The sequence below is a fragment of the Corvus hawaiiensis genome, chromosome 14, assembly GCF_020740725.1.
Source record: "Corvus hawaiiensis isolate bCorHaw1 chromosome 14, bCorHaw1.pri.cur, whole genome shotgun sequence".
NCBI lineage: Eukaryota > Metazoa > Chordata > Aves > Passeriformes > Corvidae > Corvus > Corvus hawaiiensis.
Genome location: NC_063226.1, coordinates 12843233 through 12948586, shown reverse-complemented (window position 1 = coordinate 12948586; position 105354 = coordinate 12843233). Strand labels below are relative to the sequence as shown.

Below are 105354 nucleotides of genomic sequence, written 5' to 3'. Positions count from 1 at the left end.
AATGTCTGAATCAAAAGCATTTTGAGTAAAATCAGATAATAGTTATTAGGAAAAAGAAACCAACAGAAAGGCTATTAATACACCTTTAAAAAACGTTAACACAAAAATAATTAACCACTGCTTTCTTGGCATGTAAAAGTTCTATACAAATTTTAAAAATTTTATTTGCAGGTACTAACTTCTTCAAAAGCTCACTCTGTATTTACACTAATTCTTTTAACAATTTTATCTCAAATTAAAGCATATTTAAAACAATCATGATTGCATTAACTTTTCTGCTTTAAATTATTACCCAATTAGTGCTTTATTCACATTTTAAAAACTTGTACAATTTATTACAAATATAAAACAGTGCAGTTTTTCATACATTATCCCAACTCTGAGACAAACACTTAAAAGACATGGAAAAAGATTTTGATTTCTATAAACATAACATTTGCATTACTCATACCCCTTTCTTCACTGTCCTCCCATAACCCCAATTTAAAAAGATCAAACATACAACATACTGTAGGTTTATTTTTATTCAAAAAGTTACTGTCTCAAGACATAAATACAAATCAGAAAACAGTACAATTAGGACAATAGAATGTGGAGGACAACAGGTTAAGGTAAATATATAAAACATTTTTAGCTGGTTGAAAACAAAGCTGTAAGAACTGCTTTCACAAAGAAACACTCCTTCAAGAGTAAGAAAAATCAACTTAAGTTTAAAATCATATATACAGTCCTCTCAGCAGTTCTATTAAATGCAGTGGTGTGGAAAACAATATAGGCAGTACTTTTAGACATGAGAGTATTTATTTATGTAAAATGAGTTAGGCAGATCTAGTTTTGAGTTTGTTGTTACCCCATGACTTAGTAAAATAATTATATTTTATCATGACCCTTTAGATAATCTATGGTTTTTGGCTACCACAGCCGAATGTTTAATTTCTGAGTCTAAAAACAGGAAGCCTTTTTGTATTCACCCATTTGGGGAGATTCTTGTATTGCAAGCGTATTAAGGCATGGAATGATTAAAATAATATACCTCAAGAACTGAGAGACAACTGACAAAAAATATACATATGTAATATAAGTTAATATTTCCTTTAAAATGATGTCTAGCTGCCTAAGCCTTGCAAAATGAGTCAATGTCAAAATGGCATAGATCCACTTTCTGTTTTAGACCAAATTTAATTTATTTGTGAATGGACACAAAATGAAGTTTAAAGCTTAGCTTTCAAAGAATATTATGGGTTGTTTATGAATTTCTATTATCCAATCTAATTTACATATAGAGGAAATGTACTGTAACCTGTTAGAAGTATCTTTAACCTGAAGACTGCTTGCAAAGACAGATAGATAAAACAATATAAAATACAAATTTAAAAATCATTTTTAAAGCATGAATTCTCATGCTCTTCTATTTTTAAACATTGTTAAACTTTCAATATATTTCTGAAACCTCATAATTTTAAGTTGGAATTTAAAAGTAAGAAAAAACTAAACAAACTGCGCAATTATAAAATCAGCACCAATTTATATATATATATAATTTTATTTAAAATTTAGATCCCTATTCCCACACTCTAATAAGCTGTATAATTTTTGTTTAGAATTTTTCTGCAAACATACTACAATAAGCTTCTTTTATTTGGAGACAAAATACAGTGGCACTACTGGAAGGAATTTCACAACATTACATTTTTCTTAAAGGACAAGCAAACTTTCAGGGTTGGTAATGGGCAAGCAAGAGTGAAATCTGTTACGTTCTGGTAGCTTATAGCTTATGGACCTTTCTGAGAAGGCTAACATGAAGCTTTTGGAATAAAAAGTGTGTTTTAGATTAAAAAGCTGTTAAAATTCTGCTTTATGTATTTTTTTCCATGATTAATTAATACAAACCTTCTGTTGCTGAAGTTTGCATTTGATTGAAAATACTGACAACTCTTCTGGTTCGTTCTATCACTGTAAGAAAACCAATCCATCTACTATTTCAGTTCGTGGATGTGAACAGCAATCCAGCAGAGCTCATGATTATTTAGTATAGCCAGCAAATGTATAGAGAGGGGCTCAAATCTGTACCAAACACCTCTCAGACTGTTAAGAACAAAACTCAGAGGGAATACTTCTTATGATCCAGAAATAAACTGATAGCACATAAATAAAATATTGATTTTTTTTTCCCCAACAAAAAGTGTAGCTTATCCTCAAATTGTTTACTTGTCCTTTACATTTCTTTTTTCTTTCAGGCAAACAAAACTGCCCCTTCAATGCACTTGATCTTGAAAGCATGTCATTCTCCTTAGAGAAAAATCTGTTCAGAATTTCACTGTATCTACCACAATTTTGTATTGAAAAACTTCCTCTTCCACTTAGAAAATGACTTCACCACTGATTTATTTGCTGCTCTGGTATTAAAACATTGACACCCCAAGAACCTAAAAAAAAAGTTAGAAATGGTGTCAATTTGTAGTCTACTACACATTTAACAAATAACAAAGCAATTAGTATATGATTTAAGATTAAGACACTTCAAGATATGTTAAGGCATTATTAAGTTTATTTTTCTTCCAAACCAGATTAACCATACTTCTGATTTAGATAATAATATGAAAAGGGCTCCTCATTCATTAGAAATATTTTTCTCACACTTGAAATTAATTAGATCCAGTAGGGATGTGATAAAGTCTGTGTTTTAATTATTTTAGGCAATAATTGCAAAAGAATTTTTAGTTAGGTGCCTAACTCAGAGTTCTTTGACAATGACATTCTATTGGCCTCAATCTGAAATCAAGTGTGTTATTTCCAGCAACTAAACCTGGGACAAAACACTTCAGACACCGGCTGCTGCTGCATCTGTGATCACAGAAACCACAGGCCATCCCACATCAGCCAACCAGGACACAAACTTAACATTTCCTAGGAAATGTATCCACTCTGTCAGGAAGACAGTGAAAAATCAAACAGTCATCAGATAAAATCAAGCAACTGTACTTCAGGAGATTGGGTGACTAGGGAAAGAAAAAGTTTTCCTGAAACAAAGAATCATTTTCCACTTCCCATGTGAGAACAGGATATACAGCTTTCTATGCCAATGGAAGTAGGTATGACCACTGATGTGCCAAAAAAACCCAGAAGATCCAGATTTTGTGAGTGCCCTAGCTCTTACAGGACTTTATAAAGTCAGCAAGAGCCAAAACAGACTAAATTTTCCTGAACCTTAACACTGCTGTTCATATTTATCTGTTCACAAACCAATTTTTACTGTTCTTTTAATTAAATTCACTTTGGGTGCCTCCTACAATGCAGCACACAGACAGAACTGCCTCTGGTGCCAGTAATAACTGGGCACACCAAAAAATTAAAAGACAGACTAGAAGTCTGATCATAAACCATGTGCATCTGAATAAATTAAACAGCTTTATTATGTCTACACCTATTAAAAACAAGTGCAACAACTCCAAGAATAAGGGATCCCTGAAATAAATTACATGAATAAAGCAAATAAACTTTATTCTGAGATTTTTTTTTTTTTCATTTATGAATTTTTTTTTTTTTTTTTTTTACACTGAACACTGGCTGTTAGATTCAGCTCCGATTTCACGTGTGCCCGTGTTATCTGGCGGCCTGTCTCCCGTCGGGGGGGTTATGTAAAGGAGCGGCTGTTGCGCAGCCCCGCTCCCGCCCGGCCCCACCCCGGCGCTCCCCGCGCTGCGCTCCGCTGCCGGCGGCTGCCCCCGCGCGGCCGCTCCCGCGCACTGCGCCCGCGGCACAGCAGGGCCGGGGAGGGAACCTCAACCTGTTAGAGCGGTCCTCAACTAGTGTTAGAGCTGGAAAGCTAAAAGGGGAGCAAATCAATTAAATGCAACCTGGAGAAGGCCAAGGTTTCAGCATTGTCAGACTAAAAAGTGACTGGTATTTCACAGATCAGTCCAGGAAAAATCGAGAAGAGGAGGGGAAGAACTATTGTAAAACAGAATGTCAGAGAACAGGTAAGATATTTTCTTGGTGTTACTTCCGGAACAGAACACACGACAGCCAGACGCACAACCTAACTGATTCATTATTACTAAAGCAAAGCCCTACTGGTACAAAATATATGGATTTGCATTTAAAACAGTATTTAGGACTTCTTTCTCCCATAAACAACAACAGGTTCACGCTGCAATAATACTGTAAAAAAACCCATAACCATCTTCCAAATTCCACCAAGCTGTCCAAGATTCCCAGGAAGCCTTGTTGTATTGTCCTCTGCTGGCTTGCTGCAGCTTGTTATTTCCAGTGTAATTTTGTACCAGCTACACAAGGTCAAAAATGGCTGCATACTTTACAAGTGGTTCAAGACAGAAGGAATCCCTCATGCAGATTTTTAAAAGAGAATAGAGACTGCAGATTTATCAAGTCGGATAAAAGGGCAACTGCAAGCAGAAACTACAGACTTCGGATGTTTTGGACCTAAAACTTCATATGGAAAGAAAAAATACCTCTCATCTCTATAAACAGATATCTGTATTATATCTTATTTTCTCCATTATCTTACTTATGCACAAAAGTAAATATGCCAATTAAAGAAAAAAAATAACCACAAAATGCAAACCGTCCAATGCTGACATTTGGTAATGACACCAGAGTCACTGAACTAAGCTCAGCACAACAGGAAACTTGCCTTTAATACTGTGTATGCACATTTCTTTATTTTTCTAACGCTCTTTGCTACCAGTCTCTGCGAGGGTCTTTTCCACACCAGATGTATTTTCTGCTCAGAATCATAGGCTTTTAATTTTTACATAAGTATATATAAATATTAAGAACAAAAATCCTATGAACTTGCAAGGAACACTGACTACCCTAGAATGTATGGAGCTGAATTACAGCATAAAATACTTCTCTGACTGTACCAGTCTGTCAAAATAAGCTAACAATGACAACCTGAAGATTGCATTCTTTCCATTTAAAATCTGAAGTAAGAGAGTATGGAAACCTTAAGATTGATGTACATTACTTTCCCCTTACATAAGTTAACCTACCGATTCATCCATGATTGAAGCGGGGTCAAAGAAATCTGGTTTTAGTTCCGTTCTTTCTCTCCTGTTCTTTGATGGTGGCTTTAAAAAGCAAACAAACAAACAGGTTAAGTGTAATTTCACCAGAAGAACAGAGGTTTTACACTGTAGTCAGTGAAGCTGAACTCTCAAGGGGTAAGAATTCACAAGAGATAAACGTTATTATCAGTTATTACAGGAAGCGTTCTTGCTTTTTGTATGGCAGTTGGAGCAGATGGCTCTTGTATATAGACAACAGCACAGCCCTTTAACAATGCAGAAAGCAACCAGAATGATTTTTGTTTTATAGGAAGGAAAATTTCAAATATCTTACTTCAAAAGCAGAAATACAAATCCTAAAACCACCAAAAGAGTAGTAAATTTCTTACTAGGTCTATGTCCATGGTGTCAAAATCCATGCCTTCATTAAGATCTTCAATCCGCCCTTCTGATGACATCATCACATCTTCAACAATTGGCTCTTCATCATCTTCCATTAGACTTGTGCCACGTCGACTGAAATGAAAAGCAATACTGTTTACTAAATCAAGTTAACTTTTATCTATTTAAAAAGCTAATGCTCAGTAAGGGACTCCCAACAAATGATTAGATGAAACAGAAATGAAGTAATTAAATAAATGCACAACTACTGCTAAAGAAAGCTGGTATTTAACGAGAAGATACTGAGAGAGTGTGGGAGAACGCCTAGAAAAGGTCAATTTAGATAACCGTGCTACACTGCTAAATGGGTATTCTGAGAGGATGTGAGAACTGATAAGCAGATCTACTCCATACCTAATTTATGCTCAAGTGAGAAAGAACTTAGGTTTTGCCACCTAAAGAAAAATTGTTTCTGCCTTATGATAAGGCAAGGAAGAATGTCTTTGCAATAAAGCAGATCTGTAAAACCACTACAAATATTCCCACACAGTCCTTCATCCTCTTTCGTCATAACTTCTACATGAAACATCAGATCTTATGAGAAAACTAAGGAGTCATTCTAATTATACTAATTGGTGTCACTGTATTAAAAAAAAAAGCCACCATTGAAACTATGTTACATGAAGTACTGGTAATAAAATAATCAAAAAGTAGGGGAAAGATGTAAAGCTCCTCAATACATATGCCCATGGTTTTTGTTTGCAATCTGTACTTTTTTCTGTAGAACCACACAGGCCTTAAGAATGCAGAGAACTTTTAAACTTAGAAGATGTATCCTTCTTAAAAGATACAGGTGTTAACACAGCATTTATAAACCCTCCCCTCCCCAACCCACTGAAGGAACATTTCACTCCACTCACATGGCGTGTTGCAAGTTGCTTCTCAGCTTGACGTAGTTCATCGCTGCCCTCTCCTGTTGTTGCCGCGCGGCTTCTTCCTGTTGCCTTTGAGCCAACATCCACGTTACTTGCGTGCTTAAAAAGACCATTATTCTATTTTAAACATGTACTGGTTTTGTGTATGAACACTAACACAAAGCAGACCTACTCATGTACGTACTTGTAGTCGAGCGGCGGTTGGTGGTGCTCGGGCTGCATAGGATAGACACCCATGTAATTCTCGTCAGGTCGCAATCTCTTGGGCTCCCTCATTATCGTGGAAGTGAGCTGAGGTGTCTGCATCATGACTGGTGTGTGCATTGACTGCTCCCTGTTCAGCCACATACTGTCACTACTGCTGCTTTCTTCAGCTGGAAGCAAACACAGGAAGAACATCCGTGAAGATTTTTTCAAACTAGTCTAAAAGTGAATATTGAAACACGAATTAAATGTGTACTTTCTGTTTACAGAGAATCAATTGCTTTAATTTTGCCACAAAGTCTTATATGTGCCTCAAAAGGCCTGGATTTATAATCACTGGCTGGAGCATTTCTGTATTTTTCTATTGTATGACTTAACACTGTGTTACACCCTTATTTCCTTTTGTGAATCAAATGAATACCTTTCTCACTAAGACATATACATGGTCAGAAGTTACCTGTTCTGAAAAAATACACTAAGGCATACCAATATACTCACACTAACAAATATGGAACACAGTTTATATGAATATCTACTCTGGTAAATTTTAAGATGAGAGAAGTTCTACCTTCGGGTACTTTCCGCTTGCCTGTTGCTGGCTTTGTCTTCTTATTTCTTACTGTAGATCCTCGACTACTGATTCCACTAATCACTGACATGGTATCATCATCCCCACCAGCTAATAAAGAGTTTCGGTAGGACATGAGAGGAAGCCACACATCTTCTCTTCGTAGAGACATCTGAAAGGTCATGAACTTCTCCAAGTAAACATACCTTTAAATGGAAACAGAAATACAGAGATGCAAAAAATCTGTAACAAAACGTTAACACGTCAAGGTAAGTAACCACTTAATTTGTGTTTTGGGGTGAAATTATCACCCGATGTTTCTCATCTAGTTAACAGAAAGGCCTGACAACAGCAAATCTGGAATACAATTTCTGTTCATTCACCATAAAATGAAAAATAACAATGATAAATACAATTTACCCTCTGTGAATATACTTGACTACGTTAGTGTAAAGTTACCTTGATGTGTCAAAGATTCCACTTTGGAAGAATACAATACACAAATATTTATTCTGATGCATGTCTTTTGTGGTTATCATTACAAATGTTAAGAATATTAAGAAAATACTTACACTGTTCTTTTGTCTTGTCTGAGAAGTTTCGAGGAGAACTCACTGAGAATATCAAGAAATGCCAAATTTAATGGTGGGTGGCTCTCACCTTGTGGATTAGGCTCCTTAAAAGCAAATTCTATGCCATCCCTAAGAAGAAATTAAAAATTGCATCAGAAAAAGAACAAACAAAAGTTCAAAGCACCGTGAGCTACTAAAAATGAACCCCTTTCCTTTGTGTCAAGAAAGCAATAATTTGATGTTTCCATATTCCAGCAAAAAACGTGAATACCAGTCATTATTTGAATCTAGACACACTCTTTCTGTCAGGGAATTTCTACCTTGCATTGCAAGTTTTCTGCATGAGGACAACATGACCACCACTGATAATGAAGTGGATCAGTTCTTACTGTTATGGACCAGACATTAAAAAGGCTTTTTCATTATAGCATTGACACTGGTATCATTTACATACTTATACAACGATGCTGGAGAACACCAACAATACGAAACATTTGGCTTTTACTCAGAGACAAAACCGTAGTTGTCTAATTAATATATGTGCTATATCATCTCTAGGGCTGATGCACTTAGTATTAAACTGGATGAAAAAGATTATCTTATGTTAGTCAAGAAGTGTTTACAAAAGTGGAAGTAATACAAAGCACACAATTACTTGTGTAACATAGCAATAGCTTCTCTTGTTTTCAACTGATCCAATCCAAATGTTAAAGCAAAACGTCGAGCAAGTTCCTTTATGCCACTGAATGTTGGTGACGATCTGTCAAAATTATAACCATTTTCTTGAATCATTTCATTGAAGAGCTGTATGGAATAAAAAGGGAAATTTTCATGTATTAAAAGATTATGCCAAACTTTGGACCAATACACACAGAGCTAAGTTTCTGTTTAAAAGTATGTTTTACAGCTTTTTTTTCACCCCATTCTTAATCTGACAACACCAAGAGACAAATATGGAAGTTTTGGACAGTGAAGTCAAAGCTACTCTTGGAGAGTCTGCACCCCAGAGATAAACTTTGAAATGCACTGTCCAAGCACTCATCAAACTGTATGACAGATTTCTGGATGACAGATTTCAGTGCTTCACTAAATCAGGTGATCTACAGTTGAGAATACAAAAAATTAGTAGGATTCTCTAATTACATACATTAACAGAGAAGATATAAATGGGGTAATTCTCACCTGGTCTTTACTGTAATACTTTGCCAAACTACTAATTCCCAATTCTTTTTTTTTTTTTTTTTAATTTTTCTTCCCAAAATACAAGTATAAAGAGGAAATTCTAAAATGGAAACATGTCTTCAGGGAAATTGCCAAAGACACCAGAAATTCTGTCACCAATTATGAGATTTTTAAGTACTCATCAATAGTTGTCAGAGCCAAATACTCTGAACTTTACAGTCTTTTCTTTTCTTTGATCAATCCTTTTCTCATCCTACCAATAATCAATTTTTCTAGTTTTGTCTAACACACACTTCACTCTTCAGTACCACAAAGAATAAACCAAAGAGTGTTTAGTTACATATTTCACACTGCAGTTCCACTAGCTACTTAAGAGTCATGCTGCTATCAAAAGGAAAGGCTTCATGCTCCCTTGTACTGGCAATATCTGTACTGATAAACCAGTCCTTACTTTAATAAGGACTATTTCTGTTTGGTCTCCACCAGGATCAATATCTAGATCTACATTCACTATGCAGAGCTTCATAACCTTTAGTCAAAAAAACAGGGAGAGAGAAGACAAATTTGGGTATATTTTCCTTTCATGGATAGCAGTAATCTATGCTGGATTACAGTGTTTTGCAGATATATGGCTCTACTGTTCTGAGCCTGTGAATAAAATCCATGCAGATGGTTTATGTGAGCAGATGAATCAAATGCTAGCCTTAATTGAATTCATCAGGTTTCCACACAAACAAACTTTACTGAAGAGAGCATTAAATTCTGTTTTAATTTCAAATATGTGTGATGTCCCTACTAAACATTAAGAAATGACTATTTCAAATTAATTCTCAGAATAGTTTTTTAAAAAAACCTAAACCAAAAAAACATACCAAAGCAAAACAAAACCCCCACAAAAAACCCCAAACCACAACCCCACGCCACACAGGCGGGAAGTATTTATCTGTTCACAAACTAGTAAACTGGTCATTTCACAACATATTTCTGAATACATGACTTAAACTATTGTTTTAGAGTTATGAAGGTTTCATAGAGTTACATTCATTTTGTATTTATTGGCCTCTCCTACATTTTTTGTGGTACAATATTTGGTAAGTATAGGAAGAGTTCTAGCAGTTTTGCAAATAGTTGCGTTTCAGTTTAGACCTATTTATCCCTACCATCCATAAAAATTTCTTCATCCATACCTCAAACTAGCTACTAAACAACAGAACATCATCTACAGTACGGAATTTCATGCATAAACCACTGTAAATTCTTACCTGCTGCAAACTAAGAATAAGTGTTTTAGCACACTGGATTTTGTCTATCTGTCTTGTTTTACTCATCGTTTCTTTAATAATATCACCATAGTCATTGTAATACTAGGAAAAACAAACAAACAAAAAAGGTTAACTGTCAATATTAGTTGAAAACATTGCAACTACTGAATTCTTCTGAAAACAAAATCTAGGATGTGCGCTTTAAAAAATAAAAATCAAACACTATCTAAAGGAAAAAAACCCAACATGTTTAGGATTACACCAAAATTATACCCTAAACCTCCAAAATAATACTTAAAAAAATTTAAATGTGAAAAGAATAAACCCACTTTTAGTTCTTGCAGTGAGTATTACTTTGGAGGTAGAATGACCTATTTATCTTCAAGGCCATGACATATTTGTTAATGACACGTGTTCACCCCTTCAGGGTACAAAATTAGAATCTAATCTTTTTAGTAACTCCTGTAACTCTGGTGGGGAGTTTTCTATATTCTTTGCTGAAAGGAGGCACTTACAGACAGCATCATAGCCATAATGTGTCCAACAAAGACAGCCGCCTGTTCAGTTTTTTAAGTATTTCAGGTTTAAGACAGACCCAACTAGTTATTTGGAGAATCAAAATATATGTAGGGCACTCAGACAGATAAAAGCAGGCTGCCCAAATTTTAAGTTTTAAGGTAATCACCAAGGAGCAAAGCTCCTCCTCATGGTCACAAAATGAGAACTTCTATTAGTGTGCAGCTGTGAATCCCATGAGCCAGGAGAGACTTTTATATTTAAGAAAGATTGAAACAGATAAAAAGAATGGGGGGAGGCATAGAGGGGACTCAAACCTTATTTCTCTTCTACAAAGTTTAAACTTAAATCATTTAATGAGGCTAGACATCATGGAGTTGATCTTTGGAAAAACATTCTCAAAAAGCCTACTAAACTAATAAGTGAATTAAAAATACACCATCAATCAGAATAAGAACATAAAACTAGTAAAAACGACATCAAAATAATTAGTCAGTTTCCCTCCTCGCTCCCTACCACCCACACACTGGAACTGTGAAACTCATCTCAGTAATTTTTCTCCCTACATACAGAAAAGGACCTACAGCTCTGGAGTTTTGAATTCGTCACATTTTGAATCAGTTATCTTGTAAGGTAAAAAACTAAGTAATAGTTAAAAACTCCACAACTACTGTATTCTAGTAGTTTTATGAAGTATCACTACTAAGCTTCAAATTTACCTTCATATATTGCTTGAAAATGTCTGCAGCTGTGTTCATTTCCACCACAGTATATACAATGAGCTTACAGAAAGCTGCAAGTAGGTTTCTTCTTTTGTGCAATGCTTCAATTTTGCTGGCTTCATCATCCTGCTGTCCATCTAGAAGGAGTTCAGAACAGGAAAACTGTCAGGTTTAAAGACTCCATATTTAATCGTTTATATAGGAAACTGTATGGGCTAGTAGTCAGGATTCAGAAAATCAGATCTCAACTCTGATGGCAATGCACTTCATTGTCCACTGACAAGTCTCTCACCCTGATACAAATATTTGAGCCTATTAAACCAAACCCTTACTGCAATTACCCTACATGTTCCCAATACAGAAAATCCTTTAATCAGATGACATTTAAAAGCCAAACCTACCTCTGTGTACATGCACACCTCTCAGTGACAAAACAAGACTAAAACAAAAAAACAACCAGGCAAATAAAAAACCCAACAAAAAATACCACCACCACAAAAACCCACAAATGCACAAGGAAACCAAGATACTAGTTAGAAAACAAGTAATATAAAAGAAACTTAATTTTTGTACAAACCTGCACTATTATTATCATCATCCTGATCAATGAAGACATGATCTAAAATAAAACTGAGTAGTTCAGATTGCAAGGAAGAATCAGGAGTGTAAACAAGTGGCTCCAACATGTCACGTCCTCCTGTCATAATCTGATGGCTGAAGATCATCAGCACATCACACAGAATTGTGAAAGCCTGTTAAAAAGAAACATTAGTAAATACTTGCTTGGAAAGTGGATTTTGTTTAGAATAATGTATTTGCACTTGACAAAATACTTAAGACCTCAACAGTGTACACAGGTCACTAAAGTCCTACACAACTGCAAAGGCCAACTGAAGTCAAAATGTGCACAGCTTCTCACAGCAGGTTCCTGTATCAAGACTGAGTCTCCAAACAAAAATATTGCACAGATGATACCAACTAAACATGCAAATACTGCAGGATTAAAACATGAGAAGCCTGAAACTCCCAAATTCTGCCTGACAGATCTACATTAGGCCACTAGAGAACTTCGTGGACTCCAAACATAGTACGAACTCCTTTTTGCTGTCTTTTTAAAAAATAGTTTCAATCATGTTTGTTTAACATGTAACACCTGAGATTATTCAATCCCTTTAAATCCTAATGTCCAAAAATCCAAAAGTGCAACCGATTTTTTTGTTTTGCTGGCTAACTTGTGCATCTGACATCAGATTTAAATGTCTGTACTCCACTGCCCCAGAAAGTTCAAATGTCTTAGTACCTGACATAGAGACTGACACTCTTCAAACTAACAGACCAAGGCAACAAGCTGCTTAGTGCTGCACCTTCTCTTTGGCTCTAGTCTCCCAAGTACTTCCATGAACAGGTGTGTTCTCTAACTCCTCAAAGCAAGTATTACTAATTCCTGGTCACAAAAAATACACATGCTCCTCTGAAGTCCTTTGTGTCCATTCATGAGATTAGACAAGGGAACTGGAACCAAGGCTATTGTACCCTATGCAACAGATACCCTGTGTAACTTGGCAGTTCTAGTTTCTAGAGCATTCACCAGAGTCTGAGAGTCATACAGCCTCTTAGAAAGACCTACTCAGAGCTTCAGTAGTTTTGTTACTTGCACTTTCACATCCTACACCTTGTGACTATTGCACTAGGTAGCTCTTTGACATAGAACAAGCCTATTAAGCTTCAGGAATATTCTTGTTCTAGCAAGAGTTTCAAAAGCTGCAATTGTGCGACTCAGTGGACCAGATTTTCCACTTTAACCAGCTTATTATTATCTTCGGCAGTGAAAAGGCTCCTGGCTTTCTATTTCTTTAATTAAACTGTCTACCTAGAAGATAATCTGGTCCTTCCCCTATAGAGACATTCTTCATTTTCTTTCATTTTAGCATTTTAAAGATTGTTAAAGGCATTTACTTAGAATTAATCCTGCTATCAGTAACCTGTGCTCTTCACTGGAACCTCAAAATCCTATGAGTGTCCTGGCCAAAGAACTATTTGCCCACAGATCGGAAGAGACTCAGGCCCTACAGTTTAATTATTTCCTTTGACTCTGTTATCCTCAGAACTCAGGACAAGAGTTTCTCAATATGATGTCTCAATTCTTTTTGAAACAGAAGCACAAATTAAAGACAACCCCCAAAACCTTCATGCCAGCATTTCAAAAAAGCCAGAACTCCTGCCTGAACTGTCACCCATTACTTACTCAAGCTTAATATCTACATTTTTTATGTCTAAAATATTTAAGAACTTATTTCCAGCTAAAACTCTCCCTGCAAAGACAACTGTATGAAGGACTGACTATAAAACTGCACACATCTTTTCCAAGCAGTGTATTGCTGTTGAAGCTTCCAATCATTTGCTAGAGCATCTCTAAACAACACTATTACCAAAAGATCAGTGCGTGAGTGTGAGGTGTGTGAGGTGACTACAAAAAACTCCCATTTCCCAACAATAAACTCTCCTAGGTTACAGTGCATACTGGTGCATATATAAACATATATGCACTCATCTTAAGTACTCTTTTTTTCCTCCTGATTTTGAGATCCCGAAATTCTTGGGACTCTGAAAAACTGAGGAATATAATGCCTTATGGAACAACACAGAGGAGGAGGAGAAGGGAAGCTGCACCTGCATGCATTCAAAGACACAACCAATAAAATAACTTCTCTTTTAAACTGCTGTCCTTAGCTCTTCCAGTTTTGAGCCTATGAATCCACAGCTCCACAGGAGATGTAGGTCATTAGCACAAGGCAAGCAAGAGGTTTGAAATGGAACTCTCTCAACTTACACCCAGAAGGCTTCTACATCTGCAGAGTCATTATTTAAAGAAACAAAAAGCTGCTTTGCATAAAACATTATGCTACCTAAAATTACTCAAAAGAATAAAGTTTAAATTGATTCTGAAATCCTATGTACATAAGGAGGGCAAGCATACAAGTACAGTATGTATTCACACTCAAAGGGCACTCAGCCTGAACATCCAGGACATCACGTTCCCACACAAGTGACAAAAATATTAGCAAGAAGAAATTTTCAACTGCTTTAAAAGTACAGCATTAGAAGACTACAAGTAACAACAGCACTAACCTGTTCCTTAACAGCAGTGTTTACATTGGTCAGGTAGTGTTGACAGATTTGACAGAACACTCTCATCTGTTTCTTTAGACGTAGAAGATCCTCCTTCAAAGAGAATGATTTCATATAACCGTTTTGCTTTTTCAATTTTATAGTCCCATTTAGTGTATGTACTTTCACAGAGCATTCCACCACAGGCCTTAGTGGTAACATTCAAGTCACATTATTTAAAAAAATCACTATTACAAATAAAATTAGTAACCAGCAATTTCCTTAATTCTGTCACTCTGTGTAGCACAGAAGACATGGCAGTTGGGATGAAAATCGTGTTATTTTATAAAAAAAGTAGTAACTAAAAAAACTCAGAAAGAAACCTAAAACACCCTAACACCTCCCCTCATCCCCCAAAAATTCCAGAGTATAAAACATTTTCTCTTTAAAATACCTGTATTTTCAGCCTAAAGGATTTTAGACAGCTGTTCATAACTAGAAAAGACAAGCCTACTTGGTACTATTTTATTTTTTTAATTCACTGATTTGGGATAAAGTGGACTATCAGATCAGTTGGTTTTCTTTCCCCGGTTCATTGAAAAAAAAAAAAAAGGTAGCTTCAGGAATTGCAATAACTTCCCAAAGAGTAGATTACTGAGCAAACAAAGTATCAAATTGGTCTAAGTACCACCCACATGTGTAACACAGTTGGTGTCACTCAATCATGTGAAGATGTAGCCCTGTAGAACTGGGGAAGTTGTAATATGAGACCAACTGTGTAACCAGCATCAGTCCAAAGATGTAATACACCTGAGGGACGTCTAAAAACTATGCCTGCAATCTAAACTGAAACAAGTCTCTCCCTTCAAGAAAGTGGGTAACACGCTGGGTACAGCATGTTGTTTAATCCCAACAGGATTAACAAAAGCAACAGCTTCTCCTTGACAGGAATTTAAGTATAACATGATTTTATTAGTCCTTTTCTACACAAAATCTTTTCTCTCAACATTTACCATTCAGATTACTACACTGATGCTAAGACATTATATGTGGGAATATTTTCTTTCCTTTATACAGTATTATTTACATTTTTATTAAAATTGAACCATTTATATAGTCTTCAATTTAGTGCATGTATTATGAAGCTAATTCCCACACTTAGTTCACAAACCTGTTCACAAAGAGCAAAGTCAGTAGATGTTGACAATGTTGTCAGAAGCCAAAAAAAGCCAAAATCAACCAACTAAAAAAATCAACCAACCAACCAACCAACCAAATCTTTAGGCACAGTACATTCCTGTCACTTCTGTTTCTGTGCTTATTTTTTGCTGTTGTACATTCCACTTTCATTGAACAGAAGTCAACTGAACTTCTGTAGGTACTTAGTATATTTGGCAGCAGTCAAGCAGTTATACAATAAAATAGTTGTAAATCAGAAGTTAAACCAATGTAAGCTTTAATTTACCAAATTTTATTATGCAGGAGCAGAAGATAGTCTCTTTAAGGGACCACTTTTCAATTAGGTTCTTTTCATTCCTGCTGAAAGTATTACAAATTACATTTTGCTGCAAAACAGCTAGGTTAATCTTCATTTCTAAACTAACCTGTCAGTATTTATCTCATCTTCTGCCATTAGGCTTGTGATAAATCTTTGATCACTGTTACTGCTGTTTATCCTTTAAAGTAACAAAGCCTCCAGATCCTTCACACCCCTAGGTGCCTCTGAACAATCTGTGTAGCCACTTCTTATCAGGTATTTGGGGTGGGAAATGTGAAAAGCCACTAGAACACAGATGGGTAAACCAGCCAGCCAGTGGTCAAGTTCCTATTCTCTCTTAACACCTTCAGACTATAATTAGTCACTGGACTAAAGAAGTCTGAACACATAGGGAAAAACCACCATAATCTGATACAGCTGTTCTCTGTTATAGGATCTAAATTAGTACAAGTTACATAGCATGATTTTCCACTCCTGCATCTACTAGAAGCTCAAACTACCACATCCTAAAAAAAAAAAAAAAAAAAAAAATTAAAGGAAAAATGTATGCACCCTCACATTAAAATGAGAATACTGTAATAATGGATTATTAATTACTCATACATTATTAATGCCATGAGTTCCCTTTGTTTTCTCCCTAGTAAATTGTGACAGTCATATACAACTTCTTTTTCTTATATTAATTACAAGCATGATAATCAGAACATTTAAAAAACCTGAAGAATTTACTTGTCTCCTCCCTGACGTAAAGAAACTCAAATAATGTAGTGCAACTCCAGCACAGATTTTCAGTAAAAAAGCACTCCTCTTACAGGACTGCAGAAAATGTATGTTTGATTACAGGGATTACGTTTCTAAAATTTTAGTTAGAGAAATCATCAAAATGTTTTGGCACTTAAAAAATCCATTCGTAACTACCTAGGCCTTTCAAAAAAAGCCTTTTTTCATTAAGCAGTTCAGAGTGAGCCACCTAATCAACCTCTTCAAGCAGCACTGGATACAGGAAACCTTAATCCTTCCTCTAAGATTTTTCAAGAAGTGAAATTAGAAAGATGACATTTGCCAGAGCTTTGCCCTTCAAGATTACTATACATAGAACCAGAACAGGGCCTCTCATCATTCCCTGAAAAAACCTGAAATTTAACTTAATCTTTTCATGTCTTTATTTAACAACAGATTTAAAAGACTGATGAAGAGTAAAGTAGAATAGCTACATATTGAGCAATAAGAATACTATGATAGTATACAAATTCTTAGATCTCACTGACTTGTCACTGATACTCTTCAAGGTTTCCAGACAAATTCAAATCCACTACTTGAGAGTAGAAAGACTGACTATACTGGGATAACTACCATTCTACCCCTTCTTAGCATTGTTACTGTGCCTGATAGGTATCACGTTTATTTACTATTACTGTAAAATTCCATCAAATTAAACATAATATTGACATTTAAATAATAAAAACAATTAAAGGAAGTACTAGGTTTGTAAGTCAAGAATGTGACTCCTAAAACTATGAATTCAGAAGAACTTATTTTAAAAAGCAGGATTAGGTAGGTATCAATAGAAAGAAAATTCCTAGTCTTAATTCCATCACAGTTCCCACTTGATGACACTGCAGCTATTTACAAATGTTTATTTACCAATACAACTGGAACAAGGCATACCTTTGTGGAACTGCTTTCAGTAACTTTTGCTAGCTGCCAAAGGATTACATAATGAGTACACTGCAGTGCATGAATAACAATCTGAAATCAAAAGGAAAAAAACCATTAGATGACAAAGGCCAATAAAAGAGAGCAACAAAAGCTATTTGTAGTTTTGCCTGAAGAACATGTTTTAACTACAGACCTGTTCTGGCATGTCTCCATTTTCAATGCCAGTTTTCAATAACTTGTAGTTGCAGCCAAACAAGTCCCATCTTGATAGGTCATGAGCACTGGAAGCATTAGAAATGAAGCAAAAAATATTATTTAACTAATACTCTTTCTGCAATTTGAAGTTAACAACTACTAAAAGCCTAACTGGTCAAAAAAAAAAAAAAAAAAAAAAAGAAAAAAAATTAGTGTTGAAAAAACCCAGCCATTGAATACCTCCACACCCCAACCAACACACACACACAATAAAAAAAGCAAAGCAAAAAAACCCCATGAAACTGCATTAAAAAGTAAGATATATCATATTAAAAACAAGCAACCCCCTCACCACAAACTCTGATACTGAATTAAAAACAAACAATCCCCCACACCACAAACCCTGACAGACATGTGCAGAAGCCAACTTACTTGTGAAAAGCAGTGATTCTCTTCAGTGTTGACAAGACTTGATATGCATCATCTTCATCAGGTTCCTCCCCCTATTTAATAATCATATAGTGAGACATCTCAAGCAGTGTAGTCTAAGTGAACTGGGGAACTTACTAAAACCAAACACACACACACACACCCCCAAACTGGGGGGAAGGAGAGGGTGGGGACCTGATTCTAAATTATTTATCATGTCACATATGCTTTTAGAAGAGTTAAGAGAGATAAGGCAGCAAGCAGTTCATATCTAGAAATGGAGTCAATGATCTTAAGTGTCTTTTCCAACCTAGACAATTCCATGATTCCATAAAATAGAGGCAGAAGAAGAGAGAGGAGAGGGGGGTGGGGAGGAAGGAGAAGGGAGGGGGGAAAAAAAAAACTGAAAAAGCCTAGGATAGTGGAATACAATGTATAATATAGGTGCTTCTATTTTCTCTGAAGAATCCAGCAGAGGCCACTGTCAGACAAAAGACATTGGACTAGATGGGCCACAGGTCAGTACTTCAATCTTACTTCAATCACAGAAAAAAAGGCTTTGAGAGAGGTAAGGGAACTGGTTTGTTCTAATCGTCCCATAAGTTCTGACAAAGTTGCATTTAGTAAAAAAAGAGGAGTAAAAATTAAAGGGTCAAAAAAGTATCTACTTGTACATAAGATAAACTATCTGAGGTCAAGAAACTCCTCCTAAGTCTAGCAGAGATAATGCAAACTTTACTATTCTGTAGTTGCACAACCCATCAAAGAACTACGGATTTCAACACTTCCACCAGAGTATTTGCCATTTTCCTTCAAGCCAACTTCTGACATCTCATTTCCTTGCTTTACTTCTCATTCTTTCTTTTTATCACAAAGGGAAATAAATGGGCACATTTCTTGTTTAGGATTTCTAGAACGGAGTTCTAGTTCAGAACAGAAAGCAAGAGAAAAAAGGAGATCTTGATAAACCACATGCATTTAAGAAACGTTAAGAATGAAGCTGTCAAAAAGACACTTCCTATGCTCCTCACCACAGATGAAGAGGAGAAACAAGTTTTGTCTGAATGTCAGAGATCCCACATAGTACAGTAAAATACACTATCAGAAGATTCTCACTTTTCAGATCAACACAGTGTGGGAACAAAGTTATTTCTGATCTACTAACTGCATCTGCTTGCATTCAGGAAGGGAGGGGGAGTGTTTTCTACAGATTTTGATATTTAACAACAGTAACATGCAACTACAGGCAAGACTAGCTACAATAGTACATCTGAGAATCCATGGGGAAATACAATACTACAACTCTCAAAAATGTAAGCCTCAAAAGCTAAGAGTAAAAAGTTTATGTATTTAATTGTTTATCTGAAACTTAACTCAAATTCCCAAAGGATTCTTGTCAAAAGGAGATCAAAATTAAAGACTCACTGTCTTAATCTAAAACACAGTCTGTGTTCACACTATGACAGCAATGACACTGTTGCATTATTGCACTCGACTTAACAGTTTTGAAATTCAGAGGGAAGATCCTATCCCTAGCTCTGGCTTGCAGAGAAAGACAGAAAAACATACTGAAAATATTTACAAGGGCAGGAAAAGGTGATCCTGCACATTAAAATACCTCTTGCAGGAAGTCCTCAAGAAGTCGATTAAACTTGTCTGCCAATTCATCTATTAACTGACTTCTTGCAATGTCAACTCTGTTAAAGATTGTGAATTCTTCATTACAGAGAGCGTGGTAGGTTTTTGAACAGGCTTCCAAAACATCTATATCTGTGTGCTTCTCCACAATATCCCGGATTTGTCGCAGTAAGGCATCCAAATGCTACAAGGCAGACGAGCCAAAGAAGAAAATATTTATTTTTATTTATACATATACACACAAATACACGCATTTTTAATAAACCTTAAGGAATTTTAAAAGGTAAATTCTGTTTACTACTTTTGTAACTATGATACAGAACACAAACACCTTCTAGAAAATCAGTGAAGCTTCTGAGAAACTAAAAGTCTATTTACCAAAAATCAAGTTGGAGCTTGTAACAGACCAAATCACCAAAGTGATTAAAAATTTGCTATTGTCAGTATGGTCTTACCTAACACTTGAATTTGCAATGACAACTGAACAACACAGAAGTATTTACCTCCCACTCACACAAACATTTATGCATGTTTGTGTGTGTCTTAAAAGCTGTTTAATTGAAGATTTAGTTTCATAACACTCTACTGTCCGCCAGCTAAAGCCAACTTCAGCTGTTCACATATTCCTCCCCTCAACGTGAGTTACTCAGTGCTGCTCTATCACTGCAGGCTATGCTGTCAACTACACCATTTTATCACTTTTTGACTCTAATGATTTCCAGCTACTTCCTTCACAATGCAATAGCACATTTGAGAAGGAGACAGTAGAGATGAGAACAGCTTCACCAACTTCATAAGCATAGGAGATAAAATGAGAGCAGTAACTTCATCATTTGTGATCTGGTATTCTTCCTCTCTTTCATGCAACGATGATGGTGGTTTTCTAGTTTCAGTGACAGAAAAAGAAAACTTACTGAGCTGTTTCTACAAGCTTGATCTGTCAGACAGCTATCTCAAATATGACCATAACCCAGCAATAAATATTCTCGATTTAAGTTCATCTAACTGGCAAGATTTTCTGTTAAAACCAGCCAGAAAGGCCTTAGAAAACTCAAACTTTCATTATCTCTAAAAAGAGCAGCCAGTCACAACTCTGAAATCCAAGTCGCATTATCAGTAAGGGTAACAATAAATAAAATCTCCTTTACACAAAAGAACACTCCTAGAATGGTGACTGAAATTCCCGTGACTAAGTCTAAATTCTCGGACTTTTCCTTTTATGTTAACATGTGGATGTTACTGTACCTTTTCTAATCGCCCTGTTGTATAAATTTCCAAATCAAAGTACTGTGGCAACTGCAGTAAGTTGGTGACTTTTTCTGCATCTACAGAATACTGCAAAATCGGCAAGGAAAAAGTTTAGATGAAAAAGTCTTGGACAACATAATTCATTACAGAACAAGTAAATACAAACAAAGATTAGTAAGAAAAAAAACAATAAAACTCGTGGCAAGCTGTATTATTAATTACAGAAATATATTTGTAAACAATCAACAACAATCCATCAGTGAGAAATGAAATTAAACCTACCTTTGCTAGCAACTGAGGAAGCGCCACCGCAAAAAGCTCAGTGATTTTTGTCCTGTCATCCAACTGGGTTTTCTTCTCCTTTGCTGTCAGCACCTAAAATATTGGTATTGTGAGGATTTTACAACTAAAAGTTCTGGTGCAAAGTTTCATTATCATTAATGAAATGATGATTAGGTACATGGACCTCTAAAATCACTGTAAAATATCAACGTAAAGCAGGAGGGAAGCGTGCAATTAAAATAAAAAGAAAAAAAACAACAATTCAGCATTCAAAAAATGCAATTCAAAGTTAGTCGTAACACTATTAAGATTATCTTGAAAACAGAAGTGATAACCTATAACAAAAGGTTTACCTTTCCTGCAACAAAATAACATGACTGGAATGACAACGTAAGAATGGGAACCCCTTCAGCTTAGAACTTTTAATGATATTTACTCAATTAATTTGTCAAACCTATCTTCCTACAAGCTTTCAACCTGTAATTAAATGGATTTCTTACCAAAAAGATGCACCAGTCTTGAGAGAAGACTGCTTAATGCCTCAGTAAAAGAGGCTGTCTAAACTCTGTATAATCACAGAAATGCCAGTCGGTGGACTGGCCTTCTTCCAAGAGACTATGGAATGTATTTTCCTTTCCCTCATTTTGCTCTTTCACACTGAAAATAGTCTTAGCTTTTCCCAAACATTGATTCTTGTCCTCCTTTCAAACCAATACTGTTTTCAAAATCAAATTTTATTACCTTCAATAGTACAAACAAATGCAGTAGTTCAAACAGTACTAAGCACATGCCAACATTCAGAAAAAGCAAACTAGCCAGGGTAGTCAGATAAATGGAGGCTGTGGAGACCAAAGCTGAATCTCCTATCTCAGTCCCTTCAGCAGCAACAGCCTCCAATCTTTTCCTTCTTCCCACACTGGCCCCACAGAGCCATTCCCACATCTCTGGATGAGTAGTTTTTTGCTTCCTACCCTTTTCCCTGTTCCTCTTCCCACAGGTGGATGACATTCAGCCGCTTGCCGAATTGTACACAGCATTATTTCAATCAGTGCACTTTCCTGTCTGTCCGTTAAAGCTGAAATTTAAGAAACAGACATTAAGACACAACTTATTTTTCACTTTCCACAAGGATCACAATATGTTGGGGTTTTTGCTTGGGCTTTGGGGTTTTTTTTTGGGTTTTTTTGTTAAAGGCAAAAAGACAGACATGTAGACCAACAGCTCATTTCCAGAGGTGGGGGTGGCAGAGGGGATAGAGAAAATAAGTACTGTATAAAACGACACCAGAAAATATTGAAAAATTGAGGGAATATCACTGGAGGAGTCACAGAAACAGATGGAATAAATATTAAGTTTTATAATCGTTTTACTTCCTTTCCACTTCTCAGAGGTCCATTTACTAGGACCTAAGAATTACAGAATTAAGTCGGGGGTTTTGTTTGGATCTACTGACATTAAAGAAATTATAGTATTTTTCCATATGGTATTTGTAACAATAAATTAACCAGTTTCACAAGCAACTTAAGTTTCTCTAATGCCAAAAGTGCAGCCTGAACTTGTGGAACAACAAGGCAACACTGCACGCTAATTCCTTCTCTTTTCTTCTAACCATTGTTCTTGTGTCACACTTCCATACCACGTGGTGATCTCTTTCTACTCTTCCTCACATTTCATAATTGGTCTTAGTGACTTCTTACAGTCATGGAAACATAGAAAATACATGTAAACATCTTTTTCCTTATTTCAAGCCTAACAAAAACTGCACAGCAATATAAACAAATATCTACAAAAATCTCTTACGTTCTTCTCCATTGAGAGGCTCCTCCAGCAGAAGACTGTTCATACATTCCCAGTCCTTCAAGAGGTCTGTAGCACAGTCCCACATGCTGTCCACAAGATAAGCAGCATGTTCGTGCAACTAAAATGAGAACAGATTAAGTATTTTATCAGCAATGAAGTTCATTACAGAACTATAATAAAGAGTATTTCTCGCACTTGGCTCCTGCCTGTGGCAAAAATACAGAGCAAGTTTTGCAAGCTCTCTGTTTAAACTGAAGATTTTCTTCCCCAATTAACTTAAAAAGATGAATCCAGACCAACAGCTACAAGGAGTAGTGCTACAAGATCTGTCAGAACTTGGGGGATAGGTGGGTAGAGGTTGCTGGGTTTTTCTGCTTTTTTCTCTCTCCCCTTTTAACTCTGTTAAATCACAATTTCTTTACATTTACACATCATCACGATTGTCAGAGTAGCACTCGCAGCCTGTCTCAACACAGTGTACTGACAGACCCTTCAAATAAACACAACCACACAAAACAGTCTTCTGACCCCCAGGTTGCTCAAACAACAGGAAAACCAGGACAGATCATTATTAACCGATGAGTGGGGAAAAGAAAAACAACAACAAAATGTAACTGAAAAAAATTAGAACAAAGCTCAACAAAAAAACCCACACACACACCACAAAAACAAGGATATCCCTGAAACCCAACTTACTTCACTTTCCAAAAAGAAAAACACTAATGTCTTCACAAGATTAGCATTTGGACTTTGTCTTCCCCTCCTTTTCAGTATTCCATCATCTTCAGCATCTCTGCGGCTGAAAAGCCTAAAAGAAGAATTATTTCTTGACAAGTTTCTTCTTCCTTGCCTTCACCATAGTCAATTCACATCAAGATATCTGGTTTTTATGCACTAAATACCTTGTTGCTTGGCTCTACATTTTATTTTGAAAGGAAGTAATTTGGGACAAGTATCATTTGAACCATTTCATATATGTGTTTTATATATGCTGAGTCGATATTCCACTGACTGTTTCCAGTGGAATGTATAATTGTAACAAAATGCTTTAAAAACATCAGTGATAATTGCAGGTGCTTGAGGTCCTATGCTCTGCCTTAGCAAATTGTATTTTCTGATCCTCCCTACAGGAGACTTTAAAGCAGCTAGGAAATACTGGAAGGAGGTCTGGTAAGTACTAGACGGAAACTCTATTTTGTTCTCCTACACACTTGACACATGTTGGATTTTTAGTGGATTTTTTAAAATGAAAAATATTTTATGAAATGGTCATATGGGACAATGGGGAAGAGGCAGGCACAGGGGAGGAACTACAAATGGGAAAACACTCATTATGACACAAGCCCAAGTTTTAGGCCCCAAACTATGTAAGCATTTTAAGACATTTTACAGGAAGGATGGGAAAGGAGAAGACATAGGAACATTTTTATTATATTCCCTGAAGGTACAAGCTTTCAAAGTGCAGCCTTCAAAACTGCTCTCTATTTCCCATTTAGAAAAACTACAGCAGTTCAGGAAATACAGTAATGTTACATTTTCTCTTCTTTCTTAAGGCCACTTTATGATTCATTTTTTCCTTAATTAAAACTAGTAAGAATCATCATATTAATGCACACAAAATGCACAAAAATCTATAGGAGCAAGAAGTTAACTGTAATTTCTCCATCTTACTTTTTATAAAGAAATTCCCCTGCAGCAACTGCTACTGGCCGATGAGCTGAATAAACCAGGTGGTAGACATTTTCACAGTCTTCTGCAGTCAGAACTTCTTCACTACTCCTAGGGGAAGGGATGGGAAGAAAGAAAGAAAGAAAGAAAGAAAAAACCAAAAAAGGCTGAGTCAACAAAGTATGACCTCTAATGAGGGAGATGGAAATGAATGAGAACCTAGACCTTTTCCTTCAGTTTATCATCCTAAAATTCAGAGTCTTAGTTCCAAAGTCTTCCTGAACAAAATATAATGATGAAATACGAGCTACTGCTAGAAGGTTATGCTCAAGAGTTCAACTACCGCGTAACGTTCAACATATTCCGTGTTCTTCATTTCAAACATTCCATGATAGTTTTTAACTATGAGGCTGAATTCAAAGTTCCCCTACACCTACCAAACTGTGGGAGATAAGTAGTAACACTGTTCTAGACAGATTACTTTTGAAATTCCATTTTGTTTGAGTGCAAGATGTACAGACATTTCTATAGCCTTCAGATTATCTGAAGCATCATGCTGCTGGCCTCACCCACAGGGATGAGAAACACTCAAGTTTCAGTATGTGTTGTACGTCAGATAAGGAAATATATATGTACTTACTGTAAAACAAGAGTGAGTAATTTTATTGCTTGGACTGCAACATCATATTCTTTGTCAAGAGTCATAGACACAATTCTGTCCTAAGAACACAAAAGAAAATATTTTTGAAGAGGAAAGAAATGTAATGCAACTTCAAAAAAAATTCATATATACCAGAAGTAAGAAGTTACACTAACCTTGAACCGACTGGTGAAGAGCTCCAACTTGGAATTAAGCTCCTTATTATAGTAAAGCCCTTGCAACGCAGTTAGGCATTTGAGTCTTACTTCTCCTTGCTAAAAGAAAATTAAGAACTGAATTAAAAGTTAAGTATAGGATACAAATGTGACCTTCCTGTCATACAAGACAAGTTTCTTTTACAGTCAGAATTAATTCAAAGACAAAGATTAAATGCTGTCACAATATACTACTAATAATCATGCTAATGACATAAGAATATAACCTTGTTTGTAACAAGGCAGTGAAGCAACAAAACCAAACAAAAACCTCCAAGGTCTTACTGCAGTTACCATCTCCATAAATCAAAATACACCTGTTTCGTTCTTTCTAAACACTCAAGATATTTCTATCTTTGATGACCATCCCTTGTGCAGTCAGAATTACTAAGTAGATAATGGAAGAAATATTCCTCCTGAAATACAAGATCTACTTCAGCAGAGAACATGTTTTAAGGTATAGATGATCTCAAGCAGTTTCTATCATCCACTGTCAGAGGTTATTGGGTTTTTACACCAAGCCCATGAACAGCACAGTAAGACTCAGCATCCCTCATTTCTTTCACTTAAAAGTCAATAGCTTAAAGTTTCCAATGCAAGAACTGAGGCAATGTGCTGACTCAACAATGAGTCAGGGAATATTTGTAAACTATCTATTGACCTCTCCAAGCAGAGAATAGTCTCTAGGTGGTAGTTGGTAAATACAGCTTGAGGCACTCACCAGCATAAAAGGGGGCTTTTCCCATGCTTTTTACAGCTAGATGAGAACGCTACAGAGTTTCTTAACTTGGCAAAACAGAGAACTGCCAGGCTACAGGGCTACATTTGTCCATATCACATGCATTAATTTGAAGTAGTTAAGTACTATGAATCACAAGTTTGCATCAGCAATAAATAAATAGAAAAGATCATTTGCCTACAAATAACAGTTCCTTAAAAAAATCTGTATGTACTCTCTAAAAATATTCAAAAGATTCAAGTCTGGCTTATACATATTTTGAAATGCCAGTACTTCTGAGTGATAAGGAAAGCAGTGACCAATTCAAACAGTTAAGAGATCCAAACCTAGTCTGGAAATATCAATAACAAAACCCAAGGAGTTCTGCTTCTTGGTTCTGCTCCTTTTGCTCAGTGCAGTTTACCTTGTCATGCATAGTCCATCCCACGTATTTTAAGTAGCTGTCATTGAGAAAGGCATCACTGTACATTTTCATCCATATTCCAATCTCCTCAATGCAGATGGCTCTTATTTCAGCAATTGCATCTCTGTGGAGGGAAGTGGGGCAGTAAGTTCAAACAGATGAATAATCAGAAATAACCTGTCAACAGCTTCCAGAATAGATTAATGGTGCTACACATTACTTACTAAGAGAAACTTACCGGTATCTATGCACAAAAACACCTTTAAATATTGCATTCATCATGTTTTCTATTTCATCCTGATTTTCTTGAAGCTGAAAGAATGTAGAGAGTACATAAACAGTGAGCAGCATTTTTACAGTCAGATCAGATGGTGCTGATGCTAGACAAAATAAACTAACATTTAACATTTTAAGTGTGACCATTAAATCCTTTCATAGATTTAGAAATATTCACAGATCTGTTTCACAGTACAATATGCTATTATTTAAGAAATTGTATCTACCACAGCATACAAATTCTAGTAATTCTGACCACTGGAAAACAGTTCTTCAAGTGCAACAAAGATATCTTGGGTTTCTGAAAGGTCCTTCTTAATTAATTTATAAGAAAACCTGATTTCATTTTCTAGTAATATCGGTGCTTTTTTTATGTATCTCTGTATTACTCACACTAGGACTGGCCCTGCACACACATCTAACAAAACTACATTGAATAGGTGGTTAAGAGATCAGTCTCGAACTGCAAGATCTTTGGGAGATGACCAGAAGACAAACTTGTTAGTTTGTCTAAACTGTCAGGAAAAAAAAACCCTTAACAGGTAACAGCACAAACGCTGAAGAGCAAAGGTGAGATGTTTCCTTTGATCATCAAAAAGTTATTTCTGATGTCTAAAAAACAAAAACCTAAAAGAAAGCAAACACCACCACTCAAAAAAAACCACCAAAAAAAACCCAGAAACCAAACCACTAGTTGCCCCAAAAGTAAAAACTGAAACCTGATTGAATTAGGGCTTTCAACAAGACAACACTGTCAGCAATGAATCAGCAAGTCTCTTTTACACAAAAGAAAGAAAATAGAAGTAGACTGAATTTTCAATTTTGATAGTGCTTTCTGTAGATGAAAAAAGCCTTATCTAAAGCCTTTAAACACACTTTCTGCTGAGATCATTATAAAAAGCAGTATTTTGCTCCAAGATCACAGAGGTCTTTTCTAGAAGCCAAAACCTGACAATGTATGGTAATTCTTGGTACATATTTGAGCTCAGTGTAGGAAGATCATCGAGAAATACAACAAAATTGTATCTATTACTGATTGCGGTCTCTCTCACCAACCTTAATACAACACTACTATTTTTAAGACTCGACATTTATTTCTTTTTACAGAAAACCCAACAGTAAGAAGCACCTTTCAAAGTTTTTTAAATATTAATAGAGAGACTAATAACTACCAAAACCAATTACAGAACAAAATTAATTATTCGCTGTCATTTATGAACACTTATCCTATGCATACCATCTAGAGTTGCACTAACCTCCTTTCTCTTCTGTAGTAAGAGTTCCAGCCTATCATTAGCTCGTTTCCCAATTATTTTATTTCGTTCTGCTTCATACTGCCGCTGTGTGTTGTCCATGTTAATACTTAGATTTAATGCCACATTCACTAAAGCAGTCATCAGTTTCATGGCTACAAAAATAAGTGAAAAGAATAAGGATTATTTAAAAGGTTACCTGATCAAAAAAAACTTAGAAGAAAAATCTTCACACCTCTTCCTGTCAACCCTTTCTGTATTTATGAAAATATAGTCACTGTAAATTTTTAGATACACAAACTTGAGCAATGTCTTACCAAGCACTGCATCATTATTTACCAAGACAATAGATGTAACACTGCTATTCTGTTCTTTTTTGTCGCTTCTTTAATGTTATGTGCATTCTTTTTATTATAAGCAAATTATTACTGTTGAATTGCGATAGAGGGTATGTTTCCTCCCCAAAATGAAGACAGAATATAAAATTTACAAACATAGCTCAAGAAATACTAAAAGAATTCCATTATCAGAGTCAGTTAGACTGATACCATTCAGTCTTAAATATACAAGAAGTTTCTTTCTTGACAAGGAAATGTCTTAGACAACCAATGCCACCATAACACACCAGTCTTTTCCCCTCAATTTAATTTTCACAAGGGGCAGGTTTTTCAAAGATTCATTTATTAGCAAAAGCAGAGAAAGCACATTAGCCAACTACAAGCCAGAAAACAGAAAAGCAAAATATAAAATACACTTGCACAGGATCTTTTGTGTGCTTTTCTTTTTAAATCAACCCTTTTTAAAAGGGTGCATACAAATAATACCCCATTTTCAGACACTAGAAGGTGATCAATTGTGTACTTGCTTATCTTGTGAGCTCCTGTAACAAGGCATAAAAGGGCTTGCACTGGCAGAGAACACACAGAAAATTCTTGTGCATGTACCACCAGCAAAAAGCTGATGAGCAAGGCTTAAAAGACATGCAGTTATATGGAAATATCATTTCACACTGTGATCTCCAAGGATATCAAGATTAAAGAACAAGTCTCAGCTAATCACAGAAGCCAAAATTACCAGAAGTACCAGTAAACATGGACACAAGGATTTTGTTGGCACTCTTTTCTGTATAAAATACAGTCTTCAACAACACAAACAGTAAAACTCAAGATGAACACACAAAACCAACATAATTGATACTGATGTGAACAAATGCAAACATATGGCTACAAAAAAATATTTTGTGTGACAGAAACTGACATGCAACAGGGCAATTTCTGCAACTTTTATTCAGGCACAGCTCAAATTAAAAAAAAAAAAAAATTATATAAAAACTTGCTATTTAAGACCTAGAATTTGTATTAGTCATATAGTACAACAGTCAGAATTGCTAATACAGCAGAATCTGGAAATTCTCCTGAAATAAAAAGGTTTTGTTCCTCTCTCCATAAGAAATGTCCTGGCTGGTGGAAGTCTCACACAGCAGCAGCAGCCCCATGTGCAGTGTGCTAATGTAAATTCAAGAAAACTATCACAGATATAGAAGGGCTGACAGGACAGTCAGGACTGAAGCCAGCTGTAAATCAGCCAGGTTCAGGGAAGCTAACAATAATTATTTCCAGTGTGGCAAAACCTCAATTCCACGTAGAGGCTGAATTTACCTTGTTCAAAGTAAAATTGGTACAATAACCTCATATAAGCTGACAGCCACACAGTATCATTCACAATCCTTCCTCAGTAATCAGTGCAAGTTTAGGACTTACCCTAGAAGCTCATCCTTTGTCCATACAAAGACATATTTCTTTGAAACACTCTGTACTTAACTCATAAGGGATTTCTTTACAATTAAACAGATTGGGAAAAAAATTATGTGAAAAGGTCAATTACATAAAACAAAGAAATTTAGAGACTGTATTACTGACGAAAAAATTCTTTTAAATTATTTCTAATGCAAAGACTGGAACTGCTACTTTACACTGCACCATGGCCTCAATATGTAGCACAAAATAAGTTTGTAGTAAAAATTGCATCCAACATAAACTACAACTTCTTTTTGACTTAATGCAGAGCACGAACAGGTTCAACTGCGTTTGAGATTAAAAAGATTTACACCCTTATTTATGACCAAAGACAAACTAGTAGAATCAACAGAAAAGTTTGCTTCTATTTACTTTTTCTACTAGACTTAAAGGCAATAAAAACTAAGTACCAATAAAAATTAAGCTAGCAAAGAATGCTTTAAAATAGTGCTGTATTTTTCAGTACCAAAAATCCAAGATAAAAAGCTGTCCCAAAGCAAGTTGCATTAGATAAAAACTGTATCACACAATAAAACACAAGCTGAATGTTGAGTATCAAGAAGTTTAACCAGAGTAATTCTGTCCCGTGCAACACAAAACATTAAACATAAGCAATACCCAAATAAATATATAATTCACTGACCTGCCAGTGTGCTAGTGTGCCGAAACGCTCTGACTTGTGAGTCTGACAGCCCCGTAAGCAGTGAAATGACAGTATCCATCATATATTCATCATATATGATGCTATATTGACATTGTCGGACGAGTACTCCAATGAACTCACAAAAACTGGATTTGAACTTCTTCCACTGGGGGCCAGCCATAGTTAGTGGATAATCTCCACTATCCTATTAAAACACAGAAAAAGAAACAGGAAGCTCTTTCAAACATCTTAAAAGTTATTTCATTAAATAAAGATTAAGAAGAGATGGGTACAACTTTAAAGCCAAAATCTCCAAGGCCTTAGAAATGATACATCAGAAGAATATGATTCCATAAATATGCATATACTTTGCAGCTGAGGCTTGTTGTAACACAAAGACAACATTCTAACCACTAGTTTATCTTTCTTGTTTGACTCAAAAACAAAAAAAATTATATGCATTATAAATCTGCTTCATTACACTAGAACCATCACCTGGACAGTTAGGTGACAAGTTTAGGAACAGTCAGAGCAGGATCATAATAATGTTTACAGGGAAATGCTTACATAGACTGAAACTTCCTGAAGTCATAAAATTACCTACTACAACACCTTGAATATAAAAAACGTGTGTTCCTCTCCTGATGTGGGAGCCTTTACAAATGATGGTAAAATGACTGGGAGAAAAAAATAATCATTTGTGTCAGTGCTTCTGTGAATAGTTTCTTTATGAGGTTGAACAACAATACAGATCGAAAAATAAAGAAAGTATCCATGAAAAGGGATTAGAAATCTGAGAGCTGTTCATTACAATTCTGTTACCAAAAAAAGTGACCATGACTGTGATTAAAAACCCCAAGTACCAACAGTCCCAGGTGTGGCTTTACAAATTTTATACAACTACTGCCTCAGAGCAATCAAATCTATTTATGCATTGAGGTAATTCTAAGGAATGCTAAAATCCTTTTAAAGAAAAAGATATTACATTTTCCCCTCAGTTTAAGCTATGGATGTTTTTAATTATTGGAGGGATGGCAGTGGAGAGAATTGTTTCTGTACTACACAAATTTGGGGAGGAGGTTTTAAAGCTACATTTACGTTCTCTGAAACACAAGATGAAAGGAACACCACTCAAACCCAGGAAAACCAAAACCAAACCAAAACCAAATCAAACCAACAAAAAAAACCCCACCCAAAACAAAAACTACAACAAACAAACAAAACAAAAACAACCCCACCCATCACCCACCAAAAAAACCCCCTACACAGCTCATTTACCCCAACGCTCTGTGGAACAGAAAGTGACAATTTAAAGGGAAAAAAGCCATAATCCCCATGCAAGGAAAAGCATTACTCTTCAACTGGAGAATAATCGAATTTAAATCCCCACAATTTGTAGATTAATGAATGCATAGACATAAATTTAGCAACCACTTTAAGAGAGAATTTAAAGCCTTACATAAACATCAAGATAGGGAGGGATCCCCCATAGTGCCACCATAGTAGGAGTTCCCACTATTTAAAAACTGAAAGTCAGTATTGATTTCTTAAACCACTAATCAAATACGTTGCATACACACAGAGCTTTACTTCCTAGTTTTATAAATTCCGTGAAATAAGAGAGTTTAATATTTTTATTCATAAAAGTCCTGTAATTTTTGCAACTCCTTATTCTTGAAATAAATGTTTAGCAATGTGAAGCAGCAAGATTAGGACAAGTAAAAAGAAAATAAAAATTAATATTATACATAATCAGCACTTCATTAACTTACCTCATCAAATTCTTCAGTCATTTTTCGGATTATTTCAGAATTCTGCATATGTCGGAACATCTCTGCTGTGACAACTCCTACAATTTAGATATTAGGTCATTAGCACTGTTAATATGAAAGCTGTAGATGGCAGATGACATACCTACTGCTACAATGTAAAAAGAATCCATTTTCACCTAACCTACTGATTACACATGTATATTTTTAATAAATTTCACATTTTTTCTTCTAGCATCCATGTATAATAAGCACTTAGTACCATTTATATATGTGGGGTTTATTATTATTCTTTTCAAGAAGTGTGTGCATGTACATACACATCTAGAATTTACTCACTCACTCATATTCGGAAGTCAAAGATACTTGTGCCAGACCTCTGTATCAGCGAGCAATTACACCATCTGAAGTGACCTTTTTGGACTCAATATTCTAAATGGTGCAAGACATTTCTGAACAGCTGTACTGCTACTTATTATCTTCTGCACTGCAATAAACAGAGTGCTTTCATGCAATTTCTATTTGTCTTAGCTTCAAATTGTTAGACCTCCCAAAGTTTACTGCAAAATTCATGACAAGGATCATCACAGAAAGCACTGAGAGATTCTGTGGCTTTATCTTGTAACAAAAATCAAAAGGTCACTACTCTTGAAAGTGCAGATAACCTCTGAGGAACACTGTTAGCTTTCTAGAGATTTACGCACATTAAAGGTTTTATCAGGACAGAGAAACACTTGAGCAGAACAAATTACATCCAGTCCTCCTCTATCAAGCATAGGGACACTGGAAGGCAAGTTACCTTCTCTTCAAAAGGAGGTGAGGTAAAAGAATGGAGGACGTGGAAATGAACAAAGAAAAATCAGAAAATAAAGAAAAAATATATGGAAACACAGTCTTACTGTAGACAGGCAACATGAAGTTGTCCATAATATCTTTTAAAACAAGCATGTCTATAAAAGCTATGAAGCTTTCTTAAAACAATCAACATAAAGAAATAGGTACATCCAAATTAGAATTTCAAGAGTGAACAAGCTGAACTATCAGTGTTAGGAGAGATGGTTTTCTGAAATAATAGCAGGAACAGAAGAAGATGAAGCACACGTTAAGTACCAGTACTGACTTCTAACCACTGTAAATACAAAAAGGCTTAATCAACACTTTAAGCTACAGTACAATATTTCTAAACCTCCTGCTCCCACCTTCGGAAATAGTCATTTAACTCCAAGAACTTGATAATGTAAATTAGCTGTGGGGATGAAACAGTTCTACAACATCAGTAGTATGAAAGCAAAGACTGAGAAACATACTATAATATTACTTAAATGGATGAGTAACCATTTCAGTATCTTACCTTTGCAGCCTGAACACTGAATAAAGAAGTTAATGAGATCAAGAAGTGCTATATCTCTGTCATGTTTGTATGACTCTATCCAGTCATCCACTACAGACTGAAAGAAAACAAATACAAGGCACTGCTCAGTTTTCTTAAATTGAAGACGTTGTTACTTAACTGCTTTCCAGTAAGTAGTGGTTCTTCATCCCTTAAGTAACTTGAACCCTCTTTTTTGATTAATACAGAACTAAATGTTTAAATAATCTTTTACTGTCTTAAGTTCTCAATAACTCATTTTATTCTATAAACATATACCAGTACAAAACTGACACCTAAACATAAAGCACAGTAACGTTTTTGGAGGAAGAATACAAAAATAATTGGGGTATTTTACAGAATCACGTTTTTTATTTACACCCTCCTCCTGCTCTGCCCAACTATTGACACTTCTCTGAAGATACTATTTGTGCATTCAATTCAAACAGCTACAGCTCCCTATACTCTTTAAAAAATGTGCCTCTTTGATGAATTTGCTTCAGCCACATTTGCTGTAACAGGATCAACAGCACTGCCCTACACTCCATGGATATTAATTACTCTGTAGTCACTAAGCCAAATAGGAACAAGCACGTTTTATTAAAAAAAACCTTAATGTGAAGCAATTAAACCTGTGATAATCATTTTGAGAAAACAGAATTTACCTGCAATTATGTTTTAACCATCCATTTGTAGAGTACAAACCATCTACTGCCAAGGTCATAAAAGCACAGAATCACACAATTTTATTAACACAGGTACAAGAGACTCACTCAGGTCTGACCTTTTTTAATACATTCATACCCTTCCCTAAATGATTGAATTCTGAATTTCAAAGACAGTTGGACTATGAAGCATCTCCAAAGCTTCCTGTCTGTATTCTCAGTGCTCACCCTCACAGGCAATATCGCTGCGAGGACAAATAGAACATATTGCCATTGAGAAAAACATCTGAACAGAGATACAGCTAAATCCCTCTTCCCTGAATCTCAGATTGTGTACAGTGTGATGCACAACTTCAACTTCTGTCAGCAAGACAAAAAGTATGAAAAACTCAAAGTGAAACTGTCATGGTCTTTCCAGTAGGAATAGAATCTGTGAACTAGAACTGAGGGGATTGACCTAAAGGGAGGGATGAAATATGAAGAAAACATCTTCAAATTTGGCTTCTAAAGAAGGTCACCATGCAAGAACTGAAGAATGATAGGAATGCAATAAATATTTCAATTAGGCAGTTTTGTTTTCAGAATCTATTCAATTTAAAGAAGCTCCAGCAAAACAGTCATCTCTTGAAGTGTTTTGTCTCTGTGAATGAACCACCTCTTTTTCTCAGAGAACAGACACTAATTCACAGAATCACAGAATGGATTAGGTTGGAAAAGACCTTTGAGGTCATCGAGTCCAACTTATGACTTAACACCACCTTGTCAACTAATTCAGAAGGTACAGAATAGAATTTAAAATAAAATAATTCACTTAAAATTATTACCGAAATTTTTCCAGATAAGCAAACGCTGAGGGCCATGGAAAAAACTTTGTACTCTGACTGTTGAAATGGACTTTATTTTAGAAATAATTTGAGAATTTTTTTTTTCCTAATTTTAAAAAATTGACAAAGATTCAGGTATCAATTTCCCAATTCAAGAGAGTAATCAGAGCTGGCAAAGGTCCATTTCGCCCTTGGAAAGCAAAATATTTTGACTGTATATCATTTTAAACAGTTAAAATGTCATGAAGATACAATTACTGATAACTGGCTGTAAAAGTTGCACACAGAGGAACAGTTAGAGAAGTATTGTTTTTCCATCCACTTTGAAATCGAGCAAAACAAATGATGGGAGTATCAGAATTTCTCCATGCAAATACATCAAAGTAATGTGTTCTTGTTCCCAGCTGTAATGCAGGAGCCTGCAAACCTTGAGAGGACTGCACAGCGACCCAGCTTCCTGTATGTGTGTTACAGGAGCTGTAAACTCCAGACTTCCAATCCCAAAGATAGTCTTTGTTCCACAATGCCAAGGAGTCACAGGAGTGAGTCAGCAGGAAAGCTTCATGGCTGACAGACTTACACTTTATTACACTCTAACCCTATCTTGACTGGGAGACCTACAGACAAGCAAACACTTTTTAAAAAACCCAGCAAAAACAGAGCAGCATTTCTTAATAGTCTGACTTCAGTCCTGTAAGTAAATGCAGCGCAGAGAGTGCCTAACGTAGATACTTGAACAGGTTAAATTTCCCCTAAGTTGACTTGGCCAGAGTATATGGCTACACTGTAATTGGCTGGAATTTGGATCAGGAAATTTAAAGAGGAGCTCTTAAGTTGTAGCTAGTGATTTTACTTTGGGTGCAAGAAGAGAAGCAGCTATATTTTCAGATAACCTAAGGTCTGGATGCATGTAAAAACTACAGATTCTCATTAAGTTCTATGACAACAATAAGTCTGAACCACATTTGTATTTAGTTACCACCACACAAAAAGAACTTTAAAGTCATGCAATCCAAAATAACCTTTTTTCATTCCGGATACTAAAAACTTACTTTGAATCATAGTATGAATTTATTCATTATATATGTAATTACTCATGAATAACATTTTAAAATGAAAAATCAGTTTATTCGAATTCAAACATCAACAAAGAAAAACCACTTTATTTTGATCTTTATATACAAGTAAAACTAGCAAATTGAAGGAAAAAATTACTTGAGATTTCATTTGATTAAACTGCATGTAGAGGAAAATATTGTTATATTTAAATTGTATCTACATCCAAGTCATAGAGATATCCCAGGTCTTACCTGCATAGCACTCTTGCCCATTTTAACTACTTCAAAGAGCATCATGTTTTCCACACCATTCTGTTGGTGATGTCCATTCATCCGATTTGGACCACCAGGTTTCCCTCCTCCGTTTCCACTTTTCCCCTTCTCTGCTGGTCCTTTTTTTCCTTTCTTACAGGTCTGCAATCACACACACAAGAGGTTTTACTTAATTACTATGAAGTATTAAAGAAATCACTATCCATACCATAACAAATATAGACAAGGCCTTTGATTTTCAGCAACTGTATTTTTTAAATATTTTACATATATGTGTGTGTATATATATACATAAACTCAAAAGTTGAGAACAGCAGACCCTGAGTGATACAAAGACCAGCAAGAACTCCGCAGGTTCCCCTTCCTCCTTCCCTCATTTAAAATCTTTTAGCAACTAAAAATGTGATTAGTGATAGTGTACAACACAGATCTTTCTCGTGTTTAAATTGTAAAACAGATTATACGTATTTCCTTTAAAACAGCTAAGGTGATTCCCTTAAAACATCACGAAGTCTCCTCTGCAATTCATTAACCTTTTGTTTTTTTATATGAACATACATTTGCAAGTGGGGGTGAGGAAGAGCAGACAGGTGTCTTCATATTTGATTTCTCAAATCAAGTATGACTTACAGAAAGAAAAACATTAAGTACAAATTACATGACCATTGTGCACAATCTATCACCACCTCTCAATAGCCAGGTGCTCTGCACTGGTACAGGCACATGGGGTGTCCAATGAGGGGTCACAGTCCAGGCCAGCACTCAGCAGGGAAGGAGCCACACATGGTGGGTGTGAAGCCAGTGAGAGGCACATGGGGAAGACAACTGTCCAAGGAAGGGAGAGAAGGGCTGGGAACTGGGTTTAGACCTCCCACTCCACTACTGTAACCTCCTGTCGCAACCTGTTAAAAAAACCCCTTTTAACAGCATAATTGGTTTCTGTTCACTTTTCAAATTAAAAGACACAGAAATCGTGATGAATTTAAGTATAGGATGGAAAATATGCCAAGAAACCAATCAAATCAAAGCTTATCCTTTCCTTCCCTACTTCCCTTATGCCTTCAGAGCACTAAGAAAATACCACTGAAACAGTCAAGATGAAGCCTTTCCATGCAAATACAAATATGAACTCTAGCCACAGAACACTTGCAGCATTTTCAGAAAATATTCCTTGCTCATTCAACTTCAAAGCAAGTGCTAAGCTCTTCAACTTATAACAGTAGAAATATTTCAGTATCCCTGAAGACTGAACATACTTTGCCTTTGCCTTGTTTTTGATTTTTTCCTTCAATATCCTCGAAGTCTGTATCGGAAGAGAAGTGCGTTTCAGACTCCCTGCAAGGATGAAAAGACAAACCATTTACACATTTCATCAGAAACGTTCTTAAATATACTACATAAAATCACAGTATGCTCTCAGTCCAGTAAGTCAACACCAACAGTGAAACTGTTTTTTTCCCAAGCCTGCTGTTGAGGAACAGAGCATATCCCCACACTCGCAGCCTATCCTGTCTCCTCTCAACAACGTATCTGTGAAGGAAGCCATACAGTAAGATTAAAAGATTTGAGGGTAGGTAGAAAATAGCAGCAGGCTGGGAACCATGCCTTTGGCATGTGACAAACATGACAACATCTCAAAAAGCAAAGAGCTTTAAATATCGGCCACAAATACTTAAACAAAATGAGAAGGAGAAAAAACCCAACAGCAAAAAAAAACCCCAAAAGCATCACTCTCCCTGACAACCAAAGTGTCTCAACAGATTTCTTCATGCTGTTAGAAACTTAGGAAATAATTAAGAGGTTTGCACTTATGTCGAAAGGTACAGAAAATAAGTTTATGTCAGGTTTCCTCACCAAAAAAGATAAGCTGTAGTTCTGTTTAGGCTTATAAGGTAAAAACATACTAAATACACAAACTCATTTATTTGGTTTCCTACACAGTAAAATATGCTGCATTGATACACATATCCTTTATTGCCAACACTGATAGGAAGATGGTATGTGAAATGACCTGAATTATTAACAGAGAATGCTTGGCTTGTGTATTCTCTATTTCTACATTTCCTGTAGAATTTAACTTAAATGACGCTACCTAGACCTCGTTTTAACACACAGATGCAGTAACAATGAATTTCAGCTACTATCTTACTGATACACACTTCCTGATTCAATTAACAAACCAATCAGAAAGATCACCAGAGGCACAGAGACTCATTCCTATGGATTTATTTTTAACATTCTAAAACACTCCAGAAACCTACAGTCTCTCACTATTGCAAGTGTCTGAAAGGAGCTTGCTGACTTTTGACATGGATTCTGCCATGTCTGGTTTTGCTGACTATGTAAGCTGATATGGACTGGAAAAGCCTCCATCAGAACGCTGGGGGAGGAACGAAAGAAGGGAAAAAAATGGGAAAAATTTCTTCTTCAAATATTCCTAGATGTTCTTATTTTCACGGAAAGAACTAAATACAAACTCCAAACGCTCCACTAAACAATGAACTACCAACAGAGTACAAAACCATTATAAACATTTGTAAAAACATTATTTCATATTAAACCATCTTCCAATTTATTTCTAATCTTTATTTCTCACTGAAAAGAAAAAACACCCACACAAACTCATTGATACAAAACTGCATCTTTGTGTCTTTTTAGACTTCATAACCAAGTTAATCCATTTCAACAGTCTAGAGAAATGTATTCATGCCAATCCCTTGACAATAAAGGGGGATGAACTGGATTCTTTTGGTCTGCTTAAAATAATCACTTTATTTCTCTATCCAAAAGTGTAATCTCTACCTAATTCTAAATCTTGGAAATTACCCCAAGACAGAAATTCAAATGTCTGTTTCTTTAAAATTGTGGGAAGACTAAATGCTTAAAATTACGTCAAAAACAGCAAAGAAATTATGCTGAGGGAAGCCATTACTTTGGCTTTAACTAAAGCACTTGGCATCACGTATTTTAAATATTAAGTGACCCGCCCAGTTAAGGGCTAATATTTCAACTACTTGATTTAAAATTCGATTTTAAAGAATATTTTTAAAGCTTATTTAAGTTACTGCTGAATTAATACTCAAGAAAAAAATTAAAACAATGCTTTATCAACATCTCAATAGAAAAAGAATATAGAATACTATCCTTTATTATGTTTCCTTGTTTCCAAGAGAAAGCAAACCATAACACAAAAAAGAGACAGTACATTTACAAATGGAACTACAAATTCTTAAAGCACTTACTGAAGGAGAGTAAAATCAGTTGGTATTTCTGGAGCTGCTATCATTTCTTTATCATCTTCTGGAACACCACTGTGTTAGAAAGATATTCAAAAAGCAGTCTGAAGTGCAAGCTTACTTTTCTTTCTTCCTTTGTAGCAGACAACTTCTAGAATAAAATAAATCAAAAAATACAGTGAAAATTGTTCCACATATGGAAGGGTAAAAGAGTTGGAAACACAGAAAATGCAGATCACAGCATCCTCTGTTTCCAACCAAGCTTTTTCCTGTTTAAAGATCCTCCCATGATCCTACTACAAAGTGACTCCACAAATGGTAAAAGCATTGCAGCAAAATAAAAATACAGAAGCACTTAAAAACACCCCAACCAACCAAAAAAAAAAAACAAACAAAAAAAAAAAAAAAAAAAACACCACAAACAAACAAAAACAACCACCAAAACAAACCACCACCACCCACTTTTTCTGAATAGGATGAGCAAACTGGAATGGTTTTCATTAACACCTTGCAAGTAGCAGAGCCCAGCATTGACACACTAGGGTAATTCTAGTTGACCAAACCACAAAGTTTGTTGAACTTGAAGCACAATATGTGTACATTTAAGGATATTATATATAGCAACTTTGTTATCTCCAATTTGCCAACTTCCGTGTAGTTTTCCATAAATATAAGCTCTTACAACAAGTTCTTATAACCAGCAGCTTCACAACTCCATGTCTACCAGAGTTGATAAACCAGACTTACAACAGGTTTAACGTTCGAAGTATTTGTCAAGATTCTTAAGAGTATCAAGGAAAATAATACTATCCACATAGTATAAAGGCAAACATTGAAAACATGATTCTGTTTTAGAAAGACAACTAAAGATTGTAGAATACTTGTTTTAAACTTCATTGCAATACCGTTCATTATAATAAATTTTGTTTTTTCCCTTATTTTTCCTATTCGGGGGGGGCGGGGGGAATCTCCCTGGATACTTCAAAAGCAAGTTTTAGCCATCCAGGCTGAAATATTCTATGTCACTCAGATCCCCAGGCTAACTTTTACACGGTGAATTAAGAAAGCATGATGTTCAGGTATTTTAAAGACAGAATACCAAGGAGGAAAACCTTCAGTGTCAGTCTGGTGACTCTATAGCTTTCTGGAGTGATTAGGTATTTAAGGAAAAGATTTAATTTTGGCATGCTAAGCACATGTTGACCAAAGTCTAGTAGCACTACTCCAGAAACTGCATTTCAATTGAGCGTGTGGCAGAGAGGTTGGACAGGTTTTCTCCTGCAAGTACTTATTCTGAATGCTAGGGGCCACTGTAGCTTCCAGGATTTAGAGAGATGAGAGAAACTATAAACCCTGAACTTACTAGGGTCTCTTTCTTCACATTTCACATAATTACATGAAAGCAGAGAACCAAAGTGGAAATAAATAATAGCAAAGGCAAAGAGGTTCAAGATGATCAATCTCAAGGCAGTCTGCAACTACTAAAGCATGTTCCATCCAAAACACAGCAGAAGATAAAACGCTTCAAGAAAACCGTGCTGCAGAATGGCAACACCCTCTGTCACTGCATTCCTCCCTTCTCCAAAGGCACCACGTGAGCACATGACCAATTCACACTCTCTGTAGCAACCCATGGTCCCAGGCACGGTAACGACCCCTGCCCAGCCATTCACCTTTGTAGGCTCTGCCAATTCAGTATCACCCAATTTCATTCCCCACTAAAATGGGCAAAATACAACTCAAGTATTTTTCCCCCAGATTCTCAAGTTAAACTGGTTCAACAGCAGATACCCACAGTCAAGGCACGTGAAATATAAGACTGCATAGCCACCAGCAGGGGAGAGAAGGGTAAAATTCCCTCCTTTGGTGGCAAGGTGCTATTATACCATCCAGGCTGCCTGTGAAATGACATGCTCAGAAGCTAATATATCGAAAAGCTCCACACTTTGGAATTTTTAAAATATATTTTGTATTTATCTATCTCTTAATATTTACTTTGATTCCAAACAGAGACTCAAACTTGGAAAAAAGACACTTTAGTGCCTCAGTCATCAGGCTGGCACCTGCTCAGCTGCACAAGGAGGAGGGAACAGAAAAAAAGAACGAAGAAGAAAGATATACATCCACACAAGTTCTTTTTGAGGCATACTTGTGATTCAGTCCCAGTGCAAAGCAGAGATGCAAACTTCAAAAACCACACTGCCCAGTTTCAAGTTCAACCTGTCTATCAATGTGTTGGTATTTGATTCGTTCTAGTTTACATTTTTCCATGTTGAGAGGCAAGACATCTACTAAAGTGGCAATCGGGATCCTTACATGCAAACTGGCTCCTTTTATGAAACCCAAACCTACCATCCTACCAAATTTTGCAAAAGTTTCAACAAATTCTTTTAACCACATAAATACTTTAAAGAAAAACAACCCAAAACTATGAAAAAGAATGGGCAAATTATTAGAGTACTTATTCTCTACAAACAAGCCAAATAAATTACTAATAAAACAAGCTGTCTGCCATTTATAACAACTTGAACTTTTTGTCAGAACTGCTTGTTCATCTTGATACAGACCACAAAACGTGAGAGAAAACATGGCATTTGTCAGAATCACCTCCTAGAACAGAACAGACATATCATGCTAGATGCTACAGTATTAAATTACTAAGATTCATATTTTTTGTTTTTCTTGAAGGTAGAATAAACTTAGCCCTCATGAGTGCAACCATATTCTGGTATTCTGGAAAACAGAAGATAGAGATGAATACTTGGCAATGGTGTACATAGGAAAAGCGTAAGCTTGACGCCTGAGATCCCTTAAGTTCCAGCAATGACCAAAAAACCTCTTGCACTTGTCCTAGTAAAGAATAATTTTACAAGATTTACATACACCCAGAGTGAGAGGGTCTTTTGATGCTCAGGCAGCAGGGTCAACCCAGTACAGCAAGCCCTCTCTAGCAGAGGCCAAGCAAAGCTGCCCAAGGAAGAACACTATTTTCTTTATAGCAAAGTTTCCCTGAATACCTTCCTGGCATCCAGAAGTAGTCCATGGATTTTGCTGGCCAGAGAGGTTGTCCCTATACTTCACAACACCTTATTTTTTCCATTAGTATTTCCAAATAGTTTTTTAACTCAATACTCAGTGGAGGGTCTTCCACCCAAGAACAGTCAAATTCCATACTATCAAAAGGCATATTCTTTGCCTTGAATTTATCACTTTCCAACTTCATGTCATGTTCTCTTGTTTTGGTATAGGAAAAGAGTGACACTGGTCATTCCCCAAGATCCTTCATCTCATTAAACACCTTCTGGAAATTCAAGACTACTGTCAGCCATGTCTTCTTCATGCACACACTGGATGACTCATTCAAAGCACGTGGTTCAGGAAGTCACTAAGAAAGGATGCTTCTATGGATGATTTTCCTACTAAAACTTTTCAAATATATCAAGTTCATGTATCACAGTGAAGTCTGAAAAGAAAGAAGTGAAATTCTTGCAGATGTCATTCCAAACAGTGAAGGTCTACTTTATCTATTAAATGTGTTCTAATAAGCAGATTACTTTAAGAAGTTAACTCTAAGACATTAGCTCTAAACTAAATTGTCATAAAAATCAGCTCTTGAGTTTCTTTTTTGGCATGTTCATAGAATTCCAACTTCAATTTTCCAAAGCAGATACTGAAATCCTTCAAGCCTGTGAAAACTTTTAAAGGCACTTAACTTTGTGAAATCATAATTAAATTATTAACTATAAAAAGAAAATGTATCCTGCTGAAGGATCACAAGGTGGAGCTCTAGCCTAAAGCTAACTGAAGAAACTCCAAAAGACAGGTCATCCAGAGGTTGACCTAGTTATTTCTCTGCAATAAACTTTATAACAGATTGCTAAAACTGCAATACTACTGTAGCACATTTCTTTTAGATTTGTATTTCGATTGTTAAGACACCAGAGGATTTCTTCATCTTTTCTGAAATAAAGGCACACACATGTTTGATTCCAATGACTCTTCCAATGACAGAAATGCATACAGCTGCTGTAGTATGACTAGTCTCAGTATTTAGCTTTCAAAACAAGCAGAAGAATTTCAAAATACGTTATAATAGCAGAAATAATGTATCCCTTTGTTGTACTTTGCTATTTTAAACTTTGCTAACAAAACATTAATGAACTAAAAAACCTACTAGAACAACAGGAGCAGTTCAGGAACAGTAATCACACATAATGCTTCCAACTATAAATGTAGGAGGGGTTTCTACTTAAAAGAATTTGACTGTTAAAAGCAAGAGGCAAGCACAAAACACTATCAAGACTCCAAATGCATCTTCATTGAAAAACAGATTTAAATCTTAAAGGCTATTTATTCTCTATTACCTGAAAATTAATTTAGGGGTAGTTGTGATTAAGTCAAATACACTGGCCAAATGCTGATTCTGCCAAAAGCTGACAGAAATTCACCAGCACAATTCACACAATAACACATACGCTGTGATCAGCAGTTGCTGAGGGCTACCTGTCCTCCCACAATTCCTATTACACGCACAGATAATTAATGCAACTCAGTGAGTAGCCTTTGCTCTAAGAATATGCCTAATTATATACATATATATATATATACACACACAAAATACAAAGAATCACAAAAACAGTCCCCGACATCTGTGTTTTGTACACTTGTGTAAGTGCAGTAAGTCCAGTGTTATTGACCAAGCTAACAGCAAGGTCTCAGGCAGATGGGTTATGGTTGGGGGGCCTTCCCTACACAGGCTGTTTATTTTGCTTACTGTTGGACGTTTGGCATCTATTATCTGGAAGGTTTATAATGCAAATCAGTAAAACAGTTATAATTTTTTTGGGCAGGCAGAGATGCAAAGTTAAAAAAACAGCTACATGACCAGGACAAAGATTTGGGTAATGCAGGATTGGCTGTTCAGAGATGTATTGATTTTTTCCTTGTAATTCAATTAATCACCTGTAAAATCAAGGACCTCACTTAATTCAGAAAATTAGAACTTCTCAAACTGTGATGCTGAAGAGTATGGCTAAACCTATCCAAGAATGAGAGATGCTGATGCTTCAGGACCAATTATACAGCAGCAACAGTTAAAATGCTAGTCAGATAAAATTTAAATAAAGGATCAGAAATATGTCCAGTATTTTCCCGTAACTATTTTAGAAGAGAAAGCCATTATCAGCTACATGATACCTCTCACCTGTTTTTCTGATAAACTAGAATATGCCTAACCTTTTGTTTTATAAAATAAGGTTTGGTTATTCAGGGGAAAAAACCCCAGACAAATCTGCTTCTTCGTACTCCTTTTGCTTTTATCTCTGTAAGTGGACTTTTAAGCAAGATTTTCAGCAAGTGCATGACATTCCCTACAGACCTCAAAGAATGTGTTATTTCTACTAAAAGTACACAACCTAATATTTCAGCTGCCAACAAGCTTTAAAGTAATTCTGCAATTTGAGTAAAATACAGAAAACATACTTCAAGTATAATTCTGTAATGTAACTGTTCTTTAATACCAGTTATAACCGTATCAGCAGTTTTGATCATATTAAGATAGTGTAATCAAGACTAAAGAAAACAATAATGCAATTAATACCTTTATCTTTGTGGTTATTTTTGTGCTGTTTGCTTAACAAATGAGACTTGTAATTCCTGTACAGAAAGACCTGAACTAGACACCTTCAATCTACATTCTTCCTTGCTTACCAAGAGAGACATGGTCAATATACACAGGACCAGTCCACGGTGCCAAAACCACTGAGTAGCTAACATGCCAACAAAGAACCTAAATGGACCGAATTCATACAGCTCTTTTCAGTCTCTTTCTTCACATTTTTCCCCCTAAACTTCCAGCTGCTACACCCCCTCCACACCACTTGGGACCACACATCTCTCCATCTTTCAAAAAATTAAAAAAAGCCATGTTATGACAATTTTTGATTTTATGCCATCACTACCATTTTTTTCCCCCGGCCTGCTCTTTATTCATTTTTTTATAACATTTGCTCTTCAGTTCATACAATAAGTCTGCTGAGTAAGTGGGAAAGAGCCATCTCAGAACACGCTTTTCCAACGCCGTGGGCTGTTACTGAAAACAGTAGGTTTTCCTTCCCTCTCTCCAAACACACAGGAAAGTTTCTGCTCCTTCTGGCACTTAGGCAAACCAGCAGCAAGCAACCATTTCCTTCCTCCATGACTGGCCCTCCATTGGAGCAGCTAACTGAATCAACTCCTCCTGCAGCCACACAAGTTACTGGATGCAGCATGGGCAGCTGAACTATAGCTTCACAACAAAGCCAGTGAGGAGCTTTGCCAAGGTCAGAGCATCACCACCAGCAAGCAGAGCTCTGCGGCAACACAGGACCTCATATATCAAAGTGGCGAACTGGAGGCCTTGCATGGTTCCTGCCAGGATTCCTACCCTTCTGTTGGGAGGAGCCACTGCCAAAATCCTGCAGTTCTGTGGGGCTAAGCAGGACTAAGACCCCAATCACCCACCTGCCGAGGGGGGAGCAGCCCTGCAGACAAGCACCTTGCCTGGGACACACACATCACCTGTGACAGCACCTTCTGTCTCTAAATTCATCAGGCACCTGCCCAGTCTCAGCTGTCGCCTCAAAGCATTCCCCCTACTCCTTTTCCTCATGCATTTCTTCAATTTTCATTACACAGCAGACAACACAAGTACCTACATAACCATTCACCTCTTACCACCCCTCAGCCAGGAATCCAGCTGAGAGCAGCTGAGGACCCCCAGAACCCGAGGGAGCCAGCCAGGAAACAGCCAAGCACATGGAAACACAGGCCCCCAGAGGTAACGCACACACTGGTCAACACAAAGTAAAATTTGTTTTCACGGTTTAATGCTGTGAAAGCAAAATATTAAACAGGCTTTATTAAGGGGGGAGAGGGAAGAATGAAAGAAAAAACAATTCAAATAGCATGTGAAAGATGTCAGGCTAAAACCTAAAGTGAAGGTTGAGACTTTACCCCAACTTTACAGACTTGAAAAGTGAATAATATACAAGGACCTTTGTACCACCCTAATGAGTCCGCCAATCCCAACTGCAACACCAAATAATCCCCTTCTCATTAAAAGTACTTTTGGATTTTTGCAAGTTTCATTAAGTATGTGGAACAACTACTACAGAAGGAAAAGAGCTTGCTACAGTGCCTCAATCATAGGATTGCTCATTAAAGTACCATTAATAACATCAATATCTTGAATGAAGTAAGTTAAATACTATTTTGAAACATAAGTACACTGTTACTGCTTGTGTCCTATGAGGTTATTGTAATGGCATCAAGTAATTCACACTGTCCAGTAAATGTGGCTTTAAAACACTCAACACATGCATTACAATATCTGAAAGATTATTGAACTGTACAATAAATGCAACTATTATGCTTATTAAAGGGGGAAATACCTGTGTTACTCTCCAGTGATCCTGTCCAACAGTATTTCCACGTTCTGCTAAAATGCACCTGAAATTCCCATATATCCTTAAAATGGTTTGGGTTTGGATGTCTTAAAAAAAAAAATGCAAAGGTAAGATAACAAAAGTAGAAGTTACACCTCATTGTGTCTGTCACATCTTTCCTTGCCAAAGAAGAGATTGCTTCCAGATGTTGTAGTCTGACTGCGTGGAAAATGAGGCTCTTAGGAAGAATAAAAGCCAAGTCAGATAACAACCAAGACTTTAAAAAAATAAATAAATGGGGAAAAAAGCCACATATGCCTACTTAAGTCAAAAAAGGAGTACTGGTTCATTTATGATACAAGGCAAGCACACCCTCCAGCTGCCTAAATGCCATAAATTTCCAAACTAAACTACAAAATAGAACAATATGCCCCTTCACATACTGCGTTTTCAAAATGTACTTTGCACATCGCCTCAAAATCTTTGCTCTTGTAAAAGCTAGGGATGAAGACATGCACAGTCCACAGCAAGCAGGTAACCTGCTCCACAGCAAATCCTCAAGCAGAATTAGCATTGTTCAAATGTCCAGCCAACAGCAATGAATTACTTCAGTACACAGGGTGGAGGCAGGGTTTTCCAACTGACAAGGTATCCCCCATCTAGCAAGTTCTATTTTTTGTTCTGCCACTGATCAATGTGAAACTGCAAGTTGCCTCACTTTAGTGGAGCCGCACTGCTTCCACTCCTACCACACAGATTTTCCCCTTAGAAAAGTCCAGGTCACTAGAGCTTTGTGCCCAAAACTTCAGGCATTTTTAAGAACAACTGCATTTGATTACAAATTCTGGAGGAGGGATTATACAAGTGCATACTGCAATAGCTTCAGCTGCTATTCTAAGATACAGTCAGTATTAGACAGCTGAAATAAGGAAAAACCCTATAAAATAAAACTACTGAAGAGTGGAAAGTAAGATCTCTCAAGCACATCTCCCAGTCAGCTTGTATCAGCCCAGGTCATAGAGCACTTGGAATAGTCCTTTGCAGAGCCCACTGTACTCCCCTGCATGGTGATCCCAAGCCTTCCAAGATCAGAAGGCAAAAAGAGACCTACTCTGTTCTATGTTTTGTCAGCTGAGATTCACCAGTTTATTAGCTGAAGCTTCACACTATATAAAAATGTTTGAACAGGCTCCAGACAGTAACTAAAAGAGACCAAATTCACCACAGAAATAAACAGAAAAGAATATAGGCACATGTCAAATGGTGTTAAGTCTTACCCAGACCTTTAAAATAATTTAAAAAACAACAACAACATCAACAAAACCAAAACAAACAAACAAGAAAAACACCCCACAAAAATGGGGGGAAGATACTTCATTCAGTATCATCCTGCTGTCTTCTGCCGAACCAGCCTAGCTCTTTTTCTGCCAGGCCTGGGTTACAGCAAGGGCATCACTGCCCGAGATTCGCTTGGGCCACCTGCAGGGCTGCGGCTGCTCTGCACCCAGCGCTGGGCGCTCTCCCACCACCGCTGCACCACAGTCTCACAGCAGCACTGGAAAATTCATTGAAAGTAAGGCTCCAAAGACTGCCATTACCTGCCATTCGTGTAAACAAGCAAGAGCAATCATCCAATCCTTCCCTGGCCCAAATGAAAATCTATGTCATCAAAAAGGAAAAGGACTATCTAAGAAAAAAAGAAATAAATATTGTGCCACATCCAAACCAAGCAGTATGACAGCTAAAACCTAAGCCTTTCCTAAGTGGATTATGGCTCTTTCAACCATTAATCTAAATAATCATCCTTACAAAATAAAATTCAAGCAAACTACTCAAGTATTCAAAAGTTGGCTTCACTTCTAAAACAGAAGAAATAAAGATAAAAACCTTGTTATCGTTCATTAAAAAGTTATTTCTGCAACTCTGCCAACCTCAGAACAGCTGTGCTCCATACATCCTCAGTCATAACTTAAACATTTTTAATACCCAACATTTTGTTCTTGTTCTCCCTCATAACATTTGGGCTAAAAGCCCAATTGGTTTGTTCAGAGATTTGCAGTACTGAATAGTAATTTTATATGAAACAGCAGTTGTGATGTGCATGGCTTTCCCCCATACAATTTAGAGGACTGAATATATCCACGATGAAGAATCTTCATAACCCAATAATTTATTAATTACTGGATTAAAAAAATACACATTATCATCACTAAGTCTAAACATGACTCTCTCCTTATTCTTTATTCATCCTAAAACAGAGTCCTCTTAAAATAATTCTGTGGGAGAGATGACTGGCACTAAAACCTCACATACGGAGACCTAGAGTTAACTACTGACATTCATTGAACATCCAGAGGAAAGCAGCCTGGCCACTTGCATATATCCTAAGAACACTGCAAACATATTGGCATTATTTAAATCAATCAATTTTTTCAACTCTGTAATTGCTTACTTTTGGCAGGTAAAAAATCAAGCCAACTGAGAGTGCTATAACAAATCAGGCCTGTTTTATGAAAGCTAACATGAAAAAGAGTATCAAACCCAGGTTTTTTAGAGACCAATCTCATTTTACCAAGTAAGCTGACAAATACTGAGCAAGTCTTGATGTGTATAAAATATTCTGAAGCAAAGGTTAGTGCAACTTGTCCTTTTGAAGTTATCTTCCTTTATAAGTGCCTCTATTAATGTGCAGGAGTATCCTTACCACTGGAGCATCCATTCTACACAGACCTAAAATACACAAGTACAGCTTGTTAAATCAACCAAAATTAAACCTTTGGTTTCTTCATTCAATCTAAAAAAAAAAAAAACCAAACCATAAAGCTGTATCCCTGTATGTTTGCTCTTGAGTAAATTAATCATGTAAATAAAGCTAGTAGCTCTCTCCTTTCAAAAGACAGTTATACCCTACAGCTAAATTTATATTATGTTGAAAATTTACTGATGACATTATGCAAGTATCATAATTTGCAGTAAATATTTTATTTGAGCAATGTTCAATGCACTGAAAATATTAAAACTACAACTATCAGACTTACAAGCTCAGCAACACAGTAGAAGCTGTTGAGATAAGGTACTTACTTTCAGCCTTTTTCCTGTATTTTCTTTAAAAAAAAAAAAAAAAAAAAAAAAAAGGAGCAGTAGTGCCAGATGTCTCTTAAACAAGCTACATGTGCTACAATTCCTGCCCCTTCCCCCACTCCAAGAGAGGCGTTCTGGAACAGGGTGTACCCTATAGCACCGGTGAGCTGAATTCACAACTGCCCCATGCTCTTCAAGGTGCATGAAACCCACAGCATTTTTCCAGCACCTGGAGGGACCAATCCCCTCACCTCCAGGACATGGAACAAGGCTTGCATGCTAAATATTGCTTTCTCTATTTTTCCTTCCAGCTGAGACAAAAATACCATCTTGGGCATAAGGAAAGAAATCCAGCTATTGTTTTTACCCCATGTCACACACACAAAAAGAACATCCTTTTTTAACCATCATAGTTTACTAGCTCCTTCACTATAAGGCATACCAAAAACCATTTCTGCCTGCTAGAAGTTAATTGCTAAGTATGTACGAAAGATAAAATAAGGTTACATTGCAATGTTGACTGAATTTACATCAGCTACAGCTTAACTCGTACACCAGTTTAATACTCCTGATTTTGTGTGGTAAATTCAGATACATTTACTGCTGACCAACCCTTTTCTAGGACTCTTAAGAGGATGCTATTGGGGGAGAGCTTGCAGCGGGAAACTTTACTAAATTGATAATTACCATTCTACTGGAGAAGGAAAAAAACACCAAACAACAATAAACCACCACCCAACCAAAAAAAACCACAAAAGAAATTATTTCATATGCTCTGGCATACAGTCAGATCTATTAATGGTAACTCATCTGCAGTGACAAAGCTAATATTCTGAACTTGCAAACAGAGAAGACTGAAGAGCTGACAAATCCCATTTTGCTGATTTTCGTGGCATGGGAGGTAACCTCTGACAGAGGGATGGAAAATTCAACTGCCACAGAGAAAGTCACCAGAGGACAACTAACAAATCTATAGTTGTCCAACAATTGCATGGAAAAATACTTTATTCACCATAGCTTCAGCTTTTAATTTATTATCTGAACTGTGTCATCATCTTGTGGTTTTCAGTTCACGATAATATTTGCCTTATCAGTTTGCAATTACCTCTAATTATTAATACAAGAATTGCCAGAATGCAAGTGGTGTACCTGTCACCATGTCTTCCCCAACAATTGCTGTGTTTTGCAATTATCTGCATTCCTACTCCTAGCATAGGTTTCTGTTTTGTACCAAATACCTGCCCGCCCACCTCCCCACACTCAAATCAGAAACAGGTAACTCCGCAATAGAGAACACAACATACTGTTACATATAGAGTTTTTCAATCCTCCTTTAGTTTCTCTGACATTTCTCAGTAAATAAAAATTTCAAGTATTTTGAACAGTTGGACAAAAAAGGAATTATTTAAAATAGGCAATACCTCTTTCAGATTGCTTGGATCTTTTGACTCCATTTTATGTTGCGCACTGATGCAATGCTGAAAGAAGTCAATACATTTTCTCTAAACACATACTTAATTTTCTGAAATAGAATTTCAATCTTGTTGAATCCCCCATATTAAGTTATTCAGTTCTCCCAGATACCTACTCAAGAGCAGTGTTTCTTTGACTTAATTTGTTAGCTGTCAATTACATAATTATTTATTACTCCTGTGTTGAACTCAACAGACTCTGCTCTTACTCATGTCTAACAGATTTTGTTCTCCAGTTACTTTTACCAGAAATCTGTGATCACCACTCAGGATTGTTACATCCAATTGTAACACCTAATGGCAAATAAAAACTTTTTAATCAGGTAAGATTCTGCAAAATCATTTACTAAGTACTTACACCAAGTTCACAGCTCCTGAAACCATGACTTGCTCACAAAAAAAAAAAAAAAATTAATTACATGCAGTTTGTCATCACAGGGTTGGCTATACATTATGGGAAAAGGGAAGAGATTTAAAATTAGGTAACTGGATTAGGATTCATGGATGTTTAAATACCTTTATATAAAATATAACCTAGTATGCTTAAGTATCATCAAGTAGCAAATTTTTTCAAGTCATCATTTTAATGCCCCAGGCACCAATTTCAAAAGAACACTGATGAACAACGAGCTTGTTCACATTATAGTTATCTCTTTACATTACTAATGCAAACTGCCAACTTTGTGTTCTTACTCAAAAAGTCACTTACTGTTTAGAGTTGCTCTGGCAATAAATCAGCAGTACAGAATTCTCATGCTGTTGTACCACTAATCAAGATTACAAGTATAATATCTTGCTTCAAATGCAATTCCTACACAGGCATGCCACAGAAAGTTAACATCACCTGACAAAATAGCTACACAAAATGCTTAGTTACAATAACACAATGCTCCAACTAAAATATATTTACCATCTTCCCTTTAGTTTGCCCACATTAACTAAATGTAATCACTTTTAATGTTTCAGAGCACGGTTTAATTGCTCACATAACATATATTAAAAAACTCTCATTGTTTTGGTCATGATCTATTTATTACACAAGTGTCAAAACATTGGTTATTAGTCAATCAACTGATCTGGAGAAGTAACTATACAAATCTTACTGAAACACACTTAGCAGGTATATCTGGGAAGACAAATGTCAATAACCAAAAGTTATGTCTTTCCAAGATTCTTCTTCTTCTCCCTATTTCAGCATCATTGACTGTTGCTTTCACATGGACATCACACTAAGAAGAGTTTATGTATTAAAATCACATTCTGTTAGGAGTACGTCTCTTGTCCCCCAAAATACGCATGCCAGGGGCCATTGATACATATACTGGATCCTCTGCGATTCCATAAACTTGAAAGTCAAGACTAATATTCCATTCAGAGAACACTTTCTTGGCACCTGACTGCCTTGGTCTTTAAACAATATAAAACAATTTTCAGCACAAGTTAAGGAGAGGTAATAATATTCAATCTAATTGTTAGACATTTTTATCCGAGTGTAAATCAGGGCTGGCGATTGTTCAGCTTGACCTCCACTTACTATAATCTTGCCCTAGGGTATGAAAATCCTAGATCATTAAATGCAACAAATTTAGTCTTGAAAGCAGCCTAAAATGAACCTACAACCAGAGCCACAGTTTTCAACTGCTGTTAAGTGTTGGAGACGATAGTGATAATAGATAACACGATGTCAAACTGGGCTTTTCCTTGGCAGATTTTGGGTTTGGGATTTTTTTGTGGATTTTTTTTTAAAGAAACACAACTACTATCTCTATCCTTAGTATATGATTTTTTTATTTCAGGGTGTTTTTGAGGTTAAGGAAAAGTAACTATCCTTTAAATTTAGAGACCAAGAGAAAAACAATATACTGTTTTTTAAAATTTAGATAGATAGATTTCAGTTGGAAGTTTTTGAAGTCTTTCTGAGAAAAGATGGGTTAAGATAAAGCTGCCCACTTCTTTCAGTTATGAGAAACATTTTTAAATGCCAGCTTTCCTACAATTCTCTAGACAGTCAACAGACATTTTAGGAACTGCTACCAATTCATTACTGTGAAACAGATGCCTGCCAAAAAATTAATTACAGAACATAAATTTTATTACTATGTGAATTAACTTAAGACTTCATATGCTAAGTGCAAAAACTATCCTAAAACTGCAAACCCTGGTATAATACACAGCACAAGGCAGAAGAAAAAAAAAAAAAAACCAGAAAGGTATGTAAGCATTTCTTGCAGCTGATCATAGCAAGACAGACCTGCTAGGCCACAAAGTAGTAAAATTCCTCTTGTGCAAGTCTTAGCTGCAGGGAAGGAACAAAGGTAAGAGCCGCATCCCAGCAGAGAGGGAGGCAGACAGCAGCACAAACCTTTAAAAAGGTCAGAGAAGACGGATGATGGCCCTGAACAAGCAGTAATTAGCTCCTCCTGAACTTAACTCACTTGGTAAGAAAAGGTCTAAGGACACAGCTGGAGTAGTTGAAAGACTAAAGCATAAGAATGGCAAAGTCACAGCTGTTCAACAGCAAAAGAAAATCACAGCACACAAACACCATCTGAGAAATGAAAAAAAGCTTTCACAAGACCCAGAGATATCACTCAATTTACAGAACTCTACATAGGTCTCCAAGGCAATTAACTCCAATTAACATCCACATATATTAATAAAAATAAGCACAGCAAGTGCTAAAATTTAGATATCAAATATTAGTACTGAATTTACATGCAGTAAACATACCACCAGTGACAAGCTCTAAATAAGACTCACCCTAGTAGTGATACACAAAAATAGTACTCCATCAAAATTGTTGTTCACACAGCTTTCTCACAAACAAATGCATAAAACTCTTAACACCTAGGACATAATTAAGGAAATAATTCTGGCACTTTATGACTACAAAAAAATCCAGTCCACAAAGGATATCTTACCCTTTTAGGCCTACCATATTGTCCTCAGGTTTCTCTGTACCATATACAAATATACATCTTTTCCTTCTAAGCAAAATAATTGTATGATGATTACAGACTACCAAGACACATTCTGCAGCAAGGAAGGTTTAAATCATTCTTTACATTGCAGTATTTCTGTATTTCATTCTGTATTACAGCCCAACCTGAATATATACATTTTAGAATGGCAATCGCAGTCCCCTCAAGCCCCCTAAAAGAACATTAAACGGAGAAGATTAAAGTTGTTTTGATTGATATATTAAGCACTATGTAGTATAAATTGAGAATTTTAGCAACATCCACAACCTGACTTTCCCAAGAATCAATACCCTTAATTTAAATAGAAGGAAAAACATCACTTTGCAGAGAAAAAGACAATTGTCCAACACTATTTCCAGAAGCACATACCAAAATATTTTCACGTCCTCCAATAACGCTGAAGAAAACGAAGCGCTCATCAAGCCATTCACTTTACATCATCAAGCACTTCACTTTACATAAGGCACAACTTTGGAGCAACACATGCAGCAATTTACAGCTCAAGAAATCTCCAAGTATTTGCTGGACTGCAATATTTACAACCCTCAAGCACTAGCATAAAATTATGCTATTAAATGTTTCCCCTTTACCAAAGCAATGTTCTTGTTCGCAATGGCAGCTAATATTTGCATGGGAGAGAAGACAAAGAAGTGCCCTGGCTGCCTATTTAAACCACATCTCTCACCAATTAACACATCAGGGTTCATGCACTATGACAATTCCCTATCGTGAAACTGAAAGATCAAATACAAGTTTTAATACTTACCATTCCCAAAATCTACATTAAAATAACACACTAAATAAATATTTTTTATTTTTTACTAATAAATTACATGGTTTAAAACATGTGCATTTCCTGCACAGTAGTGTAACGTAAAATAAGTATGACCATATGGGTGTGTGCTGGAACAAACAAAACCAAACAAATAAAAAATATTTAAATTGTCCAGGTCGAAATACCATTTGATGTTTTCTGTATCACACAGTCTCTAACATGCAATGACATACTACTTGTCAGCAGTTCTCATCTAGACAACATGATGGCAAAACCTAAACTTTTTTTGGTTGTTTTCTGGAGCACACAAGGCTAATGGGGGGGGAGGGGTGGAGAAACAATATAAAGCATATATTCTACAGATTGACTGATGACTAGAAAAAAGACAGAATGTTTATCTTCCTCAGGAAAATGAAGAAAGTGCATTTTGTAAAACTCTATCAACATGTCTATCAGCAAGACCAAGAAGTAGACAGAACTCATACTGGAACAATGAATACAGGAACAACATCACATGGAAGAAGTCCACAAAATCTAAGCAGACTGGAGAGAGATCTTTAATGATGAGGGAAAAAAAAAAAAAAAATCAGAGATGAGAAGGGAAACACTATGTAGTGACCATGTTGAAATATTCAGCCCTAATGGCTGATAATCATATTCTGTAAGCAGCAGGATCAGAGGTGTGATGTTGCAAATGCAATAAATCCCCAAGGAAACAATATGTCTTCAAGATGTTCTCTTGAAACTGCTTGTGGTTGATTGAAGCAGCATCAGTAACACCAATGTACACACAGGTAGCAATCCCTCCCCACTGCCAGGGAGAGCACAGAAAGTAAACGACCACATGACTTGGTTACCCTTATCAGTTCAAAGCCACAAATATATCAAGCCAGCACTACTGCAGTATTCTAGTCCTCTCAGTCACTTGAAAGGAGGGATACACACGCATTTTGTCATGAGCGACGAGAACTTACTACTAAAAACCTTTGTTGAGCCACAATTGGCAAAACTGTTCTCTTTCACAGGAAATATTATTTTTAATACAGACAAAATCATTCATGAAGAGTAGCATTTTAAGAAAAATTGATAAAATTATAATTTATTAATTTCCAGTCATGTGAAACAAACCTTTCACAAACTCTTGTAAGTGACACCAGATACAGGTTATCTGTGTTCCAACTAAACAGTTTGAAACCAGAAATAAAAATGAACACAAAAAGCCCAAAGAAAACTGTAAACCTGGAATAAAAACTATTCATCTTCCTAATCTTCCCTCAGCCATTTTATAGTAGACAATCTTTTTACTATGGCTGCTTCAGTGCTGACTGTATTTTCACGTGGGGAGCAAGAAAAAAGACATTCTAACAGATGATATCTAGTTCTTCAAAACCTTGTTGAATGTTAGCATATAGACAGCACTCACACTTGCATCCCTATCTATCCATCCGTGTAGCACAGGCTCCTTTATGATCCTTTACTGATCAGAAGAAAATCAAGAACAAGGCATTTTCACAAAAATTTTAAGTATCACTTTAGCCTGTGACAACTGCTATGAACTCCTGGAAGGCTTCTGCAATTCCCAAACTAAAAAATCATACAAACACATGGGAGTATGGGCAGTCAAAGTACAAACCCGGGCAGTAACTCATCAGCTGATTCATCGATGGTTCTAATGCCACAAAGAATAATGTTCAGTGAAATCCATTTAGAAAACGTGTATAAATTAAAAAACATTGTCCCCCATAAGTATTTGCAAGTAGGTAACCATCACTTATTTTTTTAAAAGGCAGCCTTTTAACTATATAAGCTTAGTCCTTAAAACAGGCTATTAACCTAAAAGTTACCCTTCAGACAAGGCAATCTTGTATTGCTCGCTGAAAAAAACAGGAGATTGAGAAAAGTGTTCTCATTCAATGCTGTAAGACAAGAAAAATTATTTTTTTAAACTTAAGCCACAAAATTGTGAAAAATACTGCGGAATCTTCTAGTGGCTACCTCTTGAATCTCACATGCTTTATCTAGTTATGTGAAAAAACATTAAGCACCCAACGCATGCAATTCTTTTTCCTCCACAACTGGACAGTAGTGCAGTATAAATGCTACTGACAAGAAATTAGAGGATTTTTTAGCAGGATGTGAGTTTTACAACAGACTTTTAAGCAAGGTATATTGTACAAAGTTAAATGTGGTTGGCCAAAGCATAAGAAGCTGGATGACTATCCACTACAGTCCATCTACTGAGGTGTTTTTGGCTACTCCGAAGTTAAACAACTGAAATGTTATAGCTCACCTAAGTTTCAAGCTTCCATCACTAAAGCAAAGAGCAAGACCACCAAAGCTCACACCTTCCTTTTAAATTCTTCCTTTAGTTTTGCAAGAGCTACAGTGCCCGTCTGACTTAACCCAAACGAACCTCACTTCCCTCGAGAGCTCAGCAGCCCACCTGCTTGCCTGTTTATTTGTGGCCTTCAACAACCACTTTTCTAAGCTTGTGTTTACACAGCCCAGTTTATGTAGCACACATTATTACACGCCCAAGTTAGATTAGAAGCAGTATGCATTTTAAAAAAATTAAAAAAGGAGAATTTTATGACCAGAAAATTTCTTAGAAACATTTATTCAAGGGTACCATTGTGTACTTCTCACTGCAAAGCAATGAATAATTTCAATTAAAGCTGACTGATCTAATGTGAAAACCTTTCCTGAGATAGTGAAAAAGTGTTTGCTTTTTATCCTCTCCATCAACACATACAAGAGCAAAATGAAATTTAAGTTCAAGGACTGCTTTATGAACTTGAATTTATGACTACGCAGATTGTGGGCCTTCACATTCTTACAGATAGGCATATCTATAGAAGCCTAAAATGTATTTTTAAAAAAAATAATTTTAAAAAGCCTTTGTAATACTGCACAGGAAGCTGCACATCTAGCTAAAGAACTGTGAGCGACAAAATTCGGGAAAATATTTTATTTCTCCCTTTCTGGCCTTTTGCCCTAACTGGTACTAGCCTACTTCCACAGCAATGAACAGGTCCCTAAAAACCCTGGGTGCCCCTTACACTTTCTCTGGTTTAGCACATTTTTTTGAAAGGTCCTGGGGGAGTTTCTTATGCCTTGTCAGTGGTAGTGGTTGATGTGAACCCATTAGCCTACATCTCCACTACTGACAACTCCCCCCTTCCTATGTGTTACTCCTAAGACCATTTACCTCACAAAATGAATTAGCAAACGTCAGTGCAAGGAATTTTTTTTTAATGCAATTAAATAGGGCAGCACTACCATGTCTTGCAGAGAATTCCAGAGGACAGAGGAGTTAACAGTGTTAAATGACAGATGCTAATCATAAATCTAAATATCTGGGGGCAGGAATGAGATAGCAGGAAAAAAAAAATGAAAATGGCATGGTTAAAGAATTACTTCAGGAAAGTAACTGCTACCAAATTATGATCAGAAGATTAATATTCTGCCATCATGAAATGGACAGTATTTACCTACCATATAATTTAGTATTTATTAAGTAAAATTAGTAGTACTGGCTTTTCTGCAGTATCTTTTGCCCTTGCTTTAATTAACCTTTCAATGAAGGGAAGTTTAGATGTCTAGTAATACTTCACAGTTATTAGGAAGTTCAACAATAATATAACTTAGGAACTTTATTTTGTACCCCATGAAGCAATACAAGTAGATAATGCACACAACAGGTATGCCCACCTATAGTGTCAACATACACAGTCCACAAGCAACAACACCTAGGGGAACAATAACTCAGTCTGTTCCAAGCTACTGCATGGCATTTTCAGAACAAAAAACCATCTCGTTCCAAAATTAAGCCACCAAAGACTCTAAACACAGACTAATTTACAAGACAGTCAAAAATTGCAGCATGATAATCACACCATCTTCCAGGTTTCTGCATGAACATCTGCCTTCTGTGCCAACAAGAGACAGACGCACACCCAGGAGTTCTTTGACAGTGATACCGCAAGTGTTTATACTTGGACAAAGTAGTACCAGATCACACACTCACAAAACCTTGATGTCCCTTAGACTGAGGCCCACAACCACATTTCTGGTAATTTTGCATTAATCAGATCTGTCCTGGACAGAAGATATGTGATCCATCATTAAACCTGCTTGATTACAGGTTGATTTTACAAACAGGAAGAATAAGTCAGCATTCTCCTAACATGTAGGTGTGGTATTCTTGATTCATTGACCCTTAAGAGTGCTGCCAGGCCTTATGCACACGAGATGGGCACAAAATATGATAGTTAATTATTTTGTAATTTAAAAAACAACCTGAAGCAATACTAGAAGCATTATTACAGACAATGGAAGCTCTTCCTTTACCTAGCACCAGCTGAATTTTGTGCTTCAGGGGAAAGGGAGGTTGTCAAGAATGCAGATGAGGAAGGAGAAAACAGGTACAGAACACACAGCTTCAAAAATCACCATTACTCGAAAGAATTAAAATACAATAGCATTTTAGAATAAAAACCTTAACTTATATAGCAGGACAAAGTATCTCCAAAAGTAAACATCTTATTTGTCCAGTAAAACCAATATAGACTATAACAAACCAAAATATCGTAGTATATACCCAACTACATTTTCCTTAAAGACAGTCCTTACTGCCACGAGTTTGCATTTTGTTCAATGCTGATTTATCATTACACTATATCATTAAAATAGTCTAAACCAGTGTTTTCTTACCACTTTTGACAACTCTGTTTCTCGGCAATTTATACTTCTCTTAATGTAAACAACCTATTTTCCTCTCCTTTTGAACTCACTCCATGTACATCCATAGGAAGACATTCCTTAGGCTCACTTTCTCAAGATTTGAGGATCTAGTAACAACACTGGTGAAATGTATTTTTCAAGTAACTTTTTTTGCTTGTTGTTTATTACCATAGAAGATAAAAACTTCTGATTCACTACAAGATACTGTTTCAGAATGTGACAATTGCAATAATTAAGGTTTTGTATGATGCCCAAAATAACAGTGATTTTACAGCAACATGCAGCTTATACTGTTTGATATCTAACTGATTAATTCAGCAATTTACGGGCTCCCCAAAACACGTGAAGAATCCTCCTCCATTTCATTTGGAGTATAATATATTCCCAGATTAGTGGCTCCAGAGAACCACTTAAATAGAAGTAACACAGATATCTCATGTTTCTAAGACTCTTGACTGGGTTCTATGATACTGTGGTACACAAGTCCAATGTCTGACCTGCGAAACAAACCCTTCAGCTCTAAATGTCATTGTTAAATATTTTGAACAGAAACTACCAAATCTAAAAACTGAATATACATTTTAAACCATCATGCCCTCCAGCAGTTAAAAGGTTTTACACCATTATTGAATACTTATAATATAAAACACATTACACATTATACAAAATGCATTCTACAACTTAAGCACTTCCATGATTTCCGCTTACTTTCCTATTTCACAATCTTTGCTTTTTCTACACCTTCTCAAATTGTCATTTACCTGTAGAAAAGGAAACTGTTCAACAGCACCACCTTGGCCAAATTCTAGTAATTTAAAATTTTATTCTGTTATTCCTTTCACTTATCAACTCAAAGGACATTTATACCAATTTTTCAAGGGATTGCATTAATTATCCCTTTTTTTGCTAAATAATGAATTGAACTACAAACAATAACCATAGTAGTTTGATAATACAATAAAACAGATGGGATGCTACTGGAGAAAGAGCAGCCCCTCCATTCCCTTCTTGCATATACTTCTGGCCATACTTCATAGTCAAGGGCACTTGTCATTGTTGAGCAACAGTCTATTAATTTCTTTTCATATGAATTAGCTTTCCAACAGTTTAATAAGCTGAGCTGGCTCAACAAAAGAGTCCTGTGGCTGGTGCAAAACGGCTCCTTTGAAAATCAGTGAGACACTATGGCAGCCATGATCAACCGTCCAATTCCGTCAAAAGCAAACAGAGAAGTCTGTACTGTTTTGGTAGCTACAACTGCTTTAGAAGTTGCCATACACTGCTCCAAATCCAGCCCACCCTCTCTGGCTATGGCACTATGAGGAATATTTAGTACAACACCCAAGTGCCTGTACCAAGTGTTACCTAGCCAGCTATGAAACAGAAAAGCCTGGCCCACATGCTGTTTTTCCCACAGTAATCAAAATTCTTAACTCACTCTGGTTTGTGCTGTCTGAATAAATTCGATGTTCTGACAAGCCAACAGCTGATCACCTTTGCCTAAAGCCTACATAGAATGGCAATGAAAGCAGCAGAGATGTGACAAGTAGAAAAATGTTAAATCCTTGCAGAAAAATTCAACAAAAAACCACCAGCTCACTTTACCAAATACAACCTAGAGTGGTCTCATCTAGGTTCTCTAATCCATTACTATTACAAAGTTACTTCAACACATCAGACATGATTAGAATCTACCATTCCTCCATGCAAAGCCAGGACTAGCTTTATTCCAACACAGCACGCATCACTGAGTAGTTCAATACTCCAAGAGTACGTAATCAGAACTAGCTCTATTTCTAATTATTTTCTTAATTGATCTGTGTAGCTTCTACAAATGCTGCTATTATGAATGAAAACAATTTTTTTTTTAATTACATTAATTTAGGGAATTTCTCTTTGAATTCTCTGTTAGAAGTTTAAGACCAATAAGCCAAATCCACCACTTCATTTCCCTTAGCGTTCTGTGAGCGTCTCCAATAGGGAACCCAAAGCCACAGAAGAGTGTCCAGGCCAGTCCTGGTACAGAAAACAAGCTGGTTTAGCACACTACTGCACCTATACTAAGGACCCTGACCTCAGTATTTCTTCCTATTAATCCATGCTGTTTCCATCATACAAGTCACTGTATAAACCTTTTTCATGTTTAACTCCCAAAGCAAAAGCTGGAATGACAAAATCTGAATACTTAAGCCAGAACTGAAGCCACACTTTAAACGGATGCTTAACATAAAAACATGTCCAAATCCAAATTGCAAAGACACACATTTATAACTTCATGCGAATTCCAGCTGTAAATTACATGAAGAAAGCTATTCTATTATCTCTTCAAAATAAAAAGAAGCTGTAGAAAATCTGGGTAATAGAACGCCAAACAAATTATCTGTAAAAACTGCCACTCAAAAGGGACATTTTTATTAATTATAAATCTGTTTGAAATCCATATGCTGATTTTTTAGACACTGCTGCAGCAAAATACTTCATACAACACACTAGTCATTTAAAGCTGATCACCAGCATCAACAAAAATCAATATAATAGTGATTTTCAAAGTAAAATATGGGACCCTAATGAGAACATCCACAACTGCTTTAGTTTTGCTGCTGTGAGAACCTTACAGTAATTAAAACACTAACAGCTTAATGAATTTGTCATAGCAGTTCTATTTAATAAATATCAGTTAACTGAAAACGGGCATTTATAATGTCAAAACACAAGTAGGGTAAACCTCAGTAACTTTTACAGGAATTTTCAACCTAACTACACATTTTAAGATGAGTGACAGTTCTTAAGCAGCAAGCTCAGAATGAACATTATTCTCACAGCATTACTTGTTATGAATATGCTACGGCTCCCCAGACTGGAAAGAAATAAACCTCAATATTGCAGAAACAAAAATCAACACAGAAAAGCTTGAAATACCACACACAAAATGAACACAATGTGATTCCTTCCCACAGTCAGCATCCTAGAACACAGAGACCTCCTGAAGAGTAGCACTGCACTCCATTTGTAACTTTTTTCTACACCACACGAAACCAGAAAGGTACAATGACGAAAAAGGGTGTGTTAATGAGATGATAAAGATTATTCTTACTGTTCTAGTTACAGCATTTTGTTCTTTTGACATCAAAAAAATAGGGGTCATAACTGCCCATTACTGATTTATACTGACAAAAATTAGGCTCAAATGTTAAATAAAGATTAGCTAATATTTGCAGAAGAGTTCGAACATACAAAACGCTATGTAAGTAGCAAGTATTAAGTCTTCCCACACACTCATTCTGGCATGCTTCCAAGCAGGGAAGTCCCACAGAAACATTTCAACAGCAGTAAGGAGAAACAGAGAGCTCAGGCGATTGCAGCTATATTCACAACAGTCCTTCTAAGGAGCACCTGCAAAACTGGGGAGAACGGATGCCCACTGCCTGCTACAAATTCCAACACCAAAAAAGAAACTCCTGTTCCAACACAGCTTATATAAATGCATGCTGAACAACCCACATCTCTATAATCCTCTGTACAACCTAAAATGATCTACAGAACTCCAAAGATCTTGTAAATATGACTTTCCTGTTGCCTAGTATTCCTGACCAGACTACAACTTCACAAAGCAAAGTCAGCCTACAGTGTAGCTGTCAGTTTGATTTTCATATAGAATCTTATTTTCAATACATCACAGTTCTGCCTAGAGCAGACGACTAGTTTTCCCAGATTTAAAATCTGAAATAGCGAGGAATTAGGCAATGAATCACAATGTAATAGTTTCTGATCATTCAAGAGCAAAGTTCTTCCCAAACACCTACAGAAAATCAGCATCTTCTTAGCTAGGATCCCATGTTGCAAAAAACACTCTGCAAGCTTTCTTCCAAGAGTGAAAAAAAACAAAATGGTCTGAATTGAGCCAAAAGTGAGGTAAAGAGGAGAGGCACATGACACATTCAGGCATTTCACAGTATCTCTGAAGGACAATATTAATATTTTATGACATTAAAAAAGGGTATGTCTGATTTAATTATCAGGTACTCTCAGAGATAAGACCCGTAGCCTCAGCAAGCCCCAAAAACCTCTCAAGCTAGGAGGGATGGGACATCGGATCATTGCATAGCATGGTCCATATTCTGTAAACAGGCCAAAGCCAGACCTCATGTATAGAACTGGCATTGCAGCTTCCAGAAACCACAGAAAACTCAAGAGTGCAAAGGCTCATAATAAGATCTAACCACAACAGGCTGGTAAGCATCCAGCTGAAGGAGGAGGTCTAGCAGGGTTTTTACAACAGCATCTGATTAACCATGCCAAGGCTGAAAGAAAAATCTTCTATAATTGTTCTTAAAATCTTCTCTTACCCCTTCCATCTTATTCCCAGTAACACCTGCACAACTTCTAACCAGAACATAGACTGAAACCAGAGAAAAATGTACATCATCTTCCTGCCTGCACAAATTAATGTAAATCAACTGCAGTCCTGAATTTCCTTGTGGAGCTCTAACTGATCTATGACAGACTTTGCAACATTTCAGGGAAAAAAAAAAAGATAAAATGGAGATCACTGCAGAGATTAGAGGACTACTTTTGGAATTGGTATGTCAGCCTAATGGTTTTTATGCGTAAGACCAGGTAGAAAAGTAGTAGATGACAGCAGGAATGAAGTTTTCTTTTCCTGGCTCTATAGTTACAGAAGATTACTATTGGACCAGGTAACTGATACAACACTTCAACTACTGAAATAGTGAATATTTCTGTATTCTTACTGGCCAGAAGGTCCCATATCCTCTTCCATGCAGAAGCAGCGCACATTTGACTCCACAGGAATTTAACCCACAGAAAACTACTCCTCTTCACAGTTTAGCTCCTTAAATCAGTTCACCTGTAGGGTTCAAGGGGTGATAAAACACCCACAAGGCTAATAACAGAACATGTGGTCAGGACACAGAGACAGAACCACCCTGCTAGCGGCACCTACTCATGGAACTGCCCTGTGAATGGGAAGGTTCATCTTCAGTAGCTTGAAGTGAACAAGTATGGAAGGAAGAACACTATGAATGAGAGAGGAAATTCTGCACGTGAAATTATGTTGAAAAATTACTTAGTTACATAACTGCCTAATTCTGTTTTTTCACATTAGTGAAGTAACTAGTCTCTCCACCAACTACCCTCACAGAAAAAACCCTGCATTTTCAATGGACTGCCAGTTTGATTTCTCCCCTTCAAATCCCATTCAAAAAGCCGTTAATGTTTGATAGGAACTGAAAAATTAAACACTCAAGACAAACATTCGCACCATCAACATCTGTCAATGTATTCCAAGATTAGGTTTTTACATTAAAGCAGTTACTTATACTGTACATATTAGTATGTGGAATATGTCAACATATTCCACAATAGAATGAAAAAAAGAAGATGATACAACCGGACACACAACATACTTTTGAAATGGCTCTAGTATTCATCACCATATTCTTACACGTTTCTATCCTTCCTATCTTTCTTGCTATATTTTCCTTCTTCACAGTAATCCCATGTCATCTGCTAGGATGCTTAATTCCATATACACTAACAAACAGTGCTTATTGTAAAGGAACTGAAAAACTTCAGTAAGTTTCTTAAATCCCCAAGCTACCAAGAACATTGAGTCAATCTTGCATCCAAAAGAACCATTAGAATTTTTCCATGCTTCCCTTCACTGGAGATAGGGGAAGACTAAGCCCATTTGTAGGATTCTGCAAGAATGCATAAATCCTCTCTTGTGAACAAAACTTCCCTAACCAGTTTTGAATGCAAGGTATGCTTTGCATAGTTTACAGCCCCTTGGCACAAAAAGGAAAACCCTTGAGAATTCAATTTCACAGAGATTGTTACTGCATTTGGGGGTGAATAGGAAGAATTGTAATGAGTGACCTACTGTATATGAAGAGGATGACTTTCTACATTTTATTCTATCCAGTGCTATTGAACTGAAAGTGTCTAGAAAAGTTTTTGACATTTTTATATCATATTGATGTAAACAACCTGTGTCTTGCTACCTTTGAAAATTTCTGCTTAGCACCAACTACTGCTCTGAGGTACAATCATACTCTGAGTTAACTTTCATAAAACCACAGCACTGCTGAACAGAAATTGAGCAGTATAGCAGAGACAATGCAATGCAGCATGAGAAGTAAAATTCCTAAAGGCTGATTTTTTAAAATTATACTTCAACTGTCAAGCCACAGCTCTTCTGTGTGCAAAATCTGGTTTGTTTCACAGCGGAGTGGTAATACAGCATACACATGTCACTGCATCAGCAATACCTTTTAATTGATACACATTTTTTAAATTAATCAAATACTAATATATATCAGTTCTGAAAATACAGCTTATCAAAATTAGTTGAATGGAAGCACACTTAAAACAAGAACAGTTTAAACACAGAATATTTCAAAAAAAAGCAATTCAGTGGGGAAGAAGACCCAAACATTTTCCATTCTTATTGAAGCATTTGCCTTGTTAAACCATTTCTACATTTGGTAAATCAACATGCAAAAGCCAGTTTCACCTTTTCTTTAGCCGATTGTTTACTAAGCAAGTAATAACAGACCTATACCACAGATCCAAGAGAGATACTTGTGCAGCTTTCCTTTCTGGTTACCATAGTTTCAAATGAACTGTAGATTTCTAGAAATAATACTTATGAGAAGGAATAAAAATATCACTGCTTAAATATGAAAACTGCAAGAAGAATCATTTTGATTAGTGTATGAATGACACTTAAGTTAACAGGTAAATGCTTAGAAAAGGAAATTTGATTTGCAAGACTTCGTCAGACACAGTAAGTGAAGCCTGAGCACGGACAGGAGGAGAAGGATAAATACAGCACATGGAACGAGAGGGAAGAGAAAAGTAGGCACCAGAAAGTCATTTAACAGCCATTTACCTGTCTCTTTTTCAAAAATTCCTAACAAAAAAAAGCATCACCAGCTCGGAATAGGGACATTATGGTCTCAAGCCTCCAACACCAAGGGTGTTTATAAACATATACTGGGGGGGAGTATGAATCAATCTTCACAGGAATTTAAGACAACTGTAAGATTGGAAATAAAGAAGGACCTTCCAATAGGAACCGCCTAATAGACTGCCAGAGAGATTGTGGAACCTTCATCCTCTGAGACATTCAAAACTTGACTGGACAAGTGGCCTTACAGGACAAGACTTAAGAAAAGGCTTGATTAGACCTCCAGGTGTCCTTTCCCACCTATGCAATTCTGACCAAGAACACAAATAATTTTTTCATTGTGCCATTACTTCTAGGAAGCAACTACACATTCATTATGCAAAGCTTTATTTCACGCGGTGTTTAAAGGAAGTATTTTGGATACAGTTGTTCAAAAAGGTACATAAAAAACCAATAAAAATAAAATAGTATATAGCCATACACCAAACTGGAACTTTCCTGCAAGAATATTGTTCCCATCCCAAAATAGTACAAAATAGGTTTTACAAATTCTTATGTTATTAATCTTAAATTATTAAGATGATAGTCTTTCTTTTTCAAATGTATTTAAACTGTATTCTTTAACCTAAACCAAAATACAATATATCAATTCTCTTCCCTATTTCTCTGCCGCAAGCACAGCTCTACCATATAATATACAGACTGCAGCCCCTGGTCATTCTTGTTTTGAAGAACAAAAAAAAAAAAAAAAAAAAAGGCTTGATCAAGTCTTCCCAGTTTCCTCCCTTGCTCCCTTGGAAAAAAACATCATAATAATCAGTCCTCTGTTTCTTAGAATATCAGAAGTAAAATGGCCAGTGGTCAGGATGCACCGCCATCTTACACAAACTAAATTAGTTCACCACTATATCCATAATTACAAAAAATGTCTTATTCCAGGACTCATGTCAGACAGTCACCTTCAAATTGAAAACCAGACACCTCAAATGCACACATAAATTACGAGGCTGTGTTCTTGACATTTACTACTTACACTGGGGTTTTTTTTTAACTTCAGTAATCTATATAGTCAATTACCCACAGCACATTAATAAAAGTAACACATGAAAAAATACAGACCTTCAATATTCACACCCCTACTCCATACAAACCCTACTTATAATGAACTCTCCTTGCTGGAAATCAGCCAATTATATATATCACTTGCTTATTATCTGCTTACTAAGACTTGATATGGTCCAAATTTTCAGTTGATCCTTCTTAAGGGATGAACTGAGAGCTTTACCTAAAGGAATAACAGGTAATACCATGAAAGACTAAAAAAGCCTTAGCTTTAACAGTTTATTTTTATTTGTAAACAAAGTAGAAGTCAATTTTCTTTTGCCCAGATATGATGCTGCAAGGAAAGTCTTAAAACTTAGGCTGAAATCCTATGTTCAGAAAAAATCTGCAATTCAGCCATAACCAAGAACTGCAACATTACCTCCCCATCAACAATGCCCATCTCTTTCCTGTCAGTTAACATGGATTACACAATAGGAAAACAACTGCATTAAGTCCTCTTTACTATGTGACCACACACAGTACAACACACACCTTCCCAGGAAGCATCAAGCAAGTGTTCATCACATGATGCCTGCACTTGCTGGGACTGAGGTACCACTGGAGAAGGGAGAAACCTGAGGGAAGCCTGCAGGTAAGGTCAGGTGTCCTCCACATCACCCACAGCTCACTCACTCACAGGCCATAAGCTAAGCAGCATTTCACCAAACCTTTACAGCAACTCCAAAGCCAAATTTGGAATGCAATCCCAACTAAATAAAACATGCATACCTGAGGTTTGTTGTTACTTTTTAAAATAGCCAGTAGTTTCATAAATGTTTTGTCTTTCCAAAATGTCAGTATATTCAATTTCATTATTTTGTTAATAGGAAACATTGAAATTTCAGCTATAAATATTACCAATCTAAACCACTGCAGAGATATCCATTATATGGCAACAGGCACCATTTGAGACCTTTTCCAAAACGCAAGCAGAAGTCATCAGCTTGTTCTATCAACCCTTGAACAATGGGAACAGATGCAAAAGTACTTTCCTCTCTAGAGCTACACAGAAACAGTAACAAAAAACTGCTGTAGAAAACAAACTGATTTCTAGTGTCACACGTATTCCCTCACTCTAATATAATAACTAATCTTTACTGAAATAAAGCATAGAAAACTAAAATGCATAAAAGGTTGTGTAAGGGCAGGACTAATAAGCCATTAAATTCAGAGCCATAAGGAAATAAACCACTCACCTACCTACCAAAAAAGAAAAAATTCACAAAAAACCCCAAAACCAACCAACACATGTTCTCAGATACTTTTTTGGGTAGGTATTGTGATCAGCTTCTCAATCACAGATCACAAACTACCCTGCTATATATGCCAGTCTTCTTACATCTACTCCCTCTTCTGATCATATTCTTTTACAAAAATAAGCCTTCCAAAGGCAGAAATCATAGCTAGCTACACAATCAAAAAAATGTGCAGAATAGAAAACAATGAAGTATATACCTGGACAAAGCAGCTATCTGACAACTAACTTAGTTTCCCTCTGAAGCCACAATAAGTCAAGAGGTAGCTGCACACAAATATAGTCCTGTATGTCCTTCATTTCTGACTCAAACTGGCACAAAGAAATTTAAATACAGACTAGTGCTGTGCTCCTCCATGCAAACCTGTAGCCAGTACAGGCTAGGAAAAGCCAACTGCCACATGAAAGGCAAAGTGGTACCCTGGGGGATCAAATTTTCCCACATTCCTATCTCCAAAATTGGGTGCCAGATATCAGAAAATGTTTGTGAAAGAAATGTTTCTCTTTCCCTTCTTCCTACCCAAGATTTTGTAGATCTAGGAGACTTACACAGTGGAACACTTGGAAATAAACTGTTTGAGTATTCTGTGAAATAATGGAATGGCATAACCCATCAAATCTAGCATTCTGGTCTAGTCTCAGTGATCTCACCCATCAAACTGACAGGATCAAGAAAAAAAGAACACAGTTTATGTGTTGATACCTGAGCAGTGAAACATCTTTCTTGAGACAGAAGCCAGTCAGATAACAGCCCCTCAAGCTTCCCAATTTTAACAAACCAGCACCAGCCCTACAATTGCCTGTGATGATCTAAATGAGGGTCACCTTCAGAGATTTCCCTGACTTTGTATTTATTCTCATAAAAAAAAAAAAATAAAATAAAAAATCCAACTTTACCAGATTTTTATGAATTTCAAGATGAGAATACTAAAGGAAAATAAATTCTAGTTTAAACAACATACAATTAAAACTACAATTTTAACCTTGTACTCTCAAAATGAGTCTTTGCTTTAGCACTCTTAAGTAATACGTGACCTTGTCAAAAGTCACATCAGATTCCAAGGCTTACCCTTAAACCACAAAGACACAGAACTTTTTTTTTGAAAGCAAATTTTTTTTCTAATATAAAAAGCCAACTGAAGTCACTGTACTAACCTTCAAACACGAAACCTGTTCACTGAATGGAAGAGCTTAACTGGTTTACTCTCCAAAGCAGTCTTTTAAACTGAACAAACGCTCGCCCAAGAGCTCCAGTTCTGCAGATGTGACACTGCCAAGGCGACCGAAAGCGCTCCCTGCCACTTGCCCGCGCCCCATCCATCCCGCTCAGGGCTCCCCCGCCCGCGCAGCCGCGGCCCCGCCGCCGGGGCGCCCCCTGGGGACCGGGGGCGGCCGCTGCACGCGCCGCCCGCAGCCAAGCGCCGCCGCCGGGAGCTCGGCACGCCCCGCGCCCCGTCCCGCCGGGAAGGGCTCCACGCTCTTAACCAGGGCGTTTCATCTGCCTGCAGCCCTGCTCAGTTCCACCTCTGTGCGTAGTCAACAGGACAAAAGAGTCAGGAGGCAGAAGGAGGCCCAGAGCAGCCCACACCGCAGAACTGCCGGTGCCAATGACCCAGGAACTATGGGACCATGAAGAATTCCCATTTTTACTGAGCCTTTGAGTTTAAAAGGGGAGCTGGTCTAAAACGCTGGATGGTACTGAATCTAAACCACAGCTATAGGCTTCTATGTCACCATTTAAGTTTTTGTGATGCACATGAAAAAGAGCTCTTTCCATTCCTCCATATATTTGCTGTGTGCAAGCTTTTTTTCCCAACCTAAAACTCATATAAGATAAAGTTTTCAGAACATGAATGTTTAAAGTGATACTGAGAAAGAGAGCAAAGCTTTTATTTAAGAGTATTAAACTGGTATGTTGATGGCTGCTATCAATCACTTCTTTCCATGACAAAACAAATACTGAACCAGATGAAACTCTTGGAAATTCTCGCATCTCGCTGACAGAGACCAAATCGACAACATATTCCTCTTTCCAGTATGTTTTCTTAATTACACACACTGAAGAAAAAAAGGAAAAATAGAAAAAAACCCCCAAACCCACAAAATGAAAGAACACCCACCACCAAAACCCAACAGTACCATTTTGGAAATTCACACCTACAATATTCTCCTAAGTTTTCGAATTAGTCAGAGAAGAAATGGCCACTGTAGGCAGAGATCACACTGAGTTGAAAACCTTGTCTCATCTGACAAAACACAGAATTCCAGTACCACAACCAACAAGCACAAGTAACAAGCAGAAATATTTGCTTATTTTCTGGGATTCATTGGTGTAAATAAGCAACCAAAGTATTTCAAGTTTCTGTAAAACATACAACCTGTTTTTGCTGGCACACAAGTTTCAGAAAAGCTCATCCTCCTAAAATATTTGCCTGCAGCAAAACAACTGAGACAGTAAGACCACAAATGAAAATGACAAACGAGGATTCTGGAATCATTCTAAATTTGAACCGTAAGTGACAAAGAGCAATCTAATTTTAAGAAGTTCATAAAGCTTTGATGTGCCAACATCATTTCATGACTTAACTAAGTCTAACACAGTTGCTCCCACCACCAAGAGCAGGAACTTTCAAGTGGTTTGTTGCCTGCAGCTATTTTCTACAGGAGACTGCAGTAGCATGTAATATTCAAGAGAAGCTGTCTACATTACTTTTTTTTTTTATAATTCAGTTGCTGTTGGTAAATTATACTGAGACAAAATAAACCTAGAGAGTATTTAACTGACAATTCTATTTACACTCCTTCCAAGTGGAAATTGTTTCACTCCAAACATTGAAAGACTTGAACACGTAAAGTTCAAATGTGACATATTTATGGAAGTTAAGTTAGATTAACAACCAGCTAACTGAATACGCCAATTCATAATATGAAGGCTATTCAAGTAACAGAATGCATTTTTAAACTAAGTATTTTAGTAAGCTATGAACTACCAATACTTCGTCATTTCACAGACCCAATTTCTTTTAAATATATTCAAGTATCACAGAATCCTTGATTTGAATCAACTCAAATTAATTTCACTTTTCAATTACAAAATATCAAGACTTTATATCTAGAAGATGAGAGCTGTACATAAATTTTAACTGTTCTTAAATTCTTAAATACAAGTTTAACAAATCCTTACATTGCTTATTGATTCTATTCAGCATTATCTTCCTGAAACTGTAAATGCATGAAAAAGCTCCAAAAGCATAACTCTGGCCCAAGTACATAACTTGGGAGTTATCTGAAGTCTAGGAAGTATCACAGAAAAACTAAGTCTCTCCTATCCCCTAGTTCCATGCCTGTGGGTTTTTTGGTTGGTTGGTTGAATTTAAGCTTATACAACAGCCAAGCTTAAGTTTACCATAGCTAACTTAATACAAACAACAGCAACAGAAGTTCAGGTGGTTTGTGTCACAGGTTGCACAAAGCCCACCCATAGACAACACCATAAAATGTCACCGGTTTTGTCAAAAACAGCCAACATAAGCCCTGTGAGTTACAGAGCAAGATCTATTTGTCAGAGATGGGATTCAATTAGTATTTTTCTCCTTTGTATAATTTCGAAGCTTTTTTTAGTCTTTGCTTAATCAGAACAGTGTGGGGATTCCAGCCCGTTCACCTCCAGGGCTTTCAGCAGCAAAAATTCATGTTTATAGTAAAAGCAAGGCAGCTCTCACACCAAGTTTCATTTAGTAATGAAACTGTTATCATGGCTATAAAAGAAAACAAACTATGTTACCCAAGGAAGAGCCCTCTACCAGATCTGTGGTACTAGTCTGTGACTGACCACCACGAAGACTGATCACAAAATTATGAGTTGACGATAATGAACAGGTAATACCAAGATGACAGAGATTAATGACTGTCAACTGCACAATCACTCGTGGTATTTATCTGCAAACCATCAGCCAGCTTGCACATGGGTAAGTCTTGGGAGAGTTCAATACCAGATAAATACTCCAGAAATAATAATAAATAGATTGCTGATTTAAGGAAAAGAGACTATGAAAAACGGAAAAAGTTGTTTCGAATGGCCGAGCACTACAGACGAGAAAGAAGTAATCAATCACAAATCGAGACGGAACTGCCAAGAGTTAACAGGGAGACTTATGCTTGGAGAACACCTCGCTGTAGGAAACGCTAGGAACTCTCATTCTTGGTCATTTAAAACAGGGCTCAACAAAACTCCCAGAGAGGATAAAAGCGTCCGTGCAACGACTTCCAGGGAAGCGATCCAAAAGGCGTTTTCCTATGGTTCCCTTCCAGCAGCCTCGCGAGCCGTGCACGCGGGATGCCGAGCTAAGCCCGGGCAGCGCCGGCCGCGCTCGCCCCGAGCCGGGCGGAGAGGCCCGGCCGGGCCCGGAGGAAGCGGCCGCCTCCCGCGCGGCGGTGGCCAATGGGCGGCGGGCGCGGCCCGAGGCGCGGCGAGCAGGCCCGGCGGGGCCGCCGTGACGCACTTCGGCAACCGCCCGCCCGGACCGCGCCGGCACGGCCCCCCCGCAACCCGCGCCGGGCGGCGGCCCCGGAGCGCGCAGCGAAAACGCGGGGTCACACCGGCGGCTCAGGAGCCTCGGGAGACCGGACACGCCAGGGTGTGGCTCGAGGAGCGCACGGAAAGGGAGAGCTTTCGAGCGCGGGCGGGGCGGGGGGGAGGTAAGCAGCAGCGCTACCCAGGCTGCCAAAAGTAATTAAAAAACAAAACAAACGAAACAAACAAACAAAAAAATCCCAACCAACCACGCACCCCACCTCCCCCCCTCAGTAACTAGAGCACTGGAGTCGGCAGTGATCGAAACTTTGTGTCAGCTCCTAACGCCGCATCCCGTGGGAACATAAGAAAGGAGAGCCGAGCCTGGGCAGTAAAATAAATAAATAAAAGCAGCGAAAGAGGGGCCCGATCGCCTCCGCGCCCGCTTTCGGGGGCGAGGAGGAAAAAAAAAAAAAAAAAATTGAGGTCGGTGGGTCCCGGATTTCCACGGGGCAGACGGATTATACAACGCCACCAGAACAGAGGAAGGCATGGAGGCAGAGCGGCCGGGAGCAGAGCGGTGCGGGCCCCCAAGGCCAGCACGCCCAGCACCAGGGATACGCTTGGGCAGGGAGAGGAATTCCCGGAAAACAGGGCCTCCCTGCCCAGCCATCTGCGGCCGCTCACTCCGCTGTCCCTCCGATCCTAACCACAGCAACAACTACATATACATATATACTTTTTTTTTTTTTTTTTTTAACCTGTGTAGAGAAAATAAGCGCCCAGAAAAGAGAAACACCAGGAAAGCTCTCGTTTCCTACCTGGGCAGGGTTCAGCTCAGTTCAGTGCGTGCCGAGGGGGAGGGGGCAGAGGAGCACTATCTAAAACAAAAGTGGCGCCAAAACCCCCCAGTAAGAAGCGTTCTCCTTCCTCCTCCTCCTGCCCCCCTCCCCCACCGGGGCCGGCGAGAGCCCAGCGGGGTTCCAGCAACACGCGGCTCCCGGCATCGGGCGTCCCCGGCACAAGTTGGCAAGCGCCCTTTCTTTACAAAAAAAAATAAAGGAAGCCGAACGGAAACTGCCACAACTCTTCCTCTTAGCGGGCAGCCGCCGAGGAGCTCGGCCAAAGTCACTCGGAAGGGAAAAGTCGACCCACAAAGGCCTTCCCCGAGCTGGGCGCCGGGGCGGGGGGGCAGCGAAGGGAGGCGGGGGGGGAGGGAGGGAAGGTGCAGGTCAGTCCTCACGTCCTCCCTTGGGCCGAGGGAGTTCCGCTCCCGCAAGCCCTCCTATGCACTCACAGGGAAAGGCGGCCAGAGTTGCCCCAGCTCTGGCAAGAGAGACTGAGCACAGAAAGAAACCCCGATCCCTCGGCACTTCCCTGCGCGCTCCGGGAGCGGGCTGGAAGGAAAAACTCGGCTGCTGGGCAGCGGGGAGTAGGGGGAAGGAAGCCGTGGCGAGCGCTGTCAAGGGTGCGAGTCCCCTGCCTGCGGCCTCCCCCGACATTCGACCCCGGGGGACCGGCAGCCGCCCCACCATTTTCTCTGCGCGGCCCAGCGCTCCCCCCGAGCGCAGCACGGGCCCCGACCCCATTTCCCTCGCTTGCCCACCCGAGCGGCCCGGCCCGGCTCGCCCGCACACACACCCCACGCACACAATGCCCGAGTCCTCCATCTTGCCGGCAGCCCCTGCTCGGCTCGGCAGAAGGGGGGAGGAGGAGGAGGAGGAGAAGGCGGTTCTCCATTTTAGCTCGCCGAGCGCCAGGCCCGGCCTGCCCGCGGCCGGCTCCGGGGAGGAGGAAGGGGGCCGGGGCGGGCACGGGGGCCGCTTTCGGCGCCCTCTCGCTCTCTCACTCGCGCTCCGCTCGCCTCCCCCCTCCCCGCCGCGGCGCGCCGGGAACGGGGGGTGGGGAAGTGGGGGGCTGGAGTGTTTTCGCGGCTCGGCCCCGCCGTCCTCCATCTTGGCTGCGCGCAGTCCCCGCGGCCAGCCGGCCTGGCGCCCCGCGCGGGCCCAGGCGCCGCGGGCCTCGGCCCGGCCTCTCATCGCCGCCGCGCACCGCGATTCCGCGTCCCCCCGCCAAACTTCCAGAAGCTTCGCCGCCATTTTCTAACTTACCTTGCCCAGTGTCGGCGTAGGCAGCGAGGAGGCCCCGGCGCGCAGCTCCGCTCCCGTATCCCTGGCGCGGCTCGCCGGCTGCGCGCCCGTCCCGGCCGGTGCCGGGCTGTGGGCGCGGAGGGGGCGCGGGGCGCGGGCGGGTCGGGGTTATTTAATTTGGCGGCGGCGCTGGGGATTGTTTGGGGTGTTCGCTGCTCGGCGGCTCGCGGGCGAATGGAGGGCGCAGGCGCCACCTGGCGGCCGCCCAGCGGGGCCCGCTCTCCTGGGCGTGGGGCGACACCTGCCGGCCGCCTGCAGCAGCGCCGCGCCGAGCGGGGTAAACAAGGTGCGGCGCATGCGCGGGGCCGCGCGCGGGGCGGGAGCGCAGCTGCTGCGGGGCGGGCCCGGGATGGGATCGGGGCCGCGGCACGGCCTAAAAAGGAGCGGCCGCTCGGACACGGGGCGAGCTCGCAGGACGCGCCTGGCCGCACGCAGGCGTGGGGCCCTTTGCTGTTGCAACCTTGGAGTAATTGGGCATAATCGTCCGGCCGAGGCAAAGGTGGGCCTTACCGAAGTGAGCTGCGGAGCCAATGCCGCCGGGCCGCCCTCGCTCCCTGCGCGGTGCCCCCGGGAAGCCAGGTCGTGTGCGAGGGAGCCCGTGGCTTGGGAGATAAGTGTGCGGCTGCCCACATGGATGTAGGGTGCCTTATCTTGAGAGCTGCAGGACGCGCACAGAGGCAGTGTCTGCTGGCACCGAGGGCAGTTCGCGTGGTCGGGAGCGTTCTCCAGACATGCTTTCTGCTTCTGCCCATCGCCAAGTGTGTTCGTAGTTAGATGAGCATTCGTGGGATTCGTTTTTTCTCCCTGCATGAGGATTGTATGAACCTGAAGCTCTCCATATAAGCAGTACAGAATTCTTAAAGTAACCAGATACACAATTTGTGACACGGTTTTTTTTCACTTTATTGTGTAATGCTGAGCACATCGTTTATGCTGAATAGTTCTACGTAAGATTATATTTAGATCCGTCAGCACAGTAATAGTTTTGTCCTGGTAATTCGTCTCTAATCACCCTCATGTGTTTATCTACTTATAATTTTGGGGACAGTGTTAGCATAACTAAGCAGTCTCTAAGCCGAGTTACTCTGCGCACCTGCCTAACAAAGGCAGGATACTTAAGAGAAAAGTATCCACCGGTTCCAGTCTTTTCAAAACTAAGATGAGGCGTTCCGAGGAAAAATAACACACACAATGGAAATCGTGATCAGATTAGGAGTGTTTAAAATAAAATTTAAATTAAAAACCAGCGTAATGTAAGTTGATGACACCTAGGAATTCTAGATACAATCTGTCAGTTGGTACGTGAGACAGGCTTACAAAAATAAATTCTATTTCGTAGCTTGAATTCACATTTCAGATCGTTTTGCACCTTCTGTCAAGTTTAGAGGAAACAAGAAAATAAGCAGAAAGACTGCCTTATAGGGAACACTTTAAAATAGCATCCTGAATGCCCAGTCATACAACTATGTTCATGGTTTCAATTACAGCTACAGGTGCTGCTGCTGATCTTTAATCTGATAGTGTCTGGAAACTGTAGAAGAATTGCGTATTTTTAAAACCCCACCAAACTTAATGTAAGCCTTAAAAATTATCTGTAGTGTTATAGAACGACACTTAGGAATAAATGGAAAGGAGCTGGATCTGTTTGTGCTTCTCCCATACAAAGTCGACTTCTGACAGCTGCCAGATAGACAACTTTCCATAAAAATAAACTACAACATTTTGCCTGCACACAGAATTACAGTAATGTGTCTTCTGCTTGAGATACAACAGGGATAACTCATATTACAACTCCAAAACTTTGCAAGATTATAGCAGTTTACTGCAGGAGCTGGCAGGAGCAGAACACAAGGCAGCTCCAGTCAGCTGCGCATGAAATACGTGTACAGCACACATGTATTTTGTTCTATTCCAGAAACACTGTAGTTCACACTTGAGCTCACAGCTGAGAGGTTTAGGTACATGTGTTTACCTAATGTGAAGAAAACGTGACATAGTTTTTAAGGTGTGGTTTTGAAGGAATGAGTGTGCAAGCACTGACAATACCATGGCAGAGAGTTCAGCCCATTTCCAAAGCTGACTCAGGCCTTGGAAGCCCAGACCCATAACACTTCTAGGTGTCCTGACTCACACGACAGAATTTGCTTTTTTCTACTTGTGACAGAACCTGGAAGCGCTCTAGAGACCAGACTCCAGGTGCAGCAGCACATTACAAACCCCTGGTCACAGAGCCTGCCTAAGAGGATTTCGCATTCCCCATCAATTTCCTCCCTTGCAGTTGTTTCATTCAGCTGTTAGCTCAGCCCTGTCTTAGCAAAACTTGCTTCATCAGACAAGGGGGGAGGGACATTTGTTTTCTAAGGGACTGGTTTGATTCCCACCCCCCCAACCCAGATCATTTCTCTGAGCTGTTCCAACACAACTGCAGGAGCACTTCAGTCAGCACAGCTGAAGGTGCTGAGCACACTGGTGAGGCCAGGAAAGTTTCTGCTCTGCTCCAGTGACCAGAAGACAGGAATTTCTTGAGTCAGCTGTGCCCTGTGAGGATTCCTCACATTTAAGGGGGCCAAACTGGCTCTCTGAAGAGCTTAACTCCTGCATTTTCCTCATGAGGAGATCATGCTTCTGGGACTGAGCCTTCCAGTTGGTACAACAGGGAAGAGGATGAAAAGCAGTTCCTCTGCTAGCACACCACTTATTTCTAAGCTACCAATTCCAGAGTGGGCTTCTACCATTGGTTCAGACTTTGGGAAAAAAATAAAGACCATCCTGAAGTTTCAGTATAGTTTTAGCACAATAGCGTCCTTTCCAATACAATGAAAAATGTAAAAGAAAAATAAGTGTTATCTAAGCATTATAAAGAAATAGAGATATTTTAAATTCTGACCTGTCTAGAAAGGATTTATATCTGATAGAAAAGAAGTTCTGTGAAAAACTAGGAGAAAGTATTTTACTGAACTATGTCATCTTTCTCAAAAAAGCTACTCTTTAGGTGCTTCAAAGTCCATCATTTCTGATATTGAGCCCAATTTAGAGAGGATTTAACAAAGACTTTACAACAGGCACTGTTATTATGCTTGATCCAAAGAGAGCTTCATGATCAGTCACACAGGAAACTGAGCAAGGAGAGGGCAGATACCAATTCCGTGTCTGAATTAATGGCCAGAGGTTCACCACTAGAGAAGATCAGAATAAACTCAAGCTGCCATATGGCTGATTCATTTTTCCAGGCAGGAGATTCATGCTCATGCTACTTCCTTTTCTTTTCATGCTTCTTCCTTTTTTTTCTCCTGTGGAATAGGAACCCCCTCTGCAGTTCCGTTTCCTCATTTGTATTATTAAAAAAACCCAACAAAACAAAACAACCAATTAAAAAAACCCCAAAAACAACACCACAAAAAACCACCAACACACCACCACCCACAATCATTTATTTATTTATTTATTTATTTATTTTAAGACTTTGCTTTTGAGAATTGGAAAAAGAAACCAGAATTTGTGTATTGGATTTGTCCTAAGGTGAGGTGGTAGCTTTGATGGCCTGTATTGAATAAGGCACGGCCATACTTTTGTCTGCTGAGATGGCTACAGAGGGAAAAAGCAGTCTTCCTAGCCAAGTTTTTTTCCCCAGATTTTTGAATCTGGCTTAGTCACTCCAGGGAAATCTGCTCTAAATCCTTTTGAAGATGAGCTATTACATAATAAACAAAAATAAAGACCATTAAATGGGTTACTTTTCCATAATTTGCAGGAGAGATTGCACATCAGTAGCTCCTTAGGTCTTTCCCTGCTCTGTGAATAATTTCTTCCTTTTTCCGTTTATGTCTCCCTTGCATGCCCCTATTTCTCACCAGGTCTTTCCAGAACACCCAATTCATCTCTGAATTTTCTTTGAGCCAGTAAGTTTCTGCCTGCTCCTTCTGTGAAGGAGCACAGAATCACAGTTTGTCCCATACCACTACAAAGGAAGGAAGTTTTAACTCCCCTTCATTATTAGCTCTAAAATTGAACAGAATCCCAGTAAGTTGCAGATTCCTTCCTGCTAATTGCATTATGAGCAACAGCTTTACTCAGTCCTCTGTGCCACTTGTTACCCAAAGCCCCATGCTGATTCCCCTGTTTGGGTGAGGTGCTCTTTCTAAGTCTTGTTCTTCGAAATAAAAATCCCTTAGTCAGGTTCTAAAGTTCCATCTCCAAACTGTGTAAAGGCCACACCAGTTTTTGGTAGGAAATAATGAAAAGCCCTTCTCCTGGCTGCAGTCAGGACAAGTCGCTTTCACTTGAGGCATCACCTCACCCTAGGTACAGGAACAAGTGTTACCAATCAGGCTACCACTCTTGGATTCAGGACACAATCTGCTTCGGTTTCCAGATGTAAGGAAGTTTTGGAAGACACGGGCAAGACATGTTTGTGTCCTGTAGCTAAGTCCAGGCAGAGGGACCATGAATCATGGTCCATTTTATGAGTCAGGCACTATGACAGCCTCAGTGACAAAGTCTGAGGAGGAAGCATAGGAACCAGAGAAACATGTTTCAAACTGGGTAAGCCAGGTAAGTGGCAGGGCCCACTTAAAGGCAGCAAAAACAGTGTGAGACAGAAAAAGGGCTGGGGTGAGAAGCTTTCAAGAACTGAAATAAGGTCAAGCAGGCCAAACAGCACAACTGATGCCAAGCAAGGGAAGCAGCTTTAGCTGAGAAACAGCTAAAAATCCAGTGAAACTATATCACACTCTGGGTGTGTAGGGTACCTAACCCATCAGGAACACAAAGCAGTTCTCAGTTGGTCAGAGTTCATAGGGCTCCACCCCCCCTGAGACTCTGACATGGAGCCAGGGGTTGCCTAAAAAGGGGAGAAAGGAGGCTGGCTTGTGGTTAGGTGAAGTTAGAATAGAACTGAGACAGAAACATCATTATTCAGCTCAACCTCTGCCCAAGTTCACAGAGCAAAACAGTTATAAACAACAGAGTCAAATACTTTTGTGTTTAAGCTTGGAAGAAAATCCTCTATCAAATGTATGGGACAGCACTTCTCTATATGTGCAAGCAAACACAAGGTTTGGATGATGTACCTTGATCTTTTCCCCACAAACTACTGAGGCAGGGGGTTAAAGGGGAGGTCTAGGCAATGGGGAGTTGTTAATGACAGATAAGGTCAAGGAACAGATTACTCTTTCAGATAAGCTTGTATGGTTTTCTGGGGCTGACCTACCACATTCCCAAGGTCCTATATATGTATGTCTGTCCCTAACACAGTTTCCTTTGGTTTAGATTTCACCATCAACCAACTTCAAGGTTTCTTTCAGACTGTGTTTCTCGCAGGTCACTCCCCTACTGCCGGTTGTGTCTGGGGCTCAAGGCCTTTTTTGCTGCCTCACCTGTGACACAGCAGGCAGTGGAAGCAAAGCAAAGTGTCATCGTGGCATTAGCTGTGATTAAAGTTTTTTGGAAGTGGCACAATGCATAACAAGTGACATGTTGGTGGTTGCACAGGTGTTCAAAATCGTTAAGATAAAAATACTTCTTTTAGACCGTAACTTCCTTTAGTGTGATAGTAGCAGGCCTACAAAGCCTCAGTGCCAGCAGCTGTGAACGAAGTGTTTTCCTCTCCATGGCAAAGAGCACACCTGGGATGCTCACTATAAACACCGAGGACAGTGATTCTCACTCTCACTCCCCCAGGGAATCCCCACGTTTCCATTCCCTGTACCTCTGGTTCCAGCTGTGGGCCCAGCAGAAGTGAAGCTTCCAACCCGGAACATCAGTCTTCCTAAAAGACACTTGCAATTGCAAATTAAGCCTTTAAGAAAGCAACCGTTGACAAAGTTATAAAAGTCCTAAATTGTGATGCAGATGCCAAATTGTTATTTTTGGTACATCTATTTTGCAAAACACCCATTTGAAGCAACAGTTACTTTTCTAGTGGCTTGTACCCTGCAGACAGAGCTCCCATACTGACTCCAGTAACATCACGTGGGTCAGTTATGCATGACAGGGAGGTAAAGTCAGTCCTGGACTCAGAAACTTCTCTCTGTAACCCAAGAGTTAAAAAGAAGAGATGCCTGTGGCTTGACACCCACTTTTGAAAAGCTTGTATTCAGAAGATTAACTATTTGGCTCAGGTGATGACTCTCATCATACACTGCAAAATTAAGTTACGTAAGAGAAATTGTGTCAAGAGTTTTACAGCAAGATCTAACTACAAAATCAAAAAGACATAACATGAATAAATTTAAATGCTGTCTTGGTAATCTTTGAAGGTTCTATTAATTCACTCTCCAAAATTTGAAGGTGACCATACACATTTATACTAAACCTGGCTTTTCAGCAATTATTGTAGGTGTTTTCACAGTGGGACTCTGCAAATGTGTTTTTAATTTTTTGATAGTAAGCACAATTTTCAATGTGAGAGCAAGACTAATTCCAGTATTTCTCCAATACATTTGCAGCAATTATTACTTATCAAGCAATTTATCTCAGCCAACATAATAGCTATCCAGGCTATAAAACTGTAAATCAGTAATTACCTAAAAGCAACCAATTAGTTTTCAACCAGCTTTAAATATTATAAACTCACAACATAATTAATACCATTTTGTCCCAGATTTTTCTTGGGGTTTTGTTACCCAAATCATTTGTAAATGAATATATACCATCTTCTTTCCTGTCCTAAGAAAAAGCAAGTTTTTAGGTAAGTTAGCCACAGAGCCATGTTCTCTGGGTTAACACTTGTAGTTTTACTGAAATGTTATCAGTATTGCTTAATAGGAATTCCTGGCTAAGAAAAAATTAAAGATAAAATCTGAATTTCAGCACAGGTTGTTTATCATCACATGCCATTTGCCTTCTCACAGAAAGCCACATTATAATTACAGCACATTAATTGCTGCACAGCAGCATTGGTAGAGCTCTTGAAGGGACATGACACAGTGACATGACACAGAGGCATTTGCAAAGATGAGAAGGTACTTCCAACAACCCGAATCAGTGTGAAGCCACGGCAGGGACATGGGGGAGGAAAGATTTTCTTGATCAAGTTTTCAAGCTACTCAGTAAAACTGAATGCATGTAAACCACACAAAAAACTGGGAGAGTATTCACTAAGTTCACTATATAAACTTAGCGAGAGTGTACTAAGAGGGAGAGTATTTACTCATACTTCAGTTCCATGAGGAATTAAGGTGGATGTGGGTAGACTGGCTCTTTCCATCTGACCCTATGGAGAAGGAGACCCGCACCCTTCACGAGCCACGTTCAAGAACTGAGGCCAATCCAGCTGCTCTGCACAAGACCAACACGAAGAAGCCTCCATGGCAGCACTGGGAGCACTCTCTAGCCTTCTCTGGCATCTGGCCTTGCTGACAGGAGTCAGTCATGCACAAAGCAGAGGGTAACAAAGAACACCGTGTTAACAACTCACTGTTCAAATCCTCACTGCTGTAGAAAAACACTGCAAAAGCCAGAAAAATCTCCAGCTCCTCCTTTGCTCTATGAAGAGCTGACCTTCACACATCAGATGCTTGAACTTCCACACCTTGTAAGGTAGAGCAGACTCTCTTCCAAGTAGTTCCTGAATACCACAGCAGCAAAGGTCACTGCCTCTGGTAATGCTCCATCCTAGAGTACACCACTTCAGCTTGGTTTCACATGAACACCATATTCAAGTGCCTGTGTTAACCTCCCACCCAGTTATAATTCAATTCCAACCACCCATTGTATTTACACTTCTGTTAATTACAATAAAAACAAATAGAAAAGGTAACTTTAAAACCCATGTCTTAGATTAACAGCAACGCTTTGAAAAAGTTAACAAACTATTTGTCCTGTAGCTTCAGACTGCACATAGAGCTAACAAAAAAACCCACTGAAGAACTGTGGTCAAAACTAACCAGACAATGCTAAAATGAATATTTAAATACTCTAACTAAAGAAAAAACAACCAAAACCCAAGTAATAATTTAAGAAGGTTTTTTTGTATTATGAGGTTAAGATCAAGTCCCAAAACAAATTTTAAAAAAGTCCAGACATCTCCACTGCTGTAGAGACAGAAGCTGCTGCAATCAGCTCAGTAAGTCAACTGTTGTGTTTCAGGCCCCATGTTTCAAGGCAGGGAGAAAAAGCTCCATGCATAACAAAAACATTGGCTCTTTGGGTTCTCCTTATTTTAGCCTTCTGTTTCTAAATGAGCTATGCACTTCCCATGCTTTCTAAGCAACACACTTCCAGGACATTATTGAAAATCCTTGTAAATCTCTCATGTATTCAGAGTAGCGAGTAGTTCTGCTGCTACAAATAATACCAAAGAAAGTTTTTATACAGAAGCCACTAGAAGAAAGTTACTGAATACTGATACTTGAATATATTGTACAGCTCCCAGGTAACTCTTATTAAAATCAGCTCCCAGGGCATCTTTGTCCTGCTGCTAGCCTCCTTTTCAAAGCCCCTGTGCTTCCACTCTGTTTAACTGCATCCTTCATTTCTGTCTCTTTAAACACTCAGCCCAATATTAGAGGCCATGGAATTTCTTCTCTGTTTCTTTAAGATACTGAAAATCAAAGTAATTCGAAAAAAAAAATCTTCCTAATTCAAGCTGTCAGAATTTGATGACTACGCTAATTATTTTTTCACATTTAGTCTGAATAGAACTCTGATTATAGTTTTTTTTAAAAAACCCTAAACCTACAAGCAGTTATTTTGTCATCTCACTAACAGGTTTTTAACCCTTTAATGTCCCTAAGTGATTACAATTTGAATTGCTATATAGCTGTATCTTTTATGATATTAATGAAAAAGTTGCAGTAAGGGATATGTATATAAAATATAAAAGTATATACCTTTTAAAAGTTAACAAGCTTTACCACAAAGCATTCATGCAAAGTAGGACAATGTGTTTGCTCTCCATTGCAGTGTAGAAGGTTCTTTGTGTGACCTACTTCCCAGTTTTTCTCAGACAATTTACATACTACACTTACACTCCAAACCATCTCCTTGCTGAGATTTAGTTTAGTAACAGTTTAAGTTAAATTTGGTCCATCTCTTTCATAGACAGGACGTTGAGCCACTTGCCAGGTTCTGCAGCCTGTGAGTTGGATCCAGGTGATCCAAACAGCCTCTCTCACATGACTCAGGTCAAACTTAGGTAACCAACCATCTGTTTAAACAAGTCAGCACCACACAGTGTGCAGCCTTAACTAAACAGACTATTTCAGGCAAGATACACCAGCTCATGGCTAACAACCCCCCTTCAATTTCCCTTGATAAGTACAAAAAATCCTCCCTGCAAGGAAGAATGGGAGGTAGGAACAAGGCTGTCAGCTTGCCAGTCCGTATCTGTCCTGAAAAATCCCTGTATGCATGAATTATCTGAAACACTAAACTCTTCACAAAGGCACAGAAAGGCAAAATAAAACTGAATTCTTCATATGTGCTGAATTCTTTATGAATTTCTAGTCATCATCTATTCCCAAGACCAAATCCAACCAAAAAAAAATACCAATACTATTGTTAGATTCATAATAAACAAACTTTAATCTATCCAAACAATAGATTTTATTTCTTCTCCAATTAAAACACATTTGTTATCCTTAATAACATTCAGGTTAAATTAATAAGTTTAGTTACAAAACAAAAAGCAACAGAAAGCAACCTCCTGTTATGATTTTTTTTTAATGTGAGAATAAAATACACTGATCAAGGAACACCTGGGTTGCAGTTTAAATATTCATACCATTACACAGCACAGTTTTTAAAAAAATAGAAAAGGTAGATAATACATTTCTGTGTATTCAAAACTTTTATAACATGAACAACTATATTCTGTATATTCTATATTTTAAACCTTAGTGTGTGGAACTCAAAAATATATACACAGAACATATCAGTAGTTCCACAAAATAAGGAAGTGACATAATTCAGCAGAGTGATCATAAAACAGCTGTACTTAAATAAAAAGCTGTGATACTTCTAAAATTAGAAATGGAGGATCAGTCCAATAAGAAATAGTTTAAGTATTTTAAGGTGACTCTCATTAGAATAGTTCCTAACTTTTAAATTTAAATGCTGTAAACTGACAAGAACAAAAATGAAAGATTTCTAACGTTGCTAGTGAATTTTTAAAAAGCATTTTCTAGGAGATAAAGTTTAATCTTCGCCTATGAAAATATAAGATATGATGCAGTGCAAAGTATTAGCAGATAAATCAGTTAGGATTATGCTGTGTTAAAAAAAAACCCAAGAAAAATGCCAAACTGAACATTTTGTGTAGGGAGCAAATTTAAAATGAGCCTCCTCTCATGAAGGGCACAGGGTACATAAAATCCCCTTCATTTTTCTTGAGTTCTCCTTTAATCAATAACATTAATGTACATTTTATATACAGATGGATCTTTGTGAAAAACAGATGGCTAAAACCAGTTTACTGAAGCCAATTTATACATCTGAACCAGAAAAATACATAGGGAGACAGGAATTAAATTAAAACAGACAAACTTAACAAAGTAGCAGAAGTAAACATAAGGTGAAGTATTACAGCAGCAGGTTTTTGTGTATTGTCTGAATTATGTCACAATCAAAGTTACAGAAAAAAAGAGACTATTTTCAATCTTACATAATATTTTTAAAAAGCTAAAATCTCAGGTATAATACACATGTATATGTATACAATTATATTTTGAATTAACTTATTTACAAATTTTATATAGGGACAGGCTCTTTGTACAACTCTGTTTGTACAAACTTCAGTCATAGTGTCCTACCAAAGTGAAGCAAAGGAATGATCTCATATATAAAGGCTTACATTACTTGGGCTTTTCCATATCAGGTCTATGAATTTAAGTTACAAAATATACATATTTGCTTTTCATACATATTGCTTTTTACATACAAGAAATCCACTTAAGGAAAATAATTTGTAAAGTGTTAAAACGTGTAGAGCTTGACAGCAGAAAAATCTAAATCCTGCCATATGGGTTACATTCTGGAATTAACTGCACTTTTTACATTACAGTACACATTTTTAAAGTAATAAAACAGGCAACACTTGCATCCATAGTGCTGTGTGTTTCACTAATACATAAAAATTTCCTGTATCTTCGTAATATCTGTACGACACAGAGGGCATTCATTAAGTAATTGAGCACATTCCTTACAGGCAACTAGGTGACCACAGGGAATGAAGACAGCTGATACGTCTTTAGCCATACAGATTTTACAGAGCTTTTCCTCCTGCAAGCGTCTTAACTTCTCTTCAGTACTGAGGTCTAAAGAAAATAGACACAAAAAAGAAGTTAACATACTTAGTACCACTGACTCTTGTTCTTTTTTTTTTTTCTCTTTACACACAAGGACAAAGTTTTCTTCATATGATTTAAAGGTCACACCCTTAAAAAGAACAAAAAAAAAAATATTAAGAGAGAAGAATCCCAGCTGCAGGATGGAATCCTCTTTTTTTTACTTCCCCTTCTATCTCATTACATCTCCCAGGCCAATGCAAGCAGGGAGTGCATCTATCTTTGTAAGAGCTTGAAATACCTATAGAATTTAGGATATGCATATTTCAATCAGAAACCATTCTTTGCATGGACCTCTCACTGACAAGTTCCCCAAAATTTGAGCAGAAGGTGAAAGAAAGGATAATTGCTACTTAAGAAATTAATTGGACAGACCAAAAGTAATTTGGATCTTATTTCTTTTTCTGAGTTTCCCCAATGAGAAAAATGAGGATGTGATTTCCTTCCCTGCCCCCATTTTCAAATTGCCCGTATTTCAAAAAGCTTAAAATCTGTAACACAGAAAGAGTCAATCTGGCATTGTATATGAGCTCTTTATTATTCCAGTATGCCCCATTTGAAAATACAAAATTCAGACACCCTCCCCTGCCACCTGGGGGAAGCTCTGCACAGCCAACCACCAAAATAAGGTCCAGCTGCACTGCAAATTCTTTTTCCCCCACAATGTCCTATTAAAAATCTTATTAAAAGGAGTGGGCTGGTAAGATCTCTGCTTATCACACCAACCAGATGGTCTTTGCCCTCCCTATGAATTCACCCATATGCTTGTCTTAAATTACAAGTCTCCTGAATCAGAACTCCTGGGTTTGGTCTATTTGCAGAGTGCAAGGGCTTTCTGAGCGTGACCTGCACATCGCAGCAAAACTGGAACATAAATAACTGAATAGAAACACCATTTAGAAGCACGCTTGTTCTTACTGGCCAAGAACAAAAATCTACCCCCAGCAAAATTATATACTGCAAAATAACTAACCCCCCACTATGACTTTTTCATATTGAATACACTGAATATGACAGTGTATCCCTGTGTCTATTTCATTTTGCCACATCTATATTTCTTCTTATAACTATATTCTTGTAGTTATTCTTGCTTTTGTTTTTAAATATAATTGTCACAACAATTTGGCCTTTTTTTGTTAGCACATACAACCTTTCTCAGAAGCACGCTAGACTGTCAGTGTTACACACTTCTGAGATACCAATACTACTTATTTTAGAGATGATATTTATAAATGCTGCTACACTCAAATATGTTAACATCCTGTTTGTTCAGGGCTTTTTTTGCACGTCCCAAACCAAATGTCTTTAATTTTAAGTTACAGTATTGTAACTTTACCATAGGTAAGACTGGGATCAGAGAGTAAACAATAAAAAGTATTTCACAGACTAAAGAACTGATATGAAAGTACACACAGAGGTTTTGTAATTGAATAAGCTCATCTTGCTCAACTGGGATTTCATTTGGTTCTTCTTCCCTTGTATTTTCTTTATGAGCACTTAAGTCTGCTACCAGATCCTCAACAGATGTGTGACTTTCTCCAGTCATCTGCAATCTCTTTTCCATGGTGTTCCTAATCTCAGACAAACTGAAACCCATGGCTATGGCACTTTGTACCAAAGGATTCTGTAAGAGATCATCTAAAACAAGAAATTAAAAACAAAACAAAAACACTTTAAGAAGGATGAATCTGATTATCTGACAGTATTCACAACAATACTTTAAGATACATATTTGCAAACAAATATGTAGCCTAAGGAACTATATTTCCAATTTGAGAAGTTTGCTAATTGTAAAGACTGCAGATTTGAGTTTTCTTCTATCCTAGCTTTCCCAGTCTCCCTTCATTTATTTATATTATGGAAATCCTTCTAGATTTGCTGTTCAAATCAACAAACATGTTTCATGTAACTGTCACCACAAATTCTGTAGCTGAATATTACGTGAAATTCATCCAAAATTCCAAGTCCCAATGGATAAGTAACATTACACCAATTTTAATTCAGTTCAGGGAAGAAAAAAAAAAATCATACATATGTTGAGAAAAACCAGTATGTAATTTGAATTTATTAAACCAAAACACAGCAGCACTGTGTTACACCACCACCAAGCAAACAGATCTGTCCATGGTAAGACACAACACTACTTGGGGAAACCATTTTTCAGTCTGTTGGACCTTCCCCTTCATTTTACTAATCAACATTCAAACAGCAAAATTTTTCAACTTTTAATTCTTAAAAATTAAGCCTTTTTTTAAATAAAAAAGATTCTTTTAGTTTCACTCTCATAAATGAGCCATATGGGAGAGATTTCAAAGCAGGTTTTGTGTAACCACTCTTACTAGCAACAGCTCCCATTCCCTGGGATGAAGCTGCTTGACTGGCCTCCTACTACCTCTTTAACTGTTTTATTTTTTTATTGCTGGTATTTGTGAAAAGTATTGCAGGAATGTGTAATACTGAAACACATAACAAACTGCTTCAGCTTGCTCAGCTTCCTAGTCCTTGCCATTGGACAGACCAACTCTTCCTGCCCCGTGAAAAAGGACTGTTTCCATTCAGTATTCTTTAACATTCATCCCAAAGCACTAATTCAATACTGGATGCACACTCACCAGCTATAAGACTGCATCCAATACAAACATCTTCCATGGTTCACAACTTTTACTTTACAGTATTTACCAAATTATATTACCCCTAAGAGAAATAAAATACATTCTGAAGTTCTTTAGAAGCAATAAAGCAATGGAAGAATATCATCCAACAATTTGCCTGTCATGCTTGATTTAAAAATCTAACAGGGTTATTTTTAAAATCAACCATTCCTGCCACTATACATTCAAATATGTATATTCCAAAACAGGGGGGAGGCTGTTTGTTTTAAACAGATACCTTTAGGAAGTATTGTCCCTTCAGCAGCTTCTGTCTAAAAGTGAAATAGAAAGAAACAAAATTATAATTCTGGAGAAAGTAGAAGGAAATGTATACAGTTACAAAATAAAAAACAGCTATTTGATCTCAAGTTATTTTAGTGACTACAACTAACCTGCTCTGAATAAATGATCAGTATTTTGTTAAAATTTTAACCCATCTTGGCAATAATACTATGTACATGATTCTTAGTCTACAGAAGAATTCTAAAATATTATCAGTTTTACATTTTAGTGACTACACACAAGTTTAACAATGCTCTACCAAGAAGAAAAGAAAATGTATCTGCTATTATTCATCATAAACCTTAGGTTCCCAGGCTATAAAACAAATGGCACTTGTTCAGTATCCAGTATACAACGTTCACAAGGTACCCTGGCTATGATCCATAACCCAGCAATGGAGAACTGGGAGATCTGTGCACTCGGATTGACAGAAACAAAATACACTGCAATTCTTTCACTTTCTGCCAATGAAAGAAGCAGCAGGTGGATTAAGTGATAGGCACATAATTAAAAGGTAACTTCATGTAAAAATTATTTAGATTTTTTTCTATTTTAACAAAAAGATTAATAAGCAAGAAACCTACTGTTGAATCCTTACGTCCATCTCTTAAGTGAACATTATTTATAAATTCTATCCCCTTTTCCTTGCTCACAAATCTGCACCTGAAAATAAGAATATTTAGATTTAATAAAACTGCATTAGCAGCAAAAATTTGTTGCATAACTTTGGAAGCTTTGATAAGTTTCCCACATTATACAGACTGCCTGCTTTTAAAATCTCTAAATGTTTAGTCAACATCCGTGATGTCGCTGTAATATTTCTAAGAACACCTTAAGCACTACTTATCTTCTTACATTTTTGGTGAAACAGAAAGCTTAAGAGTTTTTGGCCATGACAACTCATGACACAGATTTCTAAAAATAAAGACTCACTCAAATGAAAAATAAACATTACGTTAAAATGCTGGTTCTTTTAGTCTTTCACAATCAAAGCAAACAGTCACTGGTCAGACAGGTGCCTTCCATGCTTTCTTGCATTATTTCCCAGCCAGTCTTAGCCACTGGGCAGAGTTCTTCCCTACCAGAAGATTTAGGGAATGCTATAACTGCTTGACAAGAGTTCTCCAGCTCCAGCAGTTACTTCACCTTCAGGAACAGACAGCTGCTGTGAGACTGACACACTGCCACTGAGGCTGATGTGCAAACAGAACCCCCAAAAAACAGTTTATGATCTGAGAGGAAGTAATCAAACCCGACACAATTTATGCAATCTAAACCAAAATCAAACCCATAAAAGAGGAGCGAAATGTAGAAAGAAAACATTCCTTAACCATTCACTGCACCACACTAAAAACTTGGAATCATATCTCTTTCAAGTGGCAGAGACTAATAATTAAAAACTGCCTATACCACTGTTAAAACAGGGATCAGCTAATGCATAAATACCAATCTCCAACTTCCAGAGAGCCATTCACCACAGAAAAGAAAATTGAGAGTCAACGCATAAAAGACACCGATTTTATCAATGTTAGACAAGTAACTAAATCCTTGTATTTGGATGACTTCTGTTCACCTGTGAGAACTACTGAGTCATATTGTTCTTCCTTTCCTCAAAACAGATTTTAGACGACATTGGCAGTCTTTCTAAAAACTACTTCTGGTACTACTACTACTACTACGATTACCTGGAATCCTTAATCCTTTATAATTAGAGAGAATTCTGTTCTACATTCCACGCCGCTACTGACTTCTTCAGGTTTGTTTGCACTGTGGCAGCTGTTTAGTCATTTTGTATCCTGGTATAAGTTATAAACTTTTGCAAGTACCAAGCTATTACAACAACCATTACAATGTAGCACTTAAAAAACAAGAAAAATCCCTCAGATACATATTGACAAAACTACACGATTCTTCTTGCTGAGAAAGCAAGCATCGCTTAAATCCACACATAGATATCTTCCCTTTAATAATGCCTACAAATAAGACAACATAAAATTATTTTCATAACTCTAAACAATGTTAAGCCATAACCAACCTTCTCAAATAAATAAGACTCAGACACATACCAAGAAAACACTAAGAGATACCTTACCCAGGAAACCATTTGGCATGTTGATCCCAAGGGTCTTCATTTTCCTTCCATTCTTGCAGTCCTCCACCACAGTGGAAACATACAACGTGATCACCATTACCTGAGGAAACACACAAGAATAAAGTTACATACTTTACTGCACATACATACTATGTGCAGGCATAATACCAAGTTTTCAACTAAAATGTTACATTATTAAGAAAATAAATATTTCTTATACTGATTCACAATTTAAACTGAAAATAACTCCATTTTAACAGAGACCAACATGCATGATTTGAAACAAATGTTCAGGGGAGAACCAAACTTAAAGAAACACAAAATAAGAGAAGCAAGTTTTCCTGAATTTTATTTTAGTAAGTAATAATACAGATAAAAAACAAAAGCTAAAAAAAATCTATTATCAAGGAGCTCAATCCAATGGTAAACAAGGCCTGAAAATGGCTGCCACAAAGAATGAGAGATGTTTACATGGCAGGGTGGTCCTCCATTTCCCATTAAGATCAACAGGCCCTAATCAGCAATAACAAACCCAGCTGAGGAGAACTGCATCCTCTCTGTTCTAGCACTGTGCCTACTGTGATCCAAGACTGCCCCAGAAACTGCTTAAACATTGTTTTAATTGGAATGAGAAGAGGTATGGATAGGGTTTCCCTAGAGAGTTAAATTCCTCTCAGGCCACAGGGAACAGTTTTCACAGAAGTCACCTGAAGAGTCCTTGGTTTGATAAGCTGGTGCTCAGTTAGTGCAACTCCACAATACAGATCTTTTGGTACTTTTATGAATCCAAGAAGAAATCAATAAAATAGTTCTACTGGCTACAAATATTTCCCATTTATAACCCATACAGGAATATAGCAAAGATTTTATTTATGGCCACGGGTAAAACAAATGGAATCAGATTAAAAAGTTCTGAGAGCTACTAAGAGAGAAGTCAAGTAAGATGAGAGCAAGAAATTATTCCAGATAATCCCCTTTTCCTTGTCACCAAGTAAGAGCAACACTTTGCACTCGTACAGGATCTCTCACTGAGGAATTTCAAAGGTCTTTAATGGTACTGTGCAATTTCATCTAACTGAGAAACCAATGCACAGAGACGGCGTCTTATCCAATTCAAACACTACATGTCTAGGAGTAAAAGCTCTTCCACTGGCACCACTGTCTTCATAAAGTAGGCAGTAGTGGTATTTGCTGGTTTTGGGTGTCCACGTGCCATGATAATGCAAACATGCGTTAACTAAGTAGAATGGCACACAACCTGCATTGTCTTGTTCACAGGCTTTTGTACAGGCCACAGGCCCATTCCTTACACCTAAGGTCTGGAGGACAGCACTTCATTTCTTAAAAAATATTAACTCAAATAATTGTCTTTGTGAAAGATGTATTATAAAGGTTTTAATAGGCAAGAAAATACTTGGCCGTTTTACTGCTAAGAACAAATTTATGATCAAGTCTATGCCTTGCTAGGAAACCCATACCTGATACAATGTATACAATTTTACATAAGAACTGTGGAAAGTAGTTTACAGAGTAAAGAGATTCTGGCAAATTGTTCCATATAAGAATTTTAAAAATTGAGGGTCTTTTTCATAACAAGACACTTCCTTATGTACAATTTCTTTGTAAAAGGTATTAGCCATTTCAAGGTCTGGCTTACCTGTGCTATAGAATCCAGCTTCTGCAAGTTGCTTCTTGTCAACAGGATATATCCAAGATAAAAATGTCTGTAAACGTTTTCCATATTTTGCCATAGAGGGATTCCTTGGGTGCTGTGCATTGTTCAGACCACTTATGCCAAGCTCAGCAGGAATAGATTCACTTGAAATATTTCCAACACCCCGGCCCAGGACAAAAAGGCATTTGGGAAAATGCCTCTTGTGTTCTGACCAAGCTCTGTCACTGGGTTCCCAGTTCTTCAATTTTCCACCACAACAAAAACATGCCACTTGATCACCAACACCTGTATAATAAAATCCAGCATTAGCTAATTCCTGTGGTGTCAACTGGCCATTGAGGGGCCAGTTGTGAAAAGACTTCAATCTTGTTTCTTCACTGCACATAGCAGGATTTTTAGGATAGAAACTATCTGACATATCCACAACCTGCCTAGTTCTCAAAAGGTAATCTGCCTCCACATCAGGGTCATCCAGAGCACACAGGAGGACTGAATTGCTGGAACCATTTTCAGTTCTATTCTGGTAGTTCTGGGCAACAGGATCCATGCTATTTTCCAGAAAAGCAGATTCAGTAATAAACTTGCAGCTGGGAGCAAGGTGTTTGTGTCTCTTAATTGCAGAATCCCCAGGCATCCATCCTTCAATAGTTGTATGGCAACTGAAGCACTTCACTTTGTCACCTTCTCCAGTATAAACAAAGCCAGCTTGTGCTAGAGCTAACACCGAAATGGCACAGCCCTGTGGAAATCCAACAAAAGTTCCCAGTCGGTCACGTTCCTGTGCCCATTCCTGGGCTCCATCAGTGTCTGCAGAGGCACAAGCTTCTGAGTTATGTGGGACATTACACGACATCTCTTCATAAGCAGGGCTCTCCTTAAGATTTCCTAAACAAAGAATATATGTTTTAATTTCCCAGACAGAAGGATAGATCACATCCATATACAACTCTGGAGACTGGCTAAATTCAACTACCATCCTTTATGTATTAAAATAACAACTCTTCCTCCTCTCCCCCATTTCACCCTTGGCTGTATCACCTGCTACACAGAGGCAAACACCAAGGTACTAAAACCAAAATAATAAAAAAATTGTAAAGAAAAGCAGAAAGATCAAGATATCTTAGAGGCGTATAAACATTTACCTGGAGAACACACAGGTTTATAGCTTTAAAAGTATGTTCTTTTTTTTCCTAATAAAGATTGCAAGAATGAAATCAACAAAATACTTCTGGCCAAAACTCTGCCAAAAGGCTTCTGAACCTGAAATACAAAGTTACTAAATTTAAAATACTGATCTAAGTCAGACCAGAGTTGCAAGATTTTAGAGCTCAATTCTCAAACACAACTACATATTATCCTCATGTGAAGGCCATGACCCCCATGCCCATTACAGGTGGGCAGCAACTGGTAAAAAAAAACAAAAAGAAAAACTTTTTTTACTTGTGTTATATTGTAAAGACATACCTCAATTTATATTTTAGCAAAATATCTTGTGAAATAAACTATCAGATATTTCACCGGGGCATTTTATCAAAGTGCTGTGCACTGCTTTTAAGATCAGTGTCTTGGGACTACCCAGCACTAGTGTTCATGTCCGGCATATTGCTTCCACTTTTCCATGCCCTGCCTACACTCTCTACAAAAATTCCTGTACCTCTGCCATCACCTCAGCTTTTCCTCCCTTCCCTCCCTGAAGGAACATCATTCTTTTTAGCACTTGTTCCTACCCCTGCCTACACTTTTCCACAGTGAGTACCAACTACCAGTCCTGCCTCCCATCCCTTCTGTGCCAGAAGGCTGCTAAGAGCACTCAAACAAGCCAAGCCCCATCTTTGTTGAGGATGAAACAAAGCAACTTGGCTACAGCGGATCCTGTGCAAGAACCACAAATTGACAGTCATCACCTTCATCCCAACACAGATGAAGTCAAAGCACAGTAAACATTCATCTCTTGTCCAGACAAGTGCAGTGATACTATTGACTTAAAAAGTCTTGGCTATTGCTGATACACATCTTAAAGTGGTAAATTAAATTATAATGAGACTGCTCAAATAAACTTCTTAGCATAAAGCAGTAATAGTTCAGCAATTAGCAAAAAGAAAGGCATATAAGGAAGAGCAGAGTATGTACTTAACTGAACAAGTGTCCCTCTCTATTTTCCATAGGAATGCTGAAAAATATCTATTTCCAGTCTATATAACGTAGGCCAGCACACAAAAGCATAGCTTCCTCAAGACCTGCATTAATGTTGCTTATACATTCTGTAATGTCAATGCAGATGTTCCAGTGATTGCTTCTATAACACCAGATTTAGCTTCTACAAAACCTGTTTTGGGGTTCAGAAAGGGGAGGGGGAAATTAAAATGCCTATGTATTGCAGGATTGCTGCATCCTCTGCCAAGATGACAAAGATAATTAACCTATAAGCAGGTAGGGAAAACGTGACATCAAACACCTGGCATGGGTGCTTCACATAATAACAGATACAAGATTTCTGAGCACCAGCTTTAATTACTTCTTTCAGTTCATTACTAATGTAAGAACACTAGAAATATGCTGTGGCTTTCTGTTTTAGCTTAGCAAATTCAAAAATAGCATCTGAATAAATTGCATTGACTAACCTACAAATCTGACGTATATGCTTGTTTTGACTTCGAAGGGCAAAAAACCCCAAACCAGTAATTACATTTAGTAATATGAAAGCTGCCATAAAACATGTATTTTTTATATACATACATACATAGAAAAGTTTTTTATACTGAAAGCTTAAAAGCTTTCATGTTTATTGCTCACATTTATTTCCTTATAAAATCTTATTTTAAAGCCTCTAGAACTGTTCCTGTAAAGATCTCAAGTGACCTTAAGCATCTATCACTACTACACTGCATCCATGAAAGAATTGGTGTAACTCAAAACCAACTAGCTGCATAGTAATTTTCTTATCTGCATGCCTGAAAGACTTTCTAAAAGAACACAAACAAAGCCTACATCACATCCTTCAGAGTCTCCTTCTCAAACTGTTCATTAAAAAAACCAAAACAAATGCATATGGCTTTTGCTGTATGAATAGCAGTATATCTCTATTTCTATTGTATTTATACAGAAATGAGTTCAGCAGCAGTGAAAAAAACTCTTACTATTTAAATTTTTTGCATTTTAATTTTTTGTTTTATGTACATTAGTTTTTTTCTACAATGCTATGAATACTTCAAAAACCCTTCTGTTAACATGGTGAATAAAAAAGAAATTATGCCCTCTACATGGTAATAATGAAAATATTTGCCACATTTGGATTCTCTGGAATTAAGCAATCCATCTCAATCCTCACAATCAAAACAGTATGAAAAGCACATACCAAGAGACCAGTGAGTACTGACACAAAAGGTACAATCACAACAGATAAATTCTTTAATATGAACTAGCTTTTTCAAATTATATCAACCACATAATTTAATCATGATGTCTTGGAGCAGAAAGGTTCAACTATGATTCTAAAAGCCTCTCAAAGCCACATCTAATTACTGCAATGACAGAAGCAGGACCAGTCCCTCCCAGGTAGATGCGAGGTTTAACAATGCTCCAGCCACATTATGAAGCTCTTCCCTTACAACAGCCCCACGAAACATGGCTGGTTTACATTTCACTATAGTTTTATCTATGAGAAACATCTTATCAAGCATTGAGGCAAACTCCTTGCCTGTGTAAGTACTGTTTTATATACAATATTAGTGCTACTTCAAATACAGTATCATGTTCAATTATTTCTATTTCGAACAACTGTTAAAAGCAACTATTCAAAGTGTAAAATTATAGCTACCTTAGGAAGAGTATTTCTGCACCAGTTTTTTAGCCATAGCCTAACTCCAGTTAGTTGGAATAATGATTTAGAACAATTATCTGGCATCATAACAGCACTCAGACAGATATTAACTGCAGCAGAAAAATGACTGAGGGTAAATTTTTGAATAGTTTATGGCTAAGAAACATAAATTCACAAAAATCTGCCACCTAAGATGGGCACACAAGACTTTACAATATATACCAGTAGCCAATCTGAGTTCAGAGTATACTCTATGTATACTGAAGTTAATTAAGCCATTTTGCATAGGTTTTATTTAAGGACACGTGAATTAAAGGTAGAAGGTCCAGAAATGTTAACAATAATCATTTATAAAACCCAGATATTTTAACTATTATTGAAGCATTATATATCTTCTTATACAGTGAATAAACAAAATCTATTTTAGCCTGAAAGGTTTCCATAAATTGAGCCAAGTTTAATCCTGCTTTTAGATATCTGAAGGCTATTTGCCACAAGACACCACCCTCTTTCAAGCTGAATTACCAATTTATATAGCCTACTGATTATGTTTCAGAAGAAAAAATAAAGACAAAAATATATAGCAAAAATGTTAACTTATTCAAAATGCAAAATTGTACACTGTCGTTCTGCAAAACAAACATGTTTAATTCAGCTTTAAAAATATTAACAGGTATTGATTTTATGCAAAAATACAACATGATCATATTATCTAGATTTGAAAACCTTCAAAAGAAAAGTAGAAAACGCACTTTTCCCTTTCAACTATATTTTTACTAGACATGATTATTTCCGTCCTTAACCCTAAACCAGATTGGCATTATAAGGCGTTATTTTTAATTCTTTTGCATGACTAGCATGGGAGTAACCTCCAAGTCAGAAATCTACTTGCACAGCCTCATGTTCCTGACCAAAGGGTACATGTTAGTGTTTATTGTTGACTGAATTTTGAAATGTGAGTAGTACACCAAGCGAATATCAAAAAGAACATACTGTACCAGCTGACACACAGATTATGCATGTGTCACTTCAATGAACTTCAGTTTCTGCCTGCTCAGCTGCAATTAGATCAAGGAAGGTGCATGCTGCTAACTGAAAACATACTTATAAAGATTATAAAAGTATAAAATGACCAGAAACATGACTTATTTAAACAGTGTTTACAAATTTTAGCATATTTGTATCTAATTATCAATAGCCATTTTTTAAAAAAGTTCTGTTTATATTCTTTTTAATTTATTTTAGAAAGAGAGTATATATCTACAGAATGCCTCCTGATTCAATGCCAAAGCTTACATAACCCCATCAGCTCAACTTCATTTGTCTGTTCTTCCAACAGGTCCTACTTAGCCTCCCATCAGGGTTTGTCATTACAGGAAGTCAGTCAGTTGCTCAAGGTTATAGTAGGCTATTATATCCTCCTAATTTCTGACTTTAGTCACAAAGACTTCTACGCTCTCCCCATCTTCCAAATGTACATAACCAGGCAAACAGAAATACACCATTTTGAGAACTATTTTTACATTGTGTTTTTCTTCATGAAGAAGTCATACAGGTATGGAATAGAGAAACGAAAAAAAAAAGGATTCATGGCTGCTAAGGGCAGAGAAAAAAAATCCTTTTTGTGAACTTGCAAGTTAAATGTCATCACAACTTCAGTTGTATGTATGAGAAGGAAGGAATAAATACCAGCTGCTATAGGAAAAACTGGCATGCTGTACCCTAAGATACTGCTCCTGTGGCTAAGAAACAAAAAAAAATTACTGAGTCAACAAGGGTTATTAAAAAGAACAGCCAGTAGTAAAAAATGCCTATTAAAACCTGCAGTGCCCTGAGATGCATCTTCTTTCCTGAGTATGAGCTGCGCTTCAGCTTTTAGTGCTACATCCTTCTTTTACAAATAATTTAAACTCCTAGTTAAAGAAAAATATGGAAAAAGAGGGCGTTTTTCATCAGGGAGATATTATGATATGAAATTTCAGTTACAGCAACATGATTCATGCCACAGCAAAACTGCTGAATCTTCTGGATTCTATGGCAAAGTTGGAGAAGCATCGGACCGGCACCTCCTGCCTCACCCACTGGCGAGGGCGTTCCCTGCCCTGCCAGTGCTCCTGCCCACAGCAGCCATGCTGAACTCATCACTCACAGTCACTCAGCAGCAGCCTGAGGCAGAACAGCATCCTGATACTTTCTGGTGTCACAGCACGAATGTTTTGCTATTAAAGAATGAGAAGAATACATACATATATATACATTTATATATAAAGTGTGTGTATTTATACACGCACATCCCTCATCATCTTGTAAATTTGGAAATCTGTCTTGAATTATCCTCTATATTTTATTTTTAGCTTTGTCAGGAAATGGGGATGACTTGGGAATTATTTCTAATTATAATATTTTACCAAAAAAGAAATATGAAAGTTGTGCCTGTTGAAAATACTCTGCTTGCCTTTCTATTTAATAAGAAACTCTCCAAAACACTGAAGGGGAAGGACAATGATCTGCAAGATATGTGCAGCTTCATTTTACATTTTATATGACAGGAGTGACACTCAATTCAAGCTTTGCAGTATGCCTTCTTCATCTTAACAGCATTCAGTCTTCACACACAGCTACATTTTTCATGTTTAAAAATCTTGCGGTTTCTAGAGCCTGACTTTAAATCATCATGCTCAGAATATTTTGGATTAGAACTCTGCAAAAAAGACCCCATGCTATGAAAACGAAAAAGCAGCAAAGGACTGCACACTGTTAAACAAAACAATACAAAAGGTACTTACAGTAGTTTTCCCTAAGGAATTAGTATCCAATCAGACCAAGTATAGCAATGGATTAATCAAAGCAGATACAGGTTTCATGGCTATTTTCCACCAATCTTTAGAACAAATTCCAATACTTTCATTCCTGTTGGTAGAAACAAAAAGAGGTTAAAAACCTTCTTTTTCACATAACCTTCAGCACTGTTTATGAAGCCACAACTTTGAAACTATGAACAAAACAAACATTTTAAAATTCTCTCCCTTGGCCAAAAAATCCGAACTAAAATATATTCTAAATTTGAAAGAGTCTGAGGTCAGGGAAAGTCTGAAATGCCTATATTTTACTAAAACTAGCAAAGGACATAAATTGGGCATATTCCAGAAAATCCAAAGACAACAAAACAAAATCCTGGAACTAAAAACTAGAGGGCAGCAAAAAGGAGAAAGAACGTAACAGCAGACAGAATTAAATCCCATGATCCAGACTTCTCTTCTCTCTCCTAGGAAATTCTGTATCTGATTATAAATTGGATTTTCTGGAAGTCTTCAGCTCCCTGCAGCTGTACCACCCACCTTGGGAGGACAGCAACAGACAGAAGTCCTATCACAGGTACACACGGCCTGAAATGAAATCCATTTTCATACTTCTAAAATTGAGATATGAACACACATTTCCTTACTTTTCTGGTAACAAATGCAAGTCTGTCTTGTATCAGTGGGAGCAGTCAAAAAAACCCACAACCAACCACCCTCATCAGCATTCTTTCACTTTTGCTGCTGGTTGCAAAGAGCAAGATCAGGCGAGGCACAGAACAATCATTAACTTATTCCTTTGCCCTTCTTGGCCAGTGCTGTAGGTGCCAAGCTTTTCATAAAAGAAAGTAGTTGGGGATTCTTTAAAGGACCTCAAAGAAAACTTCAAAGAAATCAAGTAGATAGCAAAAGGAAGCAATTAAGAAAATGAAAAATATCCAAATAAAAGCTAAACCAACCAATCCATCACACAAAAACTTGCTTTCTTAGAGATGACACTTCACTGTTGTCTTCTCTGTTATGTGGTGACTTACTTCAGGATAAACAATGAGTAATTAAGTTAGTGTATTTCCTACTGCTCTTTGTCAAGGTATTAGATTAAAAAAAAAAGTATTTGACAAAAAGGTAAAAGAGGGTTTTTTCATGCAGTTGGTTGCTTTTCCTTCAAAAATGGTCTACTGTAAGATCTTGAAGTTTCTATATGTTCATTAGGAAACTAAATTCTCCCAGTTAGTTACATGAAGCATTGCAATTAAAATCACAATGTAAGACTGTAGCAGTGAAGGGATAATGAAAGTAGTGCTGCAAACATGTTTGCATTTTAGAGCAGATGCAGATTAAAAACAGTGCAAAAATTACCCAAACCAATATGAGTACTTACACCCATTTATAGAGCTTTCAGCAGGAAGACAAAAGCATCAGACAAGTAGTACAGAAGCAGAAATACACTTACTGTTAAAGAGAAAAATGTAAGCATAACATCATAGACATTGTGCAAAAGAGAACTGCTTGAACTTAAATTACCGCTGAAAAATACTACCTGAGTGAACTTCTCCCTGTAGAATTCTTAATAACTACTGTAATCTTAAAAAAGAAAAGCTGAACAAAACTGCATTTTTATTAACAAGAAGCAGTTCTAGAAAGCGACGGGCCTAATAAAAGAAAAATAATACAAGAGTGGGCAGGCAGAGTTAATATTCAAATATGTGAAAAGAACCACAGAGACCACAGAAGCGCTTATTAGACAGCTAATTTTTCATTCACTTTTGTAAAGAGCAGCACTGAAGATTCCATCCGGAGCGCTGCGGACCCTCGAGCCGGGGCACGGCTCGGGACCGGGTCTGGGCTCCGCCGGGGCAGCCCCGGCCCGCTACGGACGCTCCCGCGGGCGGCGGCGCGCCCGTCCCCAGGGCAACGCCTCGCCGGCCGGGACCGCCCCGCCGGGTCTGTGAGCGGCCAGGGGCAGCGGCGGCCGCACCGGCCCTCGGCACCCCCGGCACCGCCGTGGGGGCGGGAGCAGAGCTGAAGGACCGAGCCCCCCGCTCCACGCGGGGAGCCCCACCAGCGCGGGCAGCCGGGGAGCCTGGCCCGCCTCGGAGTCCCGCCGCCGCCCCGGCCCCGCCGCTGTCGCGGGCACTCACCGGGCACATCCCGTCCCGCACGGTCCGCGGCGCGGGAGCCGCTCTCGGCAGCGCTCTCCGAGAAGATGGCGGCTCCCGGCAGCCTCAGCGCCGCCCGGCAAGGGGCAGCGCCCCCTGGCGGGCCGATGGGGGTGCGGCGGGCGGGCTCCCGCCGGCGGAGGGCGGCGCGTGGCGGCAGCGGCCGGGAAGTGCAGAGCGGCCCCGCAGCTCCGCGGCCTCTGAGCCGCCTCGGCCCGTCAGCCCCGCTCCTCATTCCCCTCATTCCCCTCAGCCCCCTCGGTCCCCTCAGCCCCACTCCTCATTCCCCTCAGCCCCTTCGGTCCCTTCAGCCCCGCTCCTCATCCCCCTCAGCTCCTTCGGTCGTCACAGCCCCGCTCCTCGTTCCCCTCATCCCTGCTTGTCATCCCCCTCAGCCCGTTCCGCAGGCACATCCCCTCCGTTCCCTCGGCCCCCTCAGCCCTACTCCTCAGCTCCTTCCGTTTCTCCGTCCGCTCCGTGCCTCACTTCCTACCGGTCCCGGCTCCGCGCCGGCCTCGCCTCTCCTCTCCTCCCTCAGCATCTCCAGCAGCCCCTTCATGTCACATCATCTTCTCCAGACGGTTTCAGGTCTGGAAAATGCTCATCCCAACGCTCTCCTTGCTCTCACCTCTTGTCCCCGCAGAACTACAGCTTGTTACGACTTAAATCTGTTAAACCAGAATTTTTTTGGACTTGAATTTTCCAAATCAGACAGAAACCTGAGGCTATTTTCTTTGGTAGTTGTAGCCAAAATCATCTAATCATTCTCATGGCTAAGACTAAAATGGTCTTGAACATTAAAATATTGCTTTAACCTTTCTCTGTTTTTTAAAATCTCAACTGACCTCACTTATGACCCAACACATTTATATGTCGCCAGAGTATTTGGTTGTATGTAGGGGACCTGCTTCCTGCTATCCTTGGGAAAACTCAGCTATTTGGAATAATGTTCTCATGGTTTTTGGTTTTCCCCTTGTGCATGTCAACAGTAGCAACTCACTTTTTCAGATCACTATCTCCAAAGACTTTGTGGCAGATAGTGTGGACAGTATCAGGAGAAGCAGTGTAATTATACAATGTATTAGAATGTTTGCAGGTTCCAGGGCTTACACTGAAAGCCCTTTTGAGGAAGGATTGCTTCTCACTTTGTTGTCTAGCACCTACTAAGGTCCCAGTTTGATTCAAAGCTTTTAGTTATTACAAGTAACTATAGTATACAGAAAGTAATGAAATAGTAACAAACTCACTTTGATTGAATAGAAAAAATGGATAATGATTATTCAGTAATCAACAACATTACTCAATAACTTAGGATGCAATTCCACATACCACTTGCTCTTCGTTCAGAAAAGAATGACCATCTATAACATACTTAGTGATGTAGCACAATGGTGATGTGGAGCCTATAAGAAATAAACAGCTGTACTGAGTCACATCCATCTAAACTTATTCCACAGCAGACCAAAGCCAGATCATTTATTTAAGAATCTTTGGCACAGTAAGAGGTTTGCACCTTAACACTGCAATGTGAACATGAATATTTAATCTTCTAAGTCCTTGTAATACCACATTATTAATACATTCATTAGCAGTGATTTTCACAAGGGCCCTTGCTCTGTTGAGGTTTGATACTTCTCCAGATGAAGCAGATTGTTTTCAGAGGTCACAAAGTGGTTTTGCAGACACCCACTTTCAGGTTTTGATGTCTAAATCAAAAACTATGGTAAAAGTTTAAATTGAAAGGCTCCCATCCCTGCAGGAGGTTGAATTAGATCGCCTCCCGAAAACCTTTCCATCAAAAAATATGAGATAAAATAAAACTGAAAAAATCAGATCATACCAAAAGTACAGTATCCTTGAAATTTTCTTTACACAATCATGTTAAAAATTTCAGTCAGTTACAACCTGTTTGAGCCAGATAAACATAAACTGGACTTAGCACATAGTTCTTTGACAGAAACTGTTCAGTCAACAATGGGTCATGCGTCACAGAGGTTCACACGGAAAACTGTGTTTGTTGACATTATCCCTAAGAAATTAATGCAATTTATTTCCTACTCATCTCATTAACTAATCAATTGGACCGTTAGTACCAGATGAATGAATG

The 105354-nt window shown here is 38.0% G+C and overlaps 2 protein-coding genes across 9 annotated transcripts; both read right to left on the bottom strand.

The window, feature by feature from the left end:
* Positions 1–506: 506 nt before the first annotated feature.
* On the bottom strand, positions 507–76600 carry STAG2 (stromal antigen 2). Of its 4 annotated transcripts, none has more exons than XM_048318640.1 (34): positions 76447–76600; positions 40063–40207; positions 38077–38155; positions 36800–36961; positions 33983–34079; positions 32635–32711; positions 30863–31067; positions 28427–28578; positions 27133–27206; positions 26895–27018; positions 25714–25812; positions 25538–25617; positions 24901–25008; positions 23926–24037; positions 23230–23347; positions 22401–22504; positions 21430–21522; positions 21145–21234; positions 19880–20083; positions 18265–18335; positions 17831–17918; positions 17647–17727; positions 14502–14594; positions 11950–12124; positions 11370–11509; positions 10135–10236; positions 8346–8494; positions 7691–7819; positions 7119–7324; positions 6531–6720; positions 6332–6415; positions 5420–5546; positions 5016–5093; positions 507–2426 (listed from the first exon to the last, which is right to left on the bottom strand). In XM_048318640.1, exons 2-34 carry the CDS (start codon positions 40104–40106, stop codon positions 2403–2405), a joined length of 3759 nt encoding a protein of 1252 aa, XP_048174597.1. In that variant the 5' UTR covers positions 40107–40207; positions 76447–76600; the 3' UTR covers positions 507–2402. The 4 variants fall into 4 exon arrangements, with proteins under 4 accessions (XP_048174597.1, XP_048174593.1, XP_048174595.1 ...); XM_048318636.1 differs by having other exon boundaries at positions 6332–6445; positions 76447–76598; XM_048318638.1 differs by lacking the exon at positions 76447–76600 and adding an exon at positions 75157–75339 and having other exon boundaries at positions 6332–6445.
* Positions 76601–85986: 9386 nt separating this feature from the next.
* Positions 85987–103335, bottom strand: LOC125333201 (X-linked inhibitor of apoptosis). 5 transcript variants are annotated; one of them, XM_048318955.1, is made up of 10 exons: positions 103230–103335; positions 101077–101200; positions 100440–100509; positions 99284–99348; positions 94453–95355; positions 92796–92895; positions 91288–91366; positions 90660–90693; positions 89184–89408; positions 85987–87740 (listed from the first exon to the last, which is right to left on the bottom strand). In XM_048318955.1, the coding sequence occupies exons 4-10, from the start codon at positions 99309–99311 to the stop codon at positions 87547–87549; spliced, it is 1563 nt and encodes a 520-aa protein (XP_048174912.1). In that variant the 5' UTR covers positions 99312–99348; positions 100440–100509; positions 101077–101200; positions 103230–103335; the 3' UTR covers positions 85987–87546. The 5 variants fall into 5 exon arrangements, with proteins under 5 accessions (XP_048174912.1, XP_048174915.1, XP_048174910.1 ...); XM_048318958.1 differs by lacking the exon at positions 89184–89408; XM_048318953.1 differs by having other exon boundaries at positions 87464–89408.
* Between the last annotated feature and the right edge of the window lie 2019 nt (positions 103336–105354).

Coding starts and splice junctions, on each gene's coding strand:
- STAG2 (XM_048318636.1), bottom strand. CDS start 40,106: ATGATAGCAGCTCCAGAAATACCAACTGATTTTACTCTCCTTCA. Junction 38,156..40,062: donor ACTGATTTTACTCTCCTTCA/GTAAGTGCTTTA, acceptor TCATCCTTGCAG/GGAGTCTGAAACGCACTTCT. Junction 12,125..14,501: donor ACACTGCTGTTAAGGAACAG/GTTAGTGCTGTT, acceptor TCTTTTTAACAG/GCTTTCACAATTCTGTGTGA.
- LOC125333201 (XM_048318953.1), bottom strand. CDS start 99,311: ATGCATAATCTGTGTGTCAGCTGGTACA. Junction 91,367..92,795: donor CATGCCAAATGGTTTCCTGG/GTAAGGTATCTC, acceptor TCTTATTTTCAG/GTGCAGATTTGTGAGCAAGG. Junction 90,694..91,287: donor ATGGACGTAAGGATTCAACA/GTAGGTTTCTTG, acceptor TTTCACTTTTAG/ACAGAAGCTGCTGAAGGGAC.